This window comes from Athene noctua, chromosome 10 (assembly GCF_965140245.1).
Source record: "Athene noctua chromosome 10, bAthNoc1.hap1.1, whole genome shotgun sequence".
NCBI lineage: Eukaryota > Metazoa > Chordata > Aves > Strigiformes > Strigidae > Athene > Athene noctua.
In genome coordinates this window covers 9,619,178-9,735,976 of record NC_134046.1, presented here as the reverse complement: position 1 = coordinate 9,735,976, position 116,799 = coordinate 9,619,178, and the positions used below count along the sequence as shown (strand labels likewise).

Genomic DNA, 116,799 nt, shown 5'->3' with positions numbered 1-116,799 from the left:
TGCTTTGCACATTCTAACCACCACAGCAGGGAACTATCCTGTTTCAGAAAGACATGGGAACAGGTTTTCTGCAGGAACAGGTCAACTCATGCCACTTTTTTAAAGAAAAAAGAGGCCATGTCATTGCAGCATCACTATTGCAGTATGAGCAAAATAGTTTAGATCTAAGACACACATTTTTGAACTATAGTGTAGTTTTCACAAAATAACATCAGCAATTACAGTATATTTATAGAAATGTAATAGTCAAAACAAAATACCTCAAAAGAAAACATTAACAAAGTGCTTTGTTAATCTTAAATGCTGATTCTTAATTTGGTGTTTTGTCTCTGTTTCCATTTTCATATCAAAGGAAGTGTTGACAGTTTGTTTATTACTCCAATCCAGAATGAAAGCAAAATTTCCAAACATTGCTATTTCTTTTAAAGCACAAATAGCAATTCCTTCTCTCCTGGCAGCGGGAGGCAGCAGTCGGTGTGGAGCCCAGAGGACAGGCACTTGCCTCAAGAGCAGAGTGAGGGAACGTTTCCAGCCTCTGTGGGGGACAGCCCCTGTACCTGTGCCACCCCATCTCTGCAGGGGTACTTGGTGTCCATTTACTAGCATCATATATGGCTGTAGCTGATGGAGAGAAGCAGACATTCTCTGAAAGTTGGCTCCTTTATGGTTACAAGTACCAGATTCTTAGGAGATTAGTCTCTTCTTGAAGCAGTGGGAAAGCAATTACTGGAAATTAAATCATCCAGTTTGTGCTAAAGTTGATAAAGTGTCAAGATTTATCCTAGTATTAAAGTTGCACTTGTTTTCCGGTTAGCCGTACTTCATTCCCAGCTCTAAATATCACAGAACATGCTGAGAAGTTACCACTACTGGGATCATGCTTATGAGAATGAATGTAAAATCCCAGCTGAGCTCCATTTAGACTCGTGCTCCACGACAATGCGATGAGGACATCTCCTGGGGTCCAAGCCCGTTACCAACGCGCGTACAGCAGCGAGGGCAGGGAGAACAAAGCTGCTGCAGTACCCAGGTCCCTCAGCGGTGGGTAACCAGGCTCCACGGCCTGGCCTCAGGGAACCCGGGGTTGATTTGTTCCAATCTGCAGCCAACGAGACTCAGACTGAACTAAGGAATCCAGCAATATGGCAACAGGGATGGGGGAAACCACAGTCCAGGTCCCTTCCTCTGATTCACCAGCACCAGGTCAGGGCCCACCCTGTTTGCTGTTGTGCCTGTGTTACCTCTGCCTCATCTGTACCCTGGAAAAACTGCATCTGCTCCCCCAGCAATACTGACTGAAGCCACGCTTGCGAGTGAAAATGCTAGATCGGGACATCACTGACCAGTTTGATTATGGAGTGTGTAACCAACACCCCGCCGCCTCCACACCTCCCAGGCAGAGATGAAGCAGCCCTATACAGAGCACTATTGTGTGACAGGCATCCTTACCTCCTCTCATGAATATCAATAGGAGTTTTATTCCTGACTTCAAAGAGTGTGACTGAGCCCAGCATACCACACAGCTCAGCAAGTTGAGCAAGCGAGAAAACAATTTCATCACCAGGCAGACAACAGGTTTGGCTGAATACACAACTCACAAGCTTCTGTCACACAGAGATGTCGCAGCACAACCAAGGACAGCGCAGCAGCGACCATACAAGAGTGTCAAAACAACAAAATTAAATACAAGAGAGAAGGGAAATGATGCTAAATGACCAAATCCTCTAAGGAGCAGATTTCCAAGAAATAATAAAAAGTAAAACTTCATTTTCCTTTGAGACCAGGTTCTGATCTATGGTCTCTGTAACACAACTGGAGTTGCAACATGACCCATTAGCACTTTGAAGAAAGTTAAATGTATGTATTTGTCTCTTTCAGTAACATATCCAATATAACAATTCTCTCACTATGGTAAGTGTAAAACTGTAAGAGTAACATTGTTCTCTGCTCAATGCAGACATACCCTGTATAGGTACACTATACCGTCACTAATACTAAACTCCTTCAAAACCAGACTCAGTACACACACATGCAAATGTTATATTTAAATGAAATCTATCAAAATACAGAGCTTGCTTAAAACTTCATTTATTTGTACTATAAGCCAAAGGATCTTGATCAACACAGAAATGCACTGCTAGGCCTCCTTGGGAGCTATAAACAATTGGTGCACTTGTCAAATAAAAATACACAAGCAATTAAATGATAAAGGTACAGAATTCTTTACACACCTGCTCTCGTGTACACACACACACAGAGCAGTTTCCAGTTTCCACCTGTAAGCGAAGTGACAGCGGAGCTATCTGAGCCCACTTTGTAACATGTCGGCAAATAGCCTAGAAAAACTCACATTATATCAACGATGCAGCCCAACGCTTCCCACTCTGGCAGTTGTTGTACAATGTGCACTGATAGACAGCCTGACACTTACTTAAATGGCTTTGGGCTAAAAGGATGTGCTCAGCAGCTCTTAATAAAAAGCCCCTATTTATCTATCTTCGGCAAGTTCAAGTATAACATAGCAAATTTAAAACCTGAATATTTGACGCTGATACAGCAAGGACTTGGTTACACGTTTATGCATTGCATATAAGCTTACTGACTACATGAGCAAAATGCAGAGTGTCAAACATCTGCTGGGTTAGGGCTTATGTCCAGATAACCCCGCCACAGTGCTCTGGGCTAGACCCTGCTGTTTCTTTCTCAGTGTGAAAGGTGATTCTTCTCCTTTTGTTACCAATACATTCCATGTGCTGGAGCTTCCATTCATTCAAGGAAAACTATTTTTGTTTCCCCTGTATGTTGACACTGCACAAGGTGTTACGTTGGCAAAGGTGTTTTGGTTACATTATACTATTGAAAATAACTAAAATACATGAGAGGAAGGGGAAATCATGATATAAAGTCTATATAAGTATTTACACATCCCATTATTAAAATAAATGAAGGCTAATTAAGAAGGAATTAGCCACAAGTATGAAATACAAAATGATTAAAACTGGTTTCTAAATAAGATTAAAATTAGAATGAACTACTGTTAAAACCAAAATATAACATGGTTTTAGAAGCTGTAATAAAATATAAATTAATAATTCTAACAACACAACAAAATCAAAGTTACATAATTGTTTTAAAACACTTTGGAGAGCTCAAATTGTAGCTTTTTTCTCAGAAAAAGCACAGCAGGGAAGGAACCTCCCCCATTCTCCCTGCAAGTTGATATTACATTAACAAAAGTCTTCACGTTAAAGCATGTACTTCATATATTTTAATAGCTGTTGAGAACATAACACAGTTCTTTCTAAGCGTAATGTAGCACCGCCTGTAAACATAAAAAGCACTGCTGTAATCTCTAATCATTTTATATGCAATAATGCCTTTGTTTTGTAATGAATTCCACTCCTTCATTTTAATGTGCCCATAGTTGCAAGGTTCTGCTGAATCACAGCTTACACAATCACAGCCTCCTCAACTTCAGAGGCTTAACACAGGAGTTAAAACTGTCTGGACAAGACTTTTGCTCTGAAACTTTCTGTGGCTTGTAGATACCACAGAAATGAGGAATTCTGAGTGCCCAGCATGCGTCTCGTCTAGCCTTGCCTGACCTACAGTCAGCTTTACCCCGATACTTGGAAATAAAGACCAAAAAGCAAGCTAATACTTTTTACAAGTTCTCTGCCCTGCTAGTCTAAAATGTTTACCTGTTGTACGTTAGGCTTACAATATCTCAAACTTTTTAAAACAGCGTGTTGAATTCTCCTTTCATTGTCTTCTGGCTCTGAAGTCTTCAAGGTTCATTTGGGTTATGTTTTCAAGCTTTTCTCTGTACCTAGAAATAGACTGTTCTTTTTAAGTGGCAAGCAAAACTTCAGGTAAAAACAGAAAACAGTAAGGCAAATTGCAAGAGACAGGAATGTCTACACTTAAGTTTAAATGCCTTTCTGGGGCCCAGGCTTTCGATCAAAATAGATGCAGAGCTGCCTCTGTCTTTTGCACGTCGATTTACACTTCTGTGGCAAAGGCTGCAAGATACCGGTCCGAGTCAGAAACACGCAGAGGTTGTCGATGAGGATTTGCAGCACACAGAGGCGCAAACAACAGACATTTCCGTTCGTCGTGCCTGCAGCACAGAGCAGCAGCAAATCTGCTAGGACAGAGACCGTATGCCCCTTACTCCATCTTAACACCTCCTTTACTCGTGTCATTCGCCTAGCATGCTTAGGGATGTGTCATGGACATTTTCGCACCCTAGCGTTTGGAAAAAGTTCCTCGGCACTCCATCCTATGTACAGGCTGTTTATCTGGCAGCCTGAGATGCCAGCAAGGCCTGATCTTCCCTCCTCTCACGAGCTGCCACAGGAGGAGAGGAGCATTCAAGCTCAAAGGACTTTCTCTTGGAGTCTGATGAAACTGTGCATCAGTCCTCACTGGATAGGGCAGAAACCCCCAAAACCGCAATTCCTCAGAAATCCTACTTTTTAACTTACAAAATATATCCTTTCCCTCATCCACACCCCCCAAATACTTCTAATATGTTACATGTACAGGATATATAATCTGTATCAGTCTTCCTTTCATTAGAGAAAAGCTTCATTTATCTTGCCCTCCTCACCCCTCGCCTACTTTGCCTATTAAAGTGAGTAGTTCCAAGTAATGGCTAATTATTTTTTTTTTTCTGAACGGACTTGAAAAGTAAGATCATTTTCTCAGCTGTTTTCTTCAAGCGCTCACCTACACACACGCCTCAGGGCTTACGCTTAGAAAATGCCCTTGGGGAGTCTGCTCTTGTATCACTGCTCTTTAAGTGTCCTCACTTTCAGTTCCCCAGTGATTTGCCCCAAGCACCTTTCAGCTACTGCAAGTTTTAATAAGCTCTTGTCTGTGCATATTCTATCATACTTTCAAAATCTAAATTAAATTAAGTATTTTAAATAGACATCAAAACTTTTCTGTATCCTCTTCACTTTGAGGCTATTAATTATGATCCTGGCATAAAACTGTGGATTTCCAGGAACGGAAGTGCCAGGCAGAAATTCATTTCTGTGCCCAAATTTCTGGCAAAGCTGAAAAGGGGAGTCAGAGGCAGCATCCGCAGTCTCCCAATGTAGGGATGGAAGAACGGTTGTTGGTGGCATACCACTGTTACTGTGCAGTAAACAGCAACTGAAGAGGATTAATTACAGAGAAAAACAGATGAATAGTATCTGGTTTTGTATACTTACAACATTCTTGGACCATGTCTAATGTAATTAGTATTACCAAGTTAGGGAATACGTTCTTTAAACTGTAAGAGACTGGAGGGGAAGACCATGGCTGTACTCCACACGAGGAAGGATTCTCTTGCTGTTGTCTATTACCGCATTCCCCTCCTATTTCTTGTCCATGATTTTCCTATTTATGCTGTAATTATTTTTCTTGTAATTCCTTCATGGGAAGCCCTTACAAAACTACTGAAGGGCAGAAAGGAAAATGGCAATCACTAGACAAAAAGTGCTGTAAAATATAAAGTAAATATGCACTTCTATTCCCCTAATCTTTTTAAGTAAGAAATCTTAGGTCCTACATGTGAAGAATAGCAGGTAATACACCTTCAGACAGAAGTGCAATTTTAAGCAAATACTCTCCCTTTACCACAGTAAATTTTAACTTATCCTTACATAAGAGTGATCTTTTCTGTAATTCAGCATTCTCATGACAGTCAAGAATATTTGCCCTATCAAGTTATATTCCCTATGTTATTTAGCTGAAACTGTAACTTCTTTATCAAGCCTAAAATCAAGACAAGCTTTTGTACAGCTTCAAAAAAGTTACAGTGAATATAACTGTACTTAAATAACCAAACTAAACTCGTCAAATATAAGTGAGAATCATCACCTCTCCCTGTTGCAGTCAAGAATAAATGCACGAAGAGAACAAAAGGCCTAGGAAAGGACAGTTTAGGTAGACTTCCAGGATTTCCTCTGGTTTTGTAACTTCAGGGGTTATTAGGAAATTGGATAAGGAAAATATTTTAATTCTGAGTTTCAGTAAAGGAGTTCATACTCTTCATTTACATGCTTCATGAGACGGGGTGCAAGAATTAAAAACTCTGTGTAAAAATGCAGCTACATTTAGTATTTGTGGTTGGCCCCCAAGTATACAATGACACGGTTTTCATACACCTTCTTCATAGTTTTCTCAATTTGCTTCAAAAATACTTGTGGAATTCTCCCACATAAAGTGTGCACTGTATCCAGAAACTTAGACTGCAGTGGGTAGTACAAAGACTGGAAGAGATTGTCTTCAAACGGAAACTAAAGAAAAGAAAAAGAATTATTAGTTTTCACTAGTTACAAAATGGCATTTTAGAAGTTTCTGCAAGATAAAACCTTATATAGGTAAGTGACTTCTCCCTCACCTTCCAGAGTATCATCAAAGCCAGTCAACTTCAAACACTCAAGACTGACAGTGCTTGCTTTCAGAAAAGTTTGCCTGGGAGTATTGCCTGAAATAGCCAACTTCCCAGAAACTGTACTTGTAGAGTCTGCATTTAAAGGAGGTTTACTAACGAAGGGATACTGTAACAAAACATGTATTTGAGAGTGGAGTTGTACACATGCAACAGCCGAAGTGGGAATACGGATGTGTCTGTATGCAAGCTTCTGCCTTCCATGTGCCCAGAGGCTCTAGGTGCTCGCTCAGGAAGGACAAGCTTTTGCCAGGTATTTAGGGGCCAGAGCTGCAGTACCAGCAGGGAGAACTCCATTCAAACACTTCTTTTCTACCTCCAGTATTATAGAAAAGCAACGTATCAGCATTTTTATTAGAAGTTTACTATAATATGAAGGGGGATCATTTAAGCCACCCCAAATACACACATGCAGTGAGACAGGAGAGACCAAAGCAACCTTGTTATTTGGTGTCTGACAGGTATACACAAAGCACAGTGACCCGGTATAAGCAGCATCTACGTGGAAATAAAAGGACTGTCTCTATCGGGACAGAAGACTTACATCACGTATCACTTCATAGAGGGCCTTGAATGTAGGCTGTTTGTCATCATGGTAGACACCTCTATTTCCATGCAGAATAGACACACCTTCCTCTTCTGCACCTTTACAGTTGCTTCCATACATACAGTGATCAGGCCGGTAGTTCCACTGACATGGGAACACATAGAGACACTCTGCCAATGTTGGTCCGGGGAGATGGAAGGGGAAGAAAGAAAAGACATGTCAAACAAGAGTTACAACAAATTAAACCAGGTTTCTGTGGAAAACCTGGGACTGATGATCAGAAAAATTTTAGTTGCTTTTTTTGCAAACATCCCAAGCAGCAGCTAGATGCAGCAGCTTCCTTTCCTCAGGGGATAGCTACAAATCTCAGCACTGTTAGACTTGAACTAACAGAAGGAGAGGGCAACACAAAGACTGGGTGCAAACATAAGCCAAGAGAGCATTTTACAAAGCTAAAAGTGACAAAAATCAAAGCCAGAGGGTAAGCATCAGGTGGCACTATCCAGGGTTTTCTGCCCTCATAAGAAGTTTCTGGAGTTACACAAACAATTAGGGAAGCACACAGAGCAGTAAGTATTATGCAAAATCCTGAATCCTTCTGGAGATAGCATGGGAAAGCTTTCAAAGGATATCCGATGTTTGCTGCTGAAGCTTTCACTGAGGCTACAACCATTTGTTATACTGAGATACAGAAGAGCAGGAGAGGTAGTGTATTTTACCCCCAGTCCTCCTAAGAGTTGTCATCCATTAATTTCACAGGTTTAGGTTATTTAAATATGAGCCTAATATCTCAAAAGGGCTTATAACCTCCTTTCTCCTACTGATTTTTTTTTAAACTTTCTCCATGCATCCACAGTATTTGTAATATGCTTATAATAAATCGCACCAGTCCCTGTGACCATTTTGCTTCAGAAATGCAGTACAACAAAACATTGCACGATGCCAGCAGAAGCACTGAAGACTGAATTCTTCACTTGGCCTTTCCTACTTTCCCAGGAAGTCTGCAGCTGGTCCAGTGTGGTTCTTGAAGTAGGAGACAAAGTTTCTGAAACATTTTTTCCCTTGAGGCCTCTCTAGCAGGAGACTTCTCCAGAAAGGGGAGACTGCAAGTGGTTTCCACTCAATCTGACCTATCACACATTCAGAATTGCTCCCCAGTGCTGCTGAAAGGGCAGGAAGAGCAGTAACACCTGATCTAAACCCTGTTACACTTAACGGGGATCCTTTTGGTAACCCTGAACAGATGTTTGCACGTACAGCTCATCAGCAGGTCACTGTGGGGAGAGGATGTCATCAGGTGCTTATTAGCTTTCATACATGTCACTTAAGTATTCCTGATCTTCTCCTCACCGTGACACCTTTGTGCATTTTTTGCTGTCACAGCTGGGCTCAAGCTCTAGCTGCCCTGTGAGCCTTCAGATCCATTCATCCTCAGAACAGACCTTAGAGCTGGGAAAAAGAGGCCATCCCTTCAGGTCCCAGGCAACACAGTTCTGGGTATTTTTAAGCCAACACACTGCCTCTAAAAAAAGCCACCTGCAGCAGTCCTGATTCCTTCCCAGGCCAGTCTCCACAATCCAGAAGTTTAAAACCTCAGGAAAGTCTAGTTTTCTGTTTTAATTATATCCAGTTCTTTGTTTTCTTTTCTTGTGCAGCCTAATGTTACGTAAATTGCAAAAAATTATTTACCAGTTACAAGGAAAAGGCAGACTTATGTGCAGAAAAACAGTCTCAACATGTGGATTTGATAGAGAATATTCTCATCACAAAACTAAAGTATTTTTGCAATCTTTTTTTTTTCTTCCACACTTAAGTTAGCAGCTTGAGTTTGACTTCACAACTAATCTGGCTTCATCTTCTTCTTCCTCCAGTAGACCCTATTCCCATAACACTCATTTCTTTTTGGGAATTAATTTATGATTTCATAATGAAGATTTCTTCCACTTTATTTTTCCCTGGGATTGAGGGTAATACACGGTGTACCAGGGACACTGATGTTTGACATCTGTCTGCAGTAAACAGATGTCAGCTTATTGCTTTGCTTTTGCTCTCTCCTTTTATTTGCCTGGATTTGTGTATATCCAATTACCTACCCTATGACTCCTTAGAGAAAAAGAAAAGGGAACAGAATAAATGAAGATAAATCCAAACTTATTCTGTTCTTAAAATCACTTGAGGGAATACAAGGTCACATAGGAAACAAAGAAAAGCAAGTAAGATGGATACTCAGCATCCATTCAGAGGCATGAATTAAGGTTCTCAGCTTTTCTGGGAAGCACATACTACGCTACAATTTTGAAATCCTTGCATTTCTCACATGTTACTGGTTTTGGAATTGCCTGAAGTAATTTCTGTGTGATCAGTGCAAAATACTTGCAAGGGGCTGAATTTCCAAAAACTGTCTCAGCACTTGTGGAAAAAGTCACACCCTTTTAAAATAAAGATGCCTAGACTTGCCAGTTCCTTGGAACTACACACTCATGAGAACACAAGTCCAATTCAAGAGGAAACAAAGGACAAACCAAAAATGTTACAAGCTGCTTATGGAGGCACTGTGCAAGAGTGAAAGCCAGGAACCAAATATGACATTTCACTGGGCTGACAAGTACATCCATATTGGTCACGCTGGCCCAGATTGGGACAGGTGTGTTAGGCCAGCTGTTCTCCCAGAACCAGGTTTTGAGAGACATGAAGTGCTCCTTGGCTCCTCAAGAGTCCCAGAGCAAGCTAGAAGAGTAGAAAACACAAGAGTCTAAGCAGCAGAATATAGATAATACCATCCTGGTGCCTGCTGAGGCTGGATCGCTCAGCTGAGGTGCTGGGAGCATCTTTCTCAACAAGTAACTTTTAGCAAAGGACCAAAAATAGGGAGGGCAACAGTTTCAGACAAGATATGGCTGTGACCAGTTCCTGTTTATATTAGCTTTGTAACTCATCTGCATAAATATCAGAATTCAGCTGAATTTCAGAAAAATAAAGCATGGCTTTGGAAAAGCCTGGCAATTTCACATTCAGATAAACATCTGAAACAACATTTTTTTCAGCTAGACCCTGGTCCAGTGACACTCTTAAGCACACATACAATTTGAACTTCATTCCTGCATTTGGTTATTAATGTTATACTTCCTTATTTTCCCAGAATCTCCAGAAGACAGATTTACTTATTCAATGGACCCAAGTCTGAGCCCTGCTACCCACACCACTTTCAGAAGTGTTTTCATAGGTTGTAAATCCTGAGTGCACACATTAACTTCATGTCAGAGTTCATTGCATATTATAAATAACAAATAATTTTTAAAAAATCGCACTTCTAAAAAAATTTTTTGAGTTCCAGAAATTTTCTTAACACAGATAACCATGACTCCAAGAATCATTACTTACCGGGGTTAAAGTAAAAAATTATATTTAGTAAATCCTGGTCTCCCCATGTAATGTAGTTTTTGTACTTCTGGTATAATGGATATAACATTTCCTCCCAAGTCAAACCACTCGGTATCATGCTGTTCTGCAGGGCAGAAAACCAGAAGCAATGGGTTAATACCATGACCAGTGATGTGATATATGACTCAGACACGTATCTGTAAGTCTGCTAAGCCATGTCAGATACCTAGGTGAAGAATGAAAAACTGCCAGGAGATGTTAGACCTGGATAGGGCTGGAACAGCAGAGCTGACTGTGCTCCTGTTTATCTAAACAGGAAAGCAAGGTCTCCTGGGCCTAGCTCTGATGTCAGCTCCTGCTATTCAGAGTCTTCCTCTTCTGAGCAACAGGAGGGGGAAAAAGTGGAAAAGTGGAAAAATGCAGGGATAAGGTGAAAACTGAGGTATAGAAGTCAGGAAAAAAGCAGACTAAGAATTATCTTCCCTGGGAATTATATAAAGAGCAAGGGCTTTTTGTATTCAAGCTGTTCCTGTAACAGTATGGGAAACCCCTGGCCTTGACTGACGAACATGTCCACTTGGGGTAAATAAAGTTTTTAAAGAGATTACAGAATGTGTGCTCAAGGAAATAGAGATTTCACAACTCAGGCCTTTCACAAAAGGGGAGATGTCAGAGGTCAGTGAAAATGTTCCTTCTCATTTATATCAATTCATGGAGTCACTTGATCTGCAGCAGGACATAAAATTCTATTTACAGCAGATGCAAAAAACTACCAATTTCTCTGGCTATTCACATCAAGCTTTCCAATTTTAAAAACAATACACTGACTGCACTGAAGATCCTTGAGTTTATTCTCTCATGTGTCTTTCAAGGGAAAATATGTTGAAGAAGCATTTTTACTGCTGCTAACAGACTGCTACACCTGCAAGTTCTCAGTGCTCCAGCCTGTTCACTTGTTTTAGTAACCATTTTCACTATAATCGCTTTTAGTATTCAATCATATATATATATTCTATATTTTCCAGATTCTTTATGTTACAAACTTTATATAATTTTATACTAAGTTTTACAAGATGTGAAAAATACATAAAACATGAGTTTGGGCAACAGCTGTGTTTCTTCTCACCTTGAACTGAGTGTTGCGTATCCGTGTTAAATTCATTAGCATCACTCCAGAATTGACTCCAGTTGTCCCATAATAAGGGTGACGCGCGAATCTACTATACCAGCCAATCTTTGGTATTTCGTGTTCTGGGGCCATAGCAGCTAGCTGTGTTGAGTTGAACTCTTTCAGGATGTGCCAGATGTCATCGATGGGCCTCAGGAAGAGAACATCAGTGTCCACATAAAGGAGAGAATCCACATCCTTTAAAATGACCTTTTAGGTTTGCATAGCAAGGAGAGATGAAAAAGAAACCAAACAGACAACAAAAAGGAAAATTATTGGGAAAAGGTACTTTTATTTAAACTGGTAATTTGAAAGAGGTTATTGATTTATCAGTTAAATGTAATTACACACAGAAACAACAGTTATTTATTGGCTTGCTGTTTTGTTGTTTGAACTGCACAGCAAAACAGCTACCAGACCACAGAAGTTTGATTCCACCCTCCATATGAACCAGTAATCCACTGAGCTCTCAAAAATGCCTGCAAAGAATATTCAGTATCAGTTCAGAAATAAAATGCAAAGAATTTACATAGCTTTGTTAGTTCTTTTCAAGATCTGTAAGTGGTGAAACATACCACTCCCTCCATTGACCGGAAGGGTAAACTAGTACAACAGAGCACTTTTCATCTCCATTTGGTATCATGTTTCCTTTTGCCTTTCTAACGACTGTTATTCCTATTACAACCTTGTCCTCCTAGGAGAATTACATTCAGTATTAATATATACAAATGTTTCACATTAATTAAGAAAACCCCATCGATCACAAAAATGGATATGCATCCTCCTGAAGAACAAAATTTGCTCAGTAAATAGAAGTGTCATATTAAAAACTACCAGGTCAGATTCTGATCTCTGTTAGCGGAGTCTCCATCAGGAATAACCACTGTAAAGTTAGTCAAGTCAGAAGGGTGTAAACTGTAAATTAGATCCAGGATACCTAACCTATTCTTGTCGACCATGTTCCCCCTTGTGGCTATCCAAATCCTTACATGCTCATTCATTAAGTAGGGCAAATTATATTGTGCTTCAACAGTCCAAGAAAACTCTCTTGATATTTGCACCAGCTATTTGTAAGTTGTTTGTTAAGTAATAAAGATCATTAGCTGATGTTGATCATCAGTTCCAACTGCATTTTTGTGGCTCTTCTTCATTATTTGTGAAAACTGTCCAAAAATTCCTTAAGGACTGAATTTTTCTTGGTTTGGTCTCAGCCAGAAGCCTTATTTCTCTCTCTTTCTTTCTTTGAAAAGCAAATCCAAAAGACTATTGATTTTCACCATGGTGTGGAACAGAACAATCACTCATCCAATTGCAATGATACTAATGACAAGCTCTCCTACTTATGCAGGTAACAATAAATTCTACTAAAGAAATTGAATTCCACATAAATTGAAATGTTTTGTGACTGAAGATTACCTGTGAAATAGAGTGAACAACATTAAGATTTTGAACAAGGTGGGGTGGGGGTGGTGGAAATCACTTTTAGTCATGCTCAACAGGCATCCTTAAGATGCCAAATCCATGAGTCCAGACCTAAATGAGATTTTTCACCTGACTGAACACTTCAGGATTCAGACTGACATTTAGCCAAGTTTAACAAATCCCTGACCTGTATTTCTGACATGATAACTACATGCTCTTCCTAGACAGCTGGACAAGCAGGAGAAGGCAAGTGTCTCTACATTTCAAACAAAAGTTACACTTACAAGAAACTTAATGTCCAACATAATCCAGATCATGCTGCTGGATGGAAGGTTATAGCAATACAACATTTTACCACAAAAAATACAAACCAGCACATGAAGGTATCAATAAATGAGTGACAGAAATAGTTCAATAATACAGTAAGAACTCAGAGGGAAATATCTGCAAACATTAAGTATCCTGGAGACCAATACTATAAAAAAACCCAAACCCCACAACCCACGAGTAAAAAAAGACAGCTACTTTAAGAGGAAATCAGAAGACAGACAGTTGAAAAGAAGAAAGGGGTTTTCAGCTTAAGGATATCCTGGATATTGTATATTATTCTGTAGCACCTAGAAGCCTTAATTCATAGGGACCTACTGTATGAAGTCATATAAAATAAAAATATATTTTAAAAATTTTAAATCACTCCCAAATTTACTCTGAGGCAGGAGATAACACATGAATAACAAGGAGAGCAGAAGTTACCAGATTTTGCCTGAGGGAGCCACAGCACACTGTGCACCATGTAAGATTTTTCTGAAGGGTGCCCTGGTAGAGAGACAAGTTGAGGCGTTTTCCAGCAGAGGGTTAAGGGGGAAGTTTAACAGGTGCATACAGACACTCCTCCCGAGCATAAGTGACAGCCTGGGCACTGCTTCTTCCAGCAGGAAACTGTTCCTTCAGTAACCTTAAATATACATAGAAATTTAAGTCTGTGGAAGTCAATGGACTGTAATAATTTTCCTACATATAAATGGATTCAAGTAGGTATTTCAGTTCTTTGCGACGTGGGTGCCTACCAGCATCTGAGCCCATGCTTTCCACCCTGTATTCCTCCACTCGGGATTCACCTGCTCTGCTTCCTGGTTTGTCAAAAGATTCTTTTCTCTCCTGTGTCCGAGGTGTTGCACTGCAGTCACACCCAACAGGCTAAAGGAAAAGCTGTGCTACTTCCTTTAAGCCCTTCACACTTTCGTCTTTCACATGTGAAGTCTTGACTTATTTAAAACCTACACAGGCCAGTTTGAACTGATCACATCCCCTTCTGGCTGTGCATTTAACTTTGCCTTGGGCAGGGGAATTTAATTTCAGAAGTTGTGGCTGTAAGAGTTCCTTGCATAGCTTCTGGGATTTCAGTGGACTTACACTGGGGATAAACTTAATTTAAATAACTGGCATTCCCAATGTTCCATAGCGTTTAGGTAGCTCTGTTCCCAAACTAAATAGAGTTGTGGGTTGTTTTTTTTTAAAAAAAAAAGAATTTTAGGTTTTATACAGCCCTGAAAACAGTATTTAGCTTTTACTTACTCAAAAGCATACAAGAGGAGATGGTGTATTTTTGACTCTGCTGATTTTCAACACCAAAAGCAGCTGAGCACTGCAAGACAAGCCTGGGGTACAAGGGACCCCACTCCAGCTCACTGGGCCTGCTGGGAGGGCTAACTGATGGGCCGGGAGGGCTGCAGGCTAGAGATGACAAGCGTCTGACCTGCAGCATAAGCAACGCGAGACTGCAGCTGGTAGTCTGAGCTCACGCTCACTAGCACAAACCATGTAGACATACCTGACAGACTGTCATTTTTGAAACGAACTGTCAGGAATATGGCTTGACTGTGCTTGTCTTCCTCCTCGCTCTACAGGCGTTTACAGCTTAAAAGAAGTGTGATTTTTTTTTGCAGCTATATAGAGGATTCTTAGTAAATCTGTCAAAAAGTTCTGCACAGAACTGGCTATATTTAGCCTGACACTTCACTTAAATACTCAATTATCTGTAATTTGATTTCACAACTTCAGTCTCCATAGATTCTCCCTGTGTTATCGAGGTTGGCAAGTAATAACACACTGCTGCGTAAACACGTATTGGCATATTGTGAAGCTGTGCTACCTAATGGTTTGCAACAGCTAGCATGGCAGCTTATCAGAGCTTTATCCAAAATTAGGGACAAATCACAAATCTTGATGCTATTGTAGCAGTATCACAAAGTTGAGTTGCTAAACTTAATTGCAGTAAGCAATTAACTCAAGTTACCACAGTTTAGGTAAGGCCCTGGCATCTATTCCCAGTGCTGCCACCGATCCACTGGGCTGGATACTTCAGCACACTCAAGGGGACAGCCATAATGCAGGGATATTACTAATCTACCTTAAAAGCTCTTAAATAGATTAAGTGTTTTGAGAAGGGTTCTAAACGTTAGTTACTATTAGAACTAAAATAATCCAAAAATCCCTTAAGCATTTCATGATACTTTAGCTGATTGTTTTGGTAGCCTCAAAACAGCCACACAGAGGCAGCTGCAAGCCAGCCCTGGGGTAGGCAACACTCACGAGACCAGAAGAAAGATTTTTCACCTGGTGTATTAACTAACATCCATGTTAGTATTACAAAACAGTTTCGAGTGATTGCTGAGAGCATTACCCTCCTAGTTTATTTTTAAAGTTTCATTTTGCTCTTGTGTTCAGATCCACAACTTCCTTATTCTGACTTCGCAAATCCCATTGATGGTTTTACTGGAGTAGACTGCAGCAAGAGATTTAGACTTGTGAGATTACATGGAGGCTCAAGCTACTTTCCCTGCATGTAAGTGGCAAATGTGATCAGATGTCACAGAATGCCTCTACAAAACGAAGGATGCTCTATGATCTTCCTTAGCATTTTAGCAACCCTAGATACAACAAGTTGGGAATGTGCACTTCAACCTGTTACCCAGGACAGAACAGTTTGTTACTATAAACTGCAGGATCACATCCCAGAGCTCTGGTTTCATCATTGAGTAAAAACCACTGAAAGATTCTTAGAAAGTTTTCCTTTAACACATTCCTCATACCCTCCTGTCCACTTTCACACGCCTGCTGGTGCTGCAGGAGAGATTTCCTTGGCAGGAGAGGCACTTGTGAATCAAAGACTCACATTCCACTAGGGTTTAGCATTGTCAGGAGCAAGACAATCCGCACAACTGAGAGCTAAACAGCTGATAAACTCAACTACTGCTCTCCTGGGGTCCTCCCTAAATCCAGTCACATTTTATGCCCCTGCAGGGCAAAAAGCTTAGTACAGGGAAGGATCAGATACTGACATCCTGCTGGTATTTGTTTTAAATAAAAGTCGAAATAGTTCTCTAAACAAAACCACTAGAAACCCTCCGTTCCTGCTGTGTGCGGACTGGATTTCTACAGCATTGTCTGGTTCAAATAGAATATCGGAACCTAGTTATCAAACACTGAAAAAAGTAACAGTGGCTGAAATTACCCAGAAACAGCCCAAGGTTCTGTCAGCCTGCAAATTTGAGTACCAGAAATCCCACTGGACACTTGCCACCCCAGTTATTACTACAACCTCTTCTTTTACTCCATCCACATCAACTTGGTGTCTGCTGCAATACTCTCGGACAACCCCTCCTATTCAAAGTCATAAACCTCAGCCTGACCACACACAACATTTTTCAACTGCCCCGAGAAACATTTACAGTTCAGGCTGCCTCCCAGTTTTGCTAAGACCACATGCAACAGTCTATATGTTCCTTACAAGAAGTTACTGGAGAACTTTGGCAACATGTGACTGACAAAAAAGGAATCAAAAAAGCACTGTCCAGCCTGAAGGAGTCAGCATGAATATGTAACCCTTTTCTGTCATCAGAAGGGTGATGACAAATAAAAGTGAAACTATATCTGTACTGACTGTCTACCAATATGACAAAAAAATACCACAGAAATAAGAACAAAGCATTGTGTTTACCCAGTGAAAATAACCCCATTTGAGTATATCCTTACAATCAGTATTGAACAAGCTAACGCTTACGGATTGTTTTCCTGGTGATACAAATATTTACGCGGGGAAGAGAGGATCCCTGCTGAAGTTGGAGTTACTTTCACACCATCTGGGCTTTGTGCATTTGATAGTCTACCCCTAAATGGCAGATAAGCAGAACTGCTGACAGCACATATTTTCTCACATATGTATTCATAGTCTACGTATCTGGACGTGCAGCTGTCTCCTGATTGTTTCCATCTGAGAAAGTAAAGATTTCTTTGTCCGTCAACCCCATTCCTCATAAGACAGCAATGAAGAAATCTGGATCATGTGAATAGCATGTCACTTTATTGGAGTCACCCCAATCAACAGCAATGCGCAAGATATTTTTGATAGAAGTTCTCAATTCCACAGAAATTGCTTTATGCAAAACTTGTTTCAATTTCTGATATTTCTGCATATGCAAAATTGTTATCAACAACCTCCTTCTCTCCAGCAACCTTAAATATTTTCCAGGTTTATGACACCAAGTATTTCCAGGTTTATAACACTAAGTAAAGAATACATGTTTTCAGTGAATCAGGAGATCCCTGGATACACTGGGCTCTTGCATGAAATCTGACTGTGAGCACACTGGAATTATTACCTTAAGGGCAAATCTGACAGTCTTGGAAAAAGAAATAAAACTCAAGGAAAAGGGATTGCTGAAAGCATCAGTCTAAGGGCTAACATATGGAAAGGGAGATAGTGGGTAAAGAGGATATGATGACTGCACGCTGAAAAGAATGTTATTTATTGGAGGCACGCAGCATCTACACTGAAAGCATCTGCCCTGAAAGAGCTCTCGCACTGAGTCTTAAGAGCCTGAGAGGCTAATGGAACTCGAGACAAGAAACACATATCCTTTGTTAGCAGGAGAAAAAGCGAGGCTGAATTTCAGGTTTGTTTTTTTAAGTGGCTAAAGCGCAGATTAAAATATCTTTAAGCAGATGTTTCAGCCTGAAAATGGTTTTAATATTACACCAGCAAAGCTTCCTTTCGGTGGAATTAACCTTTTCCTAAAGCAACCTACTCAGAAATCCAGGTGCCTTACCGGAAGAAAAAGGCGCTGGGCAGCACATGGTTTGAATAACTTTTTCCATTCCTGAGCATTTCCTACGGAGAAGGTTATTGGGTAAATGTTGTATTCAAACTTCTTTGTATATGAGGAAGGCCATTCCCTTAACTGAAAGACATGGGGGGAGGATTAGACACTACATGTTATGCAGCTTTTCTGGAAAAAAATCATACATGCATAAGGAATTTATAAACTGTGTAGAGTAAAAAAATGCTTAGTTGCTACTTGTTGATTTGCATGTAATTTTGTTCAGAGGTTTGCAGCTTATAGCTCACTCATTTATCAAATGACAAAGAAACTCACCTTCTTCTCAAATTCAGGCTTAAGGGAATCCTCAGCAAAAATGTGAAAGCAGAGCCTCCTGTTGCTAAAGAGAACTGCTGATTTCAGCATGATTAGTGTCTCTTCCAGTCGGTCCCCACATGCCACAACTGCCAGATGCATGCACTGCAAAGATGAAGGCTCTTTTGAATGTTTCTGTTCTCCAGGCTTCCTGAAAAATCATAAATAGGCATATAAAAGATACTGAGGCAAACATGAAGAGAACTCCGTGTTAATATATATCAGGGTTTTTCTCTGTAGGGGATGTAGGCAATCAGGAAGGGTTTTTCTGACCAGCTATCCACAGAAGATGCGAGTGGCATGCCAATTTTGTCAACAGTACAAATTAAGACTGTTAAAAATACAACACAAATAAATATGCTATTTTCAGAATTTTCTGGTTATCCCTACATTTCTGGATTTGCATAAATCACTGCACTACACACAGAGATGAAACTAATTCAACAGCACCTCAAAACAGACAACAACTTGCTCTGAGCAAATGATAGCTTTTTTTCCCCAATTTAGATGTTATGAAGTCAGAATGGATTTATTAACTACCTCACCAACTTTCTAACACAATGCAGATTACAGAACCACATTCAGTAATTTCATTATCAGGCCCATAACTTTTGGCTAGACTGGAAGAAGATATCCATACTTCAAAAAAATCCACTCCATCCATATGTAAATTATTCTAACAGTTAATTAATTTTGCTGTTATAAATGCATGCCTTAATCCTGGCCTGAAGGTACTGGCATAGTTTCAAAGGACTGCTCTCCATTTCACCCCATGGAATCCCTGAAATTTTGCTAAAACAGAGATTTTAAAAAACAAACATATTCACATGTCCCAGATGAATCACACTATATTCCACAAGCAGACAAGGGCCAAACTATGGATTTTCCACTTAGCACCCATCTGTGTGGGCTTTAAATAAATTTCAGCTAGACTACAGGGGAATCTGCATGTAAAAGGCACACTGAAGCTACTGGCTAGCCAGAAACAATCAGGGTTCTTTGGGGGACTTGAATATGTTTTGAAAATATGACCTTTTGGTTTTGGGTGTGTCCTCCCCATCAGTATGGAGGTAAAATCCCATCCTCCAGGAATGCTTCTATCATATTGTATTCACAATCCAGCACGGATCGCATTTATACTCCATTACATGGGTGTGTGCTGACAAAGCAACTAAATCACAAACATTGTAATCATTACAGGAGGTAAAAGGCTAATCACAGATCACTACCAGTTCTTGACATATCAATGAACAGAGGACAGCAATCCCTGCCTCTTCTCAGCACACATAATTACATACATACAATTAAATCAGTAAAGCTAATGCTAGGAACAAAAGTTCTAAATAAAAGAGAAAAATGACAGTTAATAAAGCTGTCATTATCTTTTTCCAGACATTAAAATGCTGCTCTGTATAACAGCAGTGTTCTAGAGAGTAATCCACTTCTGTGTTAAGGAATACCAGCCAATGGTACTTTACTGTCTATACAAAGCAACATGTTTCATTAAGGGTTTAAAGTCTTAGGCTTTAGTCTTAATTAAACCCCAATTTCATCAGTGCATAAATAATGGAATACTACATCTATGTGAAGTGGTATTTACTTTCCAACCTATTAGTGTAAAAACCACTGAATTATTGAAGTGAATAATTAGCTGCTCACACAGATCCCCTTTTCCCCCTTCTCCCTATCTCTTTAATGTTTCCTCTTAATTGAGTCTCTAAATCAAGCCATATGCAGGATGAGAGCTGCTTTGATATAGCTTGTGGCAACGGAATTTACTGGGAGAGGGACTAAACTCCAAGCTTTTATTGCAGCATTTCAAAACCCAACACCAAAGCACTAAGCTTTTCTTTGCAAATTTTAGCCAGAGTGAACTCTCCATTATGCAGCTATTTTGTAGGGAAAAATCCAGTATATGTAGGCAAGCACTTCCAACGCACAGACTCAGCAGAAGTAACCCTCAATGAAAGCACAATGCCCTGTAAGCCCATGGGAGCTATGGATGAACAAGAGACATCCCGCCAACCAACACAACCAGCCTCCCAGCCCCAGAGAGCAGAGGAGAAAGCTGAGCTTTGGAGACAAGGAATTAGAAGTTGCAAAGGCCTGGGCTGAAGGGGTTTGGGAGCCTGCAGTGGTCTAAGTAGGAATAAAAATCCCCGAGAAAAGGAGCATGAGGTAGTACTTGAACTACCTCAGTAGTAGTCTGGGACACTGAGGGCAACAGCCAGCGAGGAAAAGTAGCAAGGAGATACGTTGGGACACAACATTTTGCATATTTTTTGTAAGTACATAAGGAAACCAAGAGGACTGTGAAAACAAAGGTGAGATGTAAAGAGAGATAAGAGTGCCATAGCAGGATGCATTTAACAGCAATTTCAGCTTAGCCTTTACAAAATTACTGTTATTATCCAGAAGTCTGAAAAGAAGCAGGTGTAAAGGCAAAGTCAAACTGCTAGGAAGGCAAATGAGATTACAGCAAAGAACATCACAACTCCCCTTCCCTACTCTGGTTTATACAGTGCAGGGAGGAAGGGAAGGGGAGAAGTAACATCTGGATGAAAGGATATTCCTTAAAGACCTGCAGGACATGGCCAATGTCTTCAAAACAGTTCCAGTTCGACCAACAGCATCTAGGATGCTTCTGCTTTACACAGAATGTAATATGCTGTCTTATCTGGATCCCCTCTTGAAGATAAGAGGGCTTCAGCATGTGCTGTCAAGAGAGAAACTGGAGGTTGGAACTGAGCTCATATCAGTGGAGCAGCTACTTCTCTGCTACCGGTGTAGGTCGGGCTGGGCACCAGGAGTCTTCTCGTTCAGACTTGCAGCTTAATGAAAGCCCTTCTTTAAGCTGAGGTTTCACAGAAGGTACACACCAAATCCTGTTTATCGTACAGTATACCAGTGGCTGATGCAAACATAGGGGAAGCTAAGAGTTTTCTGAAATACTACCTGCTCAGGTGTTCCTAGACAATACAACAAAGGGAATAGATGAAAGGTGCACACTTTGTTTTGAAGGATGGAGTATGTTAATATTATGGTAAATTGTATAAAGGATAAAATTTGGTACATAGAATAAAAAACGGCTGGCAAGCATGAAAGAATATATTGCTAGGTTATCAACCTAAGCCATTAATACACTTTTGACCCAGAGAAGTACTCAGGCAGTGGTTGAAGGGTGAGCGACCTCCGTTTTTGGCTCTATTTCAGTAAGTCAGCCCCTGCAAAGCTTTGGGCGAGTCATTAATTCTTTATGCTTTAGTTGTCCTATCTGGAAAATGGGAACAGCTGTTACAGTAGTAATAGTTACCTATCTCAAGAGACTTCCAAGCACATTAAAAAGCACACAGATCCACAGAGAACTACAATTATTATTATTATTAGCCAGTTCTTCATAACATTTATACGTGCATTCACTCATTTATAGTCCAACTTATTGGTTATGGATAGTCTATAATTGGATTTTATGACCTAAATCAAATGTTTAAATGCATCTAAAAAACCAGTGACCTGGGCCTTAAAGTTTAATGTGTTTGACAAGAACAAAGAAAGAAACCATATACACAAGGACTTTGTTGCCTTGATATCCTTCTTCTAAATTAAATACATAAATGTAGCTTGTTGAGATAGCATAAAACTAACTTATACAACATGTCAGACTCTTTGTTCTGTTCCCCATTTTACCTATCTGTTCAGAGAAAACTGCTTCCTGCTCCCCCTTACCTGCTGTTGTCCTATGATATTATTATATGGCTATAAAATTAAGCACCCTTGCCTAAGATTAAGCACTGCAGAACGCATCACCAAATACTTGCAGAATACATCCCATGAAACAGCTGAAGACACACTTGATAAGATGTAGCACGATAAAATGTTTATAGCAAAGGCCTGCCAACAATACAGAACAACTCCCACTCGGTTGCCCAATGGTATTTACTGCATACATTTTTTTTCTGACAGGCATGGGTATTAACAGCAGAAGCAGCCTGAGTGCTCAAGCACGACAGCATACATTTCTAGGTCTTAAACTTTAGATTACATACAATTTTCTTATTAGTCACAGTCAAAGTGTCTCAAACATAATTAACCCAAAACCTGTCTAAATCAATCCAGATTCATTCAAAATAATGCGTTCCCATCTCATTACAGAGCCTGCTAATCTATTCAAGCCTTCAAATTCGTTCTTGAGAGAAAGATAATGCATGCAGATTCTTACAAAATGCAATATAGTTGTTAGTTTTTGAAACCTTCTTCATATTATGATCTCATTTACTCTTGCAGTATAAACAAGGTTAGATTTAGGCATTGTATCAAAACTGGTGATTCATTAAATAGGCTGCTTTCCTGACAGTCGACAATGAGTCAATGTCCCAACAGTGGCTCCGTTACACGAAACACATTCTCTCCCACCCTTTAAAATATAAATTAGAAAGGTTCAAAATGTTTTTAAATAAATGTTTTCTCACTTTAACGCAGTTGCACAAAACTGACTGGAGCTGCTGACAATGAAAAAAATTGTTGAAGTTGCAACCTCCTTCCACCACTCAGAGAAAGGGCAGAAAACCACGCAAAATCAGAATGGATGTTTCTCTCTTCTTCTTTTATCAAGTGGGTTCCTTATTAGTGAAGTATGAGGTATTTGGGCCTTCAGCATGTTATTATAGGCTACCAAACTCAAGCCAAACTTGCAAGTGTGTGCACACAGGCGGCAAAGAAAGGAAAGTATCTTGACAGGTTGCCATCTAAGAGACATTTTGCTTTGGAAAAGTCACTTCCAGAGAACTGGCAAAAGTTCGCTTCCCAAGCTTTGCCATGCTGGTTTAATAGAAAGTGTGGTCACATCTGCCCTTTAAATGAAAAAATAATCCTTTTGCTTTTTGATACTTTGCACACATTGGTTTGGCACATACTTAGAATTCTTCATATGAAAAAAATCTTACTGAAGGCATAGGAGTTGCTACTTCCAAGAAGAAGGACCAGTAAAACCACCATCAAAAATCAGTTTTCAAAGCTAACCAAAAACTTAAAGGCAAAGCTTATCTAGAGTTGCAAAAATTATCTAATGACCCAAGCAGGACACATGAACTATTTATTAACATTTGCTAGGTACCAGACAGCTAACGATATGTGACTAAGTTAAGCCCTGTTCAAGTGTAACTACTTACATTAGAAGAAACCTGCACTACTCAAAACCTTAAAAACTTATGTCTTCTATTATTATCATGTGACTACAGAAAGTGGTATTACAACATCCCAGTTAAACTACAATTCACCTTGCCTGCAACATGAATAATTCTTATAAAACAAACACACATCCTAAATAATGCCTTTGATTGTTCCCGAGTTCAGACCAAAACCTGCATACTTTTAAAGGGACTACAAACCACCTTGGCAAAACTAAAACAACTTTTTACAGCCACAAAACTTTGCTAAGATTACCTAATCAATCATGCAGCCAGATATAAAGACATGAGCAGATCAGAAGATCTTACACAGTCATGATCAGATTTTTTTATTATCCTGAAGGAATCACTTAGATCATACAGGATCTCTCACATCAAATTCTAAAAAAATCTTCCTTTGCTCATAAGGAATAACTAAAATAATTATTTATATTCTAGGAATGAATAGGCAGTAACACCACCGATTCAGCGTGTTACATAAGATGCGCTTTACTGTAATCACAGGCGTAAGCAAAGCTTATTAAATCAGTGCAAATGCTCACTCCTGAAGTTAATAACTAGTTAAATCATTGGCTGTTTCTTCCACTCCAAATTCAAGCCTCCTGGAAACAGCCTCACACTGCTTTCAGTGGACCTCCGATCAGGCTTAAGCCAAGCAGATCCCACCACCAGATGCCTTCAGCACGTGAGTGTGGATGTGATTCATCCCAGAACAGCACCCATCGGTGGGCCCAAAGGCAGGCACCTTCTCAACTTGGACCATGTTATGGCACCCACTGCCCCCCCCCAAATTATTTTCTATGGATATCCTCATTTAAATAAATTTTATTTTAGTAGTAACTAACACAATACAGAATCTTTTAGCAAGGGACAGAACCGGACCCACAGCACTGTGCTTCCCAGTTATACAAACTCCTGCTGGTGCCAGTAGTGCTGGATCATGCCCTGCCAGCAGATGTGAACAACCAAACCCCACTAAAAAAAACAACAAAAAAAACTGAAGAAAAGGAATGGTTTAAATACAGCATTCCTCTTTTTTTTTTTTTTTTTTTGTTGCAGACCTTGTAAAAAGTACTTTCAAAGTCAATAAATAATAGAAAAGTTAGATAATGTCAGATTTTGGAACATGAAGACAGTCACTAAAAAGCTCATTGAAATGGAACAGTTGTTTACACTCTCTAGCAGTTTCATACTTTCTGGGCTCCTTCCTTAAGTGTTCTTGATTTCCATGATAATCGCAGAGATATGCCTTAAAGAAAAATGACTTCAGGAGGTACAGTTGCTAGTGGAAATAATCCTGCTTTAATACATGCATTTGAATTCTGTCCGTGATCCATTCTCAGCCACAGTAAACATCTCTCACATTCAGTAGGGTAACAATGCTGGTAAGAAACCAACTGCTTTAATAAGTTAAGGAATAAGAGCTCAAAAAACCAGTAGTCCTTCATTCAGAACATCTCTGTGAAATCATGAATCAAAGACACAAAGACATACCAAGTTAATTAGATATATGAGGTCACACTGACCATAATATAGTTGGAATGCAAAGGGGAAAACAGTCCTCCACCCACTGAAAGCATGCTGCCCGTAACTTTTTCTGAAGTAATTCGTTTTTTAAAAAATATTCTGCCTGTAAGGTGCTGAATGATAAAACATAACACGCCACGATTTCAAACTCTTTTTAAAAGTTGTGCTAAATTAATTTACATATAAAAAACATTCAAAACAAAAAGCTCCAGAGCTTAAGATCCGTCGGTACCTCGCAGTTCGGAACTCAGCGGTACCACAGAGAAATAGCCAGCCCCCTTCCCTCTTCCCTGTGGCATTAATAAAAATCGGCAGCAGTGTCCCGAGACTGACAGCAGCTCCTCACGGACTCCGGCCAGCGAGTGCCACGTTCCCCACATCAGCCTCCAAAACAAGGCCAAAACTAATGGAAAAGCAGCTACTTCGGAGGCCGCCCTTGCACGGGCACGCCGAGGAGGTATCGCCCCGCTCCGACGCGGGGCCCAGAGGAGGAGGCAAGACCCCTTCACGCACTTTCTTGCCTCCAAGCACTTTCGTGGCATCTCTGGCAACCACGCTCCAAGCGAAAACACGCAGGAAAAAGTTAGCGCGTCTAAAGCCAGAGCGGTTTGCACGAGGGTTTCTAATCACCGGTTACTCGCAGAGGCGAGGGGGAAAGGATCTGGGAAGTGTCCCGGCGGCAGAGACGCGAGTGAGCGGCCACAGCAGAGGGGACCCACGGGTCACGCGTGGGGCAGGGCGGGCCTGCCAGCGGCCGGGCCGGAGGGGCCCGGCAGGTTCCCCGCCGAGGGCAGGCACCGGGGGCGGCCGCGCGTGGGGCGCCGTCCGGTCACGCGTGGGCCGGGCGAGCTCCCGCGTCCCGGCGGAGCCGACACCGTTACCTGGCGCTGGCGAGTCTGCCGCCGGCAGGGCTCCTCCGCGGCGGGCTCCGGCTGAGCCGCGGCTGCCGGCGGGCGAGCGGCACGGCGGCGGCGGAGGGGGGGGGCGCGGGCGGCGGGCGGGGGGGCGCGGCGGCGCTGCCCGCCAGCAGATAGAGCAGCAGCAGGCTGCCGAGGCACAGCAGCACCGCCGCCACCTTGCAGGAGAGCCGCATGGCGCGGGGAGGGGGCTCAGGCCGCGGGGCAGCCGCCCCTCAGCCCGCCCGCCGCCGCCGCCATCGCCCGCCGCCGGCCCGGCGCGGGGACGTGGCCGCCGAGCCCCGGCCCGGCTGCCGGCAGCGGGGGCGGGGCGCGCCCTACCGTAGTCTCTGGAGTAGCCGCCCGTCCCCTCCACGGCCCCCGCGACGGCGCGCGGCGGGGGGCCGGGTCAGCGCGCGGCCGCTCGGGCAGCCGGACGGGGCGCGCCCTACCGTAGTCTCTGGAGTAGCCGCCCCGTCCCCTCCTCCGTCCCCGCAACTGGGTATTGGGGGGGTGTCGGGGGAGCCCTGGTTAATAGCTGTGCTGGAAGCTATAGGGACCGCGTGGTCAAGCTGATCCTGATGAGCCATCGGATCGACTTGGATCTCCAAACCCTAGAAAATAAGCAGAACGTCCTGGACCAGAAGGAGAATGCCTGGGATTGTGTTGAGAATGAGTTATCTGACAAAGTGACTACTAACTTTGGCAATTAAACTAACTTTTGAGTGTCCTGAAAGTGAGCTGCCTTCAGTGTAACACTATAAAACTACACCCCTAGGTCAAAAAGACCTCCCCTGACAAGGTTGAGACCCTTCCCCTCAGCATACATAGTAGTAGAAGCATTATGCAAGCCACATTATAACTGCATGTTAATCACTAACCAATCAGTATCTAATAGGCGTGTTTGGAAAAAGTACTAACCTCTGATTTTTTGTGTATAAAAGCAGAAAAACCTGCTGTTGCTGTGCTTGATTTGTGGAAAAATCCATCAAGCATCCAGGCCTTCATGAATACATACAATCTCTCTCCAGAGTGTGTTAAGGTCGGTTTATCACGTGCCCAGCACAAAACCGCTTTTCAGAGAACACTGATCTCTGCTCAGTTCTCTCCTGGTGCCAGCGTGCGGTGCTGGAAGGGCATGAGTGTGTGCCGAAGGAGGAGCAGGAGGAAAAGGTGAGAGAGGAATTGCTCTCGGAAGCTGGGTTCATCCTTCTGTGCCAAGAGGCAGCCTGGTGCTGAGCTTCCCTCCACCTTGCTGCCCCAGTCTATCAGCTCCCTACACACTGTGCTCATCCCACCCACTACGCAGGCAGGTCGTACCGGGATAAACTAAATACCTGTACAACAATGAGAGAATATAAGCATTTGCTTACTTTTGGGTGGCTTTGGGCTTGTCCTTGTATGGCTGATCAAATTACTTAGCCTGTCTTCTGTGCCACATCAGCAGAGATCCCACCACAGTAAATGTCACAGAAATAAATCCCATTAGGTTCGTAATCAGATTTATCACCTTTAAATGTACAGTATGACAGAAATACAAGCATTCTTATTGCCACACCAAGCTGGAGTATCAGCTGCACAAAGAACAGAGACACAGAGACTGGAGCAGGGAGCGCAGGGCAAGTGGAGCCTCGCAGGTCCCTTGCCACGTTTGTACTGGAAGCGACACGGACTCAGCGTGGCTGGTTTCAGCTCCAGGACTGCTGCCGTACAGCGTGGTGATGCCGAGGCAGGGCTGTGGGGCTGATGCCCAGCTCTCATCACGTCTCTCGCCTCTGCAGAGGTGTGCTCTCTGCAGGGCTATTTGATCTATTAGTTTTAACATAAATGCTCAGAGCTATGACTGCCCTGGGAAGACCAGCACAGTGCTACCTGCGGGGAAGCGTTGCGCTTCAGACAGGTAATGGCACTGGCCACGAGGACAAAGTCTCCTCAGCTGGCAGGTCAGGACCTTGCCAAGGGAAGGGGTCAACATACTGTAACCCATGCACCTCGTGCGAAAGAGTGAACCTCCTGCTGCACAGCCCTGCTATGTAAAGTCAGGTTTACTTTTAGGCTAACTCTTCCAAGAGTTGGTCCTTCGCTACTTCAATGGCCTTCACTTGGCAGTGAAACTGTGCAGCCTGGCTATTTTCTACTGCTGTCACAACAAGCCTTCACTAATGGTATCCCAAAATGTACTTTACCTTAGTACCAATGCAAATGCAATGAACAATTGCTGTTTCAGAATTTCATCCAACTCTGAGCCGATATAAAAATATGAATTACTTCACGCTAAGAGAAAATAGAAGTACTAAAGGAGAAACTAAAGAAAAAACACAATGCATAAACACATGGTCTTTTCTGAGAACATACATACTACAATAAAACCTAACCAAACTCTATGCTTAATAAATAAATGAGTGCCAGTAGCAACCCCCTGAAATCCTCAACCTGTACAAATGTGTGATTTTATACTATCAGTAAATTCTCTTCCATATGTAGGATATGTGTCAGCAACGTCTGCATAAAAATACCAAGGTAAACATTATGAAAGCTGAAAAACATTCTAAGGGATTTTTAGAGACTTCCACTTGTTTCTGTGACATGTTATAGTGTACCACTGACCTGCCTCCTTGCACCATTTTCTTTCAAATTAAGCTGTGCAAATAACTCTTCCGTACCACCAAGCATGCATGCTCAAACTAAATCAGTTCCACTGCTGGGCTGAAACAGAGTTACATTGCACAGCTTCAGATCAGTGCTGCCGGATCCACTGCACTCTCCAAGTGTTCAGCTTCAGCAGCAAAGCCACAGACTGGCCAAGATGTGCAGTCTTGATATGCGACAGTGGCCACTGAGAGATTCAGTCAAATTGATGGCTTAGGTTTAAAATTGTGAGAGCCAGCTTAAGTAAAATTTCACATTTAGACTTGAACAAATTTATTAATACCAAGTGTGTTCTGCATATTTCATACTGGAGACACAGTATCATGGCGTTGTCATATATATTAAAAGGCAAATCATTCAAAGGCCTACACTATAATGTATTTTTTTTTAATGTAACTTTGTAAGGAACTATTTTAAAGCACAGTTGTATTTTGAGAAAATCTTAATAATGAAGCCGTCTTAGTCAATTTTATTTTTTTGGATTACAATCTCTAAGGTTGTGTAAGAGGTGCTATTTTCTGCAGCAGCCAAAGATTCAAGCAGTGTAAATGACTGCATTAAGAGAGAAGTCTGTAAAACAGCAGACTGTAACAGCAATAGACCCTGTACATATCACACATATAAAGAAAATTATACCACATTCTATCTAGTGAGTAATAAATTTTAAAAATTCACTGTCCTACAAGTGAGCTAAAAACACAGCCTAGCAAAGAAAGGTGTTTATATGCTACTTCTGGAATGTAAGTTGAACAACTCCAAGGGCTCTTAACACACAAGAGACCACAACAGGTCCCTGGAAAGCTGTTTAAAAACCTGAAAGTTGCTTCGGCACAAAAAAGCCACATTTGCCACAAATACATGCCATTCCCACTGTGCCTGCCTCTGCACTAGTCCATGGGCCATTGATCTAAGAACTCTTGTGTAGCTGTGGCAGGCCAGGCTCTCTGAGGTTCATCAGGGCTTCTGCTACAGTTACTGATATTACAGTTCATGTCCTTCAGTCACTAAGAAGCTGAAGTATAACTTCATCTCTCACATGCAAACTTTACATACACCTACTTCAAAGCAAGTCGGACATCTGTCTAGCAGGTAATGCCACAAAATACAACACGAAGAAACACATTTACATCCCTGAGTGTTATGATATTATTCTTGTAAAAACTATTGCAAGCTTGATCCTGAATTTATAAAGACCACCATCCTGCCTCTAGAGACTCATGTTATTATCCTTATCTGAAAAAGCACAGATCCAGGATCTTTCCCTCTGGAGAAATGAGAAGCTTCATTATCTTTGGATAATGGAAAACACAGGAGGAAATAGGAAAAATAAAGCTATGAAGATATCACAGTAATATGAACACAGTACTTCTGTAAGTGAAACTGTTAAGGATTATAAACTCCTGGAAAATCAAATCTATGGGGAAAGGAAACTCAGATTAAAATGCATTAGATTCAGAGAAATGCTCCAGGCCACTTAGACAAAAGAAATAAAAATATTTGGCTTTCATTTGTTTTCAAAGTTAAAGGAAAGAACAATATGAATTCTTCTCAAGTGTGTAATGATATCTTCTATTTCCACCTCAGGAAAACCCCTTAATTATCATTTACATTGTGCATTTACTCTGAATTTTTGCAAAGTCTAAGTCTGACAATTACAGAACTATTTCTAGTTGTTTATTAAAATTATAGCACTGATAATTTAGATAATGGAAATAGTTATGTATTATATTGTATTTCATAACGTATGTCACAGAGTATGTTTCTCACTAAAACATATACCTACTTACTTCCATTTGTTTCCTGCATAGAGACATTTTAATTCCTTGTTATTCCTTCTATTTTATTACTTGTTAAACTAAATACATATTTTATATCTGATTACCATTTTTATGTACATGCCAATTATATATCTAGACTATATTATGTATTGTATCCATGGGATTATGCCAGATATACTTGCTATTATTAGCCATGTAGAGTCAACTGTGCTCATAAATTGCAAAGCTTCATGTTTCTGTTTTTCAAAGGGACAGCAAATTTTACTAATCACTTGCCTGAAACATTGTAGATAATACATTTTCATTCTTCAATGCTCCCTTAAACATATAGCAGTCAAATTCACTTCTTCATCAGAAGGATGCACCAAAAGATGTAGTCTTGCTATATTTCTAAATAAAAACTTTTTCAGTACAGTTCTGAAAAATTCAGTATACTTTTTACAGAAGAAAGCAATACAAATTTCTTAGAGATGCTCCTTCGTACTTTACTTGATGAAAAAGCAGAATGGCTGAGGCACCAGTTTCTTCACTGAAATCACCATATAAATATTTATTTTACAAGGAAAGTATTACCAGAAAAAAGGGCTGGGAGTTCTTAGTCTTGAAAAAAAAAAATTTGAGGCAGTCTTGGAAAGTGTCAATTAGACAAGAAGAAAATCTCTGATGAAACATCTTCCTTATCTTTCATAGGCTTGTCTTATGAATATTTGAATTTATCCAGAGAAGATGGTGCCTACTGGTTCATAATCAGCTTCCTGTCCAATATTCTTACTACAGATTACATTGGTAAGGTCTAAAAGTTAATTAGTGCTGAAATTCTCTGGAAATGCATCAAAAGTTTCTGAGGACTTGATTGAGGCTCTGGTCTAAGTCAAATCAACATCTGAAATTCTATGTCATTAACTTCCTAACATTGAAAAAATGCATTTTATATGCCTTGCATCTTCAATTTCTGCATGTGAAAAACTGGAACACAAGAAGGTTTAGGCCAAATATTAAAACCATCCATCAGTTTTAGATCAATGGAGAGAATGATCTATTTTGAAGGAAGTATTTATTTTTTGCGCATGTCAACCAGACAATTTGTGCAGTATTTAAACTGTTGGTTCAGTTCTGTGTAGGAGTGAAGATATTTTCTCGTGAGGAGATGTCATATTCAGTGGAATTCCAGCAAGAAAAATCAATCTTTATCAGCCTGGAAGATTGTTTGTCTATTTTGGTTTTTAAACTACATTAGCAGAAGTTACGTAATTGTTTTTTCCCTCCAGGAAAAACATTTGAACGCATTTCAGAGGGGGCAGGGAGAGGAAGAGTGTCAGCAGCATTTAAAAATGTTGAGAATTATTTGGAACTAGAATTCCTTTCATGGTCTAATGACAGAAAAAGAAAAATCAGATTAATTCTACATTAGGTGCTATATTTAAAGATAAGTAAACTATGGCTTTTAAACAAACTTCTCTGATTTTAGCAATTTTTGAGCTTCTTGTTGCATTTTCTCCTTAGTGCTGTATTTCTTTTGATTCATCAGGATCTGACTCTATTCATATTGTCAATCTTGTTTACATTTATTTCTTCTTCAGCTTAGAAGAGATGTATGTAATTGAGAATTCCTGTTCTGACAGTGTGGGGCCACTCCTCTGCTTCTAAAGCCCTCCACATCAATGTGCTCTTGAAATAATTTTGTCCTCACCACCTCAACTTAAATGGCATTAGCTCCAAACCTTCTTATTCCTATGTACTCAGTTAACTTCACTCTCTCCTCCCCAGAGGTATTTGCTCTCACTGCATGCTGTATACATACAAGCATTTCTTAGATTCTGAGCTGTGAAACAATTCACTTGCAGTAGTGTCTTATGTTTAAGCAGCAGTATCTGACCACATCAGATGCCTACAATTTTAGGTATCGCTGCAGCTATCACAAAGGGGGAGAGTTGTGGTTATGTAGGCAATCTTCACACTGCAGCACCTCATCCTCTAGCATTTCCATAGGTTTATCAGGATGGCAGTAGTTGAGGTTTAGAATGTCAAATACTTTTATCTTGAGATTGTTAGAATTCCCTTGAACCAGGATGTCAGGCACACCGTATCACAGGATCACAGAATCATCTGGGCTGGAAAAGACGTTGAAGATCCTCCAGTCCAACCCTTAACCTCACACTGACCGTTCCCAACTACACCAGATCCCTCAGCGCTATGCCAACCCGACTCTCCAACCCCTCCAGGGATGGGGACTCCACCACCTCCCTGGGCAGCCCATTCCGACGCCCAACAACCCCTTCTGTAAAGAAATGCTTCCTAATATCCAGCCTAAGCCTTCCCTGGAGCAACTTGAGGCCATTCCCTCTTGTCCTATCGCTTTTATTAGAAAATAAGGCCAGTGGGGGGAACCTGAAGGAAGGGCCCCCTTCGCCGGCGGAGCCCCGGGGCGCCCCGACCACCACCAAACCCTGAGGGCGCGTGAGGGAAGGCCAGGCCCGAGGGGTGGCGGAGGCCCCCCCGGAGCCGCAGACCGCTCGTCTGTCGGTACTACGCTCACCAGCCCCTCCCGTTTTCGCTCCCTGCCGAAGGCGGGCAGCAGCCGGAGGGGCGGGAAGCGCCGGGGCCGGGCCGGGGCAGCCCCTGAGGGCGGGGCCGCTTCCCGCCTCGCCGGCGCCGCCTGCGCATGCGCATGCCCGGCCGGGGCGCCACGCGCGCGCGGTGAAGGCGGGCGGCGGGACGGCGGCGCGAGCGCGGTGAGTGGCGGTGGCGGGCGGGGCCCGGCCCCAGCGGAGCGGAGCGGTGCTCGGCTCTCCCCGCTGGCAGCTGCCTCCTCCGCGGGCTCGCTCCCCTCGGAGGGGTGGCGGTTCGCGGCCCTCGGCCGTGGGGCGGATCGGTTGGTGGGAGTCTGGCTCGTCCCGTCCCTCATCGGCGTCCCCGCGGGCTTAGCGGCTCCTCCGCTTGTCCCTTGGCGGGCGGGCGGCCTTGTGTGACCCCGCAGGACGGCTTGGAAATGGCTTTTGCCCCTGTTTAACGAGCAGCGGAGGGAAAGGACGTCTTATTGTAGCTCTTCTGAGGGAAAGCAGAACAAAGCGTGTGTCCCTTTTCCTGCCAGCCCTTTGCAGCGACAGAAACGTTTTAGTTCAGCTTGCTGGTTTTTTATTTTTCTCTAGTGCATAGCAGTCTTTTTACAGAAAAGGCTGCAAAACTCGATAATTTTGGGGTACCTGGTTTTTAGGTTGTGGCAAGCGCTGCTGGGGATTGAATATTACGTTGTGGGATGGATATCAGCAGTTCCTAGGCTGCGGTCTGTGAAATACCGTGGGTTTGTGTAGGAGCATCCACATTAGTTCGGGGTCATTAATTTGTGTTAGGTATGCCAGAAGTGCAGCAGTGCTGAGAAACTCGGAGCGGGAACAGCTGGGCCTGGCTTTGGGGCTGCTGTTAAGTGTTATAAACTCTGATTCGGGAAAATAAAAATGCTGGCTGGCATATCATCCTTGAAGGGTCTAAACGAGCTAGTGGGTTTTTGTCTTATCCCGTGCTGTTAGACAACATGTGGTGTTTAAATAGAGACGAAAGTCCACGGAAAAACATGTTGGCTTGCAGGTATTTCCTATGTAGTTACAGCTCGAAATACAGGTTTTTTAAGGCAGGTATTTCCTATCTAGTTATGACTCGATAAAAACACGGCAGTTCATCAGCCTGGAAAGCCCGGAATCAAGTGACACTGTGAAATGGGAGGCTTTTTTCATGCCTGTCAAGTGAGGTAGATTATGCATGTGAACAACAGGGTAATCGTTAATTTAGCCCTGTTAATGGTTAATGCTCCTTCTTTGCTCAGATTATAAGAATGGGACTATGTTTAATAAAGATAACTGAAAGTCAGTGAGAAGTAGCTCTTTTCCAGGTAATAGTTCTGTTTTGCTTTTTTTTTTTTTAGTAAAAATATTTTTGTTTTAAAAAGTGACTTCAAAAGTGTGTGATCCTTTGTAACCACCCCCCCCCCCCCCCTTAATACTGTAGTCTAAATTAAACCTGGGGAATTATCTTGCATTTAGAAGCTATTGAAGGGTCAGACAAGTTGTATGCAGGTGAATGGTACCATGTAAATTCCTTCTCTCTTGCTAAATACACGTGCCCATGTACATACCTTCATATGGTTCTGAAGAATGTTCATCTAAACTGTCCTTAAAAACACTTGGTGAAGGAGATCCCAGATACCCTCTATCTAGGTACATTAATTCAGTTACAACTACTGTAGTATTTATGTTTTCTTTGAATCTTCAGAAGGAATGTGAGTTTCTTAGAATGCTTCAAGATTTGTAAAAACGCTGCAAACTGATCAAAATAATAAGCATGTTCTTGGACATCCTCGGTGTGTCAACTGCTCGTGTTTAAACTGTTCGTACAGCTCTTGTGTTGTGAGCCCACTGCAAAGGAGTGTTTCTGACTTACTGTGCAAGTACTAGCCCAGTGGTTTATGTGTTAAATTTGATGCAAAGAGCAGTATATGCTCAGTGTGAATGCTCAGATATTGTTTGGGGTGTAATGAATCCATTGCTTGTTTTGTAGCTAATATATGTATGAATTATAAAATAACAGATCTAATTTTTTTAAGTATTACTTTTTTCAATATTTTTTAATAGTTTATTATCAGATCACTAATAAACTAAAGATTTAACATCTGCTATGTGTGAAATTATAAACAGCAGTTACAAAAAGCTGCCAGGTTCTAGGACTGAATTTAGTGTGGTTTTTATGTGGAATAGAAGAGATGCTTTCCTGTGCTCCAGATGTTTGCACTCATTTATGTTCAGTTGTTTCATTAAGGTGCAGAGTGGTGGTACCTTCAAATTTTTGTTAACGCTTTGTTTTGTTGCTGTTGTCATAAGCGTTTTCTTGAGGATGTGGAAGATAATTCTGTGAGCCTCTGAAATGTTCTCACAGAGTTTTGAAGAGACGCTATTTGCTTTAATAAATTGGAAATGACAATAATCTTTTCTTGTTCTCCCATTTTGATAGGGCCACACAGCCAGTGGTTGCTTTTCCTGCTGGATTCATCATGATAACTCCAGCTTTTGAACTGACCCAGGATCCGGATTTTCTTACAATAATAATCAAAGTACCTTACGCCAGAGCTTCAGAGTTTGATGTGTATTTTGAAGGGGAAGATTTCAAATTTTATGCTAAGCCATACTTTCTCAGGCAAGTAGTGGAGGGTTTTAAAATAAATTGGACTTCATAAAATAAGTAAAAATTAGTAGAGAACAAACTTAATTTTGGTCCCTTCAGAGCATTCTTCATCTGCAGCTTTTACACTGTCGACTGCAGACAGCCCATTTTGTGCAAAGAATTGTTCTTAAGGATCTGGCCTCTTTGTTTTTAGGCATTAAATCATATTACAGGGAGTTAAATAGTTTTCTAGATTTACTTTGCAATAGATTTTTAATTGTAAAATGGCAAGACAATTCTTGGGATGTATATAGGTTGTTCCCTGCTGAGAACCAGATACAGTATATGTGGTGAAGAGTGGATTTTGATGTGCTTGTAATAATATAAGGGGAAAACAGTCATGTGAGTGGTGGCAGTAGGAAGTGAGGTTCCAGGCTGTGTCTTTTCTCTAGGTAGCAAGTTCCCCACTGCACTATGGAAAAGGAACAAGAGGCAATCTTAGTACGAAAGTGTTAGGAGAACCTTTAGCATGTAACAACTGACGAGCTAGTAGCCTTTCTTATTTTCTGTTTCCCGTATTCTTGGACATGGTTCTCTTCTATACATTAGTGACCACAAGGGATTTCAGTGGGCTGGTAGAACACAGTGACTTAGTTATTCTGAATAAGCAATTCAAGAACTCTGGATGGGTTCTCATATTCTGTCACTGTGGGTTAGCTTAGACTTTTTAAATTGCAGAATCTTCCAAGTGTTGCCTATAGTGCCGAGGGCATAATCTCAGTGGTGGCTGTGACCTCATCCAAGCTGGGAAACCAGGAGTCACAAAGTCTCTATCTCAGATGCTGATGTCTTGTGCCAATAGTTAGGGAGAAAGATTTTGAAGTACATGGGGATTTAACTACATGACTTCCATTACTATCAAAAGCAATCATGTAGTTAAGTCCTTTGTGCTGCTTTTGGAACGTGCCTTACATATTTATAGTCTGAGATATTAAATTGCAGAATTATTCAGGCATTCAATGAGGCATCTCGTTTTTTGACCGCAGATTGACACTTCCTGGAAGAATTGTAGAAGATGGCAGAGAAAAAGCATCTTATAATACAGACAAAGGTATTAGTTAATGTTAATTAGTTATGTGTCATTATTAGTTAATTGGTATATGTGTCATTAAAAATGCTACTAACTCTCTAACTGTTTATACTTTGCACTAGAATTGTGTAGAACTTTAGTGATGTATATGATACCGTAAATAAATGTGAAGTTTCTCCTATGTTAGGTAGTATTAAAAAAAAAACCTTCTCAGGATGTATTTTATGTACTTAGGCCATCCTTAAGCACAAAGGATGTGTTCAGAACTGTCCTAACAATGAAAAAATTATGTACAAGTCCTCTTCAAACCCAGTGGGGGCTAGACATGTTACTGTACCAAGATCATTAGTAAATCTAATAAATCTACAAAGAAGTCAGGTAGTGCTGAGTAGAAATGAGATCATCCTGAGGCAGTCTCTTGGCTACATCTTGAGAGAAGAAGACATTAGACTTTTTCCACACCTTAAGGTAGAAGGTATTTTTGGAATAAAATATGTATCTTCTGGAATTATTGTATTCATTTAAAACAAATAGCATGAAAGCCTATAATTTGCTGCTTGCAAAGCCTTTATTATGTGCTTGACTTAAGACAATAATCAGTGTTGAATGTAGTTTCATATGATCTTCTGTTGATGGCTTGAGTGGTGGAAGGATTAAAAATAAAATAAAATTTGTATTCTGTTGGTTTTTGTTTTTACAATGTGAGTGAAGAGACTACAACTGATTTAATACTCTTTCATGCTCTGACATGAAAATATTTGATTTTTGTGAAACTTGTGAAGTAAAGTTAAAAGCGTGCACAGAGATTGATGTATAATAAAATGCTACCTGCATGTGTCCCAGTTTCTGTGAGCCTTTTTCACTGAAGGAAAAATGCACATTTTTGTTTGTCTTGGATATTTCAACGCAATAACTGTATTCTGACTTTTCTTTAAGGAACTTTTACAATCCGGTTACCTAAGGAGATTCCTGGCCAATATTTTGAGGGACTGGACATGCTGACATCTCTTTTAGCACCAAAGAAATCAAGATCAGCAAAACCTTTAGTAGAAGAGATCGGTATGACAAAAAAAATCTTGTTTATAGTAGTGATAAATGTACATAATGAAACAGTTATAGATATACGTAGTAATATATGTAGAAAAACACAGTATTTCTATTATTGTCTAGTCCAAGGTATCAGAAGGGTGTGAATGAATCTGAAAGGATGGAAAAGTATAGAAATAAATGTGTTGAAAGTGATTTATGTGTCATCTTTATAGGCTTAGTTACGTTTACATTTTTCCAAAATGTGCTTAACATATGCTAATCCTCTGTAGGTCTTTGTACCCCTCTAGTGGCTGTATAACACACATTGGATTCTCCTGCTTTCAAGAAGCTGGCACAACTGGACTGCTGGCTCAAATGGTAGAAGCTAATTAAAACCGCAGCTTGTAGTGAATGACTTGCTTAACATCAGTATTTAACAGACAAGAACGTTTGACTATCTGTGTTTAATTTTTTAATGCTTATCTTAAATTATTGATACCATCACTTTGATCCTGTCAGGGTTCTTTTAGCGTCAAATTCTGATCTTGTTAAAATCAATGGAACAATTATTTCAGCCCTTGAGGGGAGTACTTAAAAACTTTAGTGTTCCTGGTCTTCATTTTTGAAAGTTGGAGAATTTGAAGCAGCACCTGTGGTTTACTGATGTAAGCATATGACTGTATGACCCAGTGTTGTGTAAGGTTTCTTTAAAAGAGGCAGTGAAATCAGAAAGGCTTGTTGTGTAATCAGTGTTTGCCTTTCTATTAAATTATATGTATTTTCTATGTAGTAATTTTCTTTCTCTGAAAATGCAATGTATACAGCTGCCTCTGCTGAGTTGTCTGAAGAGGAGGAAGAAGAATTTGACTGGGAAATAGAGCAGACCCCTTACCAAGAAAGTGTAGAAAACACTCTACCACTACAGCACTGTTATGGATTTGGGAATTTGCGGTCAGGGGTGTTCCAGCGGCTGCAGGTAGATGCATTTTTATCTCTTCCTATCATAATAGTTCTGGGTAACTTTCTTGTTGAGTAGGCTTTCTGGCTCATTCCATAGTCAGGAGGAGCTTATTAGGTGCCTGTTCTCCATTATCCCATTTTGTGACTTAGAGCATTCTGCTTTTGCATGTAGCGCGGACAGATCCTTGTTCCTGCAGAAGTAGGGAGTGGTTGAGACTGAGTAAATTGTGTAGCAGAGTTGACAGGCTAATCTGTTTCTGTAATAATTTCAGTGTTAAGAGAAAGGGCTGAATGGGGTCCTTGGTAAAAATGGCCCCTGGAGGTGGGCTGCTGTCACCAGCGAGGTTCAGTTGACCTGTGGAGATGTGGGGAAAAAGGCCTGTATCAAGTAGGCCACGTGCCAGGTGAATAGTTCTGGCAATCTACAGTCTATGGGCTGGCTGTTAACGGTTTGCTGTTGACACTTCTGCTTTATATTTGGTATTGTCTCCTATTCTGACTTCAAGTATACTTAACATCAATATACAGTATATTTCAGATGCCATGAATTTTAATAAATTTTTAATACTAATAAATAAGTTTTAATGATTTAAAAAAACCTACAAAATAAAGTTGACTAATCTATAGGTTCTGTTATGTCCATTGCATTAATATTTTGTTCATTGTGAAATTCATAGTAACTTTCTCTTTGTATTTTTTATTTTAGACTTGATTTTCTCACAAGACAATAACTTTTGAAATGTGTTACTGTGCTGTTGTGTGTTCAGCAGTTTCTTTAATTCAGTAATAGATGGAAGCTAATCTACAACCTAGGTAGAATCTAGAATCTAATCTACAAACTAGGTAGTATAATAATATTCATAGTGTACAGAGCTTTTATTGAAATAGTAGATAACTTAATTTTTTGTAGTGTTCTTACTATAAGCAATATAAGTTGTAGCTGTTTAGAGCAACTTAATTATGTAACTGTAACTCATTATCCCATGAACTGTAGTATTTTCAGGGTTTGGAGCAGAAGGATTGCTATTTATAAAGAAAGTATTTACATTATGTTAGGATAGATACACTGGTTTATTGCCATGGAATTTGTGAAGAAGTACGTTTTCCATCAGCATTAGCACTGCTTGATGCTTAAAATGGCACCGCAATTGCCCATTAATTAACGTATGTCCACTTCAGAGTGTGAGAATAATCTCAAAAGTCACAAAACCAATATCTGTGGTTTTTATCTTGCCTTTGTTGTGGTTGTGTGCTTTTGTTAAATGTTGCAAATTTTATCATAATGCAAAATAACCTGTCCACCCTATGATGAAATGGCCTGAATAGACTTCACAGTATCAGGAATTCTAAGGAGCTTCAAATAATTGAATTTCCTTTGAATTTTGATGTTTTATTTGCACAATGGAGCCTGAATTTGGAAGATTTGAAAGGGAGGTTGAGGAGTAACTAGGGATTTCAGTGTAATGCTAATAAGCATCCTTCCTAAACTTTTCCTAAATAAATCTTGCATATCATACCCATGGCTTTGTCATCTAATTTTTGTTCCATTTGCAGGATGAGCTCAGTGATGTTATTGACATTAAGGATCCAGACCAAACTCCTGCAGATGAACGGAGGAGGAAACGCCTGGCAGCTGAGACTGCCAAGTTTGATCCTGATCATTACCTGTAAATATTGATTTACTTCACCTGGTCAAGTAGAAGTACCTCAATTGAAATATATTCACTTTTCTTTTCATGAATGATTGGTTTTGAGGTAACTTCTGGAAATAATAGCTTTACTTTTTATTTGTCTGTTTCTTTGTCTCATCATAGCAGGCCTTAGAGGGTATTCTGCAGCATGACACTGACACAAGACTTTGCCTATCTGTTTTGGGGTTTCTCTGCTGTTTAATTACTGCTAAAGTCTGTATTCAAGCAGGGACTACTGTGAACTGTTACTGAACCTTGTTTCATAGTTTACTTCTTGAGCAGCTGCGTAGCCAATCCCTGCCTGCATTTTGGGCTGTAGATGTCAGAACTTTTCCCCTTGTGAAACAAGGACTGCTGAACCATCCTGGTCCATGAGGAAGTACGTTTCAGTTTTGAAGTTAAAAGATTTTGCTTAGGCCACTTTAGTTTTTGCCTTCTTCACATGAAACCTTTTTACGGCAGAATGAGGAAAAGTTCCAAACCAAGACTTAGTGTTTCTTTGTGCTTCATCCCATGTAATGAAGGTTGAAATGATTTCTTGTGCCTTTCAAGTTTGGAGTATTTCAGGTCAGGTTAGGTTCAGAAACTTCCAGAGAAGTAAACCAAATTGAAGCCATGAGATCTATTAATATGGTGATTCCTGCAAGCTGGATTTGGTGGGAGAAGGGTGTAGTCCCCAGTAGGGACAACTAGTATCTGTGGTGTGCTCTGTCGAGGAGAGGTAGGCTCAACCCATTTTGAGTTGCTCTGGAAGGTATTTTTACAAACGTGGAATTTTTCCGCAGTCAGGTGTTTCAGAGGCAGCTGCATGTTATTCTGTAGCACATAAAAATTAGAAGAGCTTTCTCAAAACATCACTTGGAAGCACATTTCACGGGAACTGAATTAGTTGCTAACTTACAGTGTGATGCAAATTAGACCCTATGTTCTAGCCTGACTTAATGGCTGTGTTTTGGGTGCTTCAGAACAGATGATACCTTCCTTCCACAAAAACTGATTTCTTGTGTACCCTGATGGACAAGTCTGGGAGAAATGGTGGCAAACAGAAGTGTTCTGTTGCCTTTGAGGAGAACGTACAGTGAGTGATATCTTTAAGTTGTTTTATAAAGACACTGAAGGAAGGCATCTAAAAATCTGTTGGTGTGAGAGCAAAGCAAATTCCATTCTGTGTTCAGTGAATTGGGCAGGTTTTGTATGATGATTAAGAAGGTATTAAAAAATTTCTCGCCTTTTTTCAGTTCTCAGTATTTATACTATTGTTTGGCTTGAAGAAAAAAGCTAAAATGATGAGAGGAGGCTTAGAACTTGAATCCTTTAGTATAGATCCTCCCACAATTTCTGTATTGAGATTTTTACCGCAGTGGCTTTATACTGAGATAGAGGTAGTCTCTTCCAGAATTCATGTACAGCTCTTCTTTTTCTATCTTGCTACAGCAAGCTTTGGTTTACCTAAAAGTCAGTCCCTATCCCTACTTTATGTTTGCCTTTTAGCTGTGTACCCTTCCTCTCCGAAGTATACGCATTTTTAAAGTGAGAGAACTTCCCAGTAAAATCAGGTTTGCTGCCAGTGATGTTCTCTGAGAAGTCTTCTCTTTGGCCTGTTTTCCTTTAGATTCATCCAGAACAAGTCAGGGTTGTTCACCTTCATGTCATGCTGTAAGCTCATCAATTTCCTTGGCTTCTAGGGGGCTCAGGAAAGGTGGAGGAAGTAAGGAAGGAGTACTGTAAGATAAGAGAATATTGTTTATTCTTTTAATAATTATTATCTTCTGGTTTTAAGTCAAAGAACATATTTCGAACATATGGAAAATAGCCTGCAGCCAAGTCAGGTGTATTCTATGTATGCATTAAAATATACCCACGTATGCTATAAACTGAAGTAAATAACATATGACTTTATTCTTTTTCTTAGAGCTGATTTTTTTGAAGATGAAGCTATTCAGCATGTCTTAAAGTACAAACCGTGGTGGGTTGATGCTCATAGAAAAATGTCAGCCTTGCAGGGAGAAAGTCATCAGGAACGTGACACTCATACGTTTGGTGAGAACATATATATACACACACCTTGTTGCTTGAATGATAATTGCTGTGATGCCATGTTATATTCTAGGTTATTGTTCTTAAAGGAGGAAGTGTGATTTTACCCTACAATTTTCAGTCTTAACCATTCTTCATAGAGGAGTATTCTGTTGCTTGTCCTGTCCTCAAAGAAAAAAAGATTTTCCGTGAGGGATAGTTATATGTTGAAATCTGAGACAGTTGTGTGTGGAGCAGCTGACTGGATATTATAAAGTGGTTGTTTCATCTTAAGCATCTATCTGTTAGTTGTGTAGTGTAGTGCTAACAAATTTTCACATAAGAAATTTTGGAGTTAACTGTTCATAAAGGCCATTCAAGAATTTCAGGTATCAATGAAGAGAAAGTTCCATTTTAAGGGTATGCTGTAATCTTTAAGATTTCAAAGGAGCTACTAGTGTCAGTAAGTCATGGCATCTGAAATCAAATCTGTCTTTGTGTAGTGATTGTAATAGCTAGAAAATGGGTCCTTTGTTGCTGGTGCCCATCCCTTTTTAAATTTTTTTTGAGAAACTATTCTCCCTTTCCTAGTTGTATTTTCAATGGAAAATATAGTCAAAACTTTTTTGTGTCCACTTCCAAATACGGTGCAGACTCTTCTCAGGAAGTTTTCCAAGAATCAGCTGTGGAAGATTTTACTAATATCAGCCCTTATCTCTGTTTGGTGAGCATGTCTTCTGGAGAATGTTTTATTTTATTTACATAGTAGAACAGAAGTTCCTGGCATTTATTACTCCACTGTTATTTTTTGGGTCTTGGAGACTTTTTTCAAAGGAAAATCTTTGTGTCCTTTTAGAAACTAGAAGGGATGGTTTCATCCCTTTAATAGATGACCTTGTAACAGAACTGTTAAAAGATAATTGAAATTACCTTTCTGTACACAGTGATTGCAGAGAGCATTACAAGTTACTATTATGCATATTCTTTTATTGTCCTTTGTTCATTTCCTATGTAGTATGAAAATCTGATATTACTGAAGTAGATAATGATAATCCCTTCACCAGAGGATCTTAACAAATATTAGTGCACTTATAATACCTGCACTTTCACATTTTGAACAGGAGAACAACAATGGAATTTGGGTAAATGTTGTGTATTTTACTGTGAATGTAATCTGATCTTCATTACTGGTCTCTTTTCAGCCTCTGAAACCAGAAATTGTTAATTATATCCATCGTAAGCACTTGATTTAAAAAGCATTGGACAAAGGTACAAGAGCCTTGGAAATAGAATAATGAAGGGTTCTTTTGTTTGTTTTTATCCATTCACTCCTTAGTAAATGAAACACTGCTAATGTTTGCCTGTGTTAAGGAATATAATGAAAATGAAGAGCTGCTGGATGATTTTATCGATAAAGAGTGTTTCTACTCCAAATTGAGATTCTGAAGAAAAACACATATGTATGTTGCTGGGTTTTAGGGACAACAACAGAGAAACTACTCAAAAGCCTGGCAAGCCTGCTAATGCAGAAAATGGGACTAGGTAAAGCATGATCTTTTCTCTAGACCGTGTTATACCAGGTATATAGTTAATAAGGATGATCAGAAAAATTTAGCCTGACCTTTGTATGGCTGAGTGAAGAGGCTCTCGTAGTTTTGTGGATCTTGAGGAAATGTAAGTAACATAAGAGGCTGTCTGGTGTTTTGGTTATGTTGAGGACAACTCCCTTAGGAAGACCTGGGTGTTGATAACATTGTTACTGCTGTTTGTATGGCAACAGTGGCTGGGGGTGGCAAGTGACTGGAGGAGGATCTGAAACTATTGGAGGTTCCTAAACCTCAGTGAGTTGTGGTGAAAGAAACCACCATGAGAGGGAGTGCAGGTTCCACTTGAAGGTCTCTTATGAATGGGAATACAAAAGGGCAGGAGGTGGGTCCAGTCTGTTGGACCTGGAATCTGATCATCAATAGGATGCGTTTGCTATGGTTTTATATTGCTTTTATGCTTTATCCAAATCAAAGGGATGGTCTGGCTAATCTGACTTACAGGTTTGGGAATTTTTACAAGCTGAATGCAATCTGCCTGCATGTCTACATTCGTATGCATTCCAGTATGCATGCTTAGTAAGTGGAAGTGACCGAGAAAAGGCACATAAAAAAACAAGGACTGTGCTAAGTGAAGGACCTTCTTTACTACTTGAGAAATCGTGTGTCATTTTCAGTAGAACTGGGGAAAAGTCTGACTGCACTAAGCCAGGCTGTTCTGTACAGCTAGAAGGATAAGGAGGCTGTCATTGGTTTCAGTGCACTTGTAGTAAGAAGCCTTTGAACACTAGTGCTTAGCTGTAAAAAGCCAAAGGGTACTCAAGTGCAGAAGCTCTAGGGGCCCAAACATTAGATGTTTTGCAGTGTGTTTCATGAAGAGATGTGTGGAGATTCCTTGAGCCTCTGTATGCATGTATCCCTCTGCAGGGAGGTGTGAGGTCAAGCCTTCTTTGTTATAAAAATCGGATACAAATGTCTCCTGTTTAATTTTGAAACTGTTTAAGGGCGTAAAGGAGGAGAGATGGAAACCTTTATGCAGTTTCTTTTTATTGCTTATGGAAAAGAGGCATAAAGTGGAGTACCCTGATTTCTTACTCTTCCTGAGTTCTGAATTCATGTCTTGTGTTAAGGAAAGCATCTAAAATAAGGTAATTATCTTCCCTGATGAGGACTTCCAAGCATGCAGCTCATAAAGAGACTTCAAATATCGGGATGTTTAAAACGTGTGCAACTCATGATATGGTGTACTGCCATGGCCAGCTTGCAGAAACATTTGTCTGTCCCGTGGGTAGGAAGGTTGTGTTCTTGATTAAACATGTGCTATCCAAACCTGTTACACAAGAACATGGAAGCTGAGAGATGTGATAGAAATCGCAGATGTGCAGCATCTCCTTCTGGGGAAGTCCGCTACCCTCAAACATGAAACGGTGTATCTTTTTAGAGGGTTGTTTATTGAATGTAAATGACTATTTGGTAAGACAGAGTAGGAATAGTAACGTTAAAACTGATGGTAGATTACAGTATAGGCTACCACAATAGAATTTGACACCTACTTACTACCTTTAGAGTCCATGTATTTGGTGCTCTGACACTGCTGCCATTAGGACAGTTCCCACCTACACAGTGCCTGTGGAATCAGGAATGTCATTGGGAACTGACTCTGCAAGTTACTACATGGAAAAGTGAGTTTAGTGTGGGAAAGTGACATAAAAATTAGCAGATTCTTTGAAGGTATATTTTCTTATTCAGAAACACAGAACAAACAGGATTATTTCTTTGTTTCTTCTTTTTGCTGATTTATATTGATGTCCTTTTGGTTTTTACCTTCATTGGTTTCTTGGAACCAAAAACTTGATTTCTTTTATCGTTATAATGTCTTTGGCTATAAGGAGTAATTAGAAATAAGGTTGCTGCCTTTTTTTTTATAGCATTACAATTAACTGAAGATTTTGCTTGGTTGATTACTGCTCTTACTTTTTATCCCTGGTTATTCTCTTTTGTTTTTACATCATCAGGTTTTTTAATGTCTCATTACCAGATTTTTTTTCTTTTTGGATCAGCTCCTCATTAGCATTTACAGTCTTCAGCTCTCCTCTGTCCTTACCTTGAATCTATTTTTATTTGACCTTTTTGCTTTTTCTCCAGCTTGTGTGCATGGTGTGTGTATTTTCTTTTTTTAATTTCATCCTTTATTGTCCTAAATGTCTCTTCTTTCTTTTGTCCTTTTGTACATTTTACTGTGTGTTGTTTCTTTTTGATCTTCGTGGGGTTTTTTGTTGATTTTCTCCTTAGGCTTGTTAGCCACCAGGCAGCTAAGATGTATGGTTGAGGAACCAGAAGAAATACTAGAGTGCAGGTTTCACCATCGTGTTCATAGCAAAATGCCATTTTTTGGAGTGGACATTTTCTAAAGCTGAAAGGCCCAGATTTTGTTCATGCTTACAATGTCTAATGCAAGTCAAGTAATACTCCATAAAGCCGAACTAATTACACAGCCTTTCCCATGAAGGAATAAAACTTCTGGAAAGCTTGCTTTCTGCTGCTGCTGAAGTTTACATTAGATTCTTGCTTCTACAGATTCCAGCTGAAAGGTTTTGTATTTTGTAAGTCATATTCAACTTAGTTAAAAGCTCGTTTTTGTTCTACTTTAAGTTGCACAACTGTAAAAACTCCTTTTTAACCAACACAATAATCTTCAAAGGCTCAGGTTGACATACATATTTAATATGGTCCAGGGATAATTTATTTCATTTACAGTAACCTATCATGCTTACCAGTGACCATTCTCTCTTTCTGATCTCTTTATAGAATAAGAAGCAATTTCTTCTTAAAGATTCACCTTTCAGTAGGGCTCTGCTCAAATATATACCATTAGTGGTAGATCCATAAGTTTAAGATTTATCACATTTCTGCAATTGTTCTGTCTACTTGTTTTACTCAGTCTCCTGGGCCTTTGCAGCATGTGTACCTTCTTGGCACTGTTCTGCTGCAGAGCAGGTATTTTTCATGTGAGGAAAGATTACTGTTTATTCGTGCAAAATTCTTAATATATAAATGATAGGTCTCTATTGTAAAGTATCTCAGATTTTAAAAGGCAAGAACAGTAGAACATGAAAGAAAGAATGATGCGTGGGTTTGATATGGTTTATAGAAAATGCAGATTTGTTAAAGATTAATGACAAAAATTAGTATAAAAGAAATCGCGAGATCCAGGAAAGACTGTCCATGTCCAGTGACTTTATGGAGAATGCCTGGAGGAAAAAGGTCAGAACCAACGTGAAGGAAATATGCTGTAAGTGTTGATTTGAGAATTAGAGAAGGGTGGAAATTTGACATGGAAGAAGAGGTATTTGTGAAGGAGCTAAAATTCGAATGGAGAAAGTGTAAAGAAGCAGGAGGGATGAACAAACCAGACTTGACTGATCATAGTTTAGAGTGAATATAGATGTGCAGAGGAAGACAGCTTTAGGATTTTTAGTTCACTTCCTGAAGAACTGAAGCTTGTCTGATCACAGTCTCCTCGTCTGTGCATTAGGGGGTCTCAGAGATGGCCACTTCCTACAAGTTCTGCAAAAATGGCCCTGTGTACAAGGGAAAGAGTGCTTTTACGGACTCTTCAGTGCATCTTTTTAGATATTACAGAGTCCATACTGGAAAGAGATGTTATCAGCATGTCAGCACTGTGGACAGTTTCAGTAACCTTTCATACCTTATCAGTTAGCAACACAACAGACAAATCAATAGAAAATCAGCTTCGTTAGTTCAGTTACTTGTTTAAGTTTACAGTATTATTATCAAGTATTTTTAAGGCAGTATCTAGCACTGGGGGAGATGCTGATCCTCAGCAAAGCCTCTGGATGTCTTTCTAGTCAGAGTAGTGCTGCCGTTCCTCTTTTAATGTCTTAGGGAGAGCTTGAAAAGGAGAGACTTGCTTGCCACTGATTAAAATCAGTAGCTACCTTAATTCCTGACTAATCTGCTCTCTGCTGACTTATCTCCTCCTTTAACTGCTGTTGCTGATTTCTTTACGTACAGAGATAGAAGTACATGTTTAAAAACCTTAATATTGTAGCATATTTTAGTTAACATTAAAAAGAAAAAGGGGAGGGGGTGGGATCAATTCTGCTCAGTTATTTTCCTTTGAAATAGCTGTGGAATTGAAGACTTGGCTCGACAAGACCATAAGCCAAGGCTCAGTTTTCACCAGAAGGTTAGACCAGCTGATTGTCAGAAGTCCTTCTGACCTATACTCTTCTGTAATTTTCTGAGTCTGACTACTGAGTCAGCTATCTGTCTAGATAGCACATTTTATCTAAGTACCCTAACACATTTAGAACCGTGTCATAGTAGTCTTGAGATATAGATCTTACACTGGCTTGATTTAAGCGATGAGATCGGTGGCGTAAAATATCAGTAAAAGCGTAACAAAACACCCTCTAGCTGTCAGACCTTGTCCTCCCCTGTAGAGATTAAACTGTACTTCACTGACAGTTGGATACTGAAGGGCAATTTGAAATATGTTTATTTTAACATGAGAAATGGCTGGTTTAAAATAAGTAAAGGGGATGACTAAAAAATATGGATAATCTCTGTAGTATCATCTAACAGTAACTTTGTATGTGAGATTAATTTGTCTGATTCCTTTAGACATGCATATATTAACACCTGGTTATGCTGCGGCTAGAAGAAGCATGATTTTGGCACTGCCAAATGTACAACACGTTTTAAAATCAAAATTAAGGAAAACTTGTAAATTTAGTACTTGATAAATAGCAGATGCTGCTTTGCATTAGGTTAATATTAATTGTACAGATATTAGATAGAACATTAGTAGTGCAAGTGTACAAATGTGTACAGGCTTAATATAGCAGAAAATGTAATTACAGTGTTACTTGTTCTGTTAGTCTTGTACTATGTACTTGTATTTTTGAATTGGGAAAACAAAATAGGTGGTGGTTTTGACGTGTTCATAATGAGTTTCAGGCCTGGATAATTTATTATCCAAAACCTCTAAGGAATGGATAGATATTTATTTGTAAAATAGAAGTATTTTTTCCAGAGAGAGAAATTTTATTTAGAACACCTGGCACTTTGCAGTGATTTAATGAACACCTTGTAACATTTACCTTTGGGAACTGTCTAGTCTAAGTTGTCTTTGCTGTTGTCTACTTCCAATTTCTGTATTTATGGTCCAGTTGTATATGTTATGATGCTTCAGAGAGTTCCCATTTTAGAGGAAGAAAACTTTATCTTGTATGTTTTATGAACTTCACTAGGAGTTTCTTTGCTTTCTACTTGGTTAGGAAGTATGGTTCGAATTGACATAGTCCTCTAGAATGTGGATTTTAGGGAATCTGTCAAATGCTTGTTAGTAAAACGTAAGAAAGTCAATTTTTTTTCTCTCAGTGTTGGATTGTTTCTTATCTCTGATGATAAGAGAGGTTAATTTTTATCAGCTATGAGACAAAAACAAGCTTCAGGTTGTAGTCGCTGATTAAGAAGAGTGGATCCAGTACTGAATATAATGAGTTTCTGAAGGAGAACAGTTGCATTCCTGACGTGTGCATCTTGGCTGCTTGCTGTAGCAAGCACATTGAGGTGGGCCTAGAAATATGAGAGTGCCTGCGTAACTGTTTAACAGCTATTCTGTCCATGACAGCTTCTCGTGTGCTTTGAAGGAATTATTTAGCTTCTTTGTAACAAATGTCTTTATTACTGTAGTCATCAGAAGTGATTTTAAGCTTTATGAATCTGATCTGCTTTAGTAGTCTTTGCTAACAAATTTCTGGCTGTTTGTTTTTCAGAATTTCTTTTTCATCTTTAGCTTCAATTTCACTTCTCCCCTTTTGTGCTTCTCTTCAGGGTGAAAGCACCACTTGCATATGATTTGATCATATATTGTGTTGTAGTTCAGGAGAGGGTTTTCTAGGGAAAGCTAGTTAGAAGTGGAAATGCCTTTTCTCTTTCCAATCGGACCTTCTTCTAACTGTAAACACCCTGTTGTGAGACTTCATTAAACCCATCCTACTGTAGCAACTTACAGAGTGGTTTTATGTTATGTTTTTCAGAAACTAATTTTTTTCAAATGTGCTACAACATTGCACATATGCTTTTATGGGTAATCTTAATATGAATGATAGAGGTGACTCACTGAAGAATCAATGCGATTTAAGAACTTATAAAGAAATTTGCTGATAGAATACAGATATATCATCTATCTTTGTGATTTAAGGGGTAATACTGAACTGCATTGCATTAACAGAAAAACAGACTTAGAACTGCCATAGTGTTGCTAAATTGTCACTTTGTACTAGATCGTAGCAAGTGGAAGAGATTGGCTTTCTCAAGATGATATAAAAGTTGGAATTTCTTTTGTGGGAGCTTGTAAATAAATGGAGACTGGCTTGACTCCAGAGAAATGTTTATCTCATCAAGAAGTTTCCATAGGAATTTAAATCAAGTATTTCATGGTTATGAAGCTGATAGAAACATTTTAAAAGTTTGTAAAGAAGAAACATTCAAAAATGTTTTTCCTAATTCGTAATTTTATATCTTGAGATGAGGTGTGTGCATATGTATGTGCCTTTGGCATCAGGAACGTTTGTTTCAAAACAAGTCATAAAATTAGAAAGCTCATAGAAAGCTCCTGGGATAAAGAAGACCACATGCCTTATAGGTAGATTGTATCCCTGAGAATGTGAATTGTGTAAAATGATGCTGAGCAGTGTTTGAGGAGAAACACCTATAAGCCCACTTGCAATCATCATCCTTATGACAGAGAAATGGGCAAGGGGTGTAAAAAGAAACTTGGTTTACTAGGAGTTGTAACCTTTTCTTTCTGTAACCCTTGCTGTAACACCCACCCCTCAATCCTCCCTGGGGATTTAGGTGCCTGTCCCCCAAGGGTCCAGGGCTCTGGATTATGGGTTATACCCAGCTGGGTGACCTTAGCTCACACTGCTGAGAAACAGCTGTGAGAAAGTCTGCAGAAAAATAAGAACAGAAAAATTGCAGATAGGATTGTTGAGACAGGATTGTAGCTCAAGGATTCCACACGTAAGTACCAACATGGAAGATACAAAATCCTAAACCGGAAAAACAGGGAATCAAATTGGGGCAGGAATTGTGTTATCAGGTCAAGTTGTTAGTGCTGATGAAGCTGGTGGGAGCTGGTGGCTCAGCAGTGTTGAGGAATCTGTCTCGGGGAGCCGCAAAGGCTGACCCTTCCCAGCTGCCTCCCTGGCTAGCAAAGACTCTTCGGGTGCTTTCTCAGGGGTGTTGAACATAGTAATGCTTAGCCAGTATCACAGCCTCATCTTAGTGTGTTAACAATTAATTTTTTACATATTTAAGTTTGTACATCTTGCCTATAGCTTTTCTCTGCCCCCAGCTAAGTATGCCAGAACATAGTGACTCAAAAAAGGGGTAGTAAAAGAATAATTGAAGAGAGATTTCAATATTAATTGTAAGGTTTTGGTTTTGCTGTGTTTCCCCCCCCCAAATAAATAATTAAATTCAGAGAGTTAAGGGGTACATTGTGTGTGGCCCCCCCTAGCACTCAGTGTACACTTGAAAGTGTAACAAGAGTGCCTCATGAGGCTTGTTCGTGTTCTCGGAGAAATCTCCTTCAATAAGTGGTGTTTGAAACTCAGGCTGGTTCCACTGTTACAGGTGCTTGAACAAGTCACGGAGCGGGACTTCCTCAAATGCAACAAAGCATCAGCTGTCAAGCTGGTAACACGTTTTTCTCCTGTCGAGTCACCTTGTGCCTGTAACTTTCTTCTGTGGTGTGACCAAAATGTGCTCACTACATCTATCCTGTTCAGTAAATCAGAGCCTGTTGACATGGAGTGCCTGCGCTCCATGCAGCCTGAATGAAAATCTCTTTGCTCTGGCTTCTGGCTGTTTTAAGTGTACTAAATGGCTTCTCGATTTACTTTGAGTTTGTACAGAGATGGCTTCTAGTCAGTTATCTACTTAATCTCTACTGTTATTTCAAGGCAATTCTGCCATCCTTTCTGAAGTGTTTTAAGTACTCTTCAGAAGGGTTTACCATTCAATATTCAATCTTAGCTATCCATGTCTGTACAGTGTTTCCTAGGGGAATACTTTGACGCATTGTCACAGCATGCCTGCTATGTGGTTGTTGTCATCTTCCTCATGCATCTCAAAGAGTACAGGGTGAGAAGATTCTTTGGGTCGCTTAGTGTAGCCATTCTTAACTAAATGAGGTAGTGAAGGTAAGTAAAATATGGTGGTCACTGATGGTGGATGCTGTAGCTCTTTGGAAGGCAACACAGCTTTCATAGCAACATTGGTGAGGACAGGATTTTGCTCTTCCTCAGTCACTGGAAGGATGTTACCAGACAACATAAACAAAGTTCCTAAATCATGCCTAGCTCATGAATTGAAATTGATGAGGCTTGGAAATACAGAATTGTACCTTTCCTTTTTAACCCTTCCCTATTTCTTTAGTTCTTACCCTTTTCTACAGTAAGAAAAAAAATTTGGTTTAGTTATTTTTATCCCATACAACTTTGGACTTAAGAAACTTCAATTTACTCAGACCCTCACTGTACATTTATCTCTGCATAAGATAGCCAGGTATCCACAGAAATCCTTGGCACTTTCAGAGGGGTTCAAAATTGCCATGTGTATATGCAGTACATTGCAGGGCTGGAACTTGGCTTTGAAAGGAATACATCAGAGTTTAATCAAAATTAAAAATGAAAGTAAGAATGATTTAGGCTTTTTCTTGAGTGATGAGTGACTTATGATTAGTTACACACTTCTTTTTAAAGAGACTATTGAGTTAGTATTACCATCTATTAAAATGAATGTGCTGGCTTTAAATTCATAATCAATTATCCTTTTACTTTTTATAGTTGTCTTCTCTGAGGAAGAGAGAGAGCAGCTGAGAAAGTTCACAAATAAATCTTACCTTCTGGATAAAAGAAGTCGTCATCATGTTTATCTTGGTTTAATTGATATCCTTCTTGCATATTGCTATGAAATCTGCATCAATGAAGGAGACAAGAATGTAAGTTAAAAAAAGTTTAAAAAAAAAAAAAGTTTTAGGAACCTAGTGCTGGACCCTGTGCTGTCATTTAGGAAACTTACCTTTTAAAGTGAAATTACTCCCAAGCATTAAAAATACATAATTGAATAAGTTAAAATGGAAGACTTTATATTTCTAGATTGTGCTCTTGGGGTGCATGTGGGGATTAATATGATTTCTAAATACTTCTGTTCTTCTGGAGCATCGTTTTAGCTGTAGGAGAGAAGTGGAGTTGCAGGAGACTCCAGACAATTCTGTTTGTTTCTGAGTTGTTTTGTGCTGTAATGTGTCTTGATTTATGGAAATGCAGATTTCACAAAATAATTTTTCTTTTATATTGATGGTTCTTCCTTCTGTTTTTTGAACAGTTTCATAATAGGTATGTTTGTAATAACACCACTGCTGATTTGGATTCTGAAAAAACATGGGAAATCACTAAGTCTGTAGGACTGAAAAACTATGTGTTTAGTGTTTTATACAGGCTACCATTATATGCCTTTAACAAAACTGATTTTTTGGTAGCGTTTTTTGTGGGGGAGGTTTTGTTGTTTTGTTGTGTTTTTTTAATAAAGCTTAGGCACTGAGTATGGAAGGTGTTTCCTGAGGCATTCTGGAAACTAGAGTGAGGCATTCAGAATTTTAAAAATTAACACACATTTAAAAAATAAAATACTAATGCAGAATATTTTTTTCTAGTATTCAAACACTGGAGGAATGTAGGAAGGAATGTTTCCATGTTCAGGATTCTGATGTTTACCCATCTCTTACACAAGGAGCAGCCAGCTTTGTTTTGTGTTCTGTATCCTAGCCTTTTTACAGGATATAAAAAATTTAAAAATAGCAGAAGTTTAGAATGGATTCCATGCTGTGCTATGGATAACTTGCCTTTTTGAAATGGACTTGCTTCCCAGATACGACTTTGTGTCAAGCATCTCCTCTGCTGGTATTAACCAGTGAGATGTTTTCTCAATGCTTTTAATCAAAATATATTCAAAGCCATTCTGCCTTAATCAGACTGAATTGTGGGGCATGAATTTTAGAATGGCAGATGGAAATGTCCAGTCCTGCTTATTCAACAGAATCATCTAGAATGGTTGTTGTAGTGCGTGTTAGTGTTCCAAAAAGTTGCAAATACGCGAGGAACACAATTGTACAATTCTTTATTGATCTTTGCAATAACCATGTATGTGGAAACCATAAATGGTATTTTTTTTCCTTTTTTTTTCCTTTTTAATAGGAAAACCAAGACATTCAGGCTACACAAATCTTTACTAGAGCCAGGATTATACATCAAGGCTTCCTGGCTTTTTGCCCTAATCATCCCACTATACCACACTACTACACAAATGTATGAATCTGCCACATTTTAAGAATAACGACATTTTACATGTACTGCTGGTTTTAGGACCCTCCCTGAAAGCCATAAGTCTTGAACTGTTTTCACAACACAAGGCATTTTAACTTGAGTTTTGATTCAAGTTTCTGTTGCTTTGTTAAAAGGGACAGAATTCCACTAAGTACTATTTTTCTATGATTGCTGTTGTATTTTAAAAGCTTTGTGCATAGGCTGGATATTCCCAATACGGAAACCAATTCAGTTATTTAACATCTGCATTGCAATATAATTTTTAATGCTGTCCTGTGGCCATTTCAATGCACGTAATATAATTACTGCTTGATATTCACAAAGGTTCTTAAATTGCTGCCAGAATGTTATCTTAAATAGTTTGCCAGCAGTCTTGAATATTGAATTAGATAATACTTGTTTTACGGTCTCCTCTTAAAATCAGGTTGAATCATCTTGGAATGTCAGGAAACTGAGTGCAACGTTGTGCTGGTTGGAGGTAAGTTAAAACTTGAGTTTTGCATTATGTGTTTGCTGTGTAATTTGGTTTTGGTTTTGTGTGTTGCTTCTGTGGAAATCTCACTCAGTATTGATGATGAATTGAGTGTATGTCCTCTTTTTAATAACTGCTACAGGAAACTGAGCTCCCAGCTAGAGGCTGGAGTAACACCTTTCATCTGTCTGGGTGCTGGGCCGCCTTCTGGCCTGTTCTGGAAAAGCTGAGGATAGGCATTACAAAAGAGCTGCTCGTCTACACACTGTCCCTAGCTCCTGGGCTTGATTTACAAGTCCTTTTATTTAGGAAGTAACTGTAATTATTCCTCAAATATGTCCACAGTATGTGTGTGCAACTCCATACTTAGGGCAAGAAAATACATCATTCCAGCTTCTTGATCAGAAGTTTTAGATACCCTCCCATTTTAACTGGCCAAAGCACATTAAAATAGAAAGGCTATAAAGGGCATAAAAAGCAGGGAATGTAATTTCTTAGTGTTCTTGTGTCCTTTAAGTCGTACCTCAGATACACGTTTTAATAACTCTTGAAGGTGTCAGGCCTTAATAAAGTAGCTTATTGTTTACTTCTGGGGGTTTTGACTCCTGAGCCTTTCTTCGCCTTCCAGTTCATCCTTCTGCACTTCTAGCTTGCTCTTCTTCTTTGCCACAAATCAGGTGGTTTCTGGCTTGTCCTCCATTGTACTGTGTGGCTTCAGAGTACGTTGGAGAGTGGAACTAGGAAATCCAGAAGCAAATGCAAGCCCAGTGATAGGAAAAACTCTTAGAACTCAATCAAAAAGTGTTTGGGGTTTTTTTTCCTCACCTATCATGGAGAAGCTGAATTCCATATTCTTGTAGCAAAATGACCTCAGTTCTGTAATTGTAGAACTGTTGTCTCATTAAGGCTTCAATGGTTGTGTGATCTTTCAGACACATGCTGGAATGTGTCAGGTTCCTTGTAGAGTTTGTTAGTGGACACATGTTGCTTTACCTGCCCTTTTTAGGATTATTGCCACATCCGTATTTGTTTAGTTGCTGCTAGCCCTCTGAAATCAATTTAGACTAGAGGAGATGAATTGAATTCTATTCTTTGCACTTTCATATTGTTAACTGGAAGCACACAGACCTGTGCAGTTAAGTTGTTGCAGAGCTGGAAGTGGAAGGGACTTAACCTGACCTGTAATCCGTTATTTCTTATGATGGCAGCAAGCTAGAAAGGGCTGTCCCATCCTCATTCCTGAAATTACTGAGCCACATCTCAAGTTAGCAGGATCAAAAATGAAATATGACAGCATTTTTGGGTTCAATCCTTCAAACCTTTTGAGTAGTGGAAAATGGTATATTCAGTAATAACTTGCTCTATGACAACTGATTTTCTAGATGTGTTAGTTTTAATTTGTTTCCAGTTGAATATTCTGCAGTAGCAAGTCACGAAAGAGTGCAGTTAAAATGCAATGATTGCCTTGGATCTGAAAAAAATTCAAGTTATGTCCTAACATAGTGAAGGAGGTTTTTTTGCATGTGCTTATCCTATAATATAGCAGTTCTTGGCGCAGCCTGTGCCAACAGTATATTTCACACCCAGAAAATTCAGTCTCCTGGCACCAAGCTGTTAATAACTATATCTGTTATACAAACCATGTAGAGGCGGGTGTTTTCATCAATCTGTAAACAAAATTGCCTCAGCTATGGTTTGTTTGAACTGACTGCCATTTTGCTGTGCATGACATGTACACACCTTAGACTCTAAATATTAAATAACAAAACATAAATGATTTAAATGCTTACTAGCAATCCATTAAAATGAAAAATGGGTTGAGGTAGTCATATAATGCAAAAAAAGTGATGGCTGTCAGCAAAGCATTTTTATTAATTTTAATAAATTGAGAGTTCAAGATGAAATAGGTATTTTTATTTGAATTCATAAATGGAATATTTTGTCTTGAAAAGTGAAAGTTGGAAAGGAAATCACTCTCTTAAGAAAGTCTTTAATAACTCATTAATGCCTCTGGCCTGAGTAAATTAGAGGTCGTCCTCACTCGTAAAGGAGGACAATGAAGTGCTTTCCCTAGGCAGTTATATTTGTCCCTGTCTTGAATATCTGTAATTTTCATGAAAGCAGAGTCATGTATCATTTTTAAAGATCTTATATGTACACATGTATTTTGTTAATATCATATGGTTTTAATTTTTCTTTATTCTTAAAAGGCTTTTTATAGCTTCCCCTTAATATATATAATAATGTGGGACAGATGTAATTTATTGCTTTAATCTAAAGGATGGCAGAGTCTTGAGTTAGATGTTTTATTCTAATGTTCTCTACATTCTTTTTTTTAATTCAAACCCACTAAAACTTACAGGACTTCTGTTATCCTGCCATGCAAACTAAATGTCTAGTGTCTTGTTTCTGTTTAACATGTTGATTTCCATATCTATTAAAAAACAGATTTTTGGACGCATTATATATAAAAATATGATTTTTTTCTATTCTGCTATAACTTTTTTTCCTTAAAGGAAGACGAACAAAAAGTTAATTCTTTGTATTGTAAAGCACACAGACTGATTCAGATTTTTCACTGATACACACAGAGTTTCACTAGCATTCATGATGTCCTGGTATCTTTTGGAAGAAGAGTGCTATGCTATCCCCTACACAGACATTTTGGATTAGTGACACGTGCCTGTAGTGATACAGTCATGATACTACAACTCGGTAAGTTTTTTAGATTTTGGAAGTGATGCCTGTATACCCACATTGTTTGTATGTCTGGGTTTTTTTAATAACTTTTGAATCCTTTGGCTGGTTTCATCAAATGATAGATAGTGACATTTCTGGACATCTTGTGGTTTTGTGGAAATGGAGCTGAGGAGAGAAGAGAACAAACTTAGTGTCTGTATCAGGAAGAAGCTCCCGTAGCAACTCATTTATTAGCCAGCGGATAATACATGCAGTTGTGGTGTAAATGCAGCTATATTATTCATACCAGAAAATCTACACATAAGAAATGTTATGAATGTCTCGTTTTTTATCAGATCTTGTATCTTGATAAATCAGGATAGTCCAACCTTGTAAAGCTTTAGGGAAAAGGTCTTTAAAGTGTTTTGCTTTATAATCAAGTCTGTAAAGAGATTTTTCTATTGGAAAAAAAACTTTTTAATGAAGCTTTTGTTATGGTAGGTTAGATGATATAATTTTTTTAGACCCTATTCTAAAGGTGTCTCAGTTTTTATTTCAAAGCAGGGTCACTTGAGTTACAAGTATAGCAGCAGTCCTGTTGTTTTGTGTTGTTCTTTATGTTCTTTTTTAATAGGGTTTCAGTCAGGTAATTAAAGATTGGAAGGATTTCTGGTGACTTCCATGATTTGTCTCCATCTAAGGGAAGTTTCTAAAGCATTATTGTCTTTAATTGTTCCAACTGTTCTGTTTGATTAAAGTTCTGCTCATCATGGTTTTGCATTTGTAAATCTGGGCAGCTTCCCTGCATAATTTACTGTTTGGAAGAACTATTGTTTTAATTTAACTCTTGTCAGTGATGTTAGGATTTTGACAGAAAGGAAGCTTTACCCGAATGTTGAATTCCAACTCTCCAAGCCAGTTTCTTTTTCCAGAAGTAGATCTTCTGTTGGTTTTGGCTTTGTTTTCTTTTTTTTTTAAACTGAGTCAGTCCATTCATTAATTATTTTCTTTTTTCCTGTTCAAAATAACTATATTTGACATCTAGCTGTCTTAATTCCTACATTTCCATTGGGAGTGCCAGTTTAGTATTGCCATACAGAATCACACATTTGAGGGCAAGGGGTAGTTTTGTGGTTCATATTCAGTGTTGCAGTTCTTTGTAGGATTAAGGCAAAATGATTGAGATGACTCTGTGGTTAGTCCAGGGATAGTCTGGGAAGAACAGAAATCCTGAATTTGTATCAGCATCAAAACTTGTTTTGCATCACTGTTCTTTGCGTACTTCCTATATAATTTTTCTCTCTTGGGAGCAGAAGCCAAAGGCTGACATGCGTATGTTATCTTAGTTCTCTGCTTGTTGTTGGAAAATAAGAGTGTAGAGCTGTTCATAAAAAAACAAGCAGTGAATACCATGAAAGCTGTTCTGTTGAAAAATAAATAAATAATAATTTTAAAGAATTTTCATAAACTGACTACGCAACTACGTATTTGTAGCTTTGTTTTGTTTCACATTCAGGAGCGGAGCTGTCATCATCTTAATGACTGCAAATTATTCTTTCAGCAGCAGCATTCTTTTTCTGTATTCCTTGTTTATCCCAGACAGCTTTCATGTAACAGTACAAATCTTCAGACCTATGGTTATTCCAGCTTCGGTTGTGCAGTTGTATGCACCCATGTTTACATCTTGGGTTGTTAAAGTTACTTGCAACTTTTCTATTTATTGTGAGTTCCTACTTTCAGAAAAAGCATTCAGTGTTAGATTTTTTTTTTTTTGACAGAAGAATCACTGAGAAGCAGCACTTCGTTTTATTTTCAGTGCTTGTGAGTTGCAGGATTAACAAGACCCCACAAATGGCAATATTAATCTCTACTACTGCCAAAAACTATTAATGATTCAAAACACCATTTACTTCATGACAGTTGGGTAGTGAAGTTTTAAGGGGAAGGTAGATGCTGTCCCTTCTCACTTATCTGCCCTGACCCATGCTGCTGTTCATAAATGTGAAAAAATAAAATTCTGATAACAAAACTGAAATCATACAGTGCTGTCAGCCTTTTAGATTTTTTTCTTAAGAGGACAGTATATGAGAGGTAAGCTCTTTGTTTTTCTTTTATGATGGAAAATTCTATTGGAGTGAACGTTCAACAATCCAACAAAATATTTTCAGTAGTTTGGCAAGGGAGGTGCCACCTACAATAACTGTGTGACAGCTTTCCTACTCCGTCCTCCTGCACTGGACATGTGACTGCTGTTGCCTCCTTACCCTCTGCTTCCACAACACAGTGGCCCCAGTAGTGCTTATCATTGTGGTCTCCCTGTGTTGCCCGTGATGGTCTTGCTCCAACAGCAAAGTCCCCATTTTCTCTGGAGGAGTAGTTTGGGTATGCTAATTCATTCTCTACTACGATGGGAGATAGGCCAGTGATTTGCGTAAAAATTACTGCTGTAAGCTTTGAAAGAAATTCAACTTTAATTAGTTGATGGTTAGAATGGTTTAGAAGCAGTGGAAGAAGTTAAGCAATGCATCAGGTCTGGCTTCATTCTGTGCATGTCTGTGCTGTGCTGGTTGCCTGGGAAACGGTGCAGGATGGGGCGACCAGCTGCTTTCACAGAGCTGGCCGTGGATCTTCACGACACTGAAAAGGCACGTGTAAACCTCACGAAAGAGGCCGTGTGCCCATTTTGGCTGGAGTTGTTAATAGAGGAGAAGAGGGCGCTATATGGAGTATGAGCTGTGATAATCTCCAGGTGCTGCCCGGGAAGCAGACAAAAATATATTACTTCCTTTATGTGGACATAAATCTATTGCGAGGGGCATTAGCAAATTAGCAGCGTAGTGATAAAAGTAATGGTGATTAATGTTAACTGCTGACAGTTCTGGGGTTTGTGTATCAAATTAGTATTTTCTATTATGTTGCATGTATATTGTGAAAAGTGCTAAGTTTTTTAAGTAGCCAACTACCAAAAGCATTGGGAAAGACATAGGTAATACATCCATTTTGTAATCAGAAGTGGGAGAGAAGTGTGTGTTTATTCTTAAAAGAAATAGATTTGTAGGTAATGCCAAGGCACATTTGTTCAGTCAAAATGTTTCCTTCTTCCTTCAGTGGAAGTTGAGCCATGCTTTTGATGAATTTCTGTTTTTACAGAATACTTAGCAAACTTCAATGTGCAAAGCATAGTAGTTATAGTGTTAAATACTCTGTTACCCTCTTTGTTTGCTGGAGATGATGCCTTACCAGCTTGGCACCGTGTCGCAATATATGTATGATGAGCGTAGCTAAAAACAACTGTCAAGTAGCAGATAATGAATTCAATTAAATAGTACCACAAAACTGTTCCTTTTCATGGAGGTGCAGGAAGACTGGTGTTTAACTTAAGGGAAGAATTGGTTTGAGTTGACCTCATCCTGACTTGAGGTTCCTTTCAGGATGCTGGTGAGGGAAGCTGGGAGATAGTATAATACAATGTTTTGATAATAATAAGCACAGTAAACGAGATTGTTTTAAAATAGTTAACAATTCTGATGGACTGAGTTGTTATGACTCAATTTATGTGACTTGACTTTAAAAATATTAGTGCTATGTTGGTGGATCACTTTCAAGGAACAGGATACTGCATTTTTAAGCTATTAGGGGTCCTTGTGTGTGGTTGAAACACTTTTTATTTTGAATTAAGACTTCCTGCCAAAGTGTTAATTTTAAGATGAATGCATTAAGCTGATTAATGTTGAGATCCTCAGCAGATTCTTTCATATGCTGTTTTAGTGATCTATAACACTTAAAATACTTCATCAAGGCTGTTCAAAATTTGACATAGTTATCTTGGATATCTGCTGTGTTCGTCTGTTCTTTGGATAGGATTATAAAAGGGGATGAAATGCAGTGGTACATCCAGTTACAATGCTGTTTCCAACAAGATGTATATACTGCATTTGTCAGTTGACTAACAAAAATTTATCAGGTGTGTTTTTTATGTAAGTTAATATGGAGCCCTTTTCAGAAGACCTGTAATAAGTGGTGTGGGCTTGTTCTGTCAGGATTTACTGACACTGTGTTACCATTGCATAATACTGATGTAGAAGTTTTCATCTGTGAGATAGTAATAAAAAAACCCTCATTTGTGTTCTTTTCTGTGACATGAAATAAGCTTTTAAAACTAGCATATTTTAGGTTTGCTTTGATAGAGAACCCTTCAATGAGTTGGACTGATGTAGCTGCCAAAAAAGCCCCTAGCCTGTTCATATTTTGGCTTCATCAGTTCTCTAATCCAGTTCACTATATGATTCCACAAATACTTGTACTGGCATATCACAAGGAGCTGTGGAAAGGAGGGAGCCAAATGAGTGCAACAAAGAGTACTTAAGCCAGTGTAAGTAATAATACTATTGAATACGTAACCACAGCCTGAAAGTTAAGACCAGATATCCACTGAAGACTGAAGTAGATCCCCAAAGACAGAACCTACAGTGTGGAATTTCACAGAAATAGGCCAAGAATCATCTGTGTGTTATGGAATACCCTACATTAAGGCTTAAATAGTGTTTGCTCTTTAGCTCTTATTTTTTTATTCCTGTGGTAAGAAGTTAAATGCAGTTTTGTAGGAGGACTTCTTGTTTATAAGGTGTATGTGTAAGACACATGTTCTGAAAGCAGAAGTTTGGTAGTTTGCTGTGCTCTGTGCTTTTGTCTGTATGTAGTTTTTCCTATTTTATTGTCTGGCTAGATTTGCAGCCTTTCTGAGTTAGAGGTCCATTAAGCTAGTATAATCCAAAACTTTAATTTATGAAGAAGGACTACTTTTTACTGAGAATAACTGTTACAGTCACTAATTTACATTGTTATTTGGCAGATGAGTAAAATAGTGGATGTTGTAAATGATTCAGGCTGGCAGCTTGACAGCTAGAACCTTAAAAAATTAGCAAAATTTTAATTCCACATATCATTTCGTTTTAGAAGAGCACACTTTTTTTAGTCAAAATAGTTAAGTTTGACAAGCTTGGCTTGATAGGCATTGATGGTGATATATCTGAAAGTTCATCAGTTACATTTGGGATTTTATGTTTTCTTTCCTGACTTTTCTTCAGCTAGTCTCTTTCAAACGAGCAGGTTTTTTCAGTTGTTTGCCATAGGTTTTTACTCACCACATTCTTTCCTTATTGCCGTTTTTCACATCCTTTAACTTTCATATTTTTTCAGCATGGAATTACTTAAAAACAAACAAACAAATTTTGTGCTTGAACAGCAGGGGGAGTTCTGATCTCTCTTTTTTTTTTTTTTTTTTTTTTTAATCTGTAAAGTGTAATTTCATCCATGTTCAAGTTTCATAGCCTAGGAGGAGCCAGCCTCTTGGGAGAAGGTTATTAGATTCCATTTGCAGTAGTGGCTGTTTTAATCTGAATGGTGTTTTTTTTTCCCCCCATTAAACAGTGAAATTTTTTTTTTGTTGTTCCAGCACTTAACCCTTTAGCAACTTTTATCAGAAAACTAAGGAAGGAGATTCCAGCTAATTGGAAGTTACATTAATCAGTTCTTCATAAATAGTGGTTGCATATGAAGAAAACTAAAGTGACTACAGAAAGATTTCTGTTTGCAGAATGAGAAAACATTCAAGTTTTTGATCTTTTACTGCATTTATCCACTGTATGTCAAATGGCACCTTCTTGAGCCTGAAGTGAGTTTTTCATTCTGGGGGTTCAATTTGCCGAATTATTCTGTAACTAACAGAAGTAGGAAAAGTTCTGCTTAATTTAAGGCAATGATTAGATGTTGGGCAAGGGTATCACTCATGTTGTCTTACACAATTGCTGTGGCTCCTATGTGCTTGACCCTGCTGTGGGCTGTGTGTTCCCAACCTTACTATTTTCCAACACAGGTATTTGTGTAGGCGTACAGGGAAACAGGTTTTCTCTTTCTTCATATAAATGATGGGGCATAACTTTGTTATTTGTGAGTTACTTTTCATCTTACTTGCCTTTTTTTTTTTCATATGGTGTACTGTATGACTGTACTAAAGTTTGGGCGGGCACAGCTCAGAAGTGGAAAAGCTGGGGGAGGGGGCTTCTTCAGCTGTAGAGAATTACACGCATGACTATGCCTTGAGGCTTTAGTCTTGCAGAGAGATTCCTACTGAATTCAGAGGTTTCACAGCCACATAGATGTGGATATTCAAGGGCATAGTCATAGTAGTGCTGTTGTGAGACTGTGAATCAACTTAAAGTTTCAAGATGTTTAGAGATAACATGGTTATTAAAGCCTCAAAGGTGAGAAGATGGTAAAGATTATCTCTTATGTTTTCTATTGAATTACAAAAATAAAAATCTATTTCCAGGAAGAGCTGCAGTTTTGAAGTGTCTGCTAGACATTCACAAGATTTTTATGGAGAATGACCCTGCCTACATCCTTAATGATCTCTTCATTACAGACTATTGCATCTGGATTCAAAAAACCAAGTAAGTTCCTAAGTACTGATGTGGAAATGTTTTTAGCATACTTCATCTGTGAACAAGTATCAATAAAATCAAAAGAAACACTATCTCCTATAAATGGAAATATGAACAATTTTTTTCATTTAGTAACCTCGGCTATCCAGCTGTTCTTACTACATAACCAAAGATATTCAGTGCATTTTTTTTTATGTAGCGACGTCATTGGAGAAAAGAGGAAGGAATTGCATTCTAAATGTGGATTTTCATTAATATATTAATGGTGTGTGTGTGGGAAACAGCTTCTGGGGAATTTTCATTGTGTTGTGATCTTTGGAAGAAAAATGTTTACATAACACGTAAGTAACATTAGGAAAAAGGTTGGAAACAACTCCTAGTTCAGGGCTGAATTTATGTCTTCCAGTAGAATCGGCAGCTTCCAATTCTGGTTAGACACATGCAAACCCTTCACATCTGTATGAAACAGTTGATTTATGGACTGCAGCAGTTGTACCAATTGGTTATCAACACCAGAATAAGTGTCACAAATCTCTGCGTGCTGTGTGCTCTTGCCACGGGAGCTGCTTGCCAGCTTGTTCTCCCTGGCAAGATGCTTTAGCTTCCACTTCACTTAAGAAGAAACAGCGACTTCCACTTCCAGACAAAGTCCCTACACTTCCACTTCTGTGTCTCACCTGTGCACTTTCAGTGGAGGCAGCTTGGCTTTACTTATTTCCAGAGTCTTGGGAACTTTGCAACCAGACTGCTTAGAAGTATCAGCATGCTTTAATGGTTTAAAAAACAAAAGTACTGGTAGGAAAACAGTGAGGAATGGATTAAATGAGCAAAGAAAGCTGCATGTTCAAATCTTACTCATTGTCCTTGTCAGTTGTATTCTGTTTTTCATACAGTTTTATTTTTTCTCCCTCCCTTTTTATGCCTTCAGAGCCTTCTCTTAAGGCCCACAAAATGTGGGACTAGATTTGGACTAGATGATCTTCAAGGTCTTTTCCAACCTAGATGATTGTGTGAAAGTACATGTATGGGTTGCAAGTAATATTTCTCTGAACAGGAAGGCATTACTAATATAAACACAAAAAATGCCATTGTCGTATTTGTTAATATAGCAACAGATAGACTCATAAAATATAGTCAAAAATAGTCTTTGCATTCCAGTCCACAATTTAACAAGAGACTCTGCAAGAAAAAAACCTACATGCACAAGACACAAGAAGCAGTGAGGGGATATAGAGTGAACTTGGTAATAATCATGATCATAAAGGGCAATATGAAAGAGAGTTGAGCCAGCTTGCATAGACTGTATGTTTAGGTGTGACCTTACCAGTACTTAGAGAATTAAAGGTCTTCAGTTCACAGCTGCTTATTACATGTTATAAGGGTTGTTGATTCTTACTCTTCTCTATATGCTTTCAGTGACTATGTTCCTATAGGTAACAATGCACGAAATACTCTAAAGAAACTGCAGGTGTTTTCAAACTTTTTGATTCATCGGTCCTGATTAGTTACAGGAACAGCCAATTCATTTTACACTGTTGTTTCTGAGGTGGCCTTTTTTGGCCACACCTTAAATACAAGTATGGGGAAATTCATGTGCAGGTTGAAGCTGAGTTGAAAAAAGTGCAGTAAATGAAGAAGGAGAAAGTTATTTCATGCATCTTTTACGAAGAAATGAGTCATAAGACAGTAATGTCACTGCTGCCCATATCAGTGAATATAATGTCTAACAAGTCAGTCATAAAACCCAAGTCTTTCTTTAAATACAGAAGAGGAAAATGTATGGTAGATATAAGTGACTGATATATTAACACATTTACTCCCAGACGCATACATTATGTACCAGTTAAGCAGAACTGACAGCTTCTGGAAAGAGGGCAATTAAGCTATCTTATTGTCATAATGACATGGCACAATAGTTGTCTGTCATTAGGAGAACAAGGGAAAGAGGAACTGCAGAAACCAGTCCTATTTTTAGGGTCTTGAATCAGGAAAGCATTTAAGCATATGCTTAAGTCATTCCTGTTCAGTTTAGCAGTGAAGCATGTGCTTGAAGTGAAGCATGTACAAAGTGAATAGGAACACTTTTGTTTTTTCCCTTATGTCCACTTGTCATTCAGGAAATACCTGAACAGATACAGAAATGGGTAGCAATTTGTCTCTTAAGGACAAGGGTTCCCAGCTCCCCAAGGTGAATAAGGCATCTGGAGAAGAGGATGGAACATCCTCCACTCCAGGGGAAGAAGGTTGTGACATCCCTCTGGCAATTGCCTTTGTGGTGAGAGAGTTTTGGGAGGGGAAAGTATTTATAGGTATTTTTGTGGTGGTCTTTTCAGTGAAGTTATTTGCATGTCCGATCAGTCTGGGTACTTTTCTCTGTTTTGTTTCTTAGCTATTCTTTGCTCCGTGCAAGCTTCATTAACTTTCTTTGTCTCCATTTTCTCCCATCTTTTCATAGCTGTAGTCCCAGGCACTCTCAAAATCTGAGGAGGGTTTTTGTTTTCTTCCCCTCTTTCCCCTAGTATGTAACCAAGTCCTAGTGGAGGTTGGGACCTCTTTGTTTAAACAGTTAAAACAGACTGTAGGTTCTTTTTAGTGAAGAATCTGGGCACTTCAAAAACAGCTGGAAGCAAGCTTTTTAGCTCACCTCTACTGGCACAGAAAAGTCTGGGAGCTGTAGGTTTAAAAGAAATGTTTGGCACAGGCAAAAATGTGATGGATGTATCAAGTGGTAGTAAGCATACAGTCCTATTCCAAATTAAGCCTCCAGGAGAGGAACGCTACTGGTAGGTACAAGCTTTTAAATATTCAATGTGGAAACAAAAACTTATAGCCAGCAGTGTGTCAATAGCTGATTACAAATTTGGTTTGAGATCATAGTCGGGCTGTGGCTAAATTAGATGAATAAGTGAATGTGTCACTGGGCTGGCAAAAGAGGGTTTATTTTAAGCACAGTGTATCTGGAATTGGAACTGATTAAGCTGCTGAATAAAGCACATGCAGGTGGCTAATAGTTGGGTAGGCTGCGTATAAGCTAGTTCTGTAAGAATTTTTATTTTTTGCTTCAGAAAAATGATTTCAGGTACCTGTTACTAAGAGAAAAGTAGATTTGTAGAAGCCTTGGTGCAAGGTATTTGCAAGCATAGCTAAAATTTTGTCTTCCTGTTTGCAATCTTAAAGCTAGTTTTACCTGTTTTCTAGGTTTCTATATTTCTCTTTGAGCTGCTTGTGAAGTTAATATTAATAATTTGATCTATTGTATAAAGTGACATGTAAAATCCTTTTAACTGTTCATTAGGTTTTGAGGAAAGGGAGCATGTTGCTCAGCAAAACTTACCAGAAAAGAGGGAAAAGTAAATGTTAACCTGGATAACAAAAGCTAGACAAAGACCTATGGAGGCAGCTTGTAGTAAATCTCGGCAGGTGGTGTCAACATTTATGTTGAAAAGCCAGATGCAGCCAGATGGAAAATTGCATCTTTAACCCCTGAGGTCATAATGACATGTCATCACTTCATTTGATCCCCCTGCTAAGTGAGCTTATCATCCACCCTGCTGTCACTTCTGTTATTACTTTCATTTCCATAATAAAATTAAATTTAATTTGTCTAGTTTGCATGCTTTTTTCTTTAGGTCAGAGCTTTTACAAACCACTATGATACATATGGCAGCCTCTTCGTGGTGAAGTTATAACTGAATTTGTATTGTAAATCTGAGCTTTTCTCCCTCTTTTATACCTTACTTTGAGCAGAAAGAGATGAGGGAGAGAAGAAGGAGCTTTGGGGAAACCACTGGTTGTCTGATAGCTGCAATACGGGCTGCTAAAACCAGGGGCATCTGGGCGTGGGTTTGTTGCAGGAGAGCTTTTTCCTTTTTGCCAGAGGGGAGTTATGTATCTGTGACCCCATAAGAGTTGTGTCCTTTATAGAAGTCAGAGTAGTTTACCCACAGACTCTTGCCGTGCTGAGGTTCCTTTGTGTGACCTGATGTCTTTCTCCAGTGTTTTGTATTCCCCTTTGTGTCAGTCTCTATTCACACAGCTTTTTGTTGTCCACTGTTGTACATATGTGCCTTCTGGTAGCTTGGATTCGTGATGCCTGCTGGCCGTGAGTGGCTAGGTGGAAGGCTGAACGACTGACTTCCTATGAGTCCTTGTCCAGGCAGGCAGTTAAGTGCATGCTGTTCTGCATCCCTGAGTAAGAGAACAGTTGAGCCTATGCCAATTTAAAATTTGTTTACCTAATGTTTAAATACATGTTCAGCTTTAAGTATATACCACTTTAGTGTCAGGAAATGCTTATTTTTTGTGTTGCTGGAGATGAAGCTGTTAGTGTTTCTGGCAGTTTTCCAGGGGTTAGTACACTTATTTATGTACAGTTGTATACTTCTCAAACTTTTATGGGTATGAAGAATGCAGGAGAATAAGGTGTTTGATCCCATGTAATTTGTATTATATTTTTCATGATCACTGTTTTCCTACTTTTTAACTTACTGTCTCGCTTTTTATTCATGATCTGTTCTAATACAAAAAATTCTAAACCCATTATTTGTGTTGTGTGTTGCAGTAGCTTCAATTCACGCAGTAAAGAAGATATGTACGTTACGAGAGATGAGCTGTTAAATTGCCTCAGTGTGTCCTGTGGAACTGTATCTGCAACTTGATTTGTTATGGTGGTATATAGGCTGCTTTAATGTATGCGTGCTCTGTAGTTGCACCTTCATGTATGTGTTCCACAACCTGAAACAGATGTAATCTTGCTAATTTTGCTGTCTGTAGGTGTAACATGCCAGTTCGAGCATGGACTATTTGCTTTAACGTAAAAAACAGGATTCCTGGTGGCATTCATACAGTCTCTGTAGAAGCAACTACCTTGATTGGAACTAACTAAATTAAAGCCAAGTCAGATATTCCTGAGCATGTTATATTTGCTTCTCTTGACTTGCAGGTGAGCCATACCCTAAAAGACAGGCCAGCTTCATAGGTCTGTTTTCCTTTTCATCTCTTTGTTAGAATCGAAACCTAGTCCTTGTTACAACATAATTACCTAGTCTGAAGCCAGCAGGGAGTTGCTGCTTTATGTGTAGGGTGTGAAGTTCTCTAAATAAATGTAGGATTAATTACACTCACAGCATGTCATTGAGGTGATGAGATTGAATGTGATTGTTCAGCTCCCCTTTTCTTTTTCTCAGGTTTTCTGAATTACAGTTTTAATCAATATAGTGTAATGTGGGCCTGAAGTATTAAGGCCTGACGTTGCAAAGGAATTAAGGAGCCCAAGTCCTTCAGAAGAAAATGAGATCTGTGAGATTTAGGATTTTTACTGCCTGTGTCACATTGGATCATAAAGTGCACGAGGGAGTAAGGAACTCAACCTTCAGCATCAGAGTTTTCAGTCCATTGCATTGATTCAAGTTTGGTAGAGGGAAGACTTCTTTATGTTCATTCTGACCTCTCTCTTGGTGTTAAGTGACATTAAAAATTTATTTTACAAGTTGTCATCTCTCTATATTTGCAAAAAAAAAAAAGACTGCATTTGAGTAAGACAGCCTACTAAAATTTTTTTTCAAAGCATACATTTGATAATCAGAGTAGTGCTGATGGTTTGACTGCTGTTGTGTTCATTTAAGCACACCATACCACACAATATTCAAAAACCTCTCTTCAGTTCATGTACGTATTTATATAGCTGTATATGTCTGTTATTAATTTACATTAAGGTCTCTCCTTTATAGAGCATCTTACTTGTATCTTGTTACACATATCAGCTCACCCATATCCTATGTTGTGCTTACTTGTAGGGCAAAAAGGATTTGAGAACAGGTCACGCGTTACAGCCTTCCTGAAAGAATTACCTTAAGCTTTTGCTAGATTTGGGAAAATATTTTGTGACATATAACATCTTTAAGCTTCTGTATTCAAGTATTATGATCTTTAGATTAATGTAAATAGAATTTTCGCATGTATTCCAAATGTATGTTAAAATTATTTGTGAAACTGATCATCTATCTGCAAACTTAGGAAATTTGACCCGGTTATTATTTGCCAAGATCTGGAAAACTTTGAAAAGTATTCCAAATATGTAGAAATTGTTTTGAATTGTGCCATTTTTGCAGCCGTTTCTTCTTGGCATTATTTGTTTTCTTCAGTGGTTTAGCGTTTTGTAAAGCTCAGAATACTTGAATAGAGGAAAAACAAGCTTCTAAAAATCTTTTGGTCTTTGCTCTTTTGCTACTTGTATGGTTGATATTCATGAAGTCCTGTTCATTCTGTGGCTTTTCCATGTTCCTGGTACTCAGGACTGTACTGCTAAATGAGGGGTGAATGAGCAACTCTTGTTGACTGTGCACCTCTTCTATGAAAATACTACGTTCAGACAGGAGGATTCAGGAACAAAACTACCCTAAAAGGTTTTCAGATGGTGTACTCCTAACATGTTAGTTCATAAAATTTTCTGTCTGTATTGGGGGGGGTGGGAGGAGGGAATGTATTAACAGATAACAAAAATCAGTGCTTTAAGACATTGTCAAATGTTAGAGGAATATGCTAATTTTCAGCTGTTAACCTCTTGGATTCAGCAGCCATGATTCAGAAGGACAAAGGCATAAGCAGTAAGATATTCTGGATGAAAATCCTGCTTCTTGGCTCTGTGGGATTAAACTGATTTATACAGCATGTTTAAAGTACTTCATACAGTTAAGATTTTAGGACAAACACATCTCATAGTATTGTATGTGCATTAAAGTCTCAAGGCCAACAGTACTCTCCTTTGGCTGTAGTTTAGGTTTTACTTTACTTTCGTTGCTGCCCATGTTAACGTTAGTTTAGTGAAGGCTGTGGTAATTTCAGGTTTGATAAAAACTCTAGTATTCAAAGTAGGTAGTACAGAAAAAAGCCAAATTGCTTTCACGTTGCTGCTTTGAAAGCAGCCTTGCTGTTAGCATGTGCTTTTTAGTGTATGTTCTGATGTAGCCAGTTATGTTATTTATCAGATAATGTACCAACCCCATTGCCATCATGGCAAAATCCCTTATTTTGATCTACTTTGTAGTTAGAGGATTATATTTTTCACTATACTTCTTTAATTGTATTGTCATTGTGGATATACTGAAGCCACTTAATTCCCTGCTCCTCACCCCCCAGCAAAACAAACCAACTTGTTGGATTTTGGAGATTTTTAAATGAAGACTATTCTTTCCTTTGCTCTTTTGACTTAAAAGCCATACAGGTGCAAGGAATAAACCAAAAAATCTTGGTGTTGCTTGTGCTCACACCTTTTCCATGAACACAGTAAGAAAGCTGTGTTTTATCTGGTTACATGGGCTTCATCCTTATTGCCCTGGGATGACTTGCTGTGTTAGCTCATGGCTACAATCCCTAATTATTGTAATTCCTTCTTAGCAGGCTTTACAAGCTGGCACTACTACTGCTGGCAGCACTACATTTGTTTACTGCTTTGAGTAATCGTGCTGCATTAGGGTTTGCTTTTCATTCACTTCTTTGGTGGCCTGGAGTGGTGTATTAACTTTCAGATGTCCCAGCTGGTTTTCAAGCTTTTACCAATAATGGGAGTGGCCACTTCATATGTCTCTTTGCAGGCTCTTTGAGGTTCATTTTATGCATATTTCAGTTTACATACCACGAACTGTAGGAGTTCCTAATATGTCATTGTTCTAGGAAATGTTGGAAAATGGGGAAAAACCCACCACCCAAACCTGCAAAAAGATAAGTTTTTGTTTCTTTGTAAGGTTAAGAGTATCCATGTTTTTCAGAGTTTTTGTCTGAGTATTGTCCAGTATTTTCAACAATTTGTAAGAAAATACAGTATATGTCATTGTAGATTAAAATTAAAATTTTATTTAAAGGTAGAAAATGAATTGCACAGACTGACCCAAATTGGCAATATGTACTTATTTGAACAACATGCATTTTAATACCATCAAGTATAAGATGGCACATGCCCAATAAAAGATTGTAGATCGTAGTTCTGGATTGGAAAGTATAAGATAGTTGAGGGCAGCAGCTGCTGAAAAATAGATTGGGTCATGCTTAAGAACAGTTTGAAAGTGACAGCTCTGAGGAGGTAAGTGGGTAAGTACCATCTTCAGCTGAAGAAGCAGAGTAGTATTGTTTAAGAGAAGGAAGTGGCATGACCTTAGAATGCATTGTTTGTGAGACTGTGTTAAAACACAGCCTGCGGTGGGACCGAATGAACTCAGTAGTTCATTGATAAGAAAGTTAAAGGTTGATTTGGACTTGTCTGCAAGTATGATGGAACAGGGATTTTGGTTTTTAGCCATTGTGTAGCGTAACAAAAAAGAATTACAAGTAAAATACATCTAGTTGAACAGGAAACAGAAAAAATTCAGACAGAAATTTTCACATTTTCCTAGTGAAGAGTAATTATGAGTTGGCTCATTCTCCCCAGGTGGTTGGGTAATTCTGTACTGTCTTTTCTGTTTCCATCACAATAGCATAGCTCGAAAAAAAAAAAAAAAAATCTCATGATTCAAACACTAGCTATGGGTCTGTTGCAGAAAGTATTTGAGATTCTGTGCATTTTATTATGCTACTAAACCAGCCTTTTCTAGTCTTACAAGAGAAAACGCTATCATTTTCCTTAAAACTTAGGTAATAGTTTACCAGTTTATCAGAGTACGTTGATTGTGTTGGTGCCTGAATTTGGTAGCAAACTCAGATTCATTGTTTTCATCCCAAATCGTATACTCTTAATCCTTAGATCACAGTTCTTTGATTTAAAAATAGAAACTAATAATTTGCAAGCACATTATATATGTCTCCTCTTTCACACTTTTGATGCATGTTTTTAATACAGTTTCTTTTTGTTTACTGTCATCTTGAGCTGCCATGCCTCTCATTAAATGTTGCATCTTATTTAAGGCCTGAGCTGTCACTTCCACTGTCTGTAAAGCAGTAGGTGCGCACAGAGCACTTTGTAAATACCAACGCCCAACTAATGTAATATAGTGATTTAAGAGGCTTAAAGCAAAACACTCTTTGCCCTGAAGGCTGAAAAAGGTGATAGGCAGGTGGGTATAATGCCAGAAATTCCCCTTTATATATGTTTTAGCTAGCCCTGTAAAACATGGATTTTTAACAAGGGATTTAATCTCTCCTCCCAGCTGCTAGCTGCAGTTCCCTTTGATGTTTTTCCTCTCCTTTCCTCTGTTGTTTTTTTTTTTTTTTTCTATTTATTCCATCACTTTTCTGTAGTTCATATTCCTTCAGGCTGTGTCTGAATGCACCTTGCTGTGGTGAGAAGGCAAAGAAGAAAGCCATTTTTTTTTCCCCCTCAGGCTACTGCTTTGATTTTCCAAAGTTGTTGGGAGGCAGTTCCTATCTGCCTACAGAAGGGTCAGTGATCTGTGTCATGTCTTTTCAGTCAGCACATCTCAGCTGACTCTTCTTCTGTTTTGACTAGGGGAAGGATGAGCTTGTGTAGTTGTTGCCTTTCTAAGCAGGCGGAGTGTGCAGCTGTGATCAAAGTGGGATGCTGATCTGCAGGCTGATAATGTCTTCCTGTTTTGTTTCCAACCTTGTCAGTAGCTAGTTTGGTCTCTTCCACCAGCCCCTTGCAGTAATTGCCCTGTAAATCTCAAGACACGCCAGAGGTAGAATGAGAGAGAAAAAAAAAATGTTGAATGAGATGATGCTTTAGTGTGTAGCCTAACGCCCACTCCCCGCTCTTCCCTGGGGACTGCTCGCATGAACTGGGCAGCGTGGGCCAGCTACGTGGCGCTGCAGGCATGGCCTGCAAGCTTCCCTGTCATGGTCAGGAAGCCAGATCTGCAGCCAGTTCAGTGGGGTGAGGTGGTATTATTCCTAAGAGGCATGATCATGCTCTGGAGCATCTGATAATAGGTGTCCTATAAACATAAAGGGGTGGGGGGGAGAAAATGACAGCAGACTGTTCAGATTAGGCCCTTGTAAAAATCTGCTTTCCTGCCAGGAATTTGCAAGGTGCTCAGATTTGGTACCTTTTTATGTTTAGATTGTGTTGAGAATGGACTGTGAGTGGGAAGGCTATAGGTTGTGTTTTCCTTTCAGGTGTGAAGGAGCAATGTCAGAGTTAAAACTCTGATTGACCTCACTAGGATTTTTGTTGTTTGGTGGATAAATTCCATTGTAAAGAGGTAGGATCATGTTGCAGTAATGTGTTTGTAATTGTGTTTTTAAGCCTGTCTGTTGTCATTGTTCTTGTTATTTTTGTAATGCACGACTTTACTAGCATTATCCTGACACTAAAATTCCCATCTTCTGCCCTGCCTTGTGTGAGACCTTTTGTTCCCATATTGTAGTACAGATTGTAAAATGTACGGTGTTAGGAGTGTGATCTCCTAGATCATCAGTGGTAATGGTGAAGACCAAGTTCTAGGTAACGGTAGTTAAGAAATTTGAGGGAGATAATGTGCAACAATTGTCAGTGTTCCATTTCTGTAATGCAGCCAATACTTACTACCATGTTAGAAAATCTGTTCCTTTCTCTGTGTCTGTTTTGTAGTGAGTTATCTATTAATCTTTCATTATTTGTATTTATCATACATAACTTTGGAAGCTGTGCCATTGTGAGATGTTTGGACTGGCTGTAACTTACTGAAGCTATTTTGGCAACACTGAGCTGCTTCTAAGCTCAGTTAAAGTATTCCTAAAACATATAAATACTGTTCAGTTTCTTTTTATAGTCCAGTATTAATTCTAAGTCTGTTTTCTCTTATGAATATTTTCATAATATCATCTACATAAGTAAGCTGTCGATGATATGTTTGGTTTCAACTTATCAAAAAGACCAAGTAATGAAAGTAAGATGTTATATTGGAAAGCTTCATCTTTTTTTAAAATATTTATAAATCTGAAGTTCAGCTCATGCAGTATTTAGATTCATTATGAAAGAAGCACTGTGGAATTTCAGAATAAATATGGAGGGAAAGTCACTTGAAAAATGCAGACTTATTAACATAAAAGAAGTCACTTAAATTGAAATGATGGTGCTATGTTTTATTTGATTTATGGTTAACAAACTGTAATACTTTAAGCTATATAGATAGCAGTTCATGTTTACAAGACTGCAAGTTGGATTGCAGTGTAATGACTTTCTTAGTTTCAGAATTCATGTAATGCCCTTTGAAAGCCAGAATTTCAAGATGAAAGCATTTTATGTTCCTCCTAAACCCATTGGATTCTTCCACATCAGCCACTGTTTTATGGTGCAGGACTACTTTCTGTCACCTGAAGATAAGTGGTGGGTTTCTCTTGTCAAAAGTAGTCTCTTCATGCTGGATTTCTGCTTTTCTAATCCTGTCAATTTAAAGTGGTGGCATCTTGCTTACAGGGAGATGTATTTTCCAGATGTCCTTCTCAACCCGGTGCTCCCTTTTTTATAGTGTGGGTTTTCTATATTTAAGATAAAGATTTGGTGTGCATTGAGCTCTTTTCCAGTCGCCGCTTTGTCTGAAGTCTGCAAGGGAGGGAGAAAAAAAAAGATTTTATAAACTTCCTACAAACCTAAGCCTTGTGCCTTAACCTCTTCACCACATCCTTTGACACCTCCACCTGGCAAGAGGCAGCACAGGCAGTTGCTGGGCTTAGCGCTGATGTGCCCGCAGTGGCCTCCTACCACGCCAATACACAGTAGCTGTGCTCTGCTGGCCTTTTCTCATGAGGTCATTATTTACACCTCTGCTTATTTTCATTAAGTATGTAGGAATTTAAAGATCTTTTTCAAATTCTTGTTGCTCCTAAATTTGATTGAAGTTGCTTGGTGTTTCCAAGAGTTGTTGGAAAGGAAATAATTAACAGTAAGTATGGACATGGACATTATAACTGTGTAAACCTAAGTTATTTAGGCTAAAAATTAGAATCCATCTTTTTGAGGAATGGAAAGAATGAATTTTTACCTGCTGTTGCATAAAATATCTTGAACAGACTGAGCACATCTTATTTTAGCAGCTGGCTTTTCATAAGGACATGTAGAAATTGAGCAGTCTTTGGTGCTGCTTTGGAGATGGTTTGTTTCTTTCCTATGAAGACAGTGGTTAATCTAATACTAAATCATGTGAACAAATGTGTTATTTTGTTGAGTTTATACTCATCTGTCTTTTGCTGCAAAGAATGTAGATGATCAGTTTAGGTGAATTTTTACCTGAGTCCTGAAGAAAATAGTCCTGTTTCTCCTTTGCTAACATTAAATTCAGCTTTGTTCTTGTGTTATCTTCTGTGCAGATTGATCAGAGCTAATGAGATTTTAATGGAGTTATTTATTGGTTCTGCCTCTTACTATAAAAATGTATAGTAAACTAAGCACATGAAACTGTTCAACGGTGCTGGTTGTGTTTGTCTCACTGGCTGCTAATTGTACTACATGCTCTGTGATTCTTTCAGGTCTCATAAGCCAGATAGGGTTATGATGAGCTAACCAGCTAATAAGGGCTGGTAAGTGATTTAGTAAGCGTTGCATATTCTTCTGTTTAATTGATACAATAAGGAATTTTGTGGATACAGATGCCATTTTTGGAGAGACATGCAAAATAAGTTTTAGACTTTTCTGTTCATTTGGAACCTGTGGTATTTTCTGTGCATGGTGCAAGTGTTCTGAATGAGGGCCTTCTGTTTCCGTGAAAGGGTTGCCCTGTGGTTAAGGTGCTGTGTGTATTTCTTTTCCACTTCATGCCTTAAACTTCATGGTACTATTGTTACGCTTTCTTAAGTTTTAGCCATGTTTCACTGTAGAGAATAGTTGTGTTCCCAGAGCTGGATGAAATAAAATCTCTGCATAGTTTATTTCCTCAAGCTTTTGGGGAATTGGGGTAAAGGCATGTATAAGGTACTTTGCAATAAAACCAGTGTAAAATTAGGTTCATTATCATAGTCGTATGTAATACAACAGTGTGTACAGACAGGCATAGTGGTTGTCATTATCTGTTAACATTTACCAAGACTATGGGCTTTCTGCTGTGATTTTCTTTCAGAACTTTCCAAATTAAGTATTTTTGTTCACTGATTCTGAGCTTGCTTTTTCAAAACGATTTCACTATGGTTGGAGGTCATTGACTGGTGTATAACTTAAAGCACTCATTAGGAATAACCTTGAAAGTGAATAAAAAATGGTGAAATATGGCATCTCATATAAAACACATGCTAAAAAGGTGTAATTGAGTCTTAGTCTCTTATCTCCAGGCAAATTCTGAGGCTCATGTTCTTTTGTAACCCATGCCTTTTAAAGAGTAGTTTTGAGACGTAGATGATGTGTTTAGTGTGATGAATTTCTTATTATTGCAGCTAAATGTTAATTTGTAAGGATTCTTTTCCTGAACTGGAGGATTTCTTTATTATCTCATCATTCAACCATTTATGCTTTTTTGTGCATGTTGACTTTAGATGTTTCTAAAGTCTGCTTAACTTGGTCATTAATGAGGTCTGCTTTTACATTCAGTGCCATCTTCATTATTGCTTCTATGTTTTACCCATCAGGCTTGATCAAGCCTAAACTCTTTCATGTGTTGAGTATTTTAGTAAAATCAAGTCATTTCAATTCTGTATCATAAGAATTAAATCATTATATTATTCTTTTTTTTTATATCTGTTTGAAATTGTATGTCAAGTGTGGAGGGATGTTTGACTTTTTTAGTTGCCTTTCTGAAGGAAGCATGTTACTGTTGCTCTGAAGCCCTGAAGTTATCTTACGGTAACTCAAGAGTATGTGTCTCTCCCCCACTTTATCCACCAACCCTGGGTGTCATAATATGCTGTTCCAGTGACTTAGTGTTGCCTAACAGGGTGAGCCTAATTATGGGCTTTAAGAGACTTTCCCCAAAGATCATCAGTTTGGTTGCTCAAGCAGCTGTGAAGGACTGGATAGAAGCTGACACCTGAATTTTAGATTGAAGAACAGTTTATTTTCTTCTCAAGTGTATAAATATATATATATATGTATAATGATACTTGGATGCTTTGTCAGCATCTTCATCATCATCATTCTTGTATGAGCTTACTTATCTTTTGGTATCATGTTTGGCTATAACTTGCTGAGCTTTCTGCTTTAAGAGAGCTTAAGTAAGTAGACTTACTGCCATAGGGATATTAATTTTCATCAAGATCATGACAGAGTTCCTGTGGGAAGTTAATGTTGGCATTATCAAGGGGCTGAATGTGGAACAATGTCTCTTCATACCCCTTGTGTCTGGACAGATAAGTCTAGAAGACAGTGATAGATGGAATCCAGCAAGAACCACTCTGGGCAGGGAAAAAATAAGATGATCTGGAGGGTCTGGCCCTTTTGCAGGTGCCCTTTTGTTCACCAGTGAGAGTCCATGAAGAAAGTCAGTTCTGTCCTATTGCAATTTGTCCTTAACTGGTCTTGTGGCAAGGCAGAAAACTTCATTATCCCTTATAGTTTACCTGACATTTAAATGTCTTGCAGATACTAAATTTACACATCCTCTGTATCCGAACTGCCGAGGCTCTGCTTTGGGATAGTATCTGGTGATGTCTGAGATAACATTAACTCTAGAATTGTATTAATACTTATGATGCCTCTAGCTAAAAGAATAATTGTGGGAAATAGTGAGCAATGCTGCCAGGTGTGTAATATGGAACACATTTAAAGTGATTGCTCTTGGCTGGCTGTATTGCTTGTTATCTTACGTGCTTTATTTAAGAAAGAGGGTGTCTATGAAACTTTCTCTCATAAGTCTGGGTTTTGCCAGGCCTTGTTGAGAAAGGTAGTTTAAGTATAAACTGACACTTTCTCCTTAAACTTAATAGCTTCTCAAACAGTAAATGTATAAAATTAAGGCAGTTGGAAATACCTTGTGATCCAGCAGCCTTTTTCTTAATGCAACAGCTTTACTATTGGATGGATCTTGTGTGTCCAGAGCTCCTGTTGAGTTAAGTTAAATAACTTCCCTTTTTGTATTTGTCAGCCCTGCTGACTGGCACAGCATGCTGCTAGTTTGTGTTTGAATGCATCTCAAGGAATTGTACACCTACCAGAGGATGGCTGCTTGGCAATGAGACGGGCCCATTGTCATATTTGGTGGAACCTATGACACTGCAAAGGCATGTCTGCACTTGAAGTATCTGCTGTTTCTCTGAGACCTGTTTATCTTGCCTGTAAGGCTTAAAGATAATTACTGTAAAGTGTTTTACATTTAAAATGGGCTTGTCAGCCCTGTGGAGCCAAGTTAGAGCACCACTAGCATGGGGCACTGATTCCTGTTGTAACACAGTGAATAGGCCCTAACCACATTTGACCAACATAATATAACAAGACTTTAGTTCCAAGATTAGTTAGGTTCCAGCTTGGCTCCAAGACTAGTTAGGCCACATTTAAACACTAGGCCAGTAACCAAAGCTGTTGTCAGTGGTTTTGATGTACAGGTTCCTGTGCTTTGTTGATTTTGTGTTGTGGTTGGGCAAGAATAGCTCAATCTGCCATGACAGCACTTGTGCACTGTACACTGGCCTGTTTGTGATTGAGCTGGGGTAGATAATAAGAAAATTCTGTTGCATTTTGCTGTGTCTTACACCAAGTTTACCCTGTGTATTTCAGAACAGTAGATATTTGTATACATCTGTGAAATGCAAAGCCAAACTTCTGAGGCAGTAGAAATAATCCTTCTATTGTTTACAAAAATAAAAGCAAGCTAGAACTTGTGCCTGTACAAGAAGAGTCACTTTTCTTTCCATAGTGAAGTGTTACTGACTCCTGCTTTGAAAGGCTGTGCTGCCAATTTGACTATTTACTCCTATGTTTGCAAATACTCTGCAGTGTTTTAGATATGTAACTCCCATGCCATGATCGAGCATGCAGTGCCACCCATCATACAGAATGAGGAGCAGAATGCTGATTTTCATATTTTCAAGTTCTCTTTGAGTTGTTTGTTTAGTTTTTTCACATAACTAAACTGGCGAAGCAAGAGAATTGGATGTAAGGCAAGTACCAGGCAGATGGAAAGGCCTGGACCATCATTGCTTTTGGTTTAAACCTTTTACTTTTGTAGTGCTATTTCTGACTGTTGGGCATCATATACAGAAGCATCATTACTTTTTTTTATTTCAACATTTGGGAAGAAGCAGAGGATTTTGTGGCTGGATGTATCCCCCGGGTCCTTCACTTTTTACTTTTTGTGACTAGGTTGACTTTCATCTTTCCTTACAGCTTATATTAAATCTTTCTTGGAAACAATCAAATCTCTAATGTATGTCTTCTATGAGACCTTTTTCTCATAGCTCTGTCTTCTGGAGATAACAGCTGTCTTGATTCGTCAGATCCTAGTGCTCTCTTTACTCCATGGAACAAAAGGTAGAACTGGAGCTCATAGGAACATTAGTCTTTAACTGGTGAAGTTGTCCCCTGCTCTCCTCCCACCGTGGCTGCTGCTTGTGTCTCAGCACTGCAGTCAGTCCCCATCACCATCACTTCAAGTCTTCATACTGCCACAGGTGGGCTTTGCTGTAAACCTGTAATGATTTCCCTTCCCTGTTGCCATAATCCTCTTTCTTTTTTTCTTGTTTTATCCATCTCCCTTTATTTGCTAAATCTCCTTTGATTCTTTGTTCTTTTCACCCCAGTTTTACTCTTCTATAATCTGAGATCTGTGGAACAAGATTTTTCTTTTTCTAGCACATGGAGAAACTCTACTGTGCCTAAGATTACAGTAGTTCTGTCTGGAAATTTTAATTCCACACTACATGGACAAGCCCTGAGATGCCTCTGTTGTTACCTGTTCCTCAAAGCTATACATTAAACAAAACATGCATCTGATCAGTCTAACCTGTAATTAAACATTTTCTTTAAGCAACTGACATCTTGATAACTAATAATTATCATGTGTAGCACCTTTAAAGCCTATTATGCATGTTTATGTAAGAACACTATTACCATAATAATAAGATATCATTACCACAAATATGCATACTGAATGAGCATGTCTTAAAAGTAATCATGCAATTCCATTAATCATACTTGAAAAATTAAAGTATTTGCTGTCTGATCTCTAAAACACTACTCAAAAGATTTTGGAAACAGCAGGACCTGTTTACTGCAAGTCTATTAATACATGATATCTCACTTCTGGTGTCTCATTTTTGTTTCCTGAATTGTTGCTTATCTTTCAGCTAGGAAAATCATTAGTTCAGAGACCCACAGTCTCCCACTGAAAGCATTTCCTTGCTCTGGTTTTTACGCTGTTTCCTTGTTTTCTGTTCAGGGAGTGCTGTCACCTTTTCTTAAGGCTGATGTGAAATTCACACCTAAAACTCAGTTCTCCTTGAAATTAGATAATTGCCTTAAACAAGATGGACTTATAACTAATTCTAATTCTGTTAGTCCCTTGCACAGGGGGAGGGGGGGGGGGGGAAAAAAAAACCCTGTTGTTAAAGTGCTCTTTATTTTTTTTGTTTTAATAGACGATTGGAAAGCTGGGGAGTGGACTTTTCTGCTTTTGGGTGTAAATGTAAGAATGTAACAGTTTTGAGTTTTTCTCATATTGAAATGTCGAGCTCTATAAACTGTTTTATTTTCTGGAAGAGACTTGATGACCAGAGTGAAAGTTGGGAAGAAACATTTAGCCTACTAAGAAATCTGAGTAACTGAAAAGAGACTTTTTCATGCTGTTTAAATTAAATATCTGATGTGACTAACAGTTAAAAAAACCCCAGTAAAATAATCTTCTAGGTTTATAATGATTTATTAGAAGATTCCTATTGTGGTTGGCCTAAAATGATCTTTGGGGCATTGATGATACAGTGAGAAAGAAGGTTGTGCAGGTCTGCATGAAGTCTCCACCCCTTCGCCTTTCCCCAAAACGTCCTGGTTGGTAGTTCATGGCCTGAGTCCTTGTGCATGGTATTGGCAGTCACACTGCTCCATGGGACCACTACGTGAGAGAGCTGATGTAGGGCAGTCATAGAGGTTAAGAGGATAGATGGAATTGTTGGCCTTTTGCAGGCATGTATTCATCCAAGTGGAGTATCCATTTGTGCTGTTACTGTTAGAAGAGCGGGCTGTTTAATCAATGGCTTTTTTCCCTGTAATCCTTTGTAAAGATAAAAAGCATGTCCTCTGTCAAAACTTTGGGGAAAAAGGACTAAACGTGGAACTTGAAACCATGGTTGTTTTAAGAAATCAGTTATTGTCATTGTTTTGTAGCATATTTTGATCACTCAAGAGGAATTAACTCAAGGTTTTCAGACTAGAAATGCCTTTTGCAGTTTTACAGTTGTCCAGTAGGATGGATGTTTGTAGCTGTCAGGCATCAGCCTTTTCATTCATTAATGCTCTTTGAACTCATTGATAAAAATGCATTTGTGTATAGTGCCCAAACTTGCTGCTTTAGAGGGGCCATTTTTTATCTGTCAGTAGTACCACATCTAATTTAGTAACATAATGTGTGTTGAATCAAATGAGTATATCACTGTGTGTTTTCTTCCTTAACACTTGACATTAAATAATGTGGAGCACAGTGAAGTATTTATTTAATGCCAAAAAGTACGTGATGCCATACATCTCCTTAATACTTGATTCAGTTATGTGACATGTTTCTATATCTAATGTGTTAACTGATTTATAAGAGAACAGTAAAAGAGGGGGAGAGGATTTTAAGGGAGTGATTTCAAGGACTGAGAGTATCTAGCAGGAAAAATAAACATGAAAAATTAGAACAGCAGAAATAGGGAAAAGCCAAAAAATACATATAGGATTGGGAAACAAAGTGACAGACATGATAGAAGGGATGTGAGGACAAACTGGACTTTCAGAATTGATTTTCTATCTATAATGGCAGTAGTAATACAGGTAGGTGAGACTGAGATAGCTGGAGCTGAAGATGTATCACCAGAGGAAATTGTTGTCCCTACAGTTTTTTGCTCATGGCTGTCAATTAAATTAAAAGGAACTACATATAAAATGGATATAAAACAGAGTTCTCTGTTGTAAGGCACATTTAGCTTTTGGAGCTCATTGGATTCTTGCAGACAGGCAATAGGGCAGGAAAAAGGATTGTATCTTCATATTAACAACTTTCACAAGGGGAGGAGGCAGTTATTCTGTTGCCACCTACCTGCAAGGCTTTCTAAACCTTTCTACATATCACTTGGCTTCTTCTTCTTTCTTTTTACCTATGGAGCAGGGAGAATACTTTCTACTTGTTCCCAGTTAGGTTGGCAATTTTTCAAATCCTACGTAACTTTTCAAGAAAAATTGAAGTTCTTGACAAAAATGAAATGGAAATATATCACCAAAAAAAAATAAATCAGAACAGTGTTAAGTAAGCAACTTTTTAAAATTTGGTACCTGTGTTTATATTGGAGGCTGCTAGGATAATGTTGTGATTTAATTCTTAGCTTTAGATTTAAGAATCCTAGAAATGTAGATTGTTCTGTTGCTTCAGTTACTTCTGGGAAGCACTTATTTCTTAGTTTACTAGTGGGTTGAACTAAGGAAGTTTAGTACCTCTTATTCCAAGTTCAGCTTTTAAATGTTGCACTGTGTCTGTAAAATGTGTAAGAAGCTGGATTGAATCTCCCTTCCCCCACTTTTAAATACAATTCCTTTAGGAGGAAAAAAAAAAATTGAAGCGTCTATGTTATACTGAGTAATTATGCCCCCTGGGAAATAGAATATAAAGATCTTTAAAATCATTCAACTGAGAGAACAAGCACTTTAACTTTTGCCTCGCAGGAGTCATGTATTACATTATCAGCTACTTGCTCCAGTGTCAGTGTGTCATGCCTTGCAGGTTAGCAGGTTTGGCAGAGGAAATGAAACCCAGTCAGTTACTGCAGGATTTATAGTAGACCTGCTGTTGCAGGAAGTGGTGAAAAGTTGATTGATTGTCTGAGGCAAAACTCTACAACAAGAAACAGGATGTATGTTTGTTATTTTATACCAGTTTTCCCCTCTGCCCCCACCTCCATTTCAAGGCACTCTCTTACTTTTTGTTCTCTCTTTTTAGAAATCCATGATGTACTTTTCTGGTAAAGCATGTGCTGCTTCAAAACACTTGAGGAAATGGATAGGGCTGTAGCAAAGATTTCAAGCTGACCTAGCGTGCCTGCTTTATTAGAGGTGTTTATCTAAATGGTCCTGATATTTCTGTTGAATTATATTTCAGCTGAGTTATAAGTGTTACAAGGTAAAGCACATCTACAGGGTATTGAACATCTCCTGCTATCATGGGTGCACAAAGCTCGCTGTGAAAATAGGAGAATATATCACGGAGATGGACCTGATCAGCTGTGTTCTGTTGGTTCATCCGCATTTAACAGACTTATCTGGAGGGGTAGTAAAACAAAATGATTTTGCTGCGTATAAATGTAATCCAGCAAGCCACATACTGCAGAGTTCACTGCTAAAGACAGCAATCCTGAAAAGGTTTGTTCTGAAACCTCTTTTGCCTTATTGTGCACTGCTGAAACATCAAAAAGGCAACATCTTTCCTGAAAGTGTCACCAAAGACTTTCACTGGGATATTGTCTAGCCTTGTGGGAAAAGTTACCCAAAATAATATGTTAAATAAAAGTTACCCAAAATAAATAATTATGAACATTTTCGTTATTTGATTTTTTTTTTCCTTGTAGCATCTACTTTTATAATCATGATGGAAGAAGAAGGTTGTTTGCAAACCAAGCAAATAGTAGGAACGTGTTAAGATTTGTGTTCTCGTTATCAACTGGGAAAGTTTTGTTTGTAAAGTTAAATAATATATCTTGTTCTTTGTTAAAGGTCAAAAAAGTTGGCTGCACTCTCTGAATCCTTGCAGAAAACCACACTCGCCAAGTCCCACATGGGGTTTGAACTAGAAGAGCTGGAAGCAGCAGCAGTGCTGGTACAAGAGGAAGAGAGCGCGTTAAAAGCTGCTGGCACAGTTTCCAAGCAACAGCTGCCTTCCTCTGAGTCGGAGACAAGTGACTCTGAAGAATCAAGCAGTACTTCATCATCTGAGACAGAAGGCTCTGATTCAGATGAGCGAGAGTCCTCAACCAGTGAAGATGGGAAAATAAATTCTGTACAAGGCACACTTCAAGAGGAGAGGACAGCTCCACTTATTGACTGTAATGGATTAAGGCAGGGCACAAACACTTCGATGTCTGAGGTTAGTGATGAAAAATCAAAGGTTTCTTTGCAATTTACATCTGTTCCTGGAAAACTGATAGAGGAATTAGAAAAGCAAATGCACACTGCAATTAGACTTTCAGAACAGCCTGAAGGATTGGCTTCTGCAAGCTGCATTTTACAGGAACAAGAAGAAGACTGTGTATATGACAGACTTTCAAAAGATACTACTGGGAAGGGAAATTTCTTGGAGGCATCTTCAAAGACAAACCCATTGCTTTTTCTCTGCAGCACAAATGATGATGAAGACTAAAGGACCGTGTTAGAACACGGTGTGATCCACTAGCAACACTGCTCCTTGCTGTAATCAGACATTCCCAAGGCTATCCTGATCTGCAGGAAGTAGTTGATATTTTTCTTCTTTGTTGTGTTGACAGTTTGGAGGACAAAACTGCTTTGAAAAGAATTGATATGGCTGCATGATAGATACCCTCATAGTTAGATTGTTGTTTTTCTTCTCTGATTCAACAGAGATTTGATCTCTACATGTGGGAATGTGTAATTTCTGTGAACTTCTCAAAACAGTTCTTATTAAGCTTATTTGGTACTATAATGATGTCCTAATCAAATACAACTGCAGTGAGTTGTAGAATCATTTTAGTTGTCTTGAGCTTTTGGGATTTACTTGAAAAATATCCTCATTATGTTTGTATAAACTTGTTTATGACATTTTGCAGCATTTTTTAATTTTAAAATGCTTTATAATTAACCACTTCAAAAATAATGGTTATAACTTTAAAAGTCTAAATAGTGCTGACCAATTATTCTTGAATATATATTTTCTATTTTTTATACAAAATAAAGGAAATTTATCATCAGTGCAAGATAGAAAGTTTATAGCTTATATTTCTACAAGATAGAAGGGTTATACCTTATATCTCTGCAGTTTTTACGTAAGTTATTTCAACAGTTTTATCTGTATTTATTCTTCTGTGCTGTTTTTGAAATGTTTCCACATGCAGACACTGCTGTTTCTCTTTAAAGAACGTAAATTCTAATTATTTCTTATTTCTTTCTCCATATGCTCTTGGCATCACCACAGTAATGTTAACCAAAATGGAGAAATATATAGCAGTCTTGAGTATGGGACTGAAAGCAAACCTATGCTGTCTAGACCTGGCTTTGTTATTAGTCATTACATAGCTTTGGCCAACTCATTTGCTCCTTTTTGTCTTTATAACATTAAAATAATTAAATCAGTCAATATATTTTGTGCTAATTGCTGTTAACTGTAGAATGGTTCTTGAAATCAGGTGGCTACTGCAAATTATATGCAACTATTCCGTCTCTACAAAAGGATTTGGGAGGAAGGCAGGATGGGACACGGCCCACCAGGTTTGGTTCAGCAGGCTAACAAAACCAGAGCACCTGATTCATGCCTCTGGAGGAGCAAGCCATGATTACTTTTCAACCTTTTTTACTATTAAAGTGTATACTTTAAAGTGTATAAAAATCCTAAGCTTAAAGACTTATTCTTCACCAACGCTACACCCTGCTGGAAATCAGCAGGCTAGCTCTGTTCCTGTGCTGACTCCTGTTCGGTGAGAACTGCAACCCTGATCTGCCCATATTTTTTATGTTCTTAAATACCTACTGGTCGCTTAATCAGCCTCTGTGTTCTGTCCCCCAGGGGAGGAACCTTTCCCATCTTGCATGTCAGTGAGCACTTACTCTTCTAAATGCTAGCAATAAAATCTACACTGTAGCTGCAATTATACAGCGTATGTCTGAGAGAGGGGAAAAAATGCACCTCAGAAAAAAAAGTTACCCTACTTTCTCTGCATTACAGGTATGAACTCTGAAACTTCCTTCAACTGAACATGGGCTGGAGAGAGCTATATTAGTATGACTTAGAAAATAAACATGGTGCAAATTGATAGGTATTTGTAATACCCCGTGTCTTCAGCTGTATTTTGGTTTTTTTCTTCTCCATTCTTCCATTTTGTGTCAGACTCTTGAGGAGAACATTCCTCTTTTTCCAACAGACCTGCTTACTTGCAGGGCTTGGCAGCCACTTCTGGAGTGAGGATGACACCTTTAGTTAAAACTTTTTGTTCTTTCCTCTGTGCACCTGAGAATGTGGTTTCTTTATGCCATTTGTGAGCCCTTTCCATCTGTCTGCGTGAATCCAGTTTGGGTGTAGTATCTCCAGCGTCCATACACTGTGATGACACAGTAAATGCCAGATGAGAACATGACACACTCACAGATGTGAATTCCTGGGTAGCTTCGATGTCATTGATGTCCTCGCCTTTAAGACCCTGCATAGTTGAGCTCTGTTTTCTGCCTCCAAAAGCACTGGTGCCTGCTTGCTTCCCACAGCTCTGCAGCGTGCTGTCTGTCCTGCTTCTGCCCCACTAGTCCTCTGCACTTGGGGAAATGTGCTGGTGTACCTTGGGGCCCCTTCCCATACCCAGGTTTCTTCCCCATTTTGTCCCGTGTTGATGTTCCTCATTGCCTTTTTGCAATACTCTGTGTTCACTGGTTGTAGAGCTGATAATAATTGTTGGTTCTTATCTATTATGTGACCTTTCTAATGGTGGGGTGGGGAGTTTTTCCATATTGGGTGATAAGAATTTCATGTGTGGCTGCATTATCCAGCACTACCCAGAGTAGTGCTCAGGGTGAGCAATGCCTGTATGAAAGAGAAGCCTTGCTTCTCTAAAAAGAATAGTGGAACTCTGTGACGTTGTTTAGCCAAAACTGAGGCTTGTCAAATGTATGAACCACAAACACTTGGGGAAAAAACCCCAGCTCCTCCCTCCTCCATTGAGACCCCTCAATCCTGTAAGCTGCTGTGGGTTCTGAAAGAAATGAGTGAAGTCCAATAAGGATTCAGTTTATGTAGAGGAGCTATTTGGATGGATCCATATGAATTGTTCTTATGCAGATTTTCAGGCTGGAAATGAGTTGATGTAGGAGGAACTCAATACATGTGTAGCCTGTTCTGTTGCTTTTAAAATCCTCCTTGTTTCTAGTGCCCCTCCCCACTCTATCCACCCAAGTTTATTTGTAGCACGGCCAATACTTTGTTTTAAGGCATTTGTTGCTCATCATTGTAATCAGTCCGAAGGGAACAGGACTGCAGTGTCTGGACAAAATTCCTACTGAAAATAAGTTTGAATATGAGCTAAGTCTGAGAGGGGAAGAGCTGTGGCGTGTTGCTGGAGGAGGGGAAAGCGGGTTATCTGAGGTGTACGGAGTGCTCTGGGGAAGACATTAAACAGAGTTAGAAATACAGTTTGTTTAATGTCTTATTAATCAGTTAACTCTATATTAGAGATTTAGGTTAAATAGAGCATTTTGTCCCCACCTTGTGTTGTAGCAGCGGGAAGATGGCTCCAGTTAGCGTCCTGACACTTCGCTGGTGCAGCAGACTGCCACCGGGACAGCACCGACCTCCCTTCTCACCCAGACCCAAGCGAAGCCAAGGTCTCGTTCCCAGCCCCACATCTTCTCAGAGGTGTCTGAGAGCTGTCCTTACAGAAAGCTGCTCTCCCCAGGTAAATGAATGGCTGCAGCAGCCTGGATCCTTGCCTGAGGCCCAGCAGGAGTCTGTCTGCTCTTGCTGCTGCCTGGAGTGCTGCTCCCTCCAAGGACTGCAGAGAGGGGTCTGCAGGCCCTGTTTGTGCTCTCCGCGGCACCCAGGCTGGCCCTGCTGCCTGGAGCTGCCCGGGTGCGACAGCCCTGGTAAATGGGAACAAACGTAACTCCCAGGCCATGGCTCCACTGCTTGGTGGGACCGAGGGGGCAACACAACATCTGTGTGCAGAGGGAGGCAGTCCCTTGCCTCCAGGAGTTGGCTCTGAAAGAGTGGAAATGCACTTGTGTTAGACAGGGAGACCCTTGCTTAGGTAGTGCTTTAAGAATAGGGTGTTAAAAGCAACAAGTAGAATACTGGAAACAGTAGATAAACCTTTCTTGCCCCCCCCCCTTTTTTTTTTTTCAATAGGACTGCCACCCACAGAACATTGCCACCTTTTCATTTCCCCAGAGAAAAAACTAGTGCTGAATTGATTAAATAATTGATTTGTTCTTTTCCCCCCAGCTTTTTAAAATTCCAACCAGCTTTCTGAAAAGTTTATAACAGCTTTGCTTTATATCAAAAGAAGAAAGCATCGATTAGACTTGATTTACTACAGTAAGTGATAAATATGGCAAAGAAATTGATTCACAGCACTGGAGTGAAGGGGCCAGGCAACCCTCCGCCGTTGACACAGCTGAATATTGTCAAAGCCTGCGCCGACTGTCTCAAGGCTGGAGAAAACAAACAGGGAAACACATGTCAAACAGATAAATAGCTCTGCTGTTTAGAGCTTTCCACGGAGACCATTTGTCTCCGAGATAAGGAAGAATGCACTCCAGAGCTGTGAGAAGATAAGCTGGGAGAACAAAATACATATGGAATTGCTGTGATCGTACTTGGGGGTTTACACACGGAGCAAATACGGTAGGTACCCCCACCCCGGAGGTCTCTACAGCAAGCAGGGTGCAGCACCCAGAGGAATGTCTGATGTGAACTTGCAAACATCTTTTCTTAAATATTTTAAGAGTGGATGATATTTACACCACTACAGCGTACAAACAAATGGCATTAATGTCAGTTGTCTTAGCAAGTCACTAATTTAAAATATTTTCTGAGCCTGTCATGGATCTGTTTTTTTCCTTTTTAGTGGTAAGTGGGCTGCAGCCTGTGGTTATGTGGGCATGTGTGAGGCATGATTTTGCATTGACACAATAAATTTGGGTTTATAGTATTGTGGTACCCATAAATCATACTATTTTTATATTTCTTAGGTTTTGGGGAAGTGACAGTAGCATTTCCACAAAGCATGCATATGGAGACCTGACTTAGATCATATCTGAAATGTGCTTGGTAATGTTGGTTTGCATTTCATTAAAAGTTTTCTCATATTCAAAAGCCACAATACAATTCAGCACAGTTGGTGGCATTTTGGAGGATGCTCAAGAGCAAGAACAAAGCTGTCCCTTAGGTGAGGACTAAGATGTTGGCAGAGCTCCATGAAGCAGGACAGCTCTGACCGAGCAGCTGGTCATTTCTGTGGGAGAAGCTTCCTTTAGTCGGGCCGTGCTGGTTAGTGATTAGCATGGAAAAGAACAGAAAGCTTCAGGTTTATAAACTAGCAAGGTCAGTCAGGTGGTGACCTTACTAACCAGTAACCCCAGGAGCTCAGTGGCCAGTCCCTCTCTTCGCTGTTGATGTTCTGAGTGGCTTCGCAAATCATTTTCCCTGGTTTCAGAGAGGTGCTGGGCCGAACTCGGGAAGGTCCAGACTTTGGAAAGGGAGCACAGAAATACAGTACAAAGGAATAAAGCTCAAATCTGATAGCGAAGACTTCTTTCTCTGCTATTGACTTGTGCTGAGCAAGGGCAAGAGGCTAAAATCTATCATTTCTGATGTATTTTTAAATACCTTTCTCTGTATCTGAGTGTCTGACTCAAGGCTGTTGGTGCCTTGGGAGCTGCAGTTCTCACCCCCAATCAGCTGGAGTCACTGCTCCTCTAAAGCCCTGAAAATTAGACAAACCTGTCCAAAATTAGATACCAGAAACCTATTAAAAAATAACAGAAGGATGCATCTGAAGGTGTGGCGCTCTCTTCCACTGTGGATCGATACTTCTGTAAAATGAATGTCTTAAGCCCTCTGCCCAGGGGATCTGTGAGGCCTTATCACCACTTGAACAATACTTTGGTGGTTGTTTTTTGGAAAGGTCCCGCTCTTGGGCAATCCCCGGGCATAACCTTGCTTTGAGTCAATAAACCAGGATAAATCCCCCTGTGCATGTGTGAGACTGTTTCTAACACTGGAAACAGATCCTTCCTCTCTGAGGCTTGTGTGGTTAAGGATCCCAAACAACTAAGAAACTGGCCAGACTGGGTTGTGTGCCATCATAACAGGTAATGCACAGGGACTGTAATATCTTGGAAATAATGCACTGGGAAGGGGAAAGACTATCAACATCTTGTAGCAGACAGATCACCACCTCTGAAGAGCCCAGAAGTTGAACATCCTCTGTGGTTCTCACCACTGACTTGTCTTCACAGAATCACAGAATCATCTCGGTTGGAAAGGACCCTGGAGATCATCTAGTCCAACCGTTCACCTAGCACAGTTCCCACCTACAGCATATCCTTACGCTCTAAATCAACCCGACTCTTGAACCCCTCCAGGGATGGGGACTCCACCACCTCCCTGGGCAGCCCATTCCAACGCCTAACAACCCGTTCTGTAAAGAAATGCTTCCTAATATCTAGTCTAAACTTTCTCTGGCCCAACTTGAGGCCATTCCTGCTTGTCCTGTTGCTTTCTACTAAGCTAAAGAGACTCATCCCCACCTCTCTGCACCCTCCTCTCAGGTAGCTGTAGAGGGCCATGAGGTCTCCCCTCAGCCTCCTCTTCTCCAGACTAAACACCCCCAGTTCCCTCAGCCGCTCCTCACAGGACATGTGTTCCAGACCCTGCACCAGCTTTGTAGCCCTTCTCTGGACACGCTCGAGTAACTCTATGTCCTTTTTGTCTTGCACCACTCTTCCCCATGCATGACCCCACTTTCTGTGCAGAACCCTTCTCGTGTGCTGAGTTGCTTGTGGAGGTCCCATCTCTGTACATCCCTCCTCACCTCTCCTGTTCACAGGGCACTTGCCTGCAACACACCTGCTGTTTACATCGATTTATTTTCCTTCCCACACCTCTGTTCTGCCACTCGGATATGGTGAGACCACACTATGGTCGTGGTGTGGAAGCTGCAGAGGGTGAAGTAGGAGAGGAGAGAAGCTGCTGGGCAGGGAACATGGAGCCAGCGTTGACTTTAAACAAAGTTGTGCCTGGGGGGCGATGGGAGGAGAAAGTTCAGGAGACAGCAGCTGTGTGCGCTTGGCCTCTGCCATGCAAGCTTTGGCTTTCCATGAAAGGCAGGGAGGGCTGCTTGCAACAAGGATTTTGCAACCTTTGGTTGTGCTTTTTGGTCTGAAGTCAGTGGTAGGGCGAATGGCAGTAAACGTCGTTCTCTCTAGTTATGGATGTGTGTGAGATTTGGGAGTATAACTCATAAATAGTAATGAGATATTTAAGGCATAAATCAACTGCATATTGAGATGAAACTCCCCTCAGCTGTACTCCAGGTAGTGACCTGACTGCGGCACCCTACCTGCCAGGGCTGTAATTACATTTCGTCTCATGTCCGCAATTTTTGGCAATTACACAGAAATATCCCATTTCCTGCAGTAAATAAATTGGGATCCGTGTTTTGCCTTGATGTAACTCCTCCTTCTCTAATATGCTGCATTGTCCATTGATTTGCCTAATTATGTGTATTACAACTGCATAAGGCGCCGGGTAGCAGCAGGGGTCTGTACTGTGGAGAGGAGGAGGGTGATTGCTCCATCTGTTCCTCTGAGCTGCCGGGAGAAGTGCTGGGGAGTGAAGTGGGAAATGGAGGGAAGGAATTACCATTTAGTGCAGGTGCCTCTGGAAGGGGAATCCCACTGCCAGGTGCTGGCAGGCAGCTCTCCTGAGCTCCTCACACGCTTAATTACCCTATAGTGAGACTTCCCATCTCAAATTAGAGCAGGCAATTGCAATTGAAGTCTTGAAACAAAATGGGGAGTGTAGCAGTGCTTAATCTATTTCACTATCGAGACCTGCATTTCTCATTCAGCAAGATTCATGCCCCATTCGGCTGAATTTAAAAGCAGTTACCTGGAATTAGATGATTAATTTTAAAACCTGAATGTAGAAGTGTAAAAGCAGACAAGGTCAAAGCATCTGAGCCTGCTAATCTTGGCTTCAGTGATGATACTCTAAAAAGCAAGTACAATGCTTTGTACTGTGGATTTAGGAGGAAGTTTCTCAGGACTATTGGAGCCAGAGCAGGGAGTACCAGGCAGAGCAGGAACTGTCATTGCTTTTCAGTGTTTGCTTCCTGGACAAGTAGCTTAATGCCTTCACAGCTGCTTCTCCCTTTCACACTCTCTGGATCGCTGATGGATCAATAGTGGCAATAGGGTAATGTGTTGCTCACTCGCCTGCTGATTTCTGCTAGGCTGCTAACAACTGGAAGCGGGTAACTCATCAGATCAGTTTGTCTGTTAGTCCAGCTGGAAAATATCTGAGAAATAAAAAATGGCCAGAATGTCTTGTGCGCCCTTGTAACGTGTATTGCACAGGGACTGTAATGTCCTGGGAATAATGCACTGGGAAGGGGGAAGATTAGCAACATTAAAGTCGTGGTGTGTATCCTTTTGTGTTTTAATTGCCTTAGCACTTCTTTGTGTGCTTCTGCACCTTGGAACGGCGCTGGGAGGAGTTACACACAGTGTGCGGCTGTGCAGGTTTGATTGTGGTATATCCTAACTTTGCTGTACCTGGCAGGTTACTCAGGAGTTGCTAGTCCTGTCATTAATTTAGGAATTAAATTGTCTGAAAAGATCACATAACCAAGAGTGCAATAGAAAGTCGAGATTTTTGGTCCATCCAGTCACTTTCCCATGCTGCTTTATACCTGTCCTGAGTGAGCGATCTGTTTATCCTGGGGTAAAGGAGTTACCTCTCCCAGGAGTTACCTGAAATTGCCTCTCCCTGAGACCTGGTGTAAGTTATAACAGTGTGCTTTTCTTCTTAACTCTGTGATATGTGTGCCCCACTCAGACCTGCAAAGCAATGCTGTGCCTGCTGCTTTGGGAAACAGCGGAGGCGAAGGTGCAGGAGCGTTGGCATGGCTGGGAGCTTGTCGTGGCACTGCGTGGGAAGGATCACGGCTTCATCCACAGTGACACGCCAGGCTGTATCAAAATCAGAGTTGCAAGGATCATCTACGAGAGCTATGAAACTAAACCGAGGTGCCTGGCAGCCCTCCAGTCATTCATCCAGGACCTAAAGTATTAAGCAAGGATTTGGTGTGGGGCACCGGTAGAAATTCCCTTTTGTCTTCAGATATCTGACAGCAAACTTCATAGGTGATGGTAGTGGAGGATATGTAGGGTCTCTGAGGGTAAGTGGAATAGTGCTGTCTAAAAATTGGGAAAAATCTTTATTCCAAGAAGATACTAACATGATTATGCACTCAAATCTTTAGGGATTTAATAATTAATAATTACAGTGATATGTCTTTCCTGAACCTATTCTATACTGCTGAAACAATAAGCTTGTGGAACATTAATACCATGCTCTTAATGACCCTAATGAAAAGTCCTAAATTATGATTTTCTTACTAACTGCAAAGCTGATTGGGTGTCAGTGAATATCTAAGTAGCACAGGTGCAAAGGAAGGATGTGTGTGCAAACACACAAGAGTGTGTGCGTGTGTATGTTAATCGATTTGCTTTTCAAAGTGGTTGAAAACAAAAGTCTGCAGAGTCCTCCCTGCGAGGTGATTTCCCTGGGTGCTGCTCAGTTTGCAGCCTCTGTGGGAACTGCTCCTTGCGCTAATGGTATCCTCTCACCAGAGAAAACATCATACTTCAGATCTGAAGTGGTTGGCAGAAGCAGTAATTGAGGTGTGAAGTGACTTTCCACACAAGAACCTGCCTTCCAGTATTGGGCTCCTCTCCTGTCTCGCAGCAGAACGCTGTTCATAGAGACTCTTCAGCAATTAGCTGTTTATAAATGGGCTTGGAAGCCTATTTCTATTCCTGCTATTCTGTTTGGATTGCTAATCCTCCAATCTGCACCTTAAATCCCTTAAAACAAATGTCTAAATGTTATCACATCAATTGCAGTAGTAAATGTAAGAGAACAAAATATATATAATGTAAATATTTTTGGCACCAACTTTATGAAAACCAAACTACAATTAATATTTTAAAAATACTGATAGTTCCTAGTACAGGAATTCTGAGGCTTAGAAATATGGTTTAAGATCATTTTTGCTTAACGAATCATCAGCTTTATTAATTTTTTATAGATTTATAAGATGAAAAGAGAAAATAAAATAATTATGTGTTGGGTTGGTAGGAAGTATGATTCAAATTAATCTGAGGAAGTGAGTGGAGTCCAAGACCGGTCCTTTAAAAGAATTGGTTGGAATTTAACAAGTCATGGGAAGATATTTTCATTGATAATGTGATACAGACCCTGATGCACGTGTTTGCATGCCTGGGAACGCAGGAGGCACTGCGCTGGGAGCACCAAGCTGCACGTGTGCTGCCTGTTGCCTTGGTTTGGGGATCGACGTCTGCCTTCCCCAGGGGGCTCTGACCTAACCAGGCCCTGCAAAAAGGTCTAGAGTTGCAGTATCAGGTTTTCCTGGCAGCTAATGTTATTTTAATACAGCCCCAAGTTCCCTGAAATTGGCCAGATATTTCCACTGGATCCAACCCCAGGCACAAAAGAAGAAAAAAGGGGTTGAGGAGGAGGATGCAGGATGGGGCACAGATAATTTTGGCTCATTACTCTGCTGCCTTTTCTTGGCAGCTCCCTTACGCTCCTGGCACCTGCTTTCCTTAAACTGGACGTAGTGACTGTTCCTGGCCATGCAGCTGTGCTCCCCAGTTAAAAGAAAGAAAGAGGTGAAATCTGTGTTCATATTCTATTTTAAACTTACGCTTTACTTACAAATTACTTAAATTACAGGTTAATCGATGGTATAGAGTAACTGGACGATCTAGTGTAAGTCAGCCTGTATGTTGGAGAAGAACAGTGACAGCTACAAGCTGTAGCTGTCAAAGCCCCACTGCGATATAAATATTAGATGGATGTTTTACAGAGCAGGGAAAATGGGCTGGATGACTGACAGCAATGGGGAAAATGTAAGTACCTGTAGACACTGAATGCTGGAAATGTGGTTTGAGCGCTAAACTGACCATTGCGTTACACAAGCAATTACAAGCTGTGTGGTAAGCAGATGGGAACTCCAGGGAGATTTTAAGCTGGTGTAATGCATGCATGAGGTAAGGCAGAAGAAGATACACAAAACTCCCCTGGAGAGCATGAGCCGTGCGCGCTGGAGTCCTGGCTGGATTTGGTCCATGAACGTGCTGGTGGGATGGTGTAACTCTGCTCTGGTGAGCAGGATGCTGCCTGCAGCCAAGCCTGCCTGCTGCCAGCCTGGACAGCTGGTCTGGGGACAGCGGGTTTGCTGCCTGGGATGGAGCGCAGGGGCTGTGTTTAATCCATCCTAAGGATGCAACATAAAGGTGTTAAAGCAGGGGGTCTGTGGAGGCTGGCTGTGTGTTCAGGCACGGAAGATGCCACAGTCCCGCAGGCTGTGCTCGTGTTTTCCACAGTGTGCCCTGAGCCAGGTCTTCCAGGCTTTGATGAGACTTTCTGATGCTGCCGTGTGCTGGAGGAGAGCCACCTGTGAGGACAAGCCCATCGTGCTCAGGTGAGGGACAGGAGAGTCATTTGCTTTTCTAACTCTGTTGTGGTTGCTGCTGTTTTGTCTCCTGAGTTCGACCTTGTGTCCTTACAGCAGCCTGGCATTGCACATGCAGTAGAGCGAGGGGCTGGGAGCTCTGCCAGAGGTGAGACCACAGCTTTCCTGGCCTCCTCCCTCACTGTTAAGTTTGCATCTTGCTTTGGGGATTGTAGACAGGAAAAAATGGACACATTTGGCTTAAATTTAAAAATAAGTTTGCTGAATTGCAGATTCCATTGGCTCCAAGAGATGCCGAGGTGCCCAGCAAGTGGCCTCTGCCCACTGCGGGTGGGGTGGGAAATCGAAACCTGGAGATTTCACAGGCAACAGAATGTTGAGGCCTGAAGAGCTATGCAAAACAAACCAAAGAACTCAAAGAAAAACTTTTCCAAGTTGCCAGCCTGTGTTTTCGCTCCACCCTAGTCCAAAACCAGCCCCTGGCAGTTATTTGCTGGCTGAGATTAGTACGTGGGCGTCTTTAATCTCAAATGGTAAATGGGAGAAGCAGTTTCAGTTTGTGCAAACCCGCCTGTGTTCGCTGTGAGTTCTGATTCTCTTTTTCCGTTACTCTTTCCCTATTGCTACAACAATTAATTAAGCATGGTTCTGCTGAACCCTGTTGATTCATTTGGCACTTGGAAGCTTAATGAGGTGTAAACCTGCAGACTGCGGCAACGGTATAGCTGACATGGTAATTTATATCAATTGGTGTGATTAGTCCAGGTCCTCAATCACTGCATTGTTTCTCCCTGCAATCTGTCATAGCCCTAACAGGGGGACCTTAATGCTGGATTTCTGTTACATTGGCAGTAATGTTCTCGAGGTGCTGCTAACAAGGAAAGTACAACTCATGTGATGCTTTGAGAATAGCAACATACAAATTGCTTTTGTAATAACGTGTACTTTTCACTCCAGAGATGACTGAGATCCAGACTTCAGAACTGCCTGCTGTTCAATTTGTGTTTGCAGTTACAGCAGCTGCAGGTCTGGGGTGCAAATACCTGCAGGAGGTATAACTGCCTGCTTCAGTTGGTGGGGTGTTTTGGGAGGGTTTTCTTTCGAGACATAGAAAACACCTGGCTGAAGGTCCTTGCTGCTTCAGACTGTTAGGAGCTTGCTGGGAGAGGGCCGTGAAAATCACTTTGCGGGTTGCCATGTGCACTCTGCCTTGACGGTATTATTCATCGGTAACTATTAGTTCTGCAAATTCAGCCCAGGGATGTTGGAGCCACCCTAGATTTCTTCTCTCTTACATCACTGACTCAAGTAGAACAGAGCAAGGGTTGTGTGACCTCTGTGCAACCACACGCACCTCGGTTATATCATTAGTGATGCTACTGCATCCTATTAACTTCCATATTCCAACAAAAATGCAACCATTCAGAGTTTTGGAAACAATCCTGTTAGTGAGGTATGACAAGAAATAGAAGAAAGCGCTCCCTTTTGGCAGCCTAGGCTCAGCAAAGCCAACAACAATGAAAACATAAATCAACAGTCACATCTCTGCTGTTCAGCAATAACTGTTTTACAGGGTAAGCATTCAGATAGGCAGTGCAGTGGTGCAGGCTCTGGTTTGAAAGTACATTGCCTGTTGCTGTATCATCTCTGGGTGTCCCCATACGTGTGTGACTTACCTGTGCCTTTTGTTGTGCGAGTGGGACACTTTGTGGGCCACCAGTGAGCCCATCACCGTGTCCTGGCTTGGGGCAAGGGCTGGGATGAGCAGCAAGACCGTCAGAGAAGCTGCTGCTGAAGGCAGAGGAGTGTCAGAGCACAGCGGGATGTGTGGGGAGTTACTGTGTGGCAGCGGCGCGATGGCTTAGCAGAGGGCAGTAAATCAGTCCTGGTAATGGGGGGTGGCTTAAATCAGTCTAATTGAGTTTCTGCAGTTCGTATGGAGATGGTGCTACTTTTGTTTAATTTTTTTGGCCTGATCAATGGAAAAAACAAACAAACCACACACCCCCCAACTGAGCTACACCAAAATAAACCCTTAAAATATGTCTCTAAACAGGTCTAAATGGACACATAAATGAATCTAAGTACAATTAAGGTAAAGATCTGTTTAATGTTCACAGAACCAGAAGAAAAGTTTGAAGTTGAATCTTGTGGAAAAGAGAATCTGCATATTCAACATTAATGCTTTTAAACAGCGATGAGGCACAGGCAGATCCATTTCTGTCCCCAGACTCTTCTGTACCACTGCAGTTGTGTAAACTAATTTTAACACCCTTTCTATTTTCAGTGCAGAGTCCTTAGAGTAAATGAGTGTTTGACCTGTAACCACTGAAAGTAGTATTCACTTTGGGGCCTATGTGTAGAGAAATATAATTTATTTTAATTATATTTAAACTAATGAGTTTGGCTAATAGATATTTTTTAAGCCCATTATAGGGGTTCAGTCATGGGACAACATGCCACTGGGCACAAATGCTCATTTACTCTGCAAAATGTCAGAGAATGGCCCATCTATTAGTAAAGTGCATTTTGTTTGATTTTTAAGAATATATTTCCATAAATTACCGTCCCAAGAAATAAAATAAATCAGCCAGCTATTCAGTGAAATCTTAAATGTTAATTGAGAGTCATGGGAGTGACTCAAGCCAAAGGAGAGAAGGGCATGGTGGGGGGGCAAGCTGTTGGTGGGTGGCTCTGCTGGGTGTTTGCTCAGAGGCTGTGTCACCCCCATGATGTGCTTTACTCACAGGTCTCCTACTCCCCAGGCCTGTATTAACGTCTGCTGATGGGGACCCTGGCAAGAAACCTGGGTGAATATCCCCCCATCCTGGCTGCCGAGCGGGTGGGGGTCAGCTGGCTGGGCTGGGGCTGCTCCTGGAAGCAGCTGGGACAGCCTGGAAGTGAAAAGTGAGCCCCAGGGGAGGAGGAGGAGGAGGATGGAGAAACTGTCTTGGGACCAGAAAGGTGACAGTCAAATGAGTCACCACCGTTCCACCCTGTTATCTTGGTGCAGGTACTTGAATTACATCATGTGTAGGCTGGTGTCTATAATCTTGGCTGTCTTCCCTACAGAATATTTGACCTTCCCTGGTCAAATTTTGTGTGTCATGATTGTTCCTTGCACGTTCCTTCCTATATTTTGCTCAGTGCCAGCTAACCAAGCTTGCCCTTTGAGGGAAGATGGTTTCTACCACTGGCACATTAGTGGCCAGCTTGGGCTGGACACATTTTCATCATCTCCTCAACTTTCTAGGACCAGGGAGGGAAAACTGTACCCATAAAGACATTTCATCAGGGAACATGGGAAGGGAACAGAGCTTTCAAGGTCCATTTTCTTGCCCTTAGGCAGATTGATCTGTATCAAAATCATGTTTGTTTAACCTGCTCTTGAGCTCTGCCAACACTTGAGATCCTGCAGTGTCTCACTGCCATCGCCATTACAGTTTTGGTTACAGCCCATGGCATGGAGATACTGTTATACAAGTGCTTCATAACAGGGACAGCAGGTTTCTCTTCTCTCGTTATTAGCAATAGTGACATAAAGCTACTTTATGCCACAGAATAGCAGAGGGAGGGAGCGAGGGCAGCAATTAAATTGGTGCGAGGCCTGTCTGTGGGCAAGCCCTGAGGCTGCTCAGCACAGGAGCAGGACCTTAGATCTGACACCCCCCCCCCCCCATCTCCTTTCCTCTTCCTTCTGTCAGGTGAAATGGTTTGGGTTTGTGCCAGGTCTCAGTCCGGGGAAGGAGCACTCCCGGCCCTGTGCAGCCAGCCGGGCAGCTCCGCAGGTAGAGCGGTGGCACCTCCGAATGCCAGCAGCCAGGGTCTGTGCTGAGCAGATGAAAGATTATAGCGATCAGTTTGGTGAGAAGGGAGATTTTTCTCCATCTGTCTACCCTCAAGGCTCTATTTCCTCATAAACCATTCCCCGAGACATCAAGAAAATTGAAGCTGTTCAGAAATGGAAAAGATAGTTAGCCCAAAATGAATGAATATCTGATACACTGGCTGGCTCTCCTGAAACAGAAGGGAAGCAGCCAGCTGAACCGATGGCTTTCCTGCAGCATGCTGATTTTTTTAAAATAGGAAAGCGCCTTTGTGGCCTGTTGTTTTCACCCAGCATCGCTCATCTCTGAGCTGCACTGCTCAGTGAAGCACATTGCAAACTCTCCTCCCCCACCTCTCAAAGATGCTTCTTCCCCAAACCACACAAGATGGGGAGCTGAGATCCAGCCCCCAAAACTCAGCTGCTGTTGTATACCCTGGCTGTGTTGTTAGTGCTCATTAGGAAAGCCTGCGGCCAACGGACTGGTCCTGGCCAGCCTCAGCATCTGCGATTTCCTCATTTGGAATACGGGCTCCCAAGCCCCGAGGCTTTCTGTTCATTTAGTAATCTAATGTGTAACGTATTTTGATTTTTTTTTTTAAGGGAAAAGCAAAAGACGGAGAAAACATTTTTAAGGGTATATATTTGTGAAGCTTTCATGTCCCGTGCTTCAAATCCTCTTGGCTTCATTTAACACTTGGTACAAATTGTGTGAAGCAGGAAGGTCACCTCTGAAGGACTGGTGCAGGTTTCCAGGTGGGAGCTCCGGATACAGTGGGGCACCTGCCTCTGCTTCCCTCTTGGAGCTGGATGAACAGGAGGGATGTAATCCCGTGTCCTTATCTAAGTGTGCCTCCCTCCCTGCCCTGGTTCTTGCAAAGAATTTAACTGTCTCTTCATCTTCCATCACTTTTCAGGGTTATTTTTTTTTTTCTTACTGCTAGGAGAACATTTCTTACAACCCCACGTAGGCTTCTTGCCAACTGAACACACACCTCTAATATGCTTCATGCGTTTGCAGACTTTTCTTAGTGCATGTTCTCTCAAACAGTTTTCAAGCCACATGCCAGGGTTTTTTTCTTTTCCATCACATTTTTGAACTACTAAACACCACTGGGTGCACATCTAAAGAGCTGCAATTACAGGAGAGGTCCTGATGCAGAAGTGCTATTCCCATTCTGTGGTACTATCTGCAGAGCAGCTTCTCTGCATGTGCAAAGACCTCCAGAAGCTGTAGTTTCTTCTGCTGCTCCAAGCAGGAGATGCCCAGCCAGCTGGTGCTCATCATCTCCTCCTTGCTTGCTGATGGCTTCAGTTAAGCATGAAATCTCAGAGTTAATCTGGCAAAACTGCATGTCCTTAGTTTCTGCTTTATTGCCTTTTGGGGGAGAGGGGAGGACAGGCAGTTCATCCTCTTATAAGGTGCTTTGTGTGACTTGGTTTAGTAGTTTTTAATTCTGTGCTTCTTACTGTTCTCAAGGAGTTAACTACTTCTTTCATGGGGAAATGAGTGGGTCCAAATATGTCTATCACTTCACGTCTGACTAAGGTATCTGATACTTGCAGGAGGGTGGGGATGCCAAGGAGGGTTGAATGGGAAGCCCAAGACTGGCCAAGAGTATCTACAAAGGCCAGTGCGGGAGAGAGTGGCCATTCCCCGGCCAGGCCAGGAGAAAGGGGTGAGACGATGGGTTTGGAAAAAACCTGCAAGGAGAATGCTATGGATGGATTTGGGGGTGAGCTTACCATAGGAAAAAATCTGAGGGTTTTCTGTAGGTTCCTGAGGGTCAGGCGTGGCCAGGGAGCATGAGTGGAAGATGCTGTTGCTCCTTGGAGAAGATGGGGGCTTCAGGGCAGACCTCAGCCTCCCTCTTAGCCCTGTTCAGCCTATGGATGCTCCAAAGCCCTGAGGAAAGGGAGACACTACATGATTTTATTTTTGCCTAAAGCCATGTTCCTGCCAGGAAGACTTCTCCCATGTGTCCTGATCTGAGTCTGTGTGGGCAGCCCCCAGCAGCCGGTGCTGTCTCCCACCGAAGTCCAGTGGCAGTGACTGTGGCGGGGAGGCCAGATCTGCACCCCAAAATAGTTGGGACCCTCGCAAGATGGAGGCTGGTGACCTCAGTCCGAGGGAATGAAAATGACTTGTCCTACAAAAATACGCCCGGCATGAGCTGTAGGATTATGGTGCAAGGGAGAACCTCATGGGATCCCCTCGTTGTTGCCCCAGCCTGTTGATGCTGCAGGACAGGGCTCAGCTCTTCCCACAGGCACCATCCCCGTCCCCCTGCCAGCCCTGACCTGTCTCCCTCTGGGCTCTCGGATGTTTCTACAATGCAAGTAAGGGTACGGAGCAGCATGCTATTGTAAGCATGAATGCAGGACCAGTCCTCTTCCTACCAGCTGTCAAAAAGTATTATTTAATCTTAAATAGCTCTCAGTAGTTTTTTTTTTTGTTGTTGCTGTTGTTTCCTCTAGTTTGTTTTAAGAAGGTTGTTGAGTGTGAGAAAGCAGGAAGCGGTGTCAATAACACAGCGGGTTTTTTCTTTTCACAGACACCCTTTGAACTCCCTTTACTCTGCCTCCCCTCCAGTTACATTTACACACCCTATAAATAACCTTCTAGTGCTTTGAAATGCTTTTATTAAAGCTAAAAGGGATTTTTTTTTTCCAAATCCAGTGTTATTTTCTACATTATCTCTAGACAACCTTCAGAGTAATTATTATAAATGGCTTTAGGTTTTAACCCGTTTCACTGTGTATGCTAAATGAGAAGGAAAGCCGTGCATAAAAGCGGCAGAAGCTCACGGAGGCGATGATTGATGCGATGGGACCCCACTGGCCCCAGGTCTCCTGGCAGCTGTGTCTGTAGGGCGAGGGGAGCTGAGGCTGAGCCTGGCCTGGTCCCTTAACTGCCCGTGGATGCCTGCAAGTTCCTGTCTGAGCGCTGGATGTCTGAATCCTCCATTCCTGGCCCAAGACAGATCTGATGGAAGGTACTGGAGTGGTACTGGGGGAGCGAAGATAAATGGGTGAGATTTACGTCTGGCTCAGTGGAGTGGGTGCAGGGACACCCATGAGCAGGGTCTCCCCAAGTCCAGCCTGCTTGGTCCTAGCCCCTGGCAGATGCAAATGTCTCCTCTCTGCACCCTGGGAGAGGACCTGGGGCCAATGTCCTTGTGCTTGGGATGAGTTCAGCACAATCTGACTCTCTGGGGTGGATATTTCTGTTGCTTAGTTTTACTTTAGGCTTTATCTTAGTTACTCCATGGACACTCTTGATTACACTGATGTAAGTCAGAAAACAATCAAGTCTTCCATAATAATTCTCCACAGCACGCAGTGCTATGTGTGTTTGTTTTTCCATGATAGAAGCATTGCAGGTCTTGCAATAAGGCTTTGGGATTCCTCTGCTCTAGGTCACCTTCCTTCCTACTGCTGTCTGTCCTTTGCGGTGCAGTAAATTGATGACAGAACCATCCTTATCACTTTTATTGACCAACATTTCTCTCTTTTCCCAGTTTTTTGAGATTAGTCACCACTAAGGCTGTGGCTTGAAGTGCTTGATGTAATTTTTCTGTGTCTCCTGGAGTGAAGTCACTGGAAAACCACCCAGTCTCATTAGCATAGCACTTAATGACAGCAATGAAGCTTTCCGGAAACATAATGAATCATGAGGTAAGACCACTCCTACCAGCCTTTCAGCCTACAGAAGTATTTCTCTCTTCTTCTTGTTGTCTCAATGAATGATGAAAATCTTGTTCACCATCACTGATCTTCAACTTTCTGTATCAACAGGCTGACCCCAGTAGGTAACCCCTCCAGCTCAGCTGGGCGAGGGACGAGGGCCATGGGTTGTCTCTGCAGGGCTTCTTGATCCGTGTCCCTTGCAGCACCTGCCACAGTTTCTGATAAGGGAAGGTGTCACCCTGAGATGAATCTACTCCCATAGCGGGATACCAGATACTCTGCTACAGTGCTGATCATGCCTGGCTTTTAGTGAAAGATTAAGGTTTGGTGTGGGGACATTCCTTACAAGTATCTGAGGCTGTTAAAGCACTTGTGACCTCCACTGATTAATCTTGTCAACAGTTTAAGCCTGGCCAGGCAGTCAGTCACATTTTCTGGAGCAAAACAAGTCTTTGACCTGCAGATTAAAAAACACAACACAAACAGCTAACTTATTTTGAACCAAAGAAAGAAAAGAAATCAGCAAGTGGACAGGCTGTCTTGTAGGTCACGCCACATAATCTTTCATAATTTGGCTTCACTGGCAAACGTATATTCTTTTTTGAGGGGATTTATAAAGATGTAACTAGCTTGCAATAGTTAGCTTGTTAAATCTAAGCAGAAACAAGGGACATCACGTTGCCTACAAGAGGTGGTGGGATGGATGTGGCCAGTTCTTCTGGTCAAAGCTCCACCACCCGCCATGGATGTACGTTAGCATTTCAGAGCAGGTAAGCGACCTTGTGCTGACCTCAGGTCTTGTCATTGAAGACCGAGGAGGTGGCCAGATGCTTGTGAGTGATTTAGAGGAGCAAAGAAGTTACCACTTCTCTCCTGTGCTCAACTGATGGATTGCATGTGCATTAATAGCCCATAGCAACGTGATGCGAGAGCTCTGCTTAAACCATCTTCTGCAGGGATTTACTGGAGGCGTTTCTTCTCGAGTCTGCAGACACAGAGTAACATTTATAAAGAAGTTTCTTTGCGTTACTTCTAACAATAACTGTTTTTTTCACAACTGCTTCCCCCTAGTCTATTAATTTCTGAGTTACCAGTGGCACCAGTTCCTTGGCTGTGAAACTCATAATTTACAGTCTTGATCAGAAAGTGGGAGAAAGATGAATTTGAAAGTCAAGAGATGGCAAAAAACCCACATTATTTTGAAATAATTGAGATACTTACATTTGCGAGCCTTTTTTCTTTTTTCTTGCTTTGTTAATATCTACAGACATACAGTTAAAAAAAAGACAGCTCCTTAATATGTTGTGTGAGACTAGAAAGTTAAGAAGTCTTTATCATCATTTTAAATAGACTAAAATATTGTAATAGAGGCAGTAGTGGATTAGATGTTCTTTAATGCATTTACATATATTCCTTCACAATTCATTTAACTGTTTTGTGGTGGATGTTTTTGGTGAGGTGAACGAAAACAAACAAAAAGGACTCTTGGGTAAATGTTATTATCGCTTAAGAATAAACCCACTAGTCCTGGCTTATTTATAAACACATGGCTGGTATTATTAGGACAGTGCATTCTGGAAGAACTGAACGAAGGAGGAATTTTTTTGACCCGTGTGCTGTAAGGCTGGCAGGTCATTTTCTATTCTATATGTAGCTGTTGCAGGAGAGTGCGAGCGATGAAGGGCATTAGCTAAATAAGAGATGATTTAGTGTTGATGGCACTGTTGGTCTGCGTATCCCACAGCTGCTAAATTTCAATATCAACTCCATAACTCTGGATGCAGAAAGAAGTGAACATTCACAAGAGACTGTTTCTGAATATATTTTTTCCCCCTCTCTCCAATAAAAGGCACAAATAATAGCATATTTTTCAAAGTGCAAGGCACTTTACATTGCAAATAGTTACATTAAATTTACATTTCATGGGTGACTGGCTGTAGCCGCTGCTTGCCACATCCTCGCTGGTGACACTCCAGCAGTTGTACGTGATCTATTGCCCACACGTGCCTGGACTGTCCAGGATTAGAGGTGGCTGAGGGCAGAGTGCTGTGGAGCTCCACGAGTACCTCCCACAACCTCCCCTCCAAAGTCAAAAGGCGAAGGAGTGGAAGCGCAGGAGTGCAAGTGCTGGGAGAAGGCCTCGTGCAGCTACGCAGTGATTTCTGGGCAAAGCCAAGGGCATGCTGGCACTGGAAGGACATGATTCCAGTGCCCTGGAGGCCGCGGGTAGGGAGGCACCTCTTTTTTTATTTTTTTGTGGTAACAGGCAAGCAGTACACTTCTGCCCTGCAGCGGGAAGCCTGCAGATATTTGGTGCTTTTTCTGTAAAGGTCAATACGCTTGCTGTCCCCATTTTCTCCAGAGGTAATCAATGCAATGCAAACGCTGTGTTGACAGTTATGCCTGCCACCAAAAACTCATTTTCTGCTGCTCCTCATTGGCATATGCAGAACGGCTGCGTTACCCTGATAACAGCCGCACGCCCTCCTGCCATGGGCGACCTTTTTGTTCTCTGTCGGTAGGGACAATTTTAATGTCCTCCTTGGGGGAGCTCACAGGTTGGACCCGTCGTGGTAGTTATAGGCTCCCTGATTTTCCTACCTAATCAGAGAGAGTTGCCCTCCCCTCCTTGTCCCTGCAGATGACTGCTGCTGCGCCTGAGGCCACTGAACAAAACTGGGGTGCTCCCTGAGGCTGGGTGGGCTGTAGGAAGGAGCATGCAACTCCCTGGTCATGGCTGTGTCCCTCTGCAAAGTCCCTCTGCCACCAGCACATTGCAGGGAGGGTGTCAGGCAGGAGCCCAGCGCTCCATCACTGCCTCCTACTGCCATAAGCGTGGGGATATTTTTTTAAACTCCATTCTTCACTTATCTGCAACAGCCTCAGTGACTTTTCTGGTCAATCCCTATCGTGACCTTTCCACCCAGCACATTGTTTTATTTCTAGAGTCGAGGTTTGTTGTTTGTCATTTATCTGTGTTGGCTTTGGCACCTGCTTGCCCTGGGTATGTGCCTGAGTCACTTGTTACCTGGCAGGGATTATTCCTCATTAGTTGCTGTGTGGCATTTACCATCCTGGCAGCCTTGAGATCCTGCCGGGTGCGTGGGGCCAGGCTGAGTCACAGCTGGGTTTGCTTCTATGGAAAATTAGAGGTGACCCGAGAAGCAGCGCTGGAGTCTGGTCCCACCTCAGAGCGAGCAGTGGGGCAGGGATGCCGGTGCGGGGAGCCCCGCTAGGGCTGTGCCCATTCCCCAGCCTGGCCCAGGCATGGGACAAGCATTTCTTCCCTGTGGGATTTATCCTGCCGTGTTTTTTGTCCAGCGGTGCCCACACAAATTAAAAACCTGTGTGGGTTTGCCAGCCTGTGCTGCAGTCGTGACTGCTGGTATGCAGTCGTAGCTGCAGCCCTGCTCACGCCTGCCTGTTGGGTTTTGCTCTTTTACATTCATTTGCAGGCTCCTGGGAGAGATCTCCCATTTTATGGCTCTTTTTCCTTCACACTGTGCTCCTGTTCCCCACGAGCAGTGATGCAGCGGCACCGTGCCACCGAACCGTGCTGCATCGCGGGGCTGGCTCCTGCTCACAGCATCGTAATTTCCAGAATGGTCCCTCTATGCAAAAATCTCGAGCAGCTCCTTAATAAACTAGTTCAATGTATAAAGTATTTAACTGTTGTGTAATTTCCTGGTAAGCCAGCGGGTCCCCTAATAAAAGCAGGAGCGTCGTGCTGGCTCCCTGCCAGCGCTCAGGCGTCCCTGGCGAGTTGCAGTACTCCAGCTCATAAAACCCTCCCTTGCTGTCTTCCCTTCCCGTCCCACTCCCCCCTCAAGACCCCTGTGGCAGCACAGCCAGGTAGGGGGGTCTCCGGGAGCCCCCAAGTCTGATTTGAGACTTGTTGCCCCATGCTCTGTGGGGAGGTGGCAAGGGCTGGATGGCAGCCACTGTGTCCCCACAACTTTTGTGACAGAACCAGTTTTTCTCCTCCCTGTTTGCACACCCCCACACATACATCCCCACACACAGACCTTTCCCTGGGGGTCGGATGGCTTCTGGCATCTGCAGCAAAGCCATGGGAAATATCGCTGACTTCTGGGGATTCTCTCAGTTTTAGCTGTTTCTCACCTTTCTGGGCCGGGGGGGGGGGGGGCGAAAGCGTGGAAAAGTGATTCATCCCACCCCTGAAAACCAAACCAAACCCCACTGGGGAACCAGCTGAGCCTCGGGCAGTGAGTTAAACCTCTCGGGTGCTCTAAACCAAGGACATGATTTTGGGAGTCTGACACAGATACCTCAACCTTTAGGGTCTGATTCTGGGGGCTTGACAGCTGACCACAAAGGCTCATCCTTTCTTTCTGCCCATTAATTCCCTGCACCAACCCCCAAGGCTGGTGCTTTCCCCATGAATCTCCCTTGACACATGGCTGAGGGCACGGCTGCCGGTGTGCTGGCGCGTGTGCCACGGCCGCCTGGCCCTGTGCTGCTGCCAATGTGCTGGCCAGCTGATGGAGGCAGGCGGCCGCACCGCGTTTGAACTGGGAGGGAGGTGGGACCGGGATGCAGCTTCAAAGGCTCTGAGCCAGTTGCCAAGAAGTTCAAAGTGGCAGTGCGAGGCTGAAGCGATCCAGATTTGGGTTTTATTTCAATCCTCATGAGAGTCTTGATACTTTATTTTCTGAGCTGTCGGGATGCCGTTACGGCGTTTGGAAGGGTCTCCCGGCCTGGCTGGCTGCTCGGCTTGGAAACGGGCTGCGTGTTTGCTGCAGACCCCTCTGGCTAGCAAATGCAGGGTGCTGGTGGCCAACCCGATGCAGCAGCCCCTGGCCCCTTGGCAAGCCCCGTGGAGAGGAGGGGGCTGGATGCCTTCAGGTGTGAAGCGAAACCATCTGGCGACAGACAGACGGACAGACAGACAGACAGACAGGCCTCCCACGCCGGGCTGTGGGAAGCCTGGGCAGGGTGGCGGGGGCTCTTGAGGGAGGAGAACCAGGAGAGGAGGTCACAGGAGCTGGGCTGCATGAACACCCCCAGCGTTTCCTAGCCAGGCTGCGATGTGAAGGGTTTGTCTCTTACTCAGCTGCCTGCTGGGACTGGTTAGACTGGGCACACTGGTCTGCCTGGGTTTCCTGCGGCAGGTTCACCACGGAGGGTGATACCTGGCCAAGGCTGCCTGCACAGCAGTCTGCTGGAAGGGCGTTCCTGTGCCTGGCATCAGTTATGATTGTCCCATTATACATTTTATGTTTGCTTGGTTTTTTTTTTTCTTCAGACCCTCTACATCTTTAAACAAACACCCGTTTGGATGTGAGCAAATGTTCAGCTACAGAAACTGTGTGTACACGGCTGTCCTGTGTCTCCACCGCATTAAGACAAAGAGCAAAGGAGATTTCCTGCGTGTGCCAGGCCTGGTGCAAGGTCCGCTGAAGCTGAAGTTTTTCTGCTAACGCAGTGGACTTTGGACCCTGCCCTTTGGCACACATGTCTGAGTGCTATAGTGTAAGAGAACTGCTGGGAAGCCCCTTGCATTTTCCCATCTACAGCACTTTTTTTTTGTAGTACTGGACACTTCATTGTATTAACGTGTATTTATTGCGTAGGTCAGATAAAAGCACATGCAAAATCATTATCCATATTTCTGAAGGAGAATTGCTTACAGGATCTTTCACAGCAGTTGAAAAGATGTGCTGGCCTGAATCTGCCCCAAAATGCAGTTGTGCTGGGGATGATTTTGATCTGTTTGGGTAATTTGTGCCAAGCCAAAGAAGCAGCAAGATCATCGTGCTCCTTCTGCAGATTGAATGTTCATTGGAAGGATTTAGTTCCCCTGGGACTTTTGTTAACAAAAATTGCCTTAGCAGGGGGACGCTTTTGGATTTGACAATTGCTACACTAAATGTACAGGAAGGGAAAATCTACTGGCAGACCTTTCCCTAGAAATGCTCTCAAGCCCCCAACTTAAACTCATTTCTCATCAGTCAGGCACTAAAGTGCGCAATTCAGTCCTGAGCATGTTAGTGGGACTTAACACTGGCCCTTCCAGCTAAGCCCCTGTGTTCACCACATAGGAAAGTGCTTGAGCATCTGCTCAGGTGCTCTGCTGAATCTGATCTTTAGAGCACAACTTGTGGCTATGGTACAGTTTAGGGGTTTATTCACTATTTTGTGCAAGACTTGTATGTACCTTGTTGCTCAGTGTGGTTTTTTTCTCTTTCCAGGCAAATTGCAAATCAATTTCTTTGCCTTGCTTGTCCTGCAGGCATTTGCTACAACCAGCTTCTATGGCTGAAGGTTTTGTTTGGACACACTATCTCACAAAGAAATCAATAGTGGTTTTGTTTGAAATCATGCAGAAGGCAACTAGTTATCCATACTTCCTTATTTTTGGTTAAGTGGCCATCACCTCCTAATTATAGATTCTCTTTTTTTAACTACTGTACTCAATTTACAGCCTAATTACCCTTACCTTGTTTGTTTAATGAAGCTTATATAACGATTCCTGTGATCTTCATGAAACATTACTCTGGGATTTTATTTTTCACTTTATAAACTGTGATTTTATATTAATGTTTTATAACCTCAAGTTTCTAATCATAAAGTCATAAGGAGTTTAATTGATTTGAAAATAGCCATGCCCTGAAGTGTGTACATGTCAGATTGATTCAAATTGATCCAATGTGTTTAAATAAAGATCGTGCCAAAAGCACGTAGCACCTTATGCTACCAGATATTTGCCCAAAGCCCTCTGGTAACTTAATTATGCTGCCATCTCTGTATAATAAATTATTGACTAGGACATGTTTTTATGTGTGTTTGTAGTAGTTTGAGAAGCCAGAGAAATCCCTGACTCCCATGAGACAGTGTAGGCACATCGAGTTGGAGGCAACTGGTGCAGATCCTTTCGGTGCTGTCACCATCCAGAGCTCTGCGGAGAGCTGAGGCTCCCATCCCTGCTCACTGCAGCACTTTGCAACTGTCTGGTCGCATCCTTGTGTCTTCTCAGTTTGGGCTTGTTTTGGCACTCTGAGAAGCTACTTTTGCCATTTAAAGAAAGGAATGGGAGGTTAGAGAAGAGAGTATGACGTTGCAGAGCCAAACCAAAGCTGATGCAGCAATGTTGTCTTGATTTCAAACCCAACGGTCAGCTTGGAAATCCTCTATGTCTAATCTGCCTGGTACAACCTTTGTGTGTGGACCTGCAAAATCTGTTCAGATCTGACGGACCCAAATGGTATCAGATCACAAAAATTCAGATCTATCGCACACAGAGAGGCAAATCAGGTCTGCTCAGGCTGCAGTCCCCAAGTCAGTCCTGCAAGCTATAACCGGCGCCGCCTCCCACAAGATGCTAAATTTGGTATCTGGCTGAGGGATGCAGCAGCTATTCCTGCTGTTGAAAACATCCAAGAAATACCAAAAATCATTTCTGAATCAACCCCCATGGCAAAAAACCCTGCTGACCGGTATGAAGCAAAAAGCTCTGGTTGACAGCACCCATGGGAAATGCCTTATGGAAAGTAAAAGATGTGATCCATGCAACCCAAGATGCAAGCAGCAAAATCAAATGTTTGTTTATCTGAACCTGCCTGAGCAGTGCTCAGGTCAATTTGGATCACCCAAGGGTTTCTCACTGGGGCCCCCATCCCTCCCTTAGCCCTTAGAGTCATTTACATGCCTAAAAATGCCTGATGGGCGGATTTACAAATTTGAGAAGTAAAAGTTTAGAAGAAGACAGTTTAATCTAGAAAGACAGCAACAGGTTTTTGTCTTTAAATAGACCTCAGTATCACTATTGGATTTTTATTTATTCTGTAGTTGGATTAAATTTTAATAAAATAGTTACATACGATTAGTATGTAGTTGGTACAGGCAGATGAGCAGAGACAGGTGAATAGGCTGGAACAGGACAAAGTTGATTATGGTGATTTGTACTGTGTGGATAAAAGTAATGAAGTTGTTATGCCCAGCAGTTTTTCCCTTGGAGACTCACCCCAATCCTTTTTCTTGCGTCTGGGTGCCCCTGTCCCACTGGAGCGAGGCAGCTGGGATCTGTGCCGCGCTGCTCAGATCGTGACCACAGTGGTGAGGGAGTGTGTGCAATGTGTTTGCAATGCACAGCTTAGGCTTGTGGGCTTCCCTGGCCTCCTCCTGCAACTCATGAAACTCCTTGTGACTGAAGAAAATACTTACCTGTTCTTGAGATGGAAGAAACAACGACCTCAGGTTTTAGTTTTTAACTGTTTTGGATTATTTTATTATGAATTTATGCCAAAAATATTTGGCTGAGCTGTGATATGTGTTAATGCAAAGATGCGTAAATAAATAAAAAAACCCAGGTGAATGTTGAGACCGAGTAAATATTTCCTAACAGAGGCCCCCCCTCAGCCTTCACAGCACCAAGAGTGACTTATCTCCTTTGTAATCATGGGGGTGAGAGGTTGTGCCTGCAGACATCTTCGCGCCTGAGGTGAAGGGCTTGAGCTTGGCTGCTCCCACTGCGGTGAATGGTGAGGTGAATCATGTAGAAAAGCATCCTTGGAGCTGTGGGCCTCTGTGATTTGCCTGAGTCAGCAGAGCGGCATGGGTGTAGTAAAATGCAAAAACGCTGTTATCATTTCAGCACCTGATTTCCAAGTTTCGGGTAAAATTTCCTGTGTGGCTTCAGGTTTGGTTTTGAATGTTCTTTTCTATGTAAATGACGTTAATTATCTAAATGAGCTCTCTTCCACACAGACAGGATTTGTGAATTCAAAGAAATCAGAAACCACACCTGATGGGCGAGCTCAGAAACCTGATGTTCGTTTTCTTGTATTTAAATTTTCGGTCCCTTGAGAGCACAGCAGTAAGGGAGGGCTCTGCTCACACAGCAAGTGCACTGGAGGTGCTGCAGATCAGATTCAGTCTCAACAAGCATCCTCTGTCCCATGAGGATCCTTTGTGATTGATTTCCATGAAAGCCACAGTCAGACCAGGGCAAGGAACCGGCACTTCGCTGCTATTTAGAAACTGCTTGGAGATCCTCAAGTGTCAGGACCTTGAATGAGACTGCCCACACACAGCCGTTGCTCTGCGTTGTGCGAGGATGGACATCGCAGCTGGCGAACAGTGCTGGCCTTACTGCAGCAGTTTGCTTCTCTGCAAGAACTCGATCCAGTGCACCTGGAAAGAAGACACAGATGAACATATTTTATCTAGATTTTCATGTTCAGCTTTGTGAACATGTGGAGAGCTGGAGGAAATTGCTCTACTCTGCTGAATGTGTTTAAGACAACAATAAGAAAATATGCAGGACTGCTGTGGATTTTAATTTTTTCTTCGCAGTGGATTTTGTCCTGCATGGGAACATTGCTATTAAAAGCATCTGCTACTTTTCTAACAGGAGAGGTCCACGCAAATCCTGGATTAGATAGTCATCTCTCTGCAGGCCAAACATAGATGTGAATTGATTCCAGGGGACAATTCCCCACGGAGCACTCGTGCTTGTACTACCCGTGTCGAGGTAGCCTTCTGCGTTCCTTGTGTAAATCACACATCTCTGCACTGACTCGCTAGTAAAATACTGGAGCTCTAGAAATAATGTGCATTGCTCTCATGAGAATATTTTTTATCAATTGGCCCATAAAAGTTCACCAAGGAATTATGCGAGTACCAATATATCTCTAACATCCTCCCACTGATGATAGCATCTATTTGGTATAGATGAAATTGAATTTTAATTTGTTCTCTTTCACACACACAGTTTTATTTTCTGGGTATATATATGGTGCTTACATAAAACAATGAGTCTTCTGGGATTTTGGTTATATGCATCACTACTTTTCATGACTTGGTGGCATTGGCCGACAGCAAATATCGCAGGCTTTACACTGTGTATCTATGGCCAGCCAGGTCTGTTTGCAGTCTCTTGAATATAGCGTGCCTTGTAATCATTGCTGAATCAATTGGGAGGGACAGATTTCCCTGGGTGGCTGTGGCAGCCCTGAGGCCCCTTAGCACCATCCACTGCCCACGCTCTGGACTTACAAGCGCCGCAGGCAGCAGCTGTCTCTCTCTTTATGCACAACGTGAGATTTGCACCATCTTCTCGCACCTGAGGACATCTCTGTGCTGCCTTCACGGCTGTGACGGTCCCCAAGCGCTAGCGGTGAAGTTGCCCCCGTGAAGCCCCTGTGCTGCATCCATGCAGGCTGCAACCCCAACACTGTCAGCAATGCCAACGCGCTTTGGGCCGTAGTGAACCCTCTTTGCTGTGGCAATAGGGCAGGCCTGAGCTTTGGCCCGCCTGGTTTTCTGCATCTCACAGAGGGGCTGGGGCTGTCGGAGGCCTTGGGGGTGAAATGAAATTTGCAGAGGCTGCCACTTCTGTGGGGTTTTCGTCTGGTGGTGCAGTGGGGCAGCAGCACATGCTGGCCCCCCGCTGGACCTGACAGGCAACCAGGGGTGAAGGCACAAAGGGACAGTGACACCCGTGAAGCTCGTGAGTGTTTTCTGCAGAAAAAGGGGTACTGCCCAGTCAGTGCCTGCTCCACGGCCGCCCCTCAGACTCCAGCCTTGGGATCCAGCCTAAAACCCAACTGGACCCAAAGTTTGTTTTTCCTGGGGCCCAGCTGGGCGTGTATTTAAGCTGCGGTCTCCATGCGCTATCTAGAACAGGGCATTTATAGCTGAACTGTATATTCTTTCCTACACTGCGGGGAGAGCACTAGGACGGTTGCAAAAGACCCAGGCACGCTCCTTCGTCCTGCCTCTTGCAGCTAAATTGTGTGACGATTGGAAGGGGCCAAGCAGAGGTTAGGCATAATGGCAGCGCGAGGACAGGATGATTTATCCCAAGTCACTGCCGGGCAGGGGGATATCTTTATCTCTGCCGAGCCCCACAGCTGGCTGATAGAGCACAGCTCTTTCTCCCTTGATAAGCACGTGGGCAGCATATATAATTCTTGCAGAGGTTTCCTGCTAACCTAAACAGAGATTCTGCAAACTTTATGTGCTCAGAAGATAAAAGGTAATGAGACTCCATACATTTCCTGGCCGAGCCCCTTTACCAACCTTTCAATTGCTTCTAAAATGCCCTCTTGTAACCTCTCCATTAGAAATAGATTGGAGGTCTTAATTCTCCTCTTATCACAGACAGCACCCAGGGGAAAGAGTCATGTCCTTCCCCTCCTGCTCTCTGGGACAGATTTGCTTCCTGGTCAGGTTGTAACCCTGAGCAGGTCCTGTGCTTCAGGCTGTAACACACGGAGATGGGGAGATGGCAGGGCTTTGTGGCAGTTCATCTATCTGCGCTGATGGAGAAGAATTAAAGAAATGGGAGTGCATTGAAAGCAGACAATTGTATTCCTGAGGTCAGGCTATTACATTTTATTTATCATTTAAAAATAGTGTGTCTGCTGCCCTTTGAAACCTGCTGAACTCCAGCCCTGCTGTGCTGTCTTTAATTCGCAGAAAAGAGCAATTTCTGTTCTTCACTAAACAAAGATCCTATCAGCTTTTGGTTTTGTGGTTCAAAGTTGCTTAAATCTATTTTAAGCTTCTTGATTGTTTTAAACTGTAGCTGGTGCTTGGCATGCCCACCTTGCATTGCTCCCTGGGCAAGCCAGTGAACAGAAGCTCATTGCTTTAGCCTGGTCTGGTGCCGACTCAGAAATCCAGCGTCAGTTCCCAGCCCTGAAGCGGCGATCCTGTTTCTAGCACTGATTCTGTAATTCCTGTTCTCTCTGTTTCTGTAGGTGAATAAGCTAAGCTAAGGTAAATAAGCTGGTACGTGCCCTTCGTGCCTTGTTTTCTTTCTGGAGCAGCCTGGGAGCGGGTCTGTGTGTGCTGGCTCTGGCCCTGGGGAGCTCTCTGCCCGCTCTCCTGCTGCAGATGCTCCCAGTACCCATGCTCCACCTTTGGGCCAGCTGGCCACACCTGTTGCTGGTGTAGGCTGGGATGTGTTTCAGATAAATCTGACATAAAACCTGCCAAGGCTCTAGTGAGGCTGATGTGAGGTGTGAACCCCATTTCTCAGGACTTTTAGGATGAACAGGAGGGCAGCAGCGTGGCAGGCACTGCGCTGCCAGGACGAGGACGTGGGGACCCCAAGGGGCCTTTGCAGCTGGCTCTTTGCCATCTGATAGGCTGGAGCAGTCCCTTGGACTGAAGTTTCAGATGGATTTATCAGGCCATGCTGGCCCAAGGCCAGTCTGACCCTTACTGTTTTTTGCTTACTCTGGAGACTGGCAAATCAGAGCTGCTCCTCTCAAGGCATTGCAATGCATCGACCCAAGTGCCAGAACATCACCAAATGACTATTGATTTTCTGGCAGGGTGTCTGAGTTGTAGGCAAGAGAACTGCTCTTTAGCCTGGCTGCATGTTGTGAAGAAGAGAAAAGCAGCAAATTGTCACTTAAAGACACCATCGTGCCTTGCTGATCCTGCACACATTGGGTACCAAAGAGACCTTTACTTCCATGGGCAGCAGTGGACGTCTGTGTTGGTTCTATATAACATGGATTGAACACTTTGAGGGCTGTGGAAGCAAATGAGGCACACGGGGCTTGCTTTTTTACGGGTCTGTGAGCATGGGTGATGGTGCAGAGGTGGCTGGGGAGCTCCCAGGGCGCCCAAGGCAGCCGTGTTGCAGCAAGGGGCTTATGCCATGCCTGAGAGTCACCCCCCTCACCTGTGCTTGTGGGTTTTTGGTCACCGTTGCTGCTTGGAGGCTTTGTGCAGCGAGTTGTACTTTTCAAGGTGCAGCCGAGAGTTGCATAACTGCTGCCGATAAACGACGGCGCCTGTTGCTATAACTACAGTGCTCAGAAATTCAGCCCGCGCTTCCACACGCGCGTCTTGTAGGCAGTGCTCCCAGC

The 116,799-nt window shown here is 41.1% G+C and overlaps 2 protein-coding genes across 3 annotated transcripts; one reads left to right on the top strand and one right to left on the bottom strand.

The window, feature by feature from the left end:
- Nucleotides 1–3,253: 3,253 nt before the first annotated feature.
- On the bottom strand, nt 3,254–26,314 carry GXYLT2 (glucoside xylosyltransferase 2). 2 transcript variants are annotated; one of them, XM_074914321.1, is made up of 7 exons: nt 26,035–26,314; nt 18,402–18,591; nt 18,075–18,206; nt 11,503–11,754; nt 10,377–10,500; nt 6,993–7,165; nt 3,254–6,293 (listed from the first exon to the last, which is right to left on the bottom strand). In XM_074914321.1, the coding sequence occupies exons 1-7, from the start codon at nt 26,244–26,246 to the stop codon at nt 6,111–6,113; spliced, it is 1,266 nt and encodes a 421-aa protein (XP_074770422.1). In that variant the 5' UTR covers nt 26,247–26,314; the 3' UTR covers nt 3,254–6,110. The 2 variants fall into 2 exon arrangements, with proteins under 2 accessions (XP_074770422.1, XP_074770423.1); XM_074914322.1 differs by lacking the exon at nt 18,075–18,206.
- Nucleotides 26,315–33,159: 6,845 nt separating this feature from the next.
- SHQ1 (SHQ1, H/ACA ribonucleoprotein assembly factor) lies at nt 33,160–86,298 on the top strand. Its single transcript, XM_074914189.1, has 12 exons — nt 33,160–33,208; nt 35,478–35,660; nt 36,674–36,738; nt 37,654–37,805; nt 38,597–38,722; nt 40,261–40,373; nt 42,310–42,437; nt 52,843–52,997; nt 54,806–54,859; nt 57,445–57,572; nt 63,868–63,984; nt 84,713–86,298. Exons 2-12 carry the CDS (start codon nt 35,518–35,520, stop codon nt 85,353–85,355), a joined length of 1,824 nt encoding a protein of 607 aa, XP_074770290.1. The 5' UTR covers nt 33,160–33,208; nt 35,478–35,517; the 3' UTR covers nt 85,356–86,298.
- Nucleotides 86,299–116,799: the final 30,501 nt, after the last annotated feature.

Excerpts from the sequence above, each read along its gene's own strand:
- SHQ1 (XM_074914189.1), top strand. The coding sequence starts at position 35,518 with ATGATAACTCCAGCTTTTGAACTGACCCAGGATCCGGATTTTCTTACA. Across the intron at positions 35,661-36,673 it reads GCTAAGCCATACTTTCTCAG|ATTGACACTTCCTGGAAGAA; the intron begins GCAAGTAGTGGA and ends TTTTGACCGCAG. Across the intron at positions 54,860-57,444 it reads CAACGTTGTGCTGGTTGGAG|AGTTTCACTAGCATTCATGA; the intron begins GTAAGTTAAAAC and ends TGATACACACAG.
- GXYLT2 (XM_074914321.1), bottom strand. The coding sequence starts at position 26,246 with ATGCGGCTCTCCTGCAAGGTGGCGGCGGTGCTGCTGTGCCTCGGCAGC. Across the intron at positions 18,207-18,401 it reads AGCCTGAATTTGAGAAGAAG|TTAAGGGAATGGCCTTCCTC; the intron begins GTGAGTTTCTTT and ends CATGTCTTTCAG. Across the intron at positions 10,501-11,502 it reads TACGCAACACTCAGTTCAAG|AACAGCATGATACCGAGTGG; the intron begins GTGAGAAGAAAC and ends TCTGCCCTGCAG.